The sequence below is a fragment of the Podarcis bocagei genome, assembly GCF_964188305.1.
Source record: "Podarcis bocagei genome assembly, chromosome: 3".
Lineage (NCBI taxonomy): Eukaryota > Metazoa > Chordata > Lepidosauria > Squamata > Lacertidae > Podarcis > Podarcis bocagei.
Genome location: NC_138127.1, coordinates 6,807,900 through 6,947,829, shown reverse-complemented (window position 1 = coordinate 6,947,829; position 139,930 = coordinate 6,807,900). Strand labels below are relative to the sequence as shown.

Below are 139,930 nucleotides of genomic sequence, written 5' to 3'. Positions count from 1 at the left end.
CATTTTCATAATATTTTCCTTTAACACTGTACATGCAGTGAACTTAACCCCTTTCCTCCATAACCTCTCCCACATCTCTTGCCCAGTCTATCATCACAGATTTAACTTGTTCATCCTTTGTATGCCATTCCATCAATAAATTACACATTTTAGACAAATTTTTAACTTTAGAGTCCAACAACTCCGTTTCCAACTTAGTTTTTTCTAAAACAAAACCATTTTTCTTATCTAATTTATACAATTCATTAATCTGATGGTAATGTAATGTAGCCAATTTATTTTATCTTTAATTTGATCAAATGGTTTTAATTTATATCCTTCTTTATCTTCCAGTAACAGATCAGAGTATCTCAACCACTTGGTTTCCATATTTAACGTTTTCTGGGCCTTTGCCTCCATTGGCGAAAGCCATCTGGGAGTTTTCCTCTCTAAGAGTTCTTTGTATTTTTATCCAAACATTATATAAGGATTTTCTAATTACATGATTTTTAAAACCATTATGGGCCTTTACCTTGTCATACCATAGATAGGCATGCCATCCAAACACATTATCAAATCGCTCCAAGTCTAAAACATCAGTGTCATGCATGTCGGGTCTCTTAAGGCTATTCACAAGTGTAGCAGTGCACATAGCTGGACATAGGATTCTGTATCATATAAAATAACACCATCTGGTTTTGTTCTATTCTTAAAATACTGGTGGCCTTCTAACACTTTGAGAGAAGACTTCTCTCCCTTTTCGCTTTTAAAATGAGGGTCTATGCTTTGCATTCCGGGACGCAGGTAGCACTTTTGGTTAAATCACAGATCCTAGGACTTGCCGATCAGAAGGTCGGCGGTTTGAATCCCCGCGACGGGGTGAGCTCCCATTGCTTGGTCCCTGCTCCTTCCAACCTAGCAGTTTGAAAGCACGTCAAAGTGCAAGTAGATAAATTGGTACCGCTTCAGCGGTAAGGTAAACGGCATTTCGGTGCACTGCTCAAGGTATGATCAAGGTAATCATAGACCACACCAAATAATTGTGGGGTGGGGGTGGGGGAATGAAAGCAGAATTTCTTCCATGAAGAAAACACTGTATATTTCCCAAACAATGGGTTAGATTCTACTAAATAGTTGCTATAGTGGGAGCTGGCACAGCGACTCATGCTAGCACAACAAGGATTCCCCCCCCCCCACGTCCTCCATGCCTTCCCAAACAGCTCTGGGGGTAGGTCAGGAGAACATCAGGATGACACACAGAGGGAGGAGAAGGGAAGTCATTCTGTCTGGCAAGAAGCAATGTTTGTGTTGGCAGAATGATCGTAATAGCGCAACACTGAACTCCTCCCAATCGATTGTATCGAACCCTGCCATTCCACTCACAAAGCAGGAACAACTCCTCTCCTCTGCAGCCACCATGCAACCTCAAAATCTGCTCCGGGGTGCTGGAGGAACCTCCCAGAGCAGATTTGGGAGGGGACATAGGGAGAGGACACACATCCAGGGCACACACCCCTCTCTCCTCTTTTGACCCATGCAGAAAAGCTGAGAAGAGACATTATCACCCGCCCAGGAGTGGGAGGCCTCTTGGGCTTGCTGACCGGAAGGTTGGCGGATCGAAGATCGAATCCACACAATGGGGTGAGCTCCCATTGCCCTGTCCCAGCTTCTGCTAACCTGGCAGTTCAAAAGCACACCAGTGCAAGTAGATAAATAGGTACCACTATGGCAGGGAAGTAAATGGCATTTCCGTGCGCTCTGGTTTCCGTCATGGTGTCCCGTTGTGCCAGAAGCGGTTAAGTTATGCTGGCCACATGACCCGGAAAGCTGTCTCTGGACAAACGCCAGCTCTCTCGGCCTGAAGCAAGATGAGCGCCACACCCCATAGCCACCTTTGACTGGACTTAACCATCCAGGGGTCCTTTACCTTTAACTTTTGCTCTTCAGTAGAATCTAAAGGTGTTTCCAATAAACAATAAGGCTTGACTTCACAGGCTCTTGGAATGAATGAAAGTAATAATCTATCCTGCCTGAGATATTTGGCTTCAGGCCTGGGACACATTTTTATTTTATTTTAATATAATTATCTTTGCTTTCCTAGAGACTTTGTCCTCTGCTGTTGATGAACCATTATAATAGATCAGGATTTCACTTTAAAGCATAGCTATATACTCCAGGGAAGCTATTTATTTCCATTATCCCAAGACTGTAGCATCCCCTCTGGACCTTCCTGGTCTCTGCTTGCTGGGCTCTAGGCATTTAAAGGTTAGCTGTGCAAGTAAGCTGTGTGTAGGATCAGAATAACATCAGCTCCAGAGAGCAATTTTCCTGCCTGGTTGAAGATAACCAACACTATGGTAAGCATCCTTTCCTATTCTCTTGCTTTGACAACCACAGCTAATGAAAGGAAGGGAGGCAGATGGCAGAAATGTACAAAACGTATTCATGGTGTAGAGAAAGTGGATAGAGAGAAGCCTTTTTTGTCCCCTTCTCCTAATACTGGAACTGACAGCCAGCCAATGGAACTGACTGATGGTAGACCCAAGACAACACACAGCTTATTTATGGAACTCACTGCCACAAGATGTGGAGACATGGCCACTAGTTTATAGGATTCGGAGACATCATCACTGGGGAATGTCTTATCAATGGCTACAAGTCATGACAGGTATGGGGAACCTCTAAATTCAGAGGAGCATGTTGTTGAATACCAGCCCCTGGAAAGAGAGGGCTGTTGCCTTCGCACTCATGATTGTGGGCTTCCCAGAGGCATCTGGCTTTGCCATTTTGGAAACAGGACACTGAGACGGAAAGGACTTTTGATCTTATCTGGCAAGGCTCATTTTGCAATGTTATGTAGTAGCAGGCTAAAAAAAGAAAGGTATAAGGGCACAAAATACTCTGTCATTCAATGTAAATGACTACAAAAGTCAGATGATTTGCCTGTCTGTCTCTTTCTCTCCAGTACGGATTCATCAACACTTGCCTGAAGTCTCTTCTAATAGAGAAATTTGGTGAAGAAACCTGGGAAAATCTCAAGTGAGTATGTGTACCTTTCCGACATTGTACAAGTGAGATTTGAAAACTTAAAAGTCAAGCAGGGGATAATTCTTTCAGTTATGGATACACTAGAGAGAAACACACACAAAAAAGAAGATCCTTGTTGCACCTTAAAGACTAACAGATTTATTGTGGCATAAGCTAGTGTGGACAATTGTCCACTTCATCAGATTCATTCAGAAAGATGCATCTGACATGAAGCGAGCTCTGGTGTGAAATTTGTTAGGTCCACAAATATTTAGAGTGCCACAGTTAACATTTGGGAAGGATAAAAAAAAATTCAGAATGGGTTCAGCAACATCTCTGGCAATTGCAGTGGTACATGCACCCTATTTTTGTTTTATACAATGCATGCATGTTCATGCATGTTTCACAGTAGGCTCCATCTTAAAAGAGGCATTCTCTCCTGTTTGAGACAGAAGGGGAAATTCCTGTTTTTAAGAAGGTGCCTGCCAACTGTGGGTTTGTAAGCACTTGAAGAACGATTTTACTGGGTTAAAAAAACCCAAAAAATCTCTCTCTAATTCATTTTGTGTACATTTAAAATGGTTTTAAGAAAATTATGCAAGTAACATTGCAGTCTTCCTTAAAAGTTTTGCATTGCTATATTTTTAAGTAGATTGTACACATCACACAATAAATCATGCTCTCCGTTTCGTTTTATATTCAGATGCTGATGTTAGTTTTGATACTTTTACAGGACAAAAACTGGGATTGAAGACACCTTTATGACATACACAGTTTATGATGATGCTGTCACAATGAAGCTGGTCCAGGAAACCTGCAAAACACTAAGTTGTGAAACATGTTCTGGTTTCATTTATTATCTTTGTATTCTTTTAATTTTGCCTTTTAAAAATTATCTTTCTGGCTTTTAATTTACTTTGATGTTATGTTTAACTGTATTATTTGGTTTATATTGTTTTATCTTATGGAATAAGCTTAGTTTAGGGACAAAGAATTGTGCAACCCCATTCTGAATGTGTTTTCTGCTGCCCTGGGTTCTTTGGGGAGGAAGGGAGGGATAGAAATACAATCAATGAATAAATAAAATACTGATGGACAAGCAAAACATGCAACACGATCCAAGGAATGTTTACTCAGAGGTAAGCTGCATTATGTTCCATTGGACTTAGTCCTAGGAAAGTATGTATGGGGTACAACTTAAATTCAATTGCAAATTGCACTTGTTTCTAGGCAAATGGGCATGCATATATATATATATATATGAGTGCCCTGGAAGTAAGTCCCATTGGACTTATTTAAAGTGGGCCTGTCAGCTTCATCAGTGGAGCATGGTGTCTCTGCCTTGACTCCAGATGAAGGCCATGGGGTATCCTTCCCATTCAGGGGTGTGGAATCTGTGGCCCTCCAGAAGTTGCCTTCATCCCTGATCGTTGGGCTAGCTGGCTGGAGCTGGCTGAAGTTGCCGTCCCATTACATCTGGGGGGGGGGGGGTTGCAGGTTTCCCACCCCTGCCTTAGCTAATCATTCAGTTTCCTCATCAGCTGCACTTTTTGCCCACCAAAACAGCTAAATGGAGCTCCTACTGAAATGCAAGAACTAGCCTTGCTATTGGCGTCTCTGCTGTCCCGCCCATTGCCCTGTGAGAACTGTACACATTTCTCTGAATGGAGAAATTGTGTGAAGAAAGTCATATGATACTGGGGGCATTAACAAATGCTAGGGTGTTGCGCTGAGGGGGGGGACAGGCAAGTCTTCTTCATGGCAAAAGGTATACTTTCTGCTGTGCGCAGGTATGTCTCCTTCCTGTCCTCTGCCAAACACAATATTAGTGCTATGCCATGCCACACACTCTCCTCACATCACCAAACAAGGGGTAGCTAGGTTGGCAGGAGCAGGGACCGAGCAACGGGAGCTCACTCCATCACGGGGATTCAAACCGCTGACCTTCTGATCGGCAAGCCCTAGGCTCTATGGTTTAACCCACAGCGCCACCCGGGTAGGGTCGACCATATGTTTCCTGGCAAGAGAAGAGATCTTTCTGAGCAGCTGAGAGGTCTCTGCATTCAGACTAGGACGTTGGCCAGGCTTGTGATCTTTTGAGAAGGTGTAATGGCTGGATTTTGCTCATGCTCAGTGCTTAAGAGCGATTATTCCAACCCTGTTATTATTTGTTCATCTCATTTATTTCCACTCAGAGCTGTCAGAAGAGGCAGTGCTCAAACTTTTTGGGGAATACTTTTTCAGTTTCTGTAAGATGTCTGGATACGACAGAATGCTACGGACCCTAGGAGGAAATTTGATGGAATTTATCGAGAACCTTGATGCCCTTCATAGCTATCTTGCCTTGTCCTACCAGGTACCTCCTTTGCTGTGTAGACACAATTCTGAAAAGCCCTTTTAAGAAAATAAAAAATAATCAATTTTAGAAAGGGGGGGGGTAAATGTGTGACCTGGACCTGGACCTGGCCTGCCAGTCCCTGGCAAAACTGAGGGCTTCTTTTCCCTATCACAATGCTGAGGTGAGGGGAAAAGTTTAATCTGCTCATTCTACCTGGGATGATGTGATACAGCACTGTTCTCTACTGGGGCAGTTTGATAAGTTTAAAGTCCACCTCGCAGCTTAGTACTACGACTGGGAAATCTACAATGACAATACAAGAATTACAATACAAGAATTGATCAGTCTGGACACTGAGGTCCAGCACCAAGGGCCTTCTGGTGGTTCCCTCACTGTGAGAAGTGAAGTTAGCAGGAACCAGGCAAATTACCTTCTCAGTAGTGGCGCCCAACCTGTGGAACTCCCTCCCATCAGATATCAAGGAGATAAACAACTAACTTTTAGAAGGCAGCCCTGTTTAGGGAAGTTTTTAATGTTTGATGTTTTATTGTGTTTTTCATATTCTGTTTGGAGCCGCCCACAGTGGCTGGTGAAGCCCAGCCAGATGGGCAGGGTATAAATAATAAAGTAGTAGTAGTAGTAGTAGTAGTAGTAGTAGTAGTAGTAAAAGCAAAACTGAATCCTTTTTCATTCCTCCTCTTGGCCGCACAAGAGAAAGAGAGTAGAGGTAGAAGTATGTGATGTAACATGAAACTGTGGTTAAGCATTACGACTGAACTCCACACAGGCATTTTGACTCTGAAAAGTTACCTGGGAAGGGAATGTGGTCCTTGTTTGGAGAAAGCCCGCTCCCCCCCCCTTAACAGAATTGTCTCAGAGGCGCTCATCCCAAGGATGTTAGGAATGCATCTTTTAAGAATGTTGAGCATAACTATTGTGTGTAGGATTCCCCCCCAAGAAAATAAAGCAATAGTTTTTCTACTTAGGAAATGAATGCGCCATCATTCCGAGTAGAAAGAACCGATGGGATGTTGTTGCTCCACTATTACTCCGACAGAAAAGGCCTGTATCATATTGTCCCAGGTATACTACAATATCTTGTTCCTTGTCAGGTTTTGCTCTGGAAACCTTTCCATAGAGGGTAGAAAATATGTTTGCACTAATGAACTACCTGTTTCCTATTTTGGGACAATTCCTCCTTCCTCTCCAGTGGTCCTTATGGCCCATCCCACCTTGTTCAACAGGGTTCCCCTCCCTGACTGCAGTCTCCATGAAGAGAATTCCACCTAAAAAGCCAGGATGCTTCAACCCTAATTGCTAGAGGAGAGGGAAGTCTGGGCATGTGTGAAGAAGGAAGTATGGAGCATTGTTTTCATCCAGGAGCGCCTCTTGATTAATGCCAATTGTCTGAATTATGGAGGAACCAACCACAAATCATGCCAGAGACGGAAGCACGTCCATGGCAGGGACACACTCCCAGGCCGCACCCGCTCTGCCTTTCAAGTTGGCAGACACGGGTTAGCGTGGCACAGTGGGATGCAGTGAGCTCCCCAGACCCCACTGGGGAACATTGCCAGGAATTTTGCCTCATAAATCCTGGCTTTCCCCTGCCTGAACCTGAAGAGCAACCACCATTGACTCATGACGTGACCGGAAACACAAACGATTATTCTTTCTTACATAGGAATCCTTGAAGCTGTGTCAAGAGATTTCTTTGACAGCGAAGTGACGCTGAAGATTCTTCATCAAGATGTAGAAGAGGAGCGCACTGGGAAGAAAGAACACGTGGTGTTTTTTCTTTCGCAGAATGAGAAAGAAGCAAAGAATGGGATCGAAGAAAAAATAGCCTCTGCAGGTGAAGACTGTCAAGAGGATGAAAAGGTGACAAAATTGGTCCTGTCAAAAGTGGGAGGGGGGGTTAGTTTTGAGTTAGCAGGAACATTTGTGGCTTAGAGAGGGGGAGCAGCCTTGCAAGTCTCTTAAGATATTGTAATAGATGAATCACTCTCCATGTGTACAGCAAAACTGATTATTGTGCTTTATACCTTCTATGGCAACCATGAGGTTGCTCTGTGTAAATGGCTTTAGAATATGAGCATGATTCAGTTAATCTTAATTACCACGATGTACCATTTTTCTACCAATGTTCTATTTAGAGACTGGATGCTGCTTTCCAGAAAGGGAGGGAAGAATCTGTGTTGCACCAACTAGAAAAGAAATCTCACTGGGACATTGTGAGGCACATTGTGAAATTTAGGAGAGGTATATTAAATCCTTCTTAACCTCAGCATGATTATTGAAATGAAAGATGGGCCTCATCAGCATAAATTAGAGGTTGTCTTTGGATGTAAGTATCCTTACAGAAAACTGCCAGATGATATAATAGATTGATATAATTGGAATGTGATGCCTTGCTGCTTCTCAATTACACTGATCTATGCTTAAGTTCAGGTAAGTGAAAGCCTGGAATTTTATTACATAGACAAAGATACCCACCCCTTCTGACTACACACACCAAATCTTGTGTCCTGCTCCAAATTTTGATGCCATGTTCTCTCTCCCCCCCCCCCAATAAAAATCAGATTGTAAATATGTTAGGAACTGTGTGGAACTGTTTCAGCCAAATTCTTTATTATCCAGCAAGCAGAGCTTCACAACCTCCAGAATAATGAATACCAAGGTGTAGGGGGGCTGCGGGTTCTGAACAGCTACTTGTGTCTTCCAAACCAGAAATAGATGCTGGACTGGCCCTATCATGCATTATCCCCCTAAAACGGTGAAGCATTATCCCGCTACAAAGGGGGATAACTAAGGCAGGAATTGATATCTGAATGGTATAACAAGACGTTTTCCAAGTGTTGGACACAGCAAAGGAAAGGATGTATCAATGGAGAATGATCAAATTACTATATACAGGCGAAATGTGGAAATTCAAGAAAATATTCTCTCTTTGTAAATTCACTCTGTGTGTTGTCTATCACTCTGTGTTTCATAGAGGACCTTATTCGTACCTTGGAGCCATTTTTTCCTGAGAGACTTTGGGTTGAGGAGAGAACTTTCTGTTGTGCGTTTCCTTTCCACATTGTGTTCGATGAAACAGTAAGTTATCCATTGGCCTGAATCCTTGTAGCTGGAATAGAGATGCTTGTTGAGTTGGTCTCAGAGTATCTGTGGCTGAAGTGTATGCAAAGTTTTAAAATTACAAATGTATGTTGGCAAAAGGTGCTGTTGTTTTTTGTTTAAAAAATGATGTACAGTGGTGCCCCGCAAGACGAAATTAATTCGTTCCGCAAGTTTTGTCGTCTAGCGAATTTTTCGTCTTGCGAATCACGAAATCCCATAGGAATGCATTGAAAATCAATTAATGCGTTCCTATGGTCAAAAAAAGTCCAAACAAAGCCAAATTTGGTACAACAACAGTTTATTAACTGCTCTTTAAAGTCACACATACTGTAAAGAGCAGTTCAAAAATCGAAGGGAAAATAAATTAACTTTATAAACAAAACATGTCTTTGTTTTTAGACAAAGGAAACAAAGCCGCGAGACGTTTTCGTCTTGCGAAGCAAGCCCATAGGGAAATTTCGTCTTGCGAGGCAAATCGAAAACGGAAAAACCTTTCGTCTAGCGAGTTTTTTGTCTTGCGAGGCATTCGTCTTGCGAGGTACCACTGTAAGTAGGATCACACATGAAGGTGTGTTTTTTTTGTTGGTGCTCAAGAGAGTTTGAAAACTTTCCTTTTAGTCATGAAATTATGCAACCTTTCTATCTGCTCCTCAGCTGACGATCAAGCAGGCTGGTGTGAACATTCAGAAATTTGTACCAGGCTTGCAGATCTATGGAACCAGATTAGATGAGTATTTCTCTATTGTTCACCCACAAGTTACATTCACAATCTTTAGCATACGGAAGTTTATCAACAGCCAGTTTGTTCTCAAGATACGAAGGGATGCGCTGCCTAACTTGTGGACGAGACGGCCCATGCTAAAGCTCAGAGGTATCAAACAAACTTGCTTTTTGCAGACATCTGAATGCTAAGGACCCTCATGCTAGCACTGTGGTGGCAAGGAAACTTGAGAGATGGTCACCTGCAGTTTTATATAAAAATGGTTGGAAGGCTTTGGAAGACTCCCACATTTCTAGATGTTAGTTAATCTATGTGATTCCATTGATGGATTGCTTCCCGTAAGTGTCTTGAAGTGTTTTCACAGAAAAATATATAGAGAGACAATTAAAAATAATTCCATATTTAAAAACAATTTAAAAGTCAATGCAGAAATAGACAGGTATAAAAATAACTCCACTTAAAAGGCTGGCTGAGATACAAAGGTCTTCAATAGGCACCAGAAAGAAGAAAAGAAAGATGGCACCAGAATAGATGCAACCACACTAAGGGCCAGATTCATATACAGTATTGTAGTACCGGTAATTTGGGCCTGTAAACAGTTAATCTGAACAATTAAGATCTAATATCCATTCATTCTGAGTGGTGGTTGCACAAGAAACCAGCATTTAATACTTGGGAGCAAAGACAATATAGCCTGGTGTCTCCTGATCCTATGAAACTTACTCACAAATCATACAGAGACTTTCCTTAGCAAATGGAATACCACCATAACTGCTTGTATGCAAGGCAAAATAAAACAAGGAAACAGATCTACATTTGGGGTGTACAATATACATCTCTGCTATAAATTTGTGTATTGCATTTACATATTTTATTAATATGGCAAATGCCAATTTAAAAAATGTTGCCCACCTCTCCCTTAGGAGCCATTCCTCCTTCCTTAACTCTTCCAGTGCCTCACAAAAGAATTCAAAATTCTGGACCCAAGTTCTAAACCTCTGTTATGATCTGGTGACGAAGCATTTGCAAGATTTGGGGGGTTCAAGGTGTGCAATAGGTTTGTGGTGGTGTTGCAAGTAAGATTCAGCTTAATCAGTAGCTTTAAACACAAGGGAATATCATTCTGTAACTTATTTCATTTTTTTTAATGAAAAGGACAAATGATCTGGATGGATTCCATGAAGTGCATGATCTACTTGTGCTCACCCAAGTTGCGCAGTTTGGAGGAACTGGAAGAGCAACGGATGCACCTCTCTGACATTGCACAGCACGACACAACAAGGGATCTCATCCTCTTCAACCAGCAACGGCTGGCAGAGATAGAGCTATCTAACCAGCTAGAGAGGAAGAAGGAAGAGCTAAGGATTCTCTCCAAAAACCTGGAAGCGGAAAAGAAGAAATCGGAGGCTCTGCTCTATGCCATGTTGCCAAAACATGTGGCCAATCAGCTTAAGGAGGGCAAAAAGGTGGAAGCAGGTAAATGCTTTTTGTTGTCCTTTCATGCTTTAGTGGCAGCGAGGATATCACTGCAATGTTTTGAAAGACTGGGCAGCTACCCAATTTCAACTGGGAAATTCTAATAAAGCAAGACAGAGGGGGTTCGGCAGATAGTCTGGGGGAAACTGGCTGATACTCTAACATTGCTGATTTGGCAGGTTTGGCCTTGGTTGGTTCCCCGAGTTCTGCTGGGAACTCAAAATTAGAGTGGGGTGTATGTCTCATAAATAAATATATTACAGTATGATGAGCTTGAGTGATTTCAGCTGGAATGTGGGGTTATAGTTTGCTGTTTAAAGTGTGTCAGAAGTACTGCCACCTAAGAGATTCACCTCAACACAAAAGGATTCAGAGGATATGTTATTCTTTCTTTGCATATTTTTACATTAAAAGCAGATTTTGAGAACTGGAAAGTTCTGTCTGAATGCATCCTGATTAAAAGTGTCCAGGACCATGTGCAAAGGTTTGCTGCCTTCACTGACAAACCCAGTGGTTCAATAAAATGTAACACTAGTCTAAGCCACTTGAGTCCATCTTGAAACAGAAAGACTTTTCACAGTCTGAGGTTGCCAAGCTTTTTTGGAATAGAGGGAGCATTTAGAATTTTGAGAGGGTGCTGGGGACACAACTCACAAAATGGCAGCCGTGGAGGGGGTGTGGCATAGCACAAAACAAAATGGCTGCAATTGGGCATGTAGCATAGCACAAAATTAAAGAGACAACCACCCCTGACTGCCTTATTCTTACCATGGGAAGTCAGCATGGTCCTAATGAAGGAGATTGCACATGTACCAATGGTGTTGCTGTCTAATGATAAGAAGGAATATTTCTCAGTACCAGAGGGAATAGTCAGGGTGACCATACCACTATCATTTCACTTAGAAAGTGTTTGCATGTTTTGTCCCTGAACATCCTTTCTAGGAGAGCTGGAGACTTCCTTGAAAGATAATGAACACTTAGAGTTTGGGGCACCAGCCAAGGGTACCACTGGAAGCCTTCATGGGCACCAGGTTGCCAGCCCCATGTCATGCAGGCAGCTGCTAGCTTCAGTGAGACAGCTGCTTCAGGCGGTAATCTGGGGACAGCCAAGAGGAACAGCCGATCTGGGCCCCTAAGGAGCACACTACTCATTGCCTCCTGAACTTGTCACCCATAGCCACCGCCTGGGAAGAGTGGGGCCATTACTGCCTTCTCCTCTCTGCTCTACTTTTCTCTCTCCTGCCACAGGAGTTTCCAGTCACCTCAGGCAGCAGCAGTGGTGTGTGCATGTGGCAGTGGAGGCAGCAGCGACAGGGCACCATTTTCTGCTTTGCCTTGAGCGGCAAAATATCTTGGGCTGGCCCTGAATGTGGGGATTGGTTTTTCATCTCTACCAACAGAAGGACCGAAGCAAATGGCACTGTCAACTGCGTTGGCCTTACAAACAGAATGGTGTCTTGTTTTTGTGGCTTAAAATAAACAAAACAGACTTTCCAAAATAGCCATTCTTCTTTTAATTATTCCCTAGGAGATTTTAGTTGCTGCACAATACTTTTCAGTGATGTCGTGACCTTCACAAACATCTGCTCTGCCTGTGAACCTATTCAGATAGTGAACATGCTTAATTCCATGTACTCAAGATTTGATCGGCTAACTAGTGTCCACGGTGTTTATAAAGTAAGCGTTCTTGCAATTTACACACATTTTCATCACTTATTCTGCCTTTCCTGCTCATCTTGATGTTTATAACTGGTTGTATCAAGCCCTATCACTATGAAAAATTGTTTTAGAATGATGGACACAAGGATGAGAATGAAAACTGAAGACTATTAACTTGTCAAAAACATTAAATTGTCAAGCCTTTCCAGACCAGTTTTTCCTTCATATCATTTCCCTCTGCAGCATGCCAGTATTCTTTCCTCCTTTTATTCCTGTAAATATTTCCCCTGCTACCTAGAGCAGGCATAGGCAAACTCAGCCCTCCAGATGTTTTGGGACTACAACTTCCATCATCCCTAGCCAACAGTGGTCAGGGATGATGGGAGTTGTAGTCCCAAAACATCTGGAGGGCCGAGTTTGCCTATGCCTGACCTAGAGGATAAACTGCACTAGTGCAACCTTTTAATTGTGGTGGTGGTGATAATGTATTATGTTAACTATCCGGGACAGATTAATGTCTCCATCCAACATTGCCCACATAGAAACATAGAGTTGGAAGAGACCCAAGAGTCATCTGGCTCAACCCCCTGCAATGTAGAAATCTCAGTTGAAGCTGAGGAAATGCTGTGTGCTTATTAATAAGCCTTGCTAAATGGGGCAACTGGCTGTGGGCCCTCATGAGAGCAGCCCCTGAGCTATAGGTGAAATATAGGAAGGACATCTCTCTGCGTGGGACAGGAAAGTGGGGAGTAGTCATGGCACGTGTTGGCCAAGGAATTTTCTGCCTTCCCATCCCTACAGTATGTCTCTCTATTGCCTTACAGGTGGAAACAATAGGAGACGCCTACATGGTTGTAGGAGGGATCCCAGTGCCTGTCAGCAGTCATGCTGAAAGGGTGGCTAATTTTGCCCTGGGCATGAGAATAGCTGCAAGAGAAGTGATGAACCCACTCACAGATAAGCCTATACAGGTACATTTGATCTCGACTTCAATTGCATGATTCTATGGATGCCTAACTCAGAAGTAATTCCCGCTGAATTCCTGCAGTTGGCAAAGCAGTTGGATGGGATGACCTCCCAGTTCTCTTCCAACTCTGGATCTCAGTTCCAGCACCTCTCAGGTGGCTGCCATTGACATTGTAAGAGAACACGGGAGGCATTCATAGTGAGTTCCGGCACCTCTTTTTTCTAGAAAAATAGCACTGTTGGAAGGTATCACTATTAGTTATGCCTTTAATTGCCCTCCTGTGTCTGGTGAGACACTAGGACATTGTTCATGGAAGACAATCTTACTCGGCTACAAGTGATCACCAAAGAAGAAGAATCCCATATATTATTTTCCCAAACGTTCCGGCCTAGTTCTTCCATTGTTGAACTATCTCTCACTATGCTGCAGTCAGTAGGAAGCCGACTAGTTTGCTGTGGTGCAGAAAGTGTTTTTGAATGACGGACTTGCTAAATGTCATGTTATACTGCAACAAATCCAGGAGGTTGGATGAAAAACAACCAACTATTTCTTTTAGAGCTGTAACAGAGAACGCATTTTCCTTTGTTGTGTTTATGCCAGCAGATTAGAATTGGGGTGCACACTGGACCAGTTTTGGCTGGAGTGGTTGGGGAGAAAATGCCCAGGTACTGCTTGTTTGGCGATACAGTCAACACAGCTTCTAGGATGGAAAGCCATGGACTTCCAGACAAAATCCATCTGAGCCCAACAACGTTCAGGTAAGAACCTGCAAGTCAATCGCAACACAAGGAAAATTCTCCTCTTGTCTTTTCTACATTGGCAGTACCAAGCCTATCAAATCCCAGACGTTTTGTGGGATCTGTGCTGTCCCTAGGACCACTAACATGCTCCACATCAATTATCGAATTATCTTCAGGGGTAGGCAGTGAGAACTTTTGTAGGGCAAAGCGGATGACCTACTGATGGGTACTACTGCCTTTCTCATATTCCAATTGTCCACTCTATATATCAGGTGTGGGGAACCTCCAGGTGTTGCTCAACTACAACTCCCACCATTGGCTATGCTTGCTGGGGCTGATGGGAGTTGTAGTTCAACAACATCTGGAGGGCCAAACGTTCCCAAAGCCTACTGCAGATCAATAGCAACATTTTCTGGCAGTGGATCCTTATCTAGCCAAAAGAGCACTAGGTAAAGGGACCCCTGACCATTAGGTCCAGTCGTGGCCGACTCTGGGGTTGCGATGCTCATCTCGCTTTATTGGCCGAGGAAGCCGATGTACAGCTTCCGAGTCATGTGGCCAGCATGACTAAGTCACTTCTGGTGAACCAGGGCAGCGCACGGAAACACCATTTACCTTCCCTCTGGAGCGCTACCTATTTATCTACTTGTACTTTGGCGTGCTTTCAAACTGCTAGGTTGGCAGGAACAGGGACCGAGCAACAGAAACTCACCCCGTTGCGGGGATTCGAACCACCGACCTTCTGATTGGCAAGCCCTAGGCTCTGTGGTTTAACCCACAGCGCCACCCGCATCCCTTTAAAAGAGCACTATCCACACAGAAAATGGAAATATCAGCAGGCTTGGGGGAATGGCAGAGTTTGCAGAAGCACAACCAATAGTTTGGGGGGACAACAGTAAAGTGGGGGGCAGGCATGCACCACATAAACAGCCAGAGAGGACTGAGAATGCTCAGGGGGAGAAAAAATGCTGATGGACGTGGAGATAAGATAGAATGGTGGACTTTGGGAAAGGACATGGCTCCACACGGCAACACTTGTTGCGAGTCCCACTTGTAATTTCTGTTAGGGCTGTGTACACCCTATATCTTTAAAGCACATTCTTTCCCTCGAAGAATTCTGAGCGCTGCAGTTTGTTCAGAGTTGCTGGGAACTGAAGCTCTACAAGGGGTAAAATACAAGGCCCAGAATTCCTTGAGTGGGGGAAAACACATTCTGAACATGCTTAAAAGGTATGGGGTGCACACATCCTTAGATGCATAAGCGTCAAGGAGGGTAGAATTTGGCAGCGTGGAATCGGGTGGAGGAGCTGGCAGTATCATGAGGGACAGAGGTGTTGGACACCTGAGGATTTTGGGAAATGGGTGAATTGTGAGCCCCACATTTGCTGTGCTTCTCGCACTCAACAGAGCATTATCGCACCAAGTGTTTGAGATGGTGGAAAGGGGAGAGATACAGGTCAAAGGAAAAGGGAAAATGACAACGCATTTTCTGAGGAAAAACCTCCATGCCACCGAGAATGAAATAATGGGACGACTGGAAGAGACATCTGGTAATGGCAACGGCAATGGTGTGAGTCTGTCGAGGGACAGAGAAATTCTTACTGTTGTTTAATATTTATAGCATCATGTAAGGTGTCGGTTCTGAAATGAAATCGCTCTGCCACCATCTACATTGTGTGATGTATCTACACTAAGAGGTTGATGTATTTATCTCTATATTCTTGGATTTAGGTTCCATGGCCAGGACTAGTTCTTATGAAATCAAGCGTTGTTTTTCCTGCACTTTATTTTTGAGCCTCGCTGTGCAAAACTGCTTCTATTTGTAAATGGATCTACCAAGCTTCAAACCCGCCATGGATTTGAAATAAGCCTCCAGTCAAAAGCTCATGTCAAATTACAATTTGCCTTTTGAACGCACAAGATTCTTACTTGTCTTTTTGGTAACGGATTAATTTTGCACATGTGCTTTGACTGGTGAGATACAAAAATGGAATCCTCAGCTCAAATTCAGAGAAACCCAAGTAAAAATGCAGTAATAATAATTCTGCCTCAATATGTTGGTGCTGGAATTTCCAAGCTGATACACTTTTGATGGTTCTTAAATGCTTTAATTAAGTTTTTATTTCATTTTTAGCTGTTTGTTTTGGTGCTTTGTTGTTTACTGCTCTGGGCTCCTTTGGGAAGAAAGGCAGGATAGACTTTTAAGAAATACTACTACAGTGGTACCTTGGTTCCCAAATGGCCTAGTTGTCAAACAAATTGGCTCCCGAACGCTGTAATTGTTCCGGTTTGCAAACATTTTTCACAAAGCCGAATGTCCAACGTGGCTTCCGATTGAGTGCAGGAAGCTCCCACAGCCAATCGGAAGCTGCGCCTTGGTTTTCAAACAGTTTCGGGAGTAGAACGGACTTCAGGAACAAATAAAAGTTCGAGAACCAAGGTACCACTGTACCAGAGAGTGTGTATTATGATGAGGTGTGTTAATTTGTATAGAATTTACACAATACTAGCCCTTTTCTCTTTTTTTGTTGAAGCAGACACTTTGGAAAGCCATCATCATGGCAAGAATGTTGTAATAATGAAGTATGCTGAAGATTCTCTTACAGCCAGGGACGCAGAGCATAGAAAAGATGCGGCAGGTTTGTTAAAATGTTCACGCAATGCACAGAAGCTGTGGGATTAGTATTGGTTACCATACTCATGTTTACCTCCCCAATTTTGGAGAGGGAGGGGGGAAGTGAATAAACTCACCATCCCTCAAAACTTCTAGCGGCCTCCAATAAATCTGCTGCTATAGTGAATCCAGAAGGCTTGATTCAGTTGGTGCAATTCTATAAGTGCAAGGGCTTTTGAACCTCAATGGAAGAGAATGGGTTTTTTAAAAAATCAAGTATTAAATAAAGGAAATACATGAGATAAAATTGGATGGTATAATAGAATATGCAGCAGAATAAGGGTTGCATAGAATGCCATGGAGAAATGAACTGGGAAGTGATATGTGATGGGCAATGTATGTATGATGAATGTAAAAAAACAGTGGAAAATGCACATTTAAGAGAGAGAGAGAGAATGGGATTTTTGCCGATTTCCCCTGCCTCTTGGAACTGTTGTTGCTTTGATTACCTAGATGCAGAAACATGCACATTCCCTTTCAAAAATGAGAGTTGAACTGAATTGGGGGAGGCGGGGATATTGTGTGAACTGTCATTACCCATGTGAATTATTGTACTCCTGTGTGGCAGCAGACAATAATGGCGCTACCTCTAGGATGGCTAACAAACTGGCTCCAAATTAGAATATTCCTGATTGTTTTTCTCGCACCTTTTGCTTCCTTCTCCCTGTTTACCTGTTAGGGGCTGAAAGTGATGCTCCCCATGGAGAGCATTCACAGCAGAAAAAAGAAGTCTCACTTCCTAATCTGTCAGAGTGTGCGGCTCCCTCAGCACTTTGCATCCTGTTTTAGAAAAATGGTCATATGAGGAATGAAAACTCAATGGGGGGGGGACTTCTGCATGTTACCTACACTACAGCTTGGAACGTAACCTTGTGTGATGAATTCAAGAAGCGGCAAAGGAAGAGCAGGCAATGTTTTGCTGAGAACAAATGGTCTACTTCATCCTTCTCTTAAAGAGTTTGCACATCCTTCTCTTAAAGAGTTTGCACTCCTTTGCACTCCTTACAGGCCAAGCATGAAAGGCTTCATTTCATTTGAAACTTCTTTCCTTCTTCTAATCTTTGGCCATATTGGATAGGATGAGAGAAGCCACAGGAAGTGCAGTTCTCCTTTCTATGCAAAGCTATCTGATGGGGGGGAGGGGGCCGTTTGTCTGTATGTGCATAAATACATAATTGATGAATGATACGGGTCTTATATATTATTTAATGGTATATTTATGATTGTTTTAAAAGGTGTTCTAAGTCGCTTGGAGACCTTTGGGTAACTAGTGACCAACAAAGAACAATAGACAATAAACTGTCCGTCAGAAACAGGGCTTAGCTTTAATCACCATTCTCACAATTCAAGATGAATTATCTCAAATTTATTTATATGAATAATCACATCTGACACAATGGAATTAAATTATAAAGCAAAAAAAACCCCACACTTCCTTAATCACAACAAAACCTCTGTCTGAGTCGTTCCTTAAATTGTTGTTGTTGTTTACTGCAATTATTATTACAATTATTACAATTTGTTATCCGCCCTTCACCCTAAGGTCTCATGGCAGGTTACAGCAATTAAAGCACAACATTAATGTTAAAATTATTATTATGCAATATTAAAAGCAGTTTAAAAATGAGTTAAAATTTTACAAAAATAAGGCAGGTCCTAAAAACATACATCTCAAGAGTCAAAACATTAGCAAGTCCCCGTTAATTGCAGTTGGCAAGTCATTTCCTGATCAGCGATTTGGGGACTACAAAGGGCTTAATGCCACATGGACAACTTTCTCTTCAGGCTTCCTTAGGGAAGCTGCCATTAATAATCAGCAAAGGGCAACAGGCAGTGCACTAGCTTGCCTTTCAGGTGGCACTAGAGACTAAAAATCTCTCTCCCACCTTTCTTGTGATTCAGTATGCCCAATACCTTTCCTTCCCAAAAGCCCTTGTTTAGAACCAGCATGGACCCAATTACCAGCTCCTGGCACTTTCTGAAATAAGATTTACCACTTCTGCTGGTGCTCGACGAACGATGAGACACATAGCTTATTGAGTTCTTAGAGCAAACTGCCAGCAATCGACACTGTTTATTTAATGCCATGACTGTGCCAGGTGTTCCTGGGGTGTTAGGCAAGTGGGTAAGCTGGTAAGAAGCTGTGGTGTTTCCCATTTCCTGAGGTAAATTTCAGGAGGAGCCGTACTCCTTCGATTTCTATCTCTTTTCCTTCTGGTGTGGTGTTCTGTACATAGTATGCTTAGTGGTAAGGTTTAGATTCATTATAAGTTATTGTAAGTTTAAGTTAGGTCTGCTGCAACTGGATTTCTTATGGACCGTGCCAATCCTGAATGTATTGGATTTGTGACCATTATGCTCATTTGCCTTCAGTAGCCGTAAAGCTCTGCTGGATGAAATATAATTGTCTCTGGTCTATTTTGGGGGGGGGGGATCCTGCAATGTGTTTAAATTTTTACTCTGCTAATTAAACATTGGAATCTGTTCTGGATCAATAATGAGTAGAATTGCCTGACACAAACACCACTCTGTAACTGGAAAGATGTGCTGTGCTCCATGGTCTGCCAAAGCACATCTCACTTACATTTTGACTTTAATTTGCACAAGACACTTTTTGGTGCCTGATATACCAAGAATACTAGGCCTGAAATCCATTCTAAGGAGTAAACCCTCTTAACACAAGACATAGTTCTGTATAAATGTGCCTAGGATGATAGAGGTGTCTTATCAAACAGAGCCAGGACATAGCTTCCAAAAAACTGAAGAAAAATTAACCAGACACACATTTAAACAAGATGACCTGGGGGAGGACAATGGGAAGTTTTACGGTTTGTACTTTCTTCTAAATAAGGTACACCGGAGTTTGCTCGGGTAGAGGAACAGCATACAGCTTCTAAAAAATCCATTTTCTTCAAATAAATAATAATGCGATTTGAAGGGAAAGTGCAGTATCGCCACAACAAAACACCTGCCTTAAGGGAAGATAGGAATCACGTGTGGGGGAAAGTGCATCTTTATTGTGAAGGGAATAATCCAGGGTAAAGGGTTCTTTGCATAGTCCCCGGTTCATTAAACGACTTTTTAAAATTGACATATCAACTTTCAACAGAAGTTTACATGGCAGAAACCCAATAAAAAAGTAAAAAAAAACACCACAAAAAACATTAACATTAAATTGCTAAAAATAAAGAAGAAGAAAAGCACACACCCAGCCATCAGAACAGTAGTACAAGTAGTGCAAGAAACAGTAATAATATATCAACCTTTCAATTCAGGAAGTTAGTGAAGCAGGCACAAGCCAAGTATCTCTGAGTTTCCCCCAACCAGGGAACCACCACAGAAAAGGCACTGTCTCTTGTTGTCATCTGCCTCCATTTTGAAGGCAGAAACACACAGGCAAGTTTATTTGGGAGCAAGTGGTCCTTCAGTTACCTTTCCTCCCATAGACACAAGGGTTAGATGTTGTGCTTTTTCAGAAAGGAAAATAAATTACCTATATAAGCCCATAATAAGATTAAACAGTATTATCTAGAGCTTGCCCACACCAGAGTTTGCGGTAGGTTTGCGTTCACATGTAATTTGTGTAGTACCAGAACGTTAACCTCAAATAATACAAATCTTGATTGGTAAATTGCTGGAAATTGGACTCCAAACCGTTCCATTCAGGGTCACAGATAATTTGTTTTGGTAGTTTGGGGTGGATGGATCAATTGTCACTTTTGGCTAACCCCCTTCCACCCCACTGCTTCCTTAGTCTTTTCATTTCTTTTCTTGTAACTATTTCTGGTACATTCATGAAGGGAGGATATTTTTTTTCCTTTTGATCCCTCAGATTTGCACAAAACCAGAAAAATGTACAAGGAAATGGCACTAGCATTAGCCTCTCCCCCTTTGTGTGTGTATAATTCTGAACCATCAGGTTTGCTGAAAACTGCACAAGCAAATTTACAATTGCCTGGCTATGCCTACTGCATACTTCTTATGCAGATTTTTCAAATAAATAAAAAACCCAAGGTGCACAGCTATCTGTGCACGTTCCCTGTTGTTACTTAATTGGCATAATAACAAATGAGAAGACAGGTTCAAACAGAAAAGGCAACTCCTAGCAGTATGAATGCGAAAGACTGTGGTTTCTCCTCAGAAACAAATTCAAGTATGCACAAGTGTGGAATACTCCAAGTTAATTTGGATGGGAAAAAGTGGATTAAGAGATAAATAATGCTCACACGTGGACAAGCCCCTCAATACATTTGCTGAAAGCAGACAGCAGTAAGCAGACAAGGTACACCAAGCCAGAAATGCTCAAAGGACAAGGAATAATCTAGAACTTCAAGCAAGAGATCCCAACCACATACCAGAAGGGAAATTGACCTCATCGAATTCCAGCTCTACCAGCGAATCTCACCTGGATAACAGTCTCTAACAATACAATTTGCATTTCTTTAAAATGGTTTTAGGAATGCTCCACATTAAAACAAGGCATCCACATTTCCTTTCATTCCCTTCATCTCTTCCTCTGGTGACGAGCAGACATCTAGTGAAAGAAAAAAGCACATCTATAAATATTATTACCCAGATGATTTGTCAACGAATGTATTTGTAACACTTTGATTTTGACAGTTCAGTCAGTTTAACAACATTCTTAAAAATATTTTTTACTGTTTTATTTTCTTTTATTGCTATTGGATTTTATTGCTTTTAGGCACCATTTTACATTTTTTTGTAACATTGTATTTCTAAGTCAGTTTCAAACAGCAAACTACTCTCTTTTCCCATAAGTATTTTGGTACATTTGGCGCAATTTTTAAAAATAACCTAAAACACACACACACACACACACACACACACATGCCACCTTTTAGTAAACGAGGGGCTCTGCTGAAAATGGATTCATGACGACTGTATCGGTGTTCCTCTGTTTGAATGAACAGAGTCAGTTTAACAACATTGTTACTGGCTTCTGTTTTAACACACACACACCGTACTTTTCCGTCTATAGGACGCCCCCATATATAAGACACCACCTATTTTGGGGGACTCAGATTTAAGAAAATCGGGCGAGATGGCGGCATGTATAAGGCGCCCCCTAATTTTTGACATTATTTTTAAGGGGGAAAACCTAGTCTTATACACAGAAAAATACAGTGTGTGAGTGTGTACACACCCACACCCATCTTTCCTGATAAATTTACTCCCACACAAAATGTGTGCCATTTTAGATTGGCAGGAAAAAAAACTGTTCTGGAGGGTCCTCTAACCCGCTGGGGCAGATTTTGAAGATGCACTGATGGAGGGAGGAGCTACAGGGGAGAGGAAAGTTCGGTTGCACAAGCTGTTTTAACAGAACAGCAACATTGGATGTGATCCACTGTCACTATATGGAAAATTATTTGGCCAACTTGTAGTCTTGCTGAGAGCTACTTTTCCATTGTAGCTAATTAGGAGATGTCTCCAACCTCAGCTTGTGTAACTGTATATGAGACTTTCTTCCAATAAGTGTCCAACTCTCTTTAATAAACTTTTATGTTTAAATCAGCAGACTCTCTAAAACGATGTCCCTTAAAATTATCCTTATTGCACAGAAAGAATCACTGATATTCTTGAAGCAAGGATCACTCACAACATGGAGAAAACATGTTTAATCATGTATCACATCACTTTTCTTGAGAAACTGAGATTAACCATACACTGAAGCATAACAGCTAACAAAAAATCCAGCTCACTAATGTAATAAGCAAAATGCTGCCATGTTAATGGCAAAGTGTATTAGAATTTGTCTAGTATTAGTATATCATTAATTCTTAAAACTGAAAAGTGATTTTAAAAAATGTGCTCTTATATCCTAATGACACTTATTTTCTTTAGTTTTTGTATGCGTTAGAAACTTATTTCCCCCGCACTTTGTATTTGTTAATATTTTGAAATTCAACAAAAACCATTTGGGGGGGACCCAGTTCAGGTTTTTTTGAAAAAGGAAGAAACATTTGGCATTTCCGTAATCCCCATCCATTAAAAAGACAAGAAACAAGAAATATCTGTTTCAGAAATGAATTTATTTTACCTCATTACATTGCAATGTACACCTTACAGCTTAACAGTGCTAAATAAACAAGCATATTGGCTGATATGATAAATTACCAAAATTAGCTTTCCCAGTGGGAACTACAACAGGCTATCCTGACTTTGTTTTACACAATATTAACTTTCACAGTACTGTTTCTATTTTTGAGCCCTAACTTTAAGTAAAGGGATATCTGAAAACTTGGGGGGGGGGGAAGGGAAGAAGTGAAAAAGAAGCTGGCCTATACAAAAATAATTACTGTATCAAAAGTCTCATTTTGTTGTTTTAGTTTTTGAACTAAAGAAAGAAGACATTGTTTTCATGCCACTCTTGTCAACTTTTGCCAGGGCCTTTTGAGCAGCTGACATCTTACTGTTTGCCTGGAAATAAGAACAGAGGAAAAAGTTAGACTAAAGTAAAGTTTCCACGCAACGTCACATGCCTATCAAGCAGAAACCACACATATCCTTTAGCTATTGTATATCCCTTCACACTATGTGCCTAAATATTTTATCTGGGGGATAATTTGATAAATGTAATCACATGGTTTGCAGATCTGGCTAATATAAAAAGTTGACATTTGGCCTGATCCGGACAACATTTCTTCACATTTAGATAGGTGGGATGTTTCATCAGTTAGACGGCACAAACATTAATGAAAACATCAGACACCAGAATCCTGATCATGCTGGGAATACATTGAAGTTAAATGCATGGTTTTTTATCCCGGAAATGCTACAGTAAAAACAAGTATTAATATACACATCTTTAATACATATCCACACATGCAGTGAACCGCCCTGACATCTTGTGATAAAGGATTGTATATTTTTTTTAAAAGGTTAAATGAAGAAGTAAAATTAGACTACTGTTGCTGCTTGAAATTCCTCACTTTGAAACTCTGTGTTTCTCAGGTTATCCAACAACTTTTATGAGTAAACTGAACTGAATTATGCAGACTACTCAACTCTTTCCACATCTTAAATACTGTACAATGCCTGCTCCAAAATTTTGTACTGTGTGTGATTCTCGAGTTCCTTTTTACTAAGCTAAGAGTGTCACCTGTAAGCTACACTCCAACCCCAAGCCTTGATGTCACAAACATCCTAACTGCTCAGGGTGAATATGTTAGAAAATTGTTCCTTAACTAGGGAGGCTTGCTGTCACCATCAATGGAATCAGCAGTGCTATGGCCTCCCCTAATGGGAACTCCATTGGGGCAACTGACCCCTGCTGAAAGCAGGACTTTGTTTTTCCTTTATAGCAAGGCTTGGCCTCAAGCTGTGCTATGAAGGAAAAATGGGTCACCTGATGTCATAGTGATGTCAGGTGACTGGCAGGTGGGCGGAGCCTCTCTCTCACACCCCTTGCTTAAAGTGGCCCACTGTGGGTGGAGGAACTCAGGGAATGGATTCAACATTCCAGGATACAGTTGTAGCAGATTTATTAAAAGCTTTACTAGTTCTTTAGTCCTAGATAGCCATGAAAGCCTTTTAAATTCCCGCCACCAATATTTTCACCACTTCTTGAACTAGTTAGAATATACTATTCTAAAACTTAATGGTTTTTTTTCCTCACATATAGAATTAGGAGGTTTTTTCAGCCAGAACTTCCTGGAACTCAATTCTGGCACCTCTCAGGTGGTTGCCATTGCCATTCTAAGAGAATGAGGGAGGTGTTCATGGTGAGTTCTGGCACCCCTTTTTCTGGAAAAATAGCACTGGATAGAATGTACTGTACATGCTTAGAATATGTATTCTACTTTCTCCTGAGTAAAGTAGCATCCTACAAGAAAATGAGGCTGCTAGTCAAAAAGCTAGTCGGAAAAACAATATACAACTCACCTTTTTGCTTTTCAGATCACTAGTATTAAACTTGGTGTAATCTTCTTCTGCTTCCACGGGGGCATCTGATAATTTCCTTTTCTGCAATGTTAGAGTGAGGATTTGCTCCATAAAAATCACAGTGTATTGCATACACCGATCTTCAGCGTAAACAAAAAACGTTCAGGCTTAATGTGAGCAATGGTGATAAAATTATCCAAAGCAGTATCGCCTGTCCTCTAGATTAAGTGGGAAAGCCGATTGCAGAACATGCAAGCAGAGGTGGGAAAAACGCTGAGTGAGAATGGTTGGATAAAGGAAGAAGACTATGAGCAGAGGAAGCAGAGATCTGAAAAGTGGAAGTAGTATGGACCTGGGGAAGTGAGAGGCCAAGGACATTAATACAAAAGACACAAGTGTATTTTCTTATCATGCATGCATCCGTATAACTCCTGCTTTGAAAACCATAGGCATAATTGTAGCACTTCATTGCCAACATATACTCTATGTACTAGACAGTTTGAAAGGTCTTCCTCATTTGATTGGTGATTAAAAATAATTGCACATTCTTCTTACATCTTGCCGAACACTGTGACACTGTTTCATGCTTTTAGCTCGATGCTTTAAAAAAGCCCAGTTATCAATGGGGGTGGGGAGTTTCTTATCAATGGGAAAAGAAGTATTTCAGGACTTGACTTCCTCTCCTCTAAGGATTTCTCTGGTACAGCATTTCTTTTTCACCATCTCCAGGGTTCGAGACCATGGTCTGAAGGCTCACAATGCAACCACCTCACTGAGGCTAAGCTCACCTGAGTCTGGCCAATGCCTGAACAGGGATCTGCCTGAAAACCCCATGCAAACTGCCCTCAAATTCCATGATGGAAGGAACGCAGGGCATAACTGCATGAAAACGATACGTATCCAGCAGTACCTAAATTTTCATTACCTTGGATGCTGGCTCCGCCGGAGGACTTGCAATCTGTGGGAGCCTGGAAAGCAAAACAAAAAAGAAAAGAGGTTAAGGTAATCAAATTTTAGAACTATCAAGCTAGAATATTTTATCAGTAAGTGCCTTATCTATTTATTTTGAAGTATTTGTGTGGGAGACAAGCAAGAGTGAGTTTTTATCAGGGTGGGAGCCTGGGGAAAGGGGGAAACTTTCCAGGTGGGAGCTGGGGATACTTTTTGTATGTGGATTGAAGATTAGGGTAAAACTGGAATATATATATAGCCCTGCATTCGAGTTTTACCCTAATCTTCAATTCTCTCCTTTCTTTCTTCTTTTGCCTTCCTCTCTTGGCTTTTGCTCTCTCTCTCTCTCTCTCTCTCTCTCTCTCTTTGACTTCATTTGTTCTAGATATAATTTGATTGCATTGTGAAAACTTTAATAAAAACTTCTGGGCTAGAACAGCCATGCACCACAAAAATAAAGAATTCTACTTTTATTTCAAAGTTGTATTCCCTGTGTGTCAGTTCTGAAACAAAAATGCCAAAGCCAAATGACAACAAATATTAATTCAGATGCAACCTAATAATCAAATGATGTAAGCAGTGGGCAGGAAGACTAAAAAACATAAAAGTAGCATTAGGAGAAAATGTAATATGTACAAAAAACGTTCAAGTTGCGCTCCGCAGCAACCCGGAAGTAACAGAGCACGTTACTTCTGGGTTTCACCACTTGCGCATGCGCAGACGCTCAAAATGGCATCACGCGCATGCGCAGAAGCGGCAAAAAGCAACGCGCATGTGCGCAGACGTGCCATCACTAGTTACGTTTCCTTCTAGATGCGAATGGGGTTCCGGAATGGATCCCGTTTGTATCCAGAGGTACCACTGTATGCAAAGCAAATGTGAAACTTAGTCATGGGCGTCATATTTTCTAAGTGCTGAATCAACTGCACGTGTACGTACTTTGCAAATTGGAAAGAGAAAAACACACCCAACAAAGGCAGAAACAGCAGTAAGTAAAGCAGCAATTTAAGTATTTCATTATAATATTTTATGACAGTCTCAGTGCCTTCTGTACTTAACTAAATCAGCGATTCTCAAAGTTTGCGCCCCCAGGTTCCAAATTAACTGGCTGAAAATTACAGACACAGATGGATCCTTTCTACCTAATACAGTGGTACCTCGGGTTAAGTACTTAATTCGTTCTGGAGGTCCGTTCTTAACCTGAAACTGTTCTTAACCTGAAGCACCACTTTAGCTAATGGGGCCTCTCGCTGCCGCCGCACCGCCGGAGCACGGTTTCTGTTCTCATCCTGAAGCAAAGTTCTTAACCTGAAGCACTATTTCTGGGTTAGCGGAGTCTGTAACCTGAAGCGTATGTAACCTAAAGCGTATGTAGCCTGAAGTACCACTGTATATAAAGAGCTAAAGCATGGGGGGGAATCAGTCATTGTCATCAAAGTTATCCCTTACAACATAAAGCATGAACACTCACCTCAAATACTGAGCTAGTGCAGTACTCAGCTCTTCAGAAATATATTCAGTTATTAAACCATGAGCATAGCGAATATAGTCCTCTGAAAGAAAAACAAAATAAATGCTATATATTATTAAAATATCTCTCCTTTAGAATGTTCAGTCTCCAAATTAACACTGCCCCAAGTTTACCACTTCTATCTGTGATGAGTGATCAGCACAGCAACCCAGGTCATGTGGGCGGGGAGGGGGGGTTGCAGTGATTTTTAGGAAGTCATTAGTCTGCACCAGGCGTCCTACTGGGAAGACCCAGTTTTCTGAGTGCATGTTCTGGAAGTTGGGCAATAGGGGCAGTACAGGATTCCTTTTGGTGTACCGACCTCCCCGCTACACCAAGGATTCCCTGTCCGAGCTGCTTCAGGTCGTGGCGGATGTTCTCCTGGAGACACCTAGTTTGGTTGTCCTAGGGGATTTTAACATCCACGCCGACACGACCTTACAAGGGGCCGCTCGGGACTTCGTGGAAAGCATGGCCTCCATGGGGCTGTCCCTGAATAAGTTGGGCCCAACTCATAGTCATGGACATGCCTTAGACCTGGTATTCACCTCTAGCGACGTGGGTGATCTGACACTAAGTAAAAATGAAACCAAAGAAGTGCCATGGTCAGATCACTTCCTGGTGCAACTGGACTTCTCCGCGACCCTTCCCCTCTGCAGGGAGGTGGGACCAATTCGGATGGTCCGCCCCCGCCACTTAATGGATCCAAATGGTTTCCAGAGAGTGGTAGGGGATGCTTTATCCCGTGTTGATGGCCTTTCAGCTGATTCCCTGGTGGCCCGCTGGAATGCGGAGTTAACCAGGGCTATCGACTGTCTGGCTCCGAAGCGCCCTCTCCGATTGCATGGAGCCCGGACAGCCCCGTGGTTTTCTTCGGAGCTGAGGGCGATGAAACAATCGCTGAGACGGCTAGAGCGTCGGTGGCAGAAAACTCACTCCGAATCTGACCGGACACAGGTTAGAGCTCAACATCGAGCCTACCAAGTGGCGATAGCGACGGCAAAGAAGACTTTCTTCGCCGCCTCTATTGCATCTGCAGAAAATAGTAGCAGGAGACTCTTTCAGGTGGTCCGCAATTTAACGGAACCACCTTTACCATCGGGGCCTTGTAAAGACCCCAAGATCTCCTGCAACGATTTTGCAAAGTTTTTTGCAGATAAAATCACTCATATTCGGAAGGAGCTAGACACCACCGTGGGAGCAGGGCTGGGGCGGGAGAGTGCTAGAGCCCTGTCTGGTCAGGTTGCATGGAATCAATTTCAATCCGTTACCCCCGAGGATGTGGACAGGCTGCTTGGACGAGTGAAACCAACCACCTGTCTCCTTGATCCTTGCCCATCCTGGCTTATAAAAGCTAGCCGGGAAGGGCTGGGCGATGGGCTCTGCGGGGTGGTGAATGCTTCCCTCTGTGAGGGAACATTCCCAGATCCGCTGAAAGAGGCGGTCATTAAACCGCTTCTTAAAAAACCATCTTTAGACCCGGCCAGTATGGCCAACTATCGCCCAGTCTCAAATCTTCCATTCTTGGGCAAGGTGATTGAGCGTGTGGTTGCTGAACAACTCCAGGCACGCCTGGAGGATGCGGACCATTTGGATCCCTTCCAATCAGGGTTCAGGCCTCATCATGGGACTGAAACTGCCTTGGTCGCACTGGTTGATGATCTCCGGCGAGCTAGGGACAAAGGTGAGAGTTGTTTCCTAGTTCTGCTGGATCTCTCAGCGGCCTTTGATACAATCGACCATAACATCCTTCTGGACCGTCTAGAGGGGTTGGGAGCTGGGGGCACTGTTATACAGTGGTTTCGCTCCTTTCTCCTGGGCCGTGTTCAGAAAGTGGTGGTGGCGGATGAGTGTTCAGACCCTTGGGCCCTCACTTGTGGGGTGCCTCAGGGTTCCGTCCTCTCCCCCATGCTTTTTAACATCTATATGAAGCCGCTGGGAGAGATCATCAGGGGGTTTGGACTGGGTGTCCATCAATATGCAGATGACACCCAGCTCTACCTCTCTTTTAAATCAGAACCAGTGAAGGCGGTGAAGGTCCTGTGTGAGTGCCTGGAGGCGGTTGGAGGATGGATGGCGGCTAATGGATTGAAGTTGAATCCTGACAAGACAGAAGTACTGTTTTTGGGGGACAGGGGGCGGGCTGGTGTGGAGGACTCCCTGGTCCTGAATGGGGTAACTGTGCCCCTGAAGGACCAGGTGCGTAGCCTGGGAGTCATTTTGGACTCACAGCTGTCCATGGAGGCGCAGGTCAATTCTGTATCCAGGGCAGCTGTCTACCAACTCCACCTGGTACGCAGGCTGAGACCCTACCTGCCCGCTGACTGTCTGGCCAGAGTGGTGCATGCTCTAGTTATCTCCCGCTTGGACTACTGCAATGCGCTCTACGTGGGGCCACCTTTGAAGGTGACTCGGAAACTACAACTAATCCAGAATGCGGCAGCTAGACTGGTGACTGGGGGCGGCCGCCGAGACCACATAACACCGGTCTTGAAAGACCTACATTGGCTCCCAGTACGTTTCCGAGCACAATTCAAAGTGTTGGTGTTGACCTTTAAAGCCCTAAACGGCTTCGGCCCAGTATACCTGAAGGAGCGTCTCCACCCCCATCGTTCTGCCCGGACACTGAGGTCCAGCGCCGAGGGCCTTCTGGCGGTTCCCTCATTGCGAGAAGCGAAGCTACAGGGAACCAGGCAGAGGGCCTTTTCGGTGGTGGCGCCCGCCCTGTGGAATGCCCTCCCATCGGATGTCAAGGTGATGGACAACTACCTGACATTCAGAAAACATCTTAAGGCGGCCCTGTTCAGGGAAGCTTTTAATGTATGATATTTTAGTGTTTTTTGGTTTCTGTGGAAGCCGCCCAGAGTGGCTGGGGAAACCCAGCCAGATGGGCGGGGTACAAATAATAAATTATTATTATTATTATTATTATTTAGTTTCGTGGTGTTCCCATCCGTGCATCTCACACACCCTTTGGCCTAAACCAGATGTGGGGAACCGCTGACCCTCAGCAAGCATGGCCAATGGTTAGGGCTGGCGGGAGTTGCAGTCCAGCAACAGTTGGGAGGGCCAAAGGCTTCTCACACCTACCCTAAATAGAATCAATACTTGCAAAGAGCAGACACTGAATGCTATAGACAGCTTGCAGCATGCCAGCAGTACTTATGTCCCGAATGTCACTCATAATTAAAATGCAGCAGTGGTTGTCAGCTTCGTATTGGTTGTGTCTTGGGAAAAAATAAAATTGGAAAGGGATGGAAAACCACACAGATGGCCATGCAAATGTTCCCTATTGGTTTCATAAGCCCAGGCAACCAGATGGGTTATTTCTCCCTGTCTGACCTTCTCTTCTCTTCCCAACTGAATACTCCTGAAGGCATAAAACTGGCTATAAAGTTATGTAGCAACTATTATCTGTTTTGCCTCAAAAGGATAGCAGTGCTGGGAACATCAATTAGTTTTGGGGAGGGAGATGGGTGCATTGTGGCCTGATAGTGTTTAGCAGCAGTGGCCTGGTAACTATAAAAACACCACACACACACAAAAATTAAGAGAAACTGAAAATAATGCCTGGAAAAGCAACTAAGTGAAGGAGGGGAAAGTGCAACACACAAGCTGAAGTCATATGGGAGTTATTACAGTAAGGAAAATGTAAATACAGTGGTACCTCGGGTTAAGTACTTAATTGATTCCGAAGGTCCGTTCTTAACCTGAAACTGTTCTTAACCTGAAGCACCACTTTAGCTAATGGGGCCTCCTGCTCCTGCCGCACCGCTGGAGCACGGTTTCTGTTCTCATACTGAAGCAAAGTTCTTTTTTTTTTTTAATAATATTTTTATCTGCTTTTTTCCAAGGTCAGAATACATCGTCAATGATACAGCAAAAGCGATTTTACAGAAAGAAAAAGAAAAGAAAGAAGTTAAATACAAGAAAATTCACTTTTCCAAATCTTTTTTCATAGTCAACTGGACTTCCCCACATCTTCCATCCCCTGTTTTCTTTGTAATAAAAAAATGAACAGCAAATTGCTACCTTGTTTCATGTGTTTTTGTAATTTCATCTAATTATATACTCTATAAGTTAAACTTTTCACAGTCATAACTTAATTTCCATCATTTTCAGATCTCAATACTGAAGCATGTTTTTCCAAAACTTAGCAAATTTCTCAACATTCATATAACTTATAATGTTTTTGTAGATAGTCCTTAAATTTTTTCCAATCCTCTTCCACTGCTTCTTCTCCCAGGTCTCGGATTCTGCCAGTCATTTCGGCTAGTTCCATGTAGTCCATCAGTTGCGTATGCCACTCTTCCAGCGTGGGTAGCTCCTGTGCCTTCCAATGTTTGGCTATAAGGATTCTTGCTGCTGTAGTTGCATATAGAAAGAAAATTCTATCCTTCTTTGACACTCTCTGGCCTACAATGCCCAGGAGGAAGGCCTCTGGTTTCTTATGGAAGGTATACTTAAATACCTTTTTCAACTCGTTATAAATCATTTCCCAAAAGGCCTTCACCCTCGGACATGTCCACCAGAGGTGAAAGAATGTTCCTTCAGCCTCCTTACATTTCCAACATTTATTATCAGACAGATGATATATCTTTGCAAGTTTGACTGGGGTCATGTACCACCTGTACATCATTTTCATAATGTTTTCTTTTAAGGCAATACATGCCGTAAATTTCATACCGGTGGTCCATAACCTTTCCCAGTCTTCAAACATAATGTTGTGCCCAATGTCTTGTGCCCATTTTATCATGGCTGATTTAACTGTCTCATCTTGAGTGTTCCATTTAAGCAGCAAGTTATACATCCTTGAAAGCACTTTCGTCTTAGGTTCAAGTAGTTCTGACTCTAATTTCGATTTTTCCACCTGGAAACCAATTTTTTTATCCTTTTTAAAAGTCTCTAGGATTTGGGCATAGTGGAACCAGTCTCGCACCTTTCCTTTCAATTTTTCAAAACTCTGCAACCCATACTGAAGCAAAGTTCTTAACCCGAGGTACTATTTCTGGGTTAGCGGAGTCTGTAACCTGAAGCGTTTGTAACCTGAAGCGTATGTAACCCGAGGTACCACTGTACTGCAAGAGAAAATCATATGTACGAACAAATTAAGTACTGTACAAATCTTACCAGCATAAATTTATATTTCACTTGGGACCTAAATCCCCTCACCTTCAGTGGCATCCGTGTTCCGTTTGCCGCTGATAAATGTCGCAGACTGCACCTTTCCACCCACAGGTATGTCATTGTCTTTTAACACTTTGACAGTCTGGTCGACCTGACAAAAGCCACAAAACAGAAGGGCTTATCATTGGTGCCGTTGTGCGTACATGCAATGTACCACCAAAGCCAAAGCCTGAACCTACGAACTGAAATCTAGCACACGTTTGTAGCTGCTACCACACTGACATGGGTCACAATTTTCTACGGTTGCCCAAATAAACCTCCTTTTGGTGGGATGAATGAGAATTGTGCAAGAAAAAAGAGGCACTCCTGAGACATTTCCGTTTGTGTAAAATGTAACTGCTCAGGAGAAAATCACAGAGGACTGCATTTGCGACATACAATTTACTGTTAAAATAGCTACAAACTTAGCAAATTATTGATACACTTTTTAAAAGTTTTCCTAACCAAACTTTTTCCCTACTGCAGCCAGCAAAGGCTACTGAGGTATTCCATTTGTAGAGCGATCACAACTAAGCTAGCATAACTACAGCAGAAAAAGTGGGGATTTTAAGCAGAGATTGGATGGCTGTCTGTCAGGGATGTTTTAGCTAAGATTCCTGTATTGCAGGGGGTTGGACTAGATGACCCTTGGATCCCTTCCAACTATGAGTCTATGAGTAAGTGGAATGCAGCTTATGCTGCTCACAGAAAATGTGAAGAGAGAGGGGAGAGGAGAGGGAAAGTCCTGCATTACATCTGAATGCCCCCCCCCCTTTTATTTTCAGACAAGTAACTATGCAAAGCAAATGTGAAACTTAGTTCAGGGGCGTCATATTTTCTAAGTGCTGAATCGAGTGCAGCATGAGAACACATGTACGTACTTTACAAATTGGAAGGAGGAATACACACCCACCAGAGGCAGAAACAGCAGTCAAGCAGCAATTTCAGTACAGTGGTACCTCTGGTTACGAACTTAATTTGTTCCGGAGGTCCGTTGTTAACCTGAAACCATTCTTAACCTGAGGTACCACTTTAGCTAATGGGGTCTCCCGCCGCCGCTGGAGCACGATTTCTGTTCTCATCCTGAGGTAAAGTTCTTAACCTGAGGTACTATTTCCGGGTTAGCGGAGTCTGTAACCCGAAGTGTTTGTAACCCGAGGTGTTTGTAACCCGGGGTACCACTGTATTTCATTGTTATATTTTACGACAATCTCTATGCCTTCGGTACTTAACTAAATCGCCTTCTGGCGGTTCCCTCATTGCGAGAAGCGAAGCTACAGGGAACCAGGCAGAGGGCCTTTTCGGTGGTGGCGCCCGCCCTGTGGAATGCCCTCCCATCGGATGTCAAGGTGATGGACAACTACCTGACATTCAGAAAACATCTTAAGGCGGCCCTGTTCAGGGAAGCTTTTAATGTATGATATTTTAGTGTTTTTTGGTTTCTGTGGAAGCCGCCCAGAGTGGCTGGGGAAACCCAGCCAGATGGGCGGGGTACAAATAATAAATTATTATTATTATTATTATTATCTCAAAAGTTTGCACCCCCATGGTTCCACATGAATTGGCTGAAAATTACGGAAGTCCGCCAGTCACAAAATGGCTGCATCCTTATAGCACTGTTACCCTTTTTCAGTTTTAACTATAGTCCCTTGCTTTTGTACAAGGCAACATGTAATATTCAGAATTCATCACAATAGAAAAGAAACTCTTTTAACATAAAGATACCTTCTTCTTCAGCCACTTCAGTGCTTTCTCCTCGCTGTATTTATAAAATTTTCTGCCACCTATTTCTGAGACAAAAAGAGTCGCCTCGTATTTAGGTTTGTACTTTCATGACATTTATATATTTATTTGTTGAATTTATACACCGCTCTGACATGAAATAAGACATTGCAGTAGATATGCTATTTCAGCATCTGTACAAGGTTACTAGTGAACACATTTATAAACACACACACACACACACACACACTGCTTTTTTTTCGTTAAAAAATGTTTAGGGGTACTCTCATTTTGACTCAAGAAAATCACCATTTTATAATCCAAATCGGGGTAAATAAATACAGTAAATACAACAAAACCAATCAATCACCGTGCTAGATTCCAACTCCTACTTCACACATTAAACGCTCACTTCCATCTGAGATTCAGGAAACACCATGCCAGGAAATGAGGCCGTCATCAGAGGTAGCAATGGAACTGATGATTCACCGTGCTAGAGAAGAAGCTTTTTTTAAAAAAAAAATTTGTTTCTTCTCCCGTTAGATTCACAAAATGTTTAAAGGTATGCGTACCCCTGTGTACCCCCAGAAAAAGCACTGTACATATACATACACACACACACACACACACACACACACACACACACACACGGTTACCAGTGAAACACACACACACAACCTTATAAGCATTGGTCTATTTTGCTCATTAACTGGCAGGGCTCTCCTGTGTTTCAGAGAGGGCTCTCTTCCAGTCTTACCTACAGATGTCAGGGACTGAACCAGGGACCATGTGCATGCAAAAAATGTACTCTACTACTAATTAAGCTACAGTCCCTCCCTCTACAACTTGGGCATGTTGAACACACTCAGAGTTTCAGCTTACATTCCTGGCACTCACAATTGCAGAAACTGTTGTGAAAGTATGAATACTCTGCATTCAGTGGCCTCTCTCATACAGACCCTCTATAGTTTGACATGGTTCACTGGGAGTTATTTCTGCATGTATGGCTTGTGAAGCCCTGGGAAGGCTGACTGTGACAAACCTTCACCGGCCTAACAGCATGAACTGACAAAGGACTGTAAGACCTGTATCAAATGCTGCTTGTTCATTTTATTTGTCAGATCTTGTACCTTTTTCATCTACTAGGTGCTGAACAGATTGCGAAACGTTCTTGCAGTTTAGCAACATTGCACAGGAAGAGAACTCTTCGTCTACCAGGAACTGATCCAAAGGCTGAAACTTTCCCTGCTGGAAAAAGGGAAGATAAATCAAAATGGTGAATGGATTAAAGTGATTCTAAAATATTTTGCCAGAAATGTATTTTTTTTATGGCCAGGTAATTTCAGCTAGAGATGGATGGATGACAGGTACTACCAAAAGCTGCTAAAAAATTAAAGAACAGCAAAGCATTAACAGTTATTTCAAACTGATGAAAAAGCCAACAGAATTCTTTAATGAAGGGTGTTTAAATAAAGCTTTTTTTAAAAAAGTCAGTATTTTAAACTCCTAGTGACTCTTTGTTGTGAAGGATAAATGCAAGTTCTGCACGTGAAAATGCACCAACAGGCAGACCAAAAGGCAACAAGATTTTGAACTCTCTCTTTCACTAGCAAGATTTACGGACAGAACTCTGGAATAGCCAATCTTTCTTCCTTGCAATACATGTTCCAGTTTGGCTTGAAGCCCTACAGGAGTTGTTTTCTACATGATTTAATAATTTCAAGTTACAGCCATGCCAACCTAACCAGCACATTATAATATGTAGTGGAGTCTACTGACTACACTTGAACACCTACCTACTTTAGAGCATTAATTTACAGTTGTTTTTGGAGAAAAGCAATATAATGTCATCCTTAAAAATTTCTAGTTACCTACCTCTTTCTCTGCCTTGGTAAGGTAAAACAACAAAAGAAATAAGGGATCCACTGGTGTAGCAAATAATAGCCGTCCATCTAAAAGTATATAAAAAAGCATCATTGTGACAATAGATAAATCATTCTAATAGTAATTTCCCTTGATAAAGACAATCTTCCCCTGAATAAAGAAATAGGTTCTATACCCCAAATAAAATATTGCTATATTTGATTTTGGGTGCACAAACCTATTTCTTTATCCAGGAGCAAATCCATATACACAATTTTGAGCCACGAGGCCTGACTTTGTGTAAGACAGCTTCCTATGTTCCTGTGTATATTCTTATACAGATCTGAATTGAGGGCAATGGAAGCATAAAGCTTCGCCCAGGTCGTTACATGTAAATGAGGATAAACTAAGCCGCAGTAGCTCAGGAATCTGTGTATGCCTAAAATCACAAGGAATCGCTGCTTGAAGATCAGGTTGCAAATGGAGAAAGAGGACACTGCTCACCATGTTGAACAGCTTCGCCTATAAACCACGACCGGTATTCTTCATGAAAAGCTTTCACTTCAAACACCTGATGGCCATCACTTCCGAACAAGTAAAGGGCTGCTTGTCCTGTTAAAACGACGATGACACAGATATTGGTTTCGGATTTCTGAAGCTGCCAATAGCCACCCCCAATCAAAAGAAGAAAGTAAACTCTCAGGAGAATGCCGGACTATATGCAAACCTTAAGTGCAAAAGAAACTCAGACAAATAGAAAAGTTTAAGCATCACACTGAAACTAGGGATTGCGAACTCATGCACCCACAGAGACCTTCCCAGGTACCCGCTGAGTCCCCTTAGTCTGCAAAGAAGCATTATGTTGTAGCTAACAATTGGCTGCTGTGCACGAACGGGTGAAGTGGGGGGGGGGTCACCATTGTTTCCCTGCTTTGCAAATGTGCCCATGGGTCCAGAATGGTTGACAACTCTCCTGTGCCAACCCATGGTTTAGGAAGGTTAACTATCGTTTGGCAGGGATCACATCTGGATGTAATGCTAAATGTAGAGAGAAGCAATAAGCTTTGGCGGGGAGTTGGAACACAAACACTTGTTTGGACAGAATGTCAAGCCAGCCAACTCTGTGGTTTGTTTCCTTGCTCCAGGAAAGGAAGGGGGAAGGAAGACTCAAGCTGTGTGCACAAGCAGGAAGCTCATAAAAGTAAATGTACCCCTGACCGTTAAGTCCAGTCGCGGATGACTCTGGGGTTGCGGTGCTCATCTCGCTCTATAGGCTGAGGGAGCTGGCGTTTGTCCGCAGACAGCTTCCGGGTCATGTGGCCAGCATGACTAAGCCGCTTCTGGGCGAACCAGAACAGTGCATGGAAACGCCGTTTACCTTCCCGCCAGACCAGTACCTATTTATCTGCTTGCACTTTGACGTGCTTTCGAACTGCTAGGTTGGCAGGACACAAGCTAAATTTGCTTAACGTGTTCCATCTGAATGTAAGCATCGTGTATAAACTGGCAAGCCATGGTTTGCAGTCAACCAGCACAGCAAAACTGAAAATCATGACCTGAAGTAGATTTACAAAACCATAGTATTAACTATAAAAGGTAAAGGGACCACTGAACATTAGGTCCATCGCGGATGACTCTGGGGTTGCGGCGCTCATCTCGCTTTATTGGCTGAGGGAGCCGGCATACAGCTTCCAGGTCATGTGGCCAGCATGACTAAGCCACTTCTGGCAAACCAGAGCAGCGCACGGAAACGCTGTTTACACTGGAGCGGTACCTATTTGTCTACTTGCACTTCACACTTTCAAACTGCTAGGTTGGCAGGAGCAGGGACCGAGCAACAGGAGCTCACCCCATCGCAGGGATTCGAACTGCCGACCTTCTGATCGGCAAGCCCTAGGCTTTGTGGTTTAACCCACAGCACCACCCGTGTCCTGGTATTAACTATAGTTTGGCATGATGTCTGAACCAAGTCTATTACAGACATCATGTGAGATCAACATACCCCAGTTCTGTTGACCCTTGGGAATTAATTTCAAAGAAATCTGACATGGATCTGGGCAGCCCAGGACTTCTATACACATTGCCCAGGCTTGTGATGCTGCTAACACACTGGTTTGAATTCACCCCCAGAGGCATACTCCATTGTCTCTCGAGACAGACGGATGTCAACAACAATATGCCTTGGATGTAGCCATTGTTTTATTAGCTCTGGGACAGAGGAACAGCTGGCAGCTTAACTCAGCCCCCCCAAACCCATGTATTTTACAGCAAAACACAATTCACAACATACAGAAACATACAGACATAATCTTACAGAAAACATTTACTGAACAGACAAAAAGCCCTACTCTTTTTAAACACATCATTTTAAAGCTTCAGTCTACAAAGGAAATACAGTGGTACCTTTGGTCTCGAAGAGAATCCGTTCCAGAAGTCTGTTTGAAACATTCAAAAATCAAGGTGCAGCTTCCGATTGGCTACAGGAGCTTCCTGCACTCAATCGGAAGCTGCAGAAGCCGCGTTGGACGTTCAGCTTCCAAAAAGCGTTCGCAAACTGGAATACTCACTTCCAGGTTTGCGGTGTTCGGGACCCAAAACATTCAGGTCACAGGTGTTTCAGAACCAAGGTACGACTGTAATTCAAATTTGAAGGTAAGGGAAGAATTACAATTTCAGACTTGCCTGTACTTGGATTACGCAGTTTTGTAAATAAAGGCTCAGAGCCCGGCTTCTTTGGCAGATTAGTAGCAGATTCTGAAAAAAAGTTAAATTCGAAAGTGAGATATACCCTTCATATATTTAAAAATATTCACATCTAACTATTGTTACTGTAAATATGGTTGAGGCTTCCCTTGTTACCTGTGGAGAGTAAGAATTGCCCCCAGAAGATCAGGTGAGCCCCTATCTTCTGAATACAGTGGTACCTCAGGTTAAGTACTTAATTCGTTCCGGAGGTCCGTACTTAACCTGAAACTGTTCTTAACCTGAAGCACCACTTTAGCTAATGGGGCCTCCTGCTGCTGCCGTGCCGCTGGAGCACGATTTCTGTTCTCAACCTGAAGCAAAGTTCTTAATCTGAGGTAATATTTCTAGGTTAGCAGAGTCTGTAACCTGAAGCGTATGTAACCCTATTAAACAGGGTTGCAATCTAGAAGCTGTGCACTCAGATTCACCAAGTCGACATCATCATCACTCATAGGAAGGGAGAGAGTATGTCTGAGCTGCCACAACATTTCATGCTACTCATCCTAATTTTACCTGAAAACACAGCTAGGCAGAGCCATTGCTCTCTCCATGCTTTCTGAAGCTGGAAGGCAAAGCAGAATAAAGGAGAAGAAAAGAGAGAGCAGTGCAAAGCACAGCAACAGCCAAGATGAAGAGAGAAGAGGCAAAAAGCAGGACAGGGGAGCAGCCCTCATTCCCCACAGTTGTAGGTCTAGTTCACACGTGCAACGAAACATAGCAATAAGAGTTGTGATGTGGTAAAATATTGCGTGGGCTTGAATGCCAGCTGACATAAAAGAAACTTCACACCAATGGGAAACATGTTGGACCACAACATCTTTCCCTGATGTGCTCGATCTTTCCTTGTGGGGATTTGAGTGTTTGTTTTGCCACACGGGATAACAGTCTTAACTGACAGGCTCCCACTCCTGCAGTTTGATATGTTAAAGACTCATGGGCGTAGCCAGGAGGGCAGGGGGGCAGCTTCCCCCCATCAAGTAAATTAATAATAATAATAATAAATAATAATAAATTTTATTTATATCCCGCCCTCCCCAGCCAAAGCCGGGCTCAGGGTGGCTAACAACAATAACTAACTGACCAATTGCATTGCAGATAACTTGGTTCTGCCCCCCTCCCCAACATAAAGCCTGCCCCCCACCGAAAATAAATCCTGGCTACACCAGGCCATGTGTACATGGTCAGAATCCCATCTCAGAGGCAGATGAAATGGAGGAGAAAGAGGTCAGATTGAGAAGATCAGGAGGACACGGAAACTTGCGTGACAGGGGAAAGGCAGAAAGAGGAAACCCTTGCTTCCTGTGTCTCATCCTCCCACACTTTTTGTGAGATGGGTGTGTGTGTGTGTGTGTGCACACTCACACACAAGTTGACATGCATGCACGTGCATGTGTGTGCCAGAGAGAAGGGCACAACTGTGAGAAGGTCCTCTCTGATCTATCTTCTCCACCCATTGCAAATATTGGCAAACCCCGTTGTTTTTTAAATCTGCAATGTCTGCATGTCACAGAAGTCAGTTCAAATGCTGCAGCATTTTAAGAGTGGTCTCCACCGTTGCATTCAAAGAACTGGCTTTATCATGAATTCCCACTCATGACCGCGACCCCCACAGAAAGACAAACCGGTATGATTATGGCTGTGATCCAATGAGATGCTAGAGCAAGACCTTAGGGATGCCCTTGTTGTTTAGTCGTGTCCGACTCTTCGTGGCCCCATGGACCAAAGCACGCCAGACACTTCTGTCCTCCACTGCCTCCCACAGTTTGGTCAAACTCATGCTGGTAGCTTCGAGAACACTGTCCAACCATCTCGTCCTCTGTCGTCCCCTTCTCCTTGTGCCCTCCATCTTTCCCAACATCAGGGTCTTTTCCAGGGAGTCGTATTTTCTCATGAGGTGGCCAAAGTATTGGAGCCTCAGCTTCAGGATCTGTCCTTCCAGTGAGCACTCAGGGCTGATTTCCTTAAGAATGGAGAGGTTTGATCTTCTTGCAGTCTATGGGACTCTCAAGAGTCTCCTCCAGCACCATAATTCAAAAGCATCAATTCTTCGGCGATCAGCCTTCTTTATGGTCCAGCTCTCACTTCCATCCATCACTACTGGGAATACCATAGCTTTAACTATATGGACCTTTGTTGGCAAGGTGATGTCTCTACTTTTTAAGATGCTGTCTAGGTTTGTCATTGCTTTTCTCCCAAGGGATGCCCTTAGTATATATATTTATGCTCTTTCCACACACACACACACACACACACACACACAAACACAAACACACACCAGCTCTAAACAGCAAATCCTCTGGGGCCATATCATAGCTGTCCCAACGTAGCACATCAGAGTAAACTGAGGAAAACAAGTCCAGACCCCCTTGGACACGTGTAAAAGCAGCTCTTTGGATCGAGGCCTTTATCGGCCACTACTCATTTAAAAAAGCGATCATATTTTCATTATCTTGCTAGCAGGCTCCACCACCTCCCTTTAAAAAAAAAAAAAAAAAGCAGCAAGTGCTCCAGGAAGTGACTTCCAGTTTCGTTTCTGCAAATTCTCGCCGAGATGTTTTCTGTTCCTTTGGCACTGATCAAATCCTCCAGAAATGCCTTTTAGGGGGATACATACATACATACACGCGCGCACACAGACACGCGTTGCCCCAAGAGGGCAACTTAGCTTCAGGACAAGGGAGGGAAGATCCATCCATTCAAATGAAAAGAGATGCCACCCCCCACCCCAGAAAAGAGCCCATCCTTTCACAGCTGCAGCAGAGCTCTCCCCGCGCCTCTTTGCAAGGAGTTCTTTACCTGGCGCAACGATCACCCATTGGCCGCCGCTGCCTCCGTTCCCCGCGGAGGCTTCCAAGAGCCGCTGCCTCCCAGCCGGCATGTTGCCTTCTGCTCGCTGCGGACCCTCCCCTCGCTATAACCCTAGACATACAAAAACAAAAAGAGGTGCACAAGCGGGCCAGCTGGCGGGTCGCCGCATGGGAATGTCCTCGCTAGACTTCTTCGCTTGGCGTCCACGCGCAAAGACAAGTTTTATACATATTAGTTTTTTGGTCGGTGCTTTTTTTCTTCTAGGGAATGAAGTTGTTACACTAAAGGTGCCGGTTGAGTTCCCCCAGGGGTGGGGGAAGCCCTGTTTTTGTTATATTTTCTAAATTTCTGATAATACTTTACTTTTATATTTTGAAGTCACTTCTTTTGGATAATTGAAGCAAGTCATTTGGCAGAGCAGCAGTGTTGTAAATTTTTATATACAGTATTCTGTATGTCACTTGGAGAACTTGGAGATCTTTCAGTGACAAGGCTGGGTATTGATTGATTGACTGATTGATTAAATTTGTATACCACCCTATACCCGGAGGTCTCAGGGCGGTTCACAGAACAAAATCAAAATATAAAACCACTAGATATATAATCAAAATAAAACAACAACCCAATAACACCTCCCCCCCCCAAAAGGAACCAGATTTTAAAGGGGCATAGAATGTCAATCAAATCAAACAAAGACCTAGTTTAAAAAGAACGCTTTTGCCTGGCGCCTAAAGGTGTATAATGAAGGCGCCAGGCGAACTTTATACTGTTTCACTTTGTAAAATTTGGAACTTTACACATTGTTCCCTATGGGCAGGCAGCAGCTAACTTTGTCAGGGTGTGTGAGACATAGAAGGGACCACGAGGGTCATCTAGGCGAACCTGCTTTTCACCCGACGTGGGGCTCAAACCCACGAACCCGAGAGTCTTATGCTCTACCGACTGAGCTATGCAAGCTAAGATCCTGGCATCTAAGGAACCAGACCATCTCATCTTCAACCAATGGAGTTATCAGTCTATCATTATTGCTATTGTAAGTCTGCGTTGCTGACTTTAGGCGGAAATCCAAAATTTCCCGCGCAGGCTTGGGCCAGCGCCACCTGGCGGAATATTACTTCCAAAGCATTTAATCGACAATACACTGTGCGGCTACCCTCTTGTGGCTAAATCATATCATTTCAGGCTTTCTGAAATATGTCTCTCGGAAACACATGTTTGCACAGTGCTCTTTACTTAACAAGCTTTGGGAGAAAGTGCTGGACTGTGTAACTATATGACTGTGCAGAAAAAGTTAAATCTTTCAGCGGAGAATATTTTATTGAACTATATACCTGCAGTATGGAAATTATCAGCGGGACAACGGAAGTGGATTTTCCATGCCTTAATGGTTAAAAAAGAACGTTTTTGCCTGGCGCCTAAAGGTGTATAATGAAGGCGCCAGGTAAACTTTATATTGTTTATACTATATACTAACCCATTGTCTGTGTTTTCTTCATGGAAGAAATTCTGCTTTCATTCCCCCACCCCACAATTATTTGGTGTGGTCTATGATTACCTTGATCATATTTCATTTTAAATGGACCTTCCTGCTGAATGTAAAGCATAGACCCTCATTTTAAAAGCGAAAAGGGAGAGAAGGCTTCTCTCAAAGTGTTAGAATGCCACCAGTATTTTACGAATAGAACAAAACAAGATGGTGTTATTTTATATGATAAAGAATCCTACGTCCAACTGCTACACTTGTGAATAGCCTTAAGAGACCTGACATGCAAGTCTCCTCAGGGTTACATAAACACATCCCGTTCCAACATTTGGGAAGAGTGGACATCAGGTTGTTTAGTGGGGCAACAATTTTAGTTAAATAATTGCCCCAAATGGGGGGTTGTTATAAGAATTTTAAGGACTCAATCATAGAATAAATAAGCATAAATGCACACTTAGCTAAATATATAAACCAATGTTTATATATTAAGAAATATGGTAAAGGGCCTAAGACCTATATACAACCTTTGTAGATCTTGCAGCAGTGTTTGGTAGGATAAATCATAAAAAGTTGTGGTTACAACTTTGGAACTAAAACATAGAGTGTCAGTTATTTACACTTATTAGGATATTATACTTTGAAATGTGTGTGAGAGTGAGAGTAGGTGTAAACTGTCAGTTGTCAGCTCCATTTCCAACAACAACAAAAAGTATGACAAGGCTGCTTATGAGCTCCCCTGCTGTTTAAGATTAATGTAAATGACGTCGTACCAGAACTAAAACAACCAGAATACAAAAGTTGTAGAATGCTTTATTTCATTTTGGTGTAGTGCAGCACAGTATTATCACTACTTCCTATTGTTCTGTTAATTATTTTGGTTCCTACTGTAGCTTTGTGGATTTACACTGTGCCATTGTGGTCCCATTTCAGTTTTTGCCCATTGCCTGTGAATACAATAGTGCATCATCTGTGATCCTCAGGCGAAAATTTTCATTGCCTTTTCAATAGCCTTTTCATCTATTGGTGGTTTTCTTGGACTACCAGGCTGCAGAAATTTCTTCACTGTCGGGATGTTGCTTATTCTCTCTTTAAAGGCCTGAGAGAGAGAGAGAGAGAGAGAGAGAGAGAGAGCAGAATATTTTAATAGAGAAAAGGAGAAATGGTGGTATCCCCAAATAATCATTTGCCGCTTACAGTTACTATGACTTCATAGTCAATAATGAAACTACAAGTGATAAACTTTATATGTACTCAAACTTTATACGTACACTAAACCCAGTTATTTCAGGCATGCACCTTTGGAGAGGGAGGTCAATATTCAAGCTCCATTGCAGGTCTATAATCGTAGGTAGGTTACCTGTTTGTGTCTAAATTTAATTCACAGAAGGCTTATCCATGAATGTGGGCCTCCTGTGTGATTTAGACTTTGTGCAATAGAAATCCAGAGACAATGGTGTTTTAGATATGCAAAGAATAAAAGTGCCATACTAGAACTTTGCTTATGCTTCAGTAAGCATGCTTACCTTTAAAAGAGGGAATTTGGAGAGAATATCAGCCTTCAGCTCTTCTGCCATTAAAATGGTTTCAAGCAATTGAATATCTGCTCTGCTGAGCTGATTTCCTACCAGGTAATTTTGTCCATGATCTTTGAGGACCTATAGAGCAGGAAATGTTCGAAGAGTACTTCAGGTACATACACAAAATGGAGAATCTATATCTGAACCACTTTTGAATATCACGCGCCCAGATTATATTGTATCAGGAGATCGAGAGTATTTGTATCAGTTCTGATTCATGTCTTCTAACAAACTGCTGGCTAAGAAAGAGAAGCTTGATTATTACATTCCCTCTTCCCAAACCACTGCTTATCATGTTTCAATAAGGCAGGGCAGATTCTGAGATCAGAGTTCACATGGTAAATGAACACTGTGTGTGATTCATGTTTTACTTTTTTTACTTTTAGCTCAGAAGCTTGGAAAATACAAGGAATAAGGAAATGATTTCTGATGAGCCAAGCAGTCCTATCAACATTACCAGCTGCCAACTCCAGCTGAGCATAGGTGGCTTTGTTGTGTTAAAAGGTTTGTAAGTTTCCTTCGCCCCATACCTTTTCAAAGACTGGAAAGTATCTGGTGGTGGCTTTTTCAATAATGTTTGCAAACTCCTTCTCCTTGCTTTCAGCTGGCTTGAAGGGAAGCATCATTATCAATTCATTCAGATCCATAGCACCTTCGCAATACATATCAATCCTATTTGAAAGAGAAAGTGTTTCCTTCTCTCATACTCAGGTAATAATAAGAAAAACAGTAGTGGTAGCAGCAGCAATAGAGACTCTCCTCCCTGGAAGAGAGGGGAGTGGTTGTGGGCGGGAGCCCGAGCACCGCCCCTAGCAGGGGGCATTAGCCCCCTGCCTCCTCCTCTCACCTGGCTGGCGCCCACGCCCCCTCGGCAGGCATCCAACCAGGTGCCTTCGAGGGGGCGTGTTCAGCAGCCTTTTGCGGCGGCGCCAGCCTCTCCTCGGCCTCATTCTTCTCCGTCCTCTCGTCGCGAGTCATTGGAATGTGTTGTGGTGTGTCGAAGGTCTGGGTGTGGCCATCGCCTATGCCTTCAATTTTTGGGTATTCCGTTAAAGGGATCTGGCGGTCGTGTGTTCTGTCCGATGCCTGCTTGGCGGGAGGCCATGGCACGACCCCCGGTGACATCAGGGGGGAGCCTATAGTTGGATTAGCATCAACAGGCTCCACCTACTGGTGAATAAACCCCCTTGTTTTAGACATCCAATGCCTAAGCCAATACCTTTTCACTGCTGTAATCAATAAAGTTGTGGCCTTTTCTTGCCCATTAACCTTATATGACATGTCCTTGTGTATTTATTTCACATTGCGGGGGTCGGGTCCTCGAACCACAATACTAATTATGATAATGCAGAGCCAAAACCTTGTGGGGGAATTGGGCGGTAGTGTCACAGGCAAAAATGTGTGATGACCCAGCAGAAAAACAAGTACAATGATCCTGTATGTTGGAGAAAGGGCATTTTCCCTGGAAAAAGCCTCTCTCTATGCAACAAAAGCCCCTATAATGTGCTTGCCAGTATAGTGATCTTCACCAGTTAGACCTTTTATAAAGAAAGCCTTATATCAAAAATCAATTTTATACATTTGCAAGAACCCCCCCCAAAAAAAAAAAAACATTGGGAAGGGACAATTTCCTCCCAATCTCCTATTGGGGTTACATGAAAATTCATTGATTTCAAATGAACCAGTCCACATGAACTTTGCTGGGACTGAGAGGTCAAATTACCTCATATTGGACCCTTTCTTGCCCAAGATGAAACATGCTGACTCATAACTCGTCAGTAGATCATATGACAGAACAGAGATGATCTTATATCATGTACAGCCAACCAAAGTATGCATTTAGTAACCAAATTTAAAGGAATGTTACAGTACCATGCTCTCTGCTTCACGTCCTTCCCAGAGAGATTATATTTGGCGGCAATGTAGTTGAGAATAGCTCGGGTCTGCACCATCTTCATCCCATCCATTTCCACCATGGGCACTTGCTGAAAGAGCAGGTCTCCACCTTGTGAAAGGAAGATGAAAAATCAGTCCATCCTCCCAGGTAATTACTATGGAAAGTAAATTTTCAGGAGCATCTCCCAAGCCATGCTTTGATTTTGAGACTTTACTTTTACATTGAGCCTTTGCGATAATCATGTTTGCCTCTGCTTTTCCCTCAAAATCCTTTTGCAGAACATGTGCTAAATTAGTACAGCAATCACACATTGGAAACTAGTTTTGTATGTTATTTAAGCTACTTCTGTTCTCCAGCTAAAAAACAAGCAAACCATTCTGCACAATGCAGAGTTGAGTGGTATGTGTTGTGGGTATCTGGAAAACTCTTTTCTTTCAAAGAAGAGAGAAAAATGCAATATAACTAGATCACAGCTGTGTATTGACACATATTCCTGCCTGAAAGTGTGCACAATGCAGAACTGGAGAAACAAGTCCACTTTGAAAACCCCTGCTATTAAGACTATACGGCTTTACTGTACTAGAAGACAGTCCCACTGATACTCAGATAACATACTCACCATGCTTTAATTTTTCTAGATATTCTTTTGTCTCAATTAATTGTTCTTCAAACTAAAAAGTAAAAGAGGCAGAATATTTCAAGGGTCTCATGAAATAATTTCAGGCTCCAAAAATGACACAGGGCCTTTCAAGTTTTCAAAATTTGATGAAAACTCCCCTTTCACAGCCGAATTCCGGGCCAGCCCACCCAATAATCTTCTCTGTCTGGGACAGAACAACAAATGTTTCCCATGCACAAATCAAGTACTACAGGCTAGTCATATCATTTTAGCACTTGAAGCAGTAAATCCCACAATGACCGCTCCCCACATTAAATGGGGGTGCTCTTTGCGTGGTCATGTGAAGCCCCCTGGACCCTATGTGGCACCATTAGCACAGGCTTGGCTTGGCTTTCCCCAAGTGGGATACCTGGAGGTCTCTGCCTACCTCAGCCAGTTGCCCAATCCTGCCTGGGGAGGCGTTGCCAAGGTGATCAGGCCAGTTAGGGGGAGGGACCACCCTGCCCACACAGTAGGGGGAGGATCTTACACTGAGGTCCAGCACCGAGGGCCTTCTGGCAGTTCCCTCACTGCGAGAAGCCAAGTTACAGGGAACCAGGCAGAGGGCCTTCTCGGTAGTGGCGCCCTCCCTGTGGAACGCCCTCCCACCAGATGTCAAAGAGAACAACAACTACCAGACTTTTAGAAGACATCTGAAGGCAGCCCTGTTTAGGGAAGCTTTTAATGTTTGATGTATCATAGAATTTTAATATTCTTTTGGAAGCCGCCCAGAGTGGCTGGGGAAACCCAGCCAGATGGGCGGGGTATAAATAATAAATTATTATTATTATTATTATTATTATTATTATTATTATTATTATTAGAATTGTCAGTTGTCTCCAGAGCTTCCACCTGTCCACACAATCATGTCTCCTCCCCCCCTACTTAGCAGCAAAAGTACAATAATAATGAATGACGATAACTCATCAATTAGCTGCCCCTTCCAGGATAGATAAAATCCCCCGCCTGAAGCAGGCACCTCACTCACAAATGATAATGCTGGGTCCAAATTTGGAAACTGCCTGAAATATAAGAATGCTGGAAAAACAACAGTTCCCTTGATTCTTTCTTGGGGGTGGGGGAAAGGTGCTTTCTCAGAGAAACGAACCTCGACTCCTGCTGCAGCCAACAGCCACCTTATGCTTTCCATTCGGCCTCTTCCATTGAAGTAGTAAAGCTTAGGTTTCCCAGCCATGTTCCTAAGTGTTTGCTTTCCTGTTATGATGAGAGACAGAGAGACAGAGAGAGAGATTGCGAGGTCATGTTTGATAAGGAAACCACTGCAGAGCAGGACAACTGTTCAAAATTGTGCTCTCGTGATTGCTTACAGCAAGAAAAGATTTCATACCAAATAAAGCCTTCTGGTTTATTTTTTTTAACAAACTCTTTTTCATAATCATGGAGCACAAGCAGATGTAGCATATTATTGCACAGATAAAATAGGAAGCAAGAGTTTAAAAAACCACAACAATTTATGACAGGGGTCAGCAAACTTTTTCGGCAGGGGGCCGGTCCACTATCCCTCAGACCTTGTGGGGGGCCGGACTATATTTTGAAAAAAAAATATGAATGAATTCCTATGCCCCACAAATAACCCAGAGATGCATTTTAAATAAAAGGACACATTCTACTCGTGTAAAAACATGTTGATTCCCGGACCATCCATGTGCCGGATTTAGAAGGCAATTGGGCCGGATCCTGGCCCCGGGCCTTAGTTTGCCTACCCATAATCTATGACTATCACCCCCTCTTGGACAGCCATGGTCCATGTTCCCAGAGCCACAAAATTGTAACTTCCCCCTCGTACTTGCACCATTGCCATTGCCATCAGCTGCCTCTCATCTCCTTAGGCAAGTCTGGGCACATAGCTTTCCAGCATGGCCAACCGCCAGGGATGATGGGAGTTTGTAGTGATGAATCACATCTGAAGCACCACCTCTTTGACTGGCTGGCTAAACCAGGTAAGGATAGCTGGTGGGTCTCAAACCCATGTGAGTTAGGCACCTCCCCTCTACGCAAGGACAGGCTCTGGCAGGTTGAGGGATGAGACCAACGGTGGGTCCAAGGGTCAAGAAGGCGGTTTCTGCACATGCTGTAGAGGGAAGGGAGGGGCAGATAGGGCTCATCAATCTGGGAAGGTAACCCATCTAGGAGGAGGTAGCCTCTGACCCTAAACCTCCATTGTCTTGTGGGATATCCTAGGAAGAAGAAAAGGCTAAGGATTAAACCCTAAGCACCCTCCTCAACCCTGGATAACCACACCCATTTTCTACATTCCTTTCAATAATATATGCACATTTTACCTCACCATATGTGTTTTTACACATTGTTTGGCTGGAGAACTGCAGTCAAATTTCAAGGGATAGCTATGTTTTTGGGAAATGAAATTTGGTGAGTTACTATTTTTTAAATGAATCTACTTTCTCTCCCATTCTTACCCAACATTTCTTTTTCCTCTGAGGTGCAACAAAGACCAACCCCATATTATTTTTAGAACTCTGCCCACTGCCCAGCTCCTGCCTTTGGTCTGTCCAAAGGGAAACATCTCTGTTCTGAGGATTACAGGTCTGAGGATTACAGTATCCCCCCTCCCCAACCCACAAACCTTTAGTACTCTGCGGGTAAGAAGAAGAAAACCTTTGGGCAGAGGTGAGGTCTTTGGAAATTGTCCCTGCACTACTCCTCTGTCAAGGGTGTTGCTCTTGAGCAATGACTCTCCAAAGCAATCATCTACCTTAGAATACTAACCTGCTGCAAGTCCTGAACAAGTGGAAGTTCTTCTCAAGCAGAGTGAGCCCCGAACTTATGTGGCTCAGGGTTATAAAAGCTCAGAAGCTCCACCTTCTGAGAGAACAGCTTATCTGTAGCAGGAACTCCCTATTGCAAATAGAAAAACACTTACTCTGCCTTTCGTGAGACTTTTCACCTACAACAAATCAGTCACTCAAAGTTAATTCACAATGCGAAAGGTTGTCTCACGCTTGCGTAACATGATGCAACTCGGTTTATTGTATATCTGTACAGCTGCACTGAGGGCAAACATTCCTGGTCTTAGTACTGTATATTCAACTGAAACCTTTGTATAACTGGGCAGAAGGCCACTGCAGTCTCTGGTTGCAGCTGCTAGCCACAAAATACAGGAAAAGGTCAAATACACACGGCTTCCCTGTTGGTCCTACCCACCTTTTGGCGGGGGTTGGGGCGACTAGATCGCTACAATTAATGGTATGCAAAACTGGATTTCTACAGGCAATCCAGAAATTATTATTGATTTGTTATGTAAGATACCTGATCCGGATGATCAAGTGAAAACCACATATTTGTTGTCTGGCTTTGACAAATTTGTGACAAATCGTAAAACTGAGAAGAACATTCCTTGAGGATAGCATGGTGGACTGGTAAAGAATTGCTGCTATGGCTGGTCAGACTAATTGCTGTAGAAGGCTATGAAAACAGGTCATTTTCTGGCAGGGAGTACGTTAATGGGATTTATTTTCCTTGCCTCTAATCCAGCAGGACCACACAGATCCCGTCACATCTACGCAAAGCACAACAGGAACTAGTCATGACAGAACAGACATGTTATTGACTACTCAAGTAAAACATGGCACTGAAGTACAAACCCTGTAGAATGCTTTATTTCACTTTATTGTACCATCACACAGTATTATCATCATCTCCTTTTGTGGATTTACACGGTGCCATTATGGTGATCCTCTACTCAGTAGCATTTGAACTCTAGAATGCACCAGAGAGGTGGTGGAACTCAGTTCCAGTGAGTTCTGGCTGAAAAAAATCCTTGCACAATATCAAATGTTTGCTGGCTTTAGCAATTTCATTCTTTGACTGCTGGTTGTGCTGGCTGTGGCTGATGGGAGCTGTAGTCCAAAACCCCTGGAAGGTTTCATACGAGGTTTGGGAAGGTTGCATTAGACTAATATCTAAAGGAGGCCTCAGAATCTTCACAAAGAGTTCTCATCTACTACATTTTTCAAGAGTTTGCAATCAAAAGCATTTGAGATTATGGAACCAAGAGGAAATACTATTTTACAGATTTAGGCTCCAATCCTATACCTACAATTACCCAGAAGTAAGCTACACTGAATTCAAATGGAACTAATGCTGAATAGACATGAATAGGACTACACTGTTAATCCTCCAACTGGTAAGAGAGAAGTCACACAGATTTGTTAAAATCATGCCAGTATTTGTAGTGATCTTCATAGCAGATGTTCTCAGATGTTAAAAATCTTCCTGATCTCTTGAAGAGCCTTGTCGTCTAATTCAAATTTCCTCTGGCTGCCTGGCTCAAAGAATTTCTTAATTGTGGAGATGTTGCTTACCCTTGCCTTGAAGTCCTAGATTGAAAAGCAAGAAGCACTTCTAAGAAAAAGGTACCAACATAGATGGACTTACACAAAAATGCAGCTCACATATTGGAGAAGAAGACCAGCCTGGCCAGGGGTGTAGGAAGGGGGGTGGAGGGGGCGGTCCGCCCCGGGTGCCACTCTGGGAGGGGTGACAAGATGGCCCCTGCCTCCCCCCAGCTGTAGAACGGCAGCCCATATGGACTCTGCATGTGCGGCATTCCATAAGGAGTGCACACGCGTGAGATGCCGCACATGCGCAGTCTGCACGGGCTGCACCGCCCCGGGTGCTGGAGAGGATTCCTCCACCACTGGGCCTGGCCCCATCCATTGGCTTCAAATGTTTGCTTTCCTCTTCCCTCCCCATTCCTTTTCCCTTTTGTATCATGTGTATCATTGCAAGCTTGGGAGCAAGGGCCATTTTTACTATCAATATATGTGCAGTGCTTTGAAAATTTTAGATTTTTCTAAATGTTTAGTAATAATTATTATTATTATTTCTAGACATGTGTTGAAGATTTATGTCATTCCAAGCAGTTCTTTTATCACAGGATAAAAGTTTAAAATCACAAAGTTTTTAAATGCTCATTTATGGAGGAATTTTGAAAAGCAATCTATCTGTTCATTAATAAGCAGTACCTTGTTTTTCAAGCATGCAAAAACCGTACAGAAAAAATTAAGCCCATGAGTCTAAATTAATGAAGTAATGCAGTATGTGTTAATAAAAAGTTTTTTTAAAAACCCATAAATACTACACGGGGTTATTAGTAATGTGTGGAGAGGGGTCTCAATTTGCTCCCTTCCCTATTTATTTCAGATTCATAAAATGAAATTGGATAAAAGGCTGATTTGATTGTAATAGTAATCCCATTGCTGCAAACAAATAAAGATTCTGACTAATGAACACAGTAACAATAATTTTCACATTCAATCACCTATGGGAAGGAGATCTGTGGACATATTGTCCCATGGTCCTCAAGCTACATGTGAAGAAATATAAGTCAGTGTTGAGGGTATGTAGACCCCTGGCTCATACTGGGCAACAGAGGCTCATTGTAGGTTATTTCTGCTGCTTTTGTGTTTCAGACATGTAAGGCTGAGAGGCAGGCAGGGTAAAACATCTGTGGCATCTTCTGCTTCCTGTGCATCTAAGGAACCAGACTATCTCAACTTCAAGCAATGGAGTTATCAGTCTATCATTATTGCTATTGTAAGTCTTGCTGCTGACTTTAGACGGAAATCCAAAATTTCCCACGCAGGCTTGGACCAGCGCCACCTGGCGGAATAATACTCCCAAATAATACTCATTAGTCTGCACCAGGCGTCCTACTGGGAAGACCCAGTTTTCTGAGTGCATGTTCTGGAAGTTGGGCAATAGGGGCAGTACAGGATTCCTTTTGGTGTACCGACCTCCCCGCTGCACCAAGGATTCCCTGTCCGAGCTGCTTCAGGTCGTGGCGGATGTTCTCCTGGAGACACCTAGTTTGGTTGTCCTAGGGGATTTTAACATCCACGCCGACACGACCTTACAAGGGGCCGCTCGGGACTTCGTGGAAAGCATGGCCTCCATGGGGCTGTCCCTGAATAAGTTGGGCCCAACTCATAGTCATGGACATGCCTTAGACCTGGTATTCACCTCTAGCGACGTGGGTGATCTGACACTAAGTAAAAATGAAACCAAAGAAGTGCCATGGTCAGATCACTTCCTGGTGCAACTGGACTTCTCCGCGACCCTTCCCCTCTGCAGGGAGGTGGGACCAATTCGGATGGTCCGCCCCCGCCACTTAATGGATCCAAATGGTTTCCAGAGAGTGGTAGGGGGTGCTTTATCCCGTGTTGATGGCCTTTCAGCTGATTCCCTGGTGGCCCGCTGGAATGCGGAGTTAACCAGGGCTATCGACTGTCTGGCTCCGAAGCGCCCTCTCCGATTGCATGGAGCCCGGACAGCCCCGTGGTTTTCTTCGGAGCTGAGGGCGATGAAACAATCGCTGAGACGGCTAGAGCGTCGGTGGCAGAAAACTCACTCCGAATCTGACCGGACACAGGTTAGAGCTCAACGTCGAGCCTACCAAGTGGCGATAGCGACGGCAAAGAAGACTTTCTTCGCCGCCTCTATTGCATCTGCAGAAAATAGTAGCAGGAGACTCTTTCAGGTGGTCCGCAATTTAACGGAACCACCTTTACCATCGGGGCCTTGTAAAGACCCCAAGATCTCCTGCAACGATTTTGCAAAGTTTTTTGCAGATAAAATCACTCATATTCGGAAGGAGCTAGACACCACCGTGGGAGCAGGGCTGGGGCGGGAGAGTGCTAGAGCCCTGTCTGGTCAAGTTGCATGGAATCAATTTCAATCCGTTACCCCCGAGGATGTGGACAGGCTGCTTGGACGAGTGAAACCAACCACCTGTCTCCTTGATCCTTGCCCATCCTGGCTTATAAAAGCTAGCCGGGAAGGGCTGGGCGATGGGCTCTGCGGGGTGGTGAATGCTTCCCTCTGTGAGGGAACATTCCCAGATCCGCTGAAAGAGGCGGTCATTAAACCGCTTCTTAAAAAACCATCTTTAGACCCGGCCAGTATGGCCAACTATCGCCCAGTTTCAAATCTTCCATTCTTGGGCAAGGTGATTGAGCGTGTGGTTGCTGAACAACTCCAGGCACGCCTGGAGGATGCGGACCATTTGGATCCCTTCCAATCAGGGTTCAGGCCTCATCATGGGACTGAAACTGCCTTGGTCGCACTGGTTGATGATCTCCGGCGAGCTAGGGACAAAGGTGAGAGTTGTTTCCTAGTTCTGCTGGATCTCTCAGCGGCCTTTGATACAATCGACCATAACATCCTTCTGGACCGTCTAGAGGGGTTGGGAGCTGGGGGCACTGTTATACAGTGGTTTCGCTCCTTTCTCCTGGGCCGTGTTCAGAAAGTGGTGGTGGGGGATGAGTGTTCAGACCCTTGGGCCCTCACTTGTGGGGTGCCTCAGGGTTCCGTCCTCTCCCCCATGCTTTTTAACATCTACATGCGGCCGCTGGGAGAGATCATCAGGGGGTTTGGACTGGGTGTCCATCAATATGCAGATGATACCCAGCTCTACCTTTCTTTCAAATCAGAACCAGTGAAGGCGGTGAAGGTCCTGTGTGAGTGCCTGGAGGCGGTTGGAGGATGGATGGCGGCTAATGGATTGAAGTTGAATCCTGACAAGACAGAAGTACTGTTTTTGGGGGACAGGGGGCGGGCTGGTGTGGAGAACTCCCTGGTCCTGAATGGGGTAACTGTGCCCCTGAAGGACCAGGTGCGTAGCCTGGGAGTCATTTTGGACTCACAGCTGTCCATGGAGGCGCAGGTCAATTCTGTATCCAAGGCAGCTGTCTACCAACTCCACCTGGTACGCAGGCTGAGACCCTACCTGCCCGCTGACTGTCTGGCCAGAGTGGTGCATGCTCTAGTTATCTCCCGCTTGGACTACTGCAATGCGCTCTACGTGGGGCTACCTTTGAAGGTGACTCGGAAACTACAACTAATCCAGAATGCGGCAGCTAGACTGGTGACTGGGGGCGGCCGCCGAGACCACATAACACCAGTCTTGAAAGACCTACATTGGCTCCCAGTACGTTTCCGAGCACAATTCAAAGTGTTGGTGTTGACCTTTAAAGCCCTAAACGGCTTCGGCCCAGTATACCTGAAGGAGCGTCTCCACCCCCATCGTTCTGCCCGGACACTGAGGTCCAGCGCCGAGGGCCTTCTGGCGGTTCCCTCATTGCGAGAAGCGAAGCTACAGGGAACCAGGCAGAGGGCCTTTTCGGTGGTGGCGCCCGCCCTGTGGAATGCCCTCCCATCGGATGTCAAGGTGATGGACAACTACCTGACATTCAGAAAACATCTTAAGGCGGCCCTATTCAGGGAAGCTTTTAATGTATGATATTTTAGTGTTTTTTGGTTTCTGTGGAAGCCGCTCAGAGTGGCTGGGGAAACCCAGCCAGATGGGCGGGGTACAAATAATAAATTATTATTATTATTATTATTATAAAGCATTTAATGAACAATACACTGTGTGGCTACCCTCTTGTGGCTAAATCATATCATTCCAGGCTTTCTGAAATATGTTTCTCTGAAAGACATGTTTGCACAGTGCGCTTTACTTAACAAGCTTTGGGAGAAAGTGCTGGAGTGTATAACTATATGACTGTGCAGAAAAAGTTAAATCTTTTAGCGGAGAATATTTTATTGAACTATATACCTACAGTATGGAAATTATCAACAGGACAATGGATATGCCTTAACGGTGACCAAAAGATTGATACTGAGGAATTGGAAAAATAAAGATATGCTATACCCTTCAATCAATGGACTGACGATATGACATCAATGGCAATTTATGAACAGACTGCTTACAGGCGCAGACTCTGTATGGATAAATACAATAGTATTTGGAATGAGTTTATGCAAAATTTAGTAGGCTATTAGCATTTACATAAGCACTAGGGCAGGCATAGGCAAACTCGGCCCTCCAGATGTTTTGGGACTACAACTCCCATCACCCCTAGCTAACAGGACCAGTGGTCAGGTATGATGGGAATTGTAGTCTCAAAACATCTGGCGGGCCAAGTTTGCCTATGCCTGCACTAGGACAATAACACTATACCAATTTATATAAGAATGTATGGGAATATAGAATCATAGAATCATAGAGTTGGAAGAGACCACAAGGGCCATCGAGTCCAACCCCCTGCCAAGCAGGAAACATCATATACAGTGGTACCTAGGCTTCAGGTTACAGACTCCGCTAACCCAGAAATAGTACCTCGGGTTAAGAACTTTGCTTCAGGATGAGAACAGAAACCGTGCTCTGGCAGTGCGGCAGCAGCGGGAGGCCCCATTAGCTAAAGTGGTGTTTCAGGCTAAGAACAGTTTCAGGTTAAGTACGGACCTCCGGAACGAATTAACTACTTAACCTGAGGTACCACTGTATTGCTACCTTTTGTGTATATTTTCGCTTTTATATGCATCTGTGTTGTTGTTTTTCTCCCTCTCCCTTCTCCTTCTTCTTTTTGTGTATCACTTTTTTTTTTTTTACACTGAAACACAAAAGAATGGCCAGGCTGCCCAGGTAATATAATCAGAGACAATTATCAGATATCGACGAAACCTCAATTTTTACATCAAAAACGAAACAAAACAAGAATTACGTAAGTTCCCATGGACTTCCTCCCTCCCCTTTATAGGTTAACTTTTTCTCCTGCAGTAAATTGCCTCCTTCGGCTGCTGAGCTTTGGACTTAAGCAGCTTTTTCAAAAGAAGAAGAAGAAGGGGAGGGGGGGGAGAATCAGCAGCAACTGGATCCGCTCCAGATTATCCACCCCATCCCCAGCCACTCTTATGGCGGAGCGTCGGAAGTCAGACGTCATATCCGGGAGAGAGGCGAAGCGAAGCGGATGTTCCCCGCGCGCCTTCTTTCGGCGCAGGCGCAGGACGGGGTTGTGGCTGTACTGAGGCTTCGCGGCCCTCTCGCTTGGTCAGTCGCGGCCCCGACGACGCTCCTGTTTCCCTCAGCAGCGGCAGCAGCTTCCCACACAAGGCCGCCGCCATGGCGATGCAAGCGGCGAAACGCGCCAATGTAAGCTGGGACCCGCCTTTCCCTTTCTCCTGTGCGTGGCGGGGCCGTTTTGCACGTCGGCTGCCCTTTCCTCGCTTCCGACTCCGCTTCTCCTTTCTGCCTCTCTCTCTCTCGCCGCCTTCCGAGTCTGGTTCTGCGCCTCTTCCTCCTCCACCTTCGGGACATTCAGGAGGGCGCGTCACGTGGGAAAGGGCGTGAAGTGGGTCCGCTGGGGTAGCCTCCTTCGGGCTGGGGGGTGCACTCCCATATGTTGTGCGGCTGCCATTATTATTATTATTATTATTATTATTATTATTATTATTATTATTATTATTGACCTTCTTCGGGCTTTGCGGGGAACCCCATATGTTGTGGGGCTGCCATTATTATTAATTAGTCTTCGGGTTCAGGGGGCACCCCTATATGTTGTGGTGGGCTGCCATTATTATTATTATTAATTAGTCTTCGGGCTCAGGGGACACCCCTATATGTTGTGGTGAGCATTATTATTATTAGCCTACTTTGGACTCTGGGGAGGCACCCCCATATGTTGTGGGGCTACCATTAGTATTAGCCGTCGGGCTCTGAAGGGCACCCCCATATATTGTGGGGCTGCCATTATTGTTATTCCTCACCCACCTGACAAGTTTGCCCCAGCCACTCTGGGTGGCTTCCAACATATATAAAAACACAATAAAAGATTAAACCCTCCACTAGGCCTTTATGGTTTTTCTCCCGAAGCATCTCTTGTGAACAGATGCCAATTTTCATTTGTCGACTCCTATGGTCCTGTGCTCTATGCCAGTAAATGTTAATTGATTGATTGAAATAAAACATCTAAAAACTTCCCCATACAGGGCTGCCTTGGAATGTCTTCTAAAGGTTGTATAGTTGCTCTTTTCCTTGGCTCAGGAGTCGCATAACCACACACCCTCCAACCTTTCTCTAATGTAGAGACCAGGAGTCATGCTTTTTCTGTTAGCAAAGCTGGCTGGGGATGACCTGAATAGCACTCACAACAAGGCAGAGTCATAGAATTGCATAGAGTTGGAAGGACCCCTGAGGGTCATCTAGTCCAACGCTCTGCAGTGCCAAAGTTAAAATTATTCTCTGATTACACATCTACATACCATACAAAGAAATCATGTTGCTAATTTGTTTCTGGTTTGTAATTTTTACCGACTCTAGATCCGTCTGCCCCCTGAAGTGAATCGAATTTTATATATCAGAAACTTACCGTATAAGATCACAGCAGAAGAAATGTATGACATTTTTGGAAAATATGGACCGATTCGACAAATCAGAGTGTAAGTCTGTTGTACGTTGCCAAACAAAGCATAGAAATTAGAATTTTCTTACTTATGTCAAGTAGCTTTCTAGTTGACTGACAGATCATTATTGCAGCTTTCAATGTAAAATAAAGCAGTTGGAGGTCTAAATATATCAGCCCACTTGATTTGAATTCTGTTTGGGGAACAAACCAATATAGGCAATGTACATAGAGACATAGATAATATGGGGGATATTCCATGAGTGAAAATATTAGAATTATGTAGAGAGTTTTGGTTGTGTGTGTGTTTGGGTTGGGTTTTTTTGTTTTGTTTTTTTACAGGTAGGATAATTAATAGACCCAAAAGGGAGCAATTTGTTGTGAGAAAATTGTTACTTTACGCAGCCCAATCTAATGCACAGTTTCATTGGGTTCACCTCCAAGTGAGACAGCGTAGGATTGATGTCACTGCCTTTCCTAGGGTCAGAATGTAACAGTGACTACAACAAAGAGGTGTAAATATTAACATGATTTTTTTCTTAACTTTTGCTAACATTAATTTTTTGTTTTGTTTTTTGTTACAGAGGAAATACTCCTGAGACTAGAGGTACAGCCTACGTTGTCTATGAAGATATCTTTGATGCCAAGAATGCTTGTGACCATCTGTCAGGATTCAACGTGTGCAACAGATACCTTGTTGTCTTGTACTATAATGCAAACAGGGCAAGTACAAGAGCTTTTCTTAAAACATTTGAACATGAGATTAACTTTTTTATAAGATCATTGTGAAAACAGTGCTGGAATAATTCAGTATAAGTGAATTGGGGTGTTTCCTCTTTATTTACCCTCAATAGCAGGGGCTTGTATGAAGGAAACAGGACTCTTCCAGTCCTGTTTATTTCTAATCAGATTGTGTGTCCCTTAAGGTTCTCTAAAGCAAATATCCTCTAAACTACTTCAGCTGAAAATTGAAGTGAATCTGTATTTTGTGTAAATCAAAAAACCTGAATCATTCTTGAAAAGTGTTTATCAAACTCGGAACAGAACAAGTTCAATACAGGCTGCGTATTCAGAGCAAGGTATTGACTGAATGCCCCAGCCAGAGTATTCAGAGTGGACGGGGAAATGCACAATCTCACAGGATTTCCATACGTGTTAGGTTTGTCCAGCCCACTGTATGGACGAGGAACCAGCAGGCAGGATGGAGGCTTGTTGTTTCAATGCTTTAACTCACTGTTGCAGACTCTGAAATAACTTTGTGGGAAAGGCCTGGATTTCTGTGTACCACAGAAAGAAAATGAGCAAATGATTTGAATGGTTTGACTCCTCAGTCTAGCATCTTGGTTTTGAGCTGCTTTGGCTACTAACATAACTGGCATTTATGTTCAAGTCTCTCTTGAGGCTCAGAACAGGTACAAAGATGTCAGGATTTTAATCTGTGCATTGATTGATTGACTGAATCTGTGCAGATCTTGATATGTCTCTTAGAAGCCCTGCATCTGTCTTGTCTATGGGACAAATGTGGGTTTTTTCCGCAGAAGTTAAAATGCCAGCAAAAGGGGGGGGGGGCGGAATGGGGGTTAGTTTAGTTGCTTGTTCCACATTGATGTCTTAAAACAAAGAAAGGGATCACATTTCTTTCATCCAGTTCACAAAGCTTCTTTGCTTGGTTACTTGGAGGTGAATCTTTCCACAGATGATGAGAGGAGATGCCTTATAAAAGCCTGTTAACAGGTGTGCCTGGGGGCACCCAGCAATTTCTCCTCTGTTCCACCTCCTGATTTGTGAAAATCTTAGAGCAGCATGGGCACAACATGAGGCTGCTTATGCAGTATTATTTAGGGTCAAGCTGTTCTTTCCCAAATACCTTTCCTGAGGAATTAAATAAATGTGTTTTGGAACATAGTTATTATAAAGTGTCTGCTTTTCTTGGTAGCAAGGCAAGTTGCCAGTTTATCATTTAAATTGATAAGATAACCATTTAAATAAAAAAGTGAGATTGCTTTGAATTAAATAGATGGGATGAAGCTGTTTTGACTAAAGAGTGTTCTTTTGTTAATAATATTTTTGTTTTTTTACAGGCATTCCAAAAAATGGATACAAAGAAGAAGGAAGAACAGCTCAAACTTCTGAAGGAGAAATACGGAATAAATACAGACCCACCAAAATAAAAATTATAACCTCTATGAGGAACTGGCTCTTTTGGACTTTTTTTTTTCTTTTAAAAAATCTTATCGGTGTTTCTAAACTAAGTGCCCCACAAAATGTGCATGATTAGTTTGGAGCAAGGACATTTTGGGATGCTAGATTTAGTGCAAATATAGCTTTATAATCCCAGTTTTGGAAAGACTTGTGACTGCCCTGCCTTTGAAATTAAGGTTAGCCATAGAATTTGGTACACTTTTGTAGAAATCTCCTACAGCTCAGAGCCTTATAAAAAGGCTTTTGGAATATTTAATCAATATAATCATTACAGTTGTGAGAACATGTAAAACATTCCAGGATAAAATTCTGTATTTAATCTGTTAGAAAAGTACACTTATTTTGTGTTTTGGTTTCATAAATGTATTTTCACAATTTGTTTTTTTCAGTGGCATGAGGATATGCTTTAGAAAAGAGCTGCAAGTAGGGAATGAGGTTTGCAAGTGAGATACTATGCCTAGTGTTCATCTAACCTTAGGGAAAAATTCAGCTTAATAATGTCTGATGCAATTAGGGTAGTGAACTGGCTCCAAGATGTATTTTAAAGAGCTTTGTTACAGAGAATAGCAGAGTTCATTTGGCATTTGCTGCAGTGGTCTATTTGCCTGGCCGCCTGTCCTACTATCTTGGGTTTTGAATCCATAGTTCATCTGCAAGGACAACTAAAACGACAAACTCATCTCTACAGTGAAACTCTTCAAAAGATGAAAGAAGTTCTAGGCTTATTGTTGTCCATCCAGAGACAGTGTCAATTTTTTTTTGACAATGTTTTTCTGGTCTGGCTTTTCGTTTTGCTGTTAATATTGCTTGCTCTTCTAAGTGACAGAAATAACTTTAAAATTAAGTTTTAACTTTGTTCATTTGACAAATAAAAATAGTATGCCATTTTCCTTTTAATTTTTGTTACTATGTGTTTATTCAGATTTTAATGTTTCTTTGGCTCTGAGAATATAAAACCAACTGTTCTTAGTGCTGATTACTCAGCAAAGCAGTGTCTTTGGGGTTTCATTGACAGAGGAGATTCACAGATTGCTCTTCTAGAGCTTATTTTAGGGGCCCTGTTTCTCTGTGTGCACACAAAGTAAACAGTTTTTGCTTTCCGCACAAGGATATGGAAAGCAAGTGCCTAGAGGGTTATTTGGATGAAATCTCTTCAATATTTTCCTTGTGATGCAACAGAATACAAGGAATGAGACCAATTTAAAAGGAATGGGGGAAAGGGTGGCTTGCCAAGGTATTAATGTCCTTGTACACTTCTGTTGATGCAGTTGAATTTAAGGTTTTGGTGTTTTTTTAGGCTACACCAGAAACTGCCCAGAAAGTATCTTATGCTTCTAAAATGCTTTTATGTTAGCAATGGAAGGAAACAGAATTCCCCTATTTGAAAATTACACTGGCATAATTCTACAACAAAGCTGAGCGGAAAAGAGCACAAATTAATGCTTTGGTTGTCTTGATGAATATCCCAATCCTTATATATATCTGCAACTTGTGACAGTACGTGGAATGGGGTGCACTGATATAACTAATCTAGTTGCCTAAGCTTAGCATTTAGGTAAGTCTCAGATCAAGAACTTAAAGATTAGCTCCTGACCTTCATGATTGTAGGGGCAGAATGCTCAAACCAGAAAGTTCCTGAACAAAGCTAATTTTTATTGAGAAAGCAAGCCAAAGCTTATATGCTAGTCTTAAGCCCTCTTCCTCCACGCCTGGCTCCTGTCATTTTATTGCCTCCTGCTTATTTGAGGCATCTATATACTTCTTAATTATTCACATTTCTAAGTGGTGTGCATCAAAGCAATCCACAGAAAATGGGACAAATACAAAAATGATCACACAACACTACATTAAAATGCTGTTAAAACCTAAAGTTTAGCAAGGTGGGGGTACCTGTCTCATCTCAGGAGAGCATTTCACAGCTATGACCCCACTATGCTGGCTGCATAGGTAATAGTTACAGACTGTTAATCTGAGCCAGGGGGTGATCAACAACACAGACTTCCCCTCCCCCCCAGAAGATCTTTGTGATCAGGCCAGGATATAAAAGATCAGGTGGTTTTTAAGATTTACCGCCCCCATGTTAAGGTGCTTGTAATTTAATTTTCCAAGAGGAAAAACCCGCCCCAAATCCTGCACAGTGATTCCACTCTAGCTTCTATGTTTCTACTAACCTCAAGTGTGAAAGCTACGCGGGTATCATTTTGGTCAGCCTGAATGGGTTCCATCACTTACAGATTGCCTAGCTGGGCTTGTATGGCATATGAGTTCCCCAAAAAAGAGCAGAGATAAAATCATATGGGAGGAATTGTAGCTCAATGGTGTAAGAAGGCCCAGGTTGCAACCACGCAAATCATCAATCAAAAGGCCCAGATAGCAAGTAATGGGAAAGGACTCTGGCTGAAACCTCAAAAAAACACAGCTTGTCAGAACAGATGATGATGCGCTAGGCAAGTTGAGCTATCCTGTCCTTTCCCTTTCAGTACCCGCTACATGCACACCTCCCCCAAATCTGGGGACATACAAGGGCCCACAGCTAGGAGAAAATAAAGTCTCGCTGTGCAGAAAGAAATCTGACGACACTGGACGTGGCCCATTATTTACAGAGTATATTTTGAGTGTAGAACATGGTATCCTTTCTTAAATCCATTTTGTACAGAGTTTTAATTATTCAAATACAGGCAATCCTTGTTTTGCTCGCATTGGCAGGGCCCGCGTAAAGGGTTTGACCCTTTTAGTGACGTTTTTGTGTCATTTCCAGGTTTGGCACTAGGTGCGCATGCGTCATTGGATGAACATCAGTCGGTCTTTGCCTGTAATACATGAAAAGCACTTGTTTCTGGACTTCAACTACAGCACCGAAGCTCAGTGGCAGGACACCTGCCTTGCATGCAGAAGGTCACAGACTCAATCCCTGGCATCTCCGGGTAGGGCTAGGAAAGAGTCCTGTCTGAGAACCTGGCAAGGCACTGCCAGTCAGTGTAGACCAGTGTTTCCCAACCGGTGTTCCGCGGCACACGAGTGTGCCGTGAGACATCGGCTGGTGTGCCGCGAGATGCCTAGAGGGAGGCGGGCGAGTCGGGCGGCGAGAGGCGGGGCGGGGGCGGCGAGGAGAGGCCGCGCCTCCTGCTGCTGCCTGGCGCTCCTCCTCGCAGCCGGCAGCGCTGCCTGGGCGCCTCCGCGCGACTCTGCCTCGCTGGGTTTGGTCTCCCAGCAGAGACGGGTCACACGCGCACCTCCCTCCCTCCCTCAGCCTGCGCGGAGGGAGAGCCAGAGAGAGGCATCGCTCCTGCGCGGCGGGAGAGGGAGCAGCCGGAGCGATGCCCCAAACGAGCTGAATTCCGAGCGAGGGACTGAGGGGGGAGGGAAAAAACTTTCACTTTTGTGCGTCCCTCCCGGCGTGACGCTGCGCGCTGACGTCACGGGGCGGGGCTTTAATGGTGGTGTGCCGCGAGATTTTTTTTCAGTAAACAGGTGTGCCGTTGCCCAAAAAAGTTTGGGAAACACTGGTGTAGACAATATTCAGATAGACCAATGGTCTGAATCAGTAGAAGGAAGCTGCCTATGTGCCTATAGTAAAATTTTGATCCGATTATATTAGATCCGATTATTCAAAAACTGGAGTAATATTACCAGTGGAGTGAGAAAGAATTCTTGCGCTTAAGTTTTTTTAACTGCTTAAAAAAACGAGAAAGCACAGAAATCCATAAAGTATCAAGATTTTATTTTTCTTCTTGGAAAGTTATCACGTGAGATGTTTTCTTTAAAACAGCAGCAAGCAGAACATACAAACTGAGGGAAAAGTGGCAGCGCAGGTAACTTGGTTTGGCTAATGCCCACTCGTGTACGAAATGCACACTGGATTTCTGAGCACCCTTGTGTGTGTTTTTCTTTAAGTGTATAAGGCAGTGGTTTTTCAGTAAGTAAACTTTATATATTTATAAGTTTATATATATATATATATTTATATATTATATATTAGTTTCAATCACAATTTTTAGCTTCACATGCAAATTAAAATAAAATGTACAACTCAGATGTAACAGCCATCTTTTTTTCCTGTCTCTACAGCAAAGAAGCATCTAATCGGGGACAAATTCCAACACTAATAACAGTAAAAAAGGGAGGAAGAAGTGGGGAAAACAACCCTCAGACGAGGCATGGGAGGCATGAGAGCGTGAGTGAAAACGCTGGAAATTCTAGTGAAGGGTGGTTGTCAACAGGTGCTTTCAGTCAGTTGCCCCTCTTTACTCTATCCTAAGTAGCTCCACGTCAAAAATCAGAGTAGCGTTGGGAGGGATGACTCCGGGATGCCCCATGGGTCCATACGCCATGTCAGGTGTACAGGTCAACTTTGCTCTTTGTCCTAGGCTCATCTGGCATTTTTTTTAAACGAGAGCAAATGGGAGAGAGAAAACGAGAAGCAAAAGAAAAGATCAGAACATGTCAGCAACGCAAGCATTTCAAGATGTGCTGTATGTTGAAAAAGAGTGGTTCCAGTGAGGAAGTCACAGGTCATAATCGCCATCTTTTAAGTAATAGGGGTCAAGATACCATGCAGGAGGGGTGACTAACCTGTGGCTCTCTAGGTGTTGTTGGACTACAAGTCCCATCATCCCTGACTACTGGGCTGCTAGGAAATGGAGTCCAACAAACTCTGGAGAGCCAAAGGTTCCCCATGCTTGCCATCTAGCAACCAAACACCACCAGAAGAACGCAGGAATTAGCAGTAGTGCTATGCAGAATGGTACTTTGGCCAATCTGCCAACAGGTGGAAATAATATACTAATGGCATCACAGTAATTCCCAATGCAACAATCCACTAGGTGGAGCCAACAGACACTTGACCAAGGCAAGCAATTAATTGAAGGATATCAATGAGAGGTTGGATGTCTTAGGATGGCAGAAACTGCACTCCTAGAAACAATTTCATTGGCGTAAGCATGACTGAACATAATGGAATGAACCTCTGAGTAAAACACACATGAGGGTGGAAAAGTGCCATCTTAAAAGTAAGGTATTCCTCACAAACACTGAATAATTTTCTCTGCCACACTCTACCTGGAGGTTGTATATTTGGTAATATAGCAGCTTCAGGAATCTAAAAAGTAAAGCTCTGCTCCAGGAAGAGCAGAAGCAGCTGCAGAGGCACTCAGTTGATTTTACACCTGAGGAAGATACAATCATGAACAAATTCACTGCACTAAATTCAGACTTTGCCCAGGATGTTTAAGGCCTATTCACATTGGCTATATGGACTCCCAGCTGACTGAGCCTGCAAGTAGGCAGTTGCCAAGCATGTTGCTTAGACTGAATTTATGATGCACCACTGCAAACCTAAATCACTGGTCGGTTAATTTTAAAAGGTGCTATTTGATTCATTCCTTAAATTACTGCAAATGTAGGTCCTGGAGCATTTTCAGATGTGCAGCAAAAGTTGATCTCTGCTGAATTTATGGTGATAGCGGGAACATAGCCAATTGATGCTCCGACAGGCTGAAGCAGGAAGTGTCTGGAGTAATGCCCCTGGGTTCCAAAACTTTAAAGGGCAATCCTAGGTATGTCTACTCAGAATCAAATCCCACTGAGTTAAACTGGACTTCCTATCAGGTAAGTGTGTACATAGGATTGCAGCCATATCCTGCTGAATGCTGTTTATATTCAAAGCAGCATAGTCCATGCACATTACGCTCCGCTCTGAGACTATAAATATGACACTCTTCCCACCCTCCCTATGATGTTAACCCCTCATTATTGTACTTGTTCTATCGGTTCTGAAAAGAGCATCAGCATAATCCTGCATACCTGTGCAGTACCTTCCTCAAATCCTTTAATGACCTCTTGCCTGCCGATCTTGAACCTGAAAGGCTTGTTTCGATCTCGGGAGGAATCAAACTTCTTTCCGTTCTGTAGCATTCCTGCCAGAACACAAAAACAGCTCCTGTTCCAGTCAAGCCTGCTGAGTTTCTGAGATGGTGGCACATTTGAAAAATGGCTGCCGAAGTCTGAACAAAACAGGTATGCTCTGCTGGTCTTTAAAGGCTAGGCTAGGAAACCCACATGCGGAGACCTCTAAGAATTATCTGCAATATCCCCATGACAGTGGTTTGTTACTGTAGTTATCTGTGTGGTGGTAATTCAGGCCTAGAGGTCACTACCAAGCCTTGGGTCACCTAACGCTGGACACTAAAAAGCAATATTTTGCTCCCGGTGCTGGTCTGTTGCAAGACACTTCCAGCTGCACTATAACAGGACTGCATTTATCCTTCAAATTCCAGACTATGAATGAGTGACCAATTTCTTACAATTGCGTAACCCTCCCAGCAATGCTGTTGCCTGAAAGACCCCCCAGAGTCATCCAGACAAATTGGCAACTAGGGCAGCCGACACAAGACTATCCAGTTACAGACAAACAAGCTGCACTTTATATATTCAAGAGAAAAGATGACACAAGCAAATAAGTAAACAAAAAACAAAAGTTCTCAATATTACTACTACCAATAAAACAACAGAGGCTTTTAATTTTTTAAAACACTGGAATATGAATTTTGTATATTTATGCCAAAACGCTTGGGAGCCATGATGGACTTTCTAATGTGAAAAGAGTTAAAATTCTAGGCGTCAGCCAAGAGAGAAAACAATGATAAATAATAATTTTATAGACTGCTGTCATGTCCCTCCCTTGCTTGCCTTTGTTCTAAACTAACGTGTGCGTACATTTTAATCAAATTGATTACATAGCAATACCGGCATGTTTCCCTTTCAAATAGCGCATGTTCCTGAAATCAAGAACAAATAGAAATTGGCAAGCCAGAATACATTCTGTAAAGTCTGACCTTGCATTATGCAGGTTGAAACAAAGCCTAGAAACTTCAGTGGGCAGCTGCATAATGTATAAACTTTTTCTACTAAAGGCCAATGCGACCACACTCAGCATCACTAGAAACAAAAGAAATGTGCAAGAGAAACCAGTGGAAACACGATAAAACGTTAGTTAAAATGGCACATACATATATACACAGCATAACAAACACACACAAAATATAACGACAGAAAAAAATAGGAAAAGGATTAAGGCTTTCATTTGTTGTTGTTGTTGTTTAGTCGTTTAGTCGTGTCCGACTCTTCGTGACCCCATGGACCAGAGCACGCCAGGCACTTCTGTCCTCCACTGCCTCCCGCAGTTTGATCAAACTCATGCTGGTAGCTTCAAGAACACCATCCAACCATCTCATTCTCTGTCGTCCCCTTCTCCTTGTGCCCTCCATCTTTCCCAACATCAGGGTCTTTTCCAGGGAGTCTTCTCTTCTCATGAGGTGGCCAAAGTATTGGAGCCTCAGCTTCACGATCTGTCCTTCCAGTGAGCGCTCAGGGCTTATTTCCTTCAGAATGGATAGGTTTGATCTTCTTGCAGTCCATGGGACTCTCAAGAGTCTCCTCCAGCACCATAATTCAAAAGGATCAATTCTTCGGCGAATAAAGGCTTTCATTAGCATTCCCAAAATATATGGGGTGTTCCTGCCAGCCAAAATGAGTGCCAGGTGAGCCTCTGTGCCTGGTGGAGCCAATAAAAGTCTTTGTATCTAAGCATAAAATGAATCATACCTAATCCAAGATAATCTGCCATCACTTAAGGGAGATCATCATTTAAGTGGGGAAGCATGTTCAGTCCAAAGGGGCCGCATTCCCTTGTGGGCAACTTTCTAGGGGCCACATATCAGTGGTGGGTGGGGCCAGAGGCAAAATTGGGTTGAGCAATGAATGTAAACTTTACCTTTCTATATTAGGGTAGTTTCTACGCATATTCTATCCTCCATCCAGGAAAGCAAGAGGCATGATCAGAGCAAGGGTAATTGTGTGGCCTAAGGGGAGTCCTGAGGGCCAGGCAGAGAGGCCTGAAGGGCCACATTCAGATTCCAGGTTCCCCATGCCCAACATAAAGGCATGGAAATAGAGGTTTCCCCAGCTGCATAGTGGAAAACTTTGCTGTGGGAGATTTCGGGTGATGCCCTATAGTGGCCCTGTTCTGGATGGGTCCTGGGGAAATCCTTAAATTTCTCAGCTGCTCATACTTTACTCAATTATATTCCAATGCTGTGGGCCTTAATGAAGGGGCAACCTAATGTTCTCTGCACTCTCCCACCTGAAAAAGCTATCCTTAGCAGGTGGCATAAACAGAACAAACATTTGGACATTTGAGATCCATACTTGGAATTGTCTGAATGAAGTAGAAGCCCAGAGGCTCTGCTGGAGCCTATTCCCCGCCCTTTCCGCCTCCCTTCAAACAAATGTCATGGCAAGAGACTAGAAGAAGCAAGAGACTAGAAGAAGCATAGGTAAATATACCTCACCAAGAGCTTCCAAAATTAAGTGGAACTTAAGAGTCAAAATAAATGTGACATGGTAGCCCCACTGGTGCCTAAAGAGAGGGGTAATGCCTCTCGGTTCATTCATAGCCCACCTTTCCACCAAGGAGCTCAAAGGGCATACACAGTTCTCCTTCTCCCCATTTTAGCCTCAGAACTACACTGAGAGTTAGTTTAGGGAGAGACTGTGATTACCAGACTACCAACTGCATCACCCAGTGAGCTTTATGGCCCAGCAGGAATTTGAATCCTGGTCTCCCAGGCCCTAGTCCAACACTTTAACTGTGATACCTCACTGGTCCATTCTACTCTGAAAGATATCTATGGCCGAGGGAGCCAAACACTACCTCATCTTACCTTCCTGGCTAATGTCATTCAATAAAAATTTTCTCAAACATGGTTCCAGTGCTAGACTTGAGCTGGCCTTGGGAAAAAGCATCTGGGGTGACAGAATGTGATGTATTAAGGCAGGAAAATTTCCACTCCACTCATCCACACATCCCTTCCTTCTAAGTGAATGGAGCATGCTTAATATCAAACACAGCAGCGCGCGCGCCCCCCCCCCAATCACATCTTGCTCAGCATATGACTAATTCCTTAGCTAATACTGTCTTCTGATAATATGGCTGAAGGGCAGTCACACCTCAATTAAGGCTGAGATGCTTAACTGTACCAGATACAGCTGCACTGGTGACATGCTGACTCATCCCAGAAACTCAGAAGCTCAAGGATACTTGAAAAAAAATTATGTGCAAAGAGACAGTATGAACATCTGCCAAAAATCCAAATATAGCTGCAGCTGTTTTGAACCACAGTCTAAAGGAATGTAGGAACACAGACCTTTTTCCTTCTATTCTGAATACCATGAGTACGTGCTTTACCTGATCAGGGGAAGTTATTCACTCATGCTGTTTCCAGGTAAGAATCTCATTTTTGCAAATCTCAATTGCAATAAGAATACATTGTCGGTTGTGATTTTGGGAATGACTATTCTGCCACTTGCTATTAATAGTCCTTGCTGAGAGCCAATCAGCATTTTAACAACCCAATATGGCTTCGGCTTCTGAGTTGCTTGTCATCTCCAGCACAGACAGTCACCGAGTGCAAGTTTTTGCAAGGCTTGCAAGTTAAATGCTCCTGCTCATGTCCTCTTTTGATCCATGCAGCACGTAGGGACTTTACATTGAGCCTGTGCCTTTGGCTGCTTTGACAACTTTGCTTCAGAGACATCAACTAGCAATCCTGCAGCACTGGATAATGTGTCTGTAATTAACATTATGAGAGGCCTTGGGATATTTAGGCGCTGAAAAGGGAAAATGATGAAATTGGGTGGCAGCAGAGCTCGCTTTACAGAACAGGGTTTCAAATAATTCACCAGGATGGTCAAAATATGCTTAACATTGCTGCGTTTCCAGTCCATTTGATATCACCTGCCCTTTATTTGCTGAAAAAAAAGATTTTACTCTCCTCAGTTGATTATATTGTGTTCATATACGCATAAACAATCCAACCCAATCTTTATAATGATCACTTATCAGCCACTAAGTTACAGTCAAACAAATATGATTATAAATTGCAATTTACCGGTCAATATAAGAATATTAGAAATTAACAACATAGCAAAAGAGAAGGATATGTGTGTGCATTGTCACACATTCACAGTCATACTTAGAATGGATTATTGTGTGCTAGTATCGTTGGTAAGAACATTTAATATAAGCAGTAAATGTAAATATAAACTGTGGACGTCCCACTACCCCAAGAAAATAAGTGAGGCAGGGGGAGAAGAAATAAGAGAGAGGTTGCAGGTCTCGTTCAGATGACAACATGTTGCCAAGCATCTCAGGAAGACTCAGGTATGCTTTCTTTGAAATATTCTTGCATTTAGCCCAAGACAGGACACATTTGACAGATCACATAAACCTTGACTTAAATTGTTTTTATACATTATTTTACCCCATTTTGAGGGGGGGGGGAGATCAAGCTGGATTATGAAAAATCAGGAGACAAGTAAAACCAGAAACTGATCATATAGAGAAGGAGGAGTTCAAAGAAACCCCTAGCATGTCAACAACACATGTGAGAAGTCTGCAGAATCATGCCCCTCACTGCCCATTCTGCTTCATTTGCATTCAGCTAGGCTGCAGAGGAGCCCTATAGACAGGCCTACATTTATGCATGGAGTTCTCAAGCTAAGGGAATTCTGGGTTCTCTCACGTGGAAGAGAACACATTGCACACACAGTGGTAGCTGCTTACTTTGGGTCTCTTCTCACGTTGGCTGAATGCCTAGTGGGGAACACGGCCAGAGAACGCATCAACAATGGGCAAAGTTAACACACAGCTCCAGAGCCCTTCTTTCTCATGTGCTTTTAAAATGTGAATGGGTGAATCAGAACTTCTGCCTGCTATATAAAGATGGTCGTGTTGACACCTCCATATCCCTGGCCAGAGCTGATCGTGCAAGGACTAAGAAGTCCTACCCACCCTGCACACGGCTGCCATTTAAATTTTAGTGATGGTGCTGATCCCTTGTTAGGGCAGGGGGAGTTTAACTCAATCACACTCCCCTCCCACTACCGAATCAGGGCCAGGTCTATTTAACTATATGTAGCACTGCTTTGTTCATGCATAGCTGCCATGAAATGACAAGTTGTGGCAGAGAAGTAAAGTTCCTTTGACCACTGTGTTGAATCAAGCACCATGAATAAGCTACATAGCAATGAGCTGAAAACTGGCAATACCAGATTTTAAAGGGAAAGTATTTGTTATTTCACCTCCCAACTTGCCCTTTGCTCACTCATCTGTGAGGCCATTGGGTTGGGGCAGGGAAGAGGATGCGAGTATGGTGACAATGGAGGGAGCTGCCATCTCTTCTCTTGGCACTGATAATGCCTACAGTCTGATCAACAGAGCTGAGATGCTCTTTTACAGCAGTTTTGTCTGGGCAAATCAGGCCTGAGTACCATGTTTGCAATCAAACCCACAATAATAGTAACAGTATTTTATTGATCCTCCCAGACTATGACAGTCTCCAGTTCTCTCTAGACCACATGCAGTAAACAATACCAATAACCAGCTGGACTGATAGTCCTCTAGTCTGATTTCTATTTAACGTATCAACAAAAGTTGTTGACTGACAGTCCTGATTTGTTGTACACAGCGAACAAGCAACTGGGCACTTTAAAATGCATATGTGGTATGCACAGCTGATGAGACCAGTTAAATGGATGACACCTTCTATTGCAGTGTGAGCACAGAGTGGTAGTTCAGTGGTTAAGCAAATTATGAGGTTATTCCACCTTGAGCACTGATGCAACGTAACTGCCTAAAAAGCACAATCTGGGAAAGAGTTTAGTCACAATCAACTCATCCAGGGGTCTCAGGTAAACCATGATATCTAAGCCATAGCCCCTACTGTCTTCTGCAAGAAGGGGATAATATGATCCTACCTGAAAATGTTGTTGTGAGAAATAATGAGATAATGTATGGAGAATGTTTTGAAAACTCAGGACTATATTAATGTGAGGTATGAGTTATTGTTACTGAATACTGCTTGTGGCATGATTCAGAAATGTGATTTAACCCTTGCGACATTTTGCCTTGCTGCAATCTGTATTTTCATTTTTGTGGTTATGAGCAGCTGCTGCTCGGTTATTTATTTATTAGCCTAATGGATTCCTAACCGTGCAGGAGACAGTTACAAAGCCATGCAAGACACACACTTTAGTGTTTCAGGAAATCCTAATCTGCACTGCCAGAAAACATGATGTTATAGACCATGTTTTGCAAATATGCAAAGAAGGAGCTACACTTTTATTTGAACCTGCCAAAATTAGAAAGTTCAGTCTTTTCCATTTCTCTAGATAATAATGTCAGTCAAAGCCACATATCAGAGTCCTAGGTGGTCTGTTGTTTCCCAGCTTTGATGCAATCTCTGGGTGGGTATATAGCAATTTCACCACACATACGCATGCACTTGATGAGGGCTTCCAATCTCTCTAACTATTCGGCAAGATAACACAGGCAAGCATGCTATCCTGAGGTTAACAAGCTCACAGGGGGAGGGGGGGGAGTATGCCTAAAAGGTAAGTAAAAAGAGGAGAGTTTGTATTTTGGAAGGATTTTTTATGTCATTGACAGACAGACATAATCCTCTCCAGGGATGAACTTTGGGAAACAGCTTCTGCTACTCTAGATGGCCCTTTCACCAGAGAAATTTTTTAGCATTTTAAAAATGTGCTTTCATTATTTTCTTTCTTTCTTTTTACAAATAAGATGACAAATGATTTTTGTTGTTGCTTATGATGAACAGGTGTGTCATTTTAATAATAACAAAAAAGAGGACAACAGCCCACCTGAAAAATGAAGGAAAGGGCAAGGCAGACTACATAACCAGAATTGCTGGAATGTATCTCAGCCAGAGATATTAGGAAGACAGGAGGGAGGCAAAGCGGAGCCAAACTATCACTTTTGTATCTTACTTCTCACCCCAAGGAAGAATAGACCTCCATACAAACTTGTGAAGTACTAAAGTTACCCAAAGATATATAGCCATTTCCAGAGCTATCCTTTCACAAGCAAGCATTGGGAAAGAAAATAACCCCCCTGATTTGTTAATGAAACAATTGCTTTGATTCAATTCACACAGGAAGAAAAAAGCATGTTGTGTGGGAGATCTGTGACTGGATCTCTCAGCACTGTGAACTGCATCCTTCTCACAGACAACGGTTTACCAAAGAATGAGACAAGGGTTTTTGTGTAAGGAGTTACCATTGTCTTTTGAGCTTGCTAATAGGGAATACTGCCTGCAATGGTTTGAATGGGGAGCTAAAGGTGTCACTCAAAGGTTGACTGGGCAATTTCATCCAGGCACTGAACAGACCCAAACCTGCTTAGCTTCAGTAAAATATCTTCGGGTTATGCTGCTGGCCTGGTTAAGAGAAGGAATGAACCATAGGATTACTGTTAGGAGGTCATGGGTCAATACTGGCCCTTACTGGGCGAGTCTATTCAGAGGCTGCTTGAATGTCATCAACTGGTAGATCACCAATACAACTTCTGCTTCATAGTAACACCAATGCTACATCAGAAGATTGGCAGCTTCCTGAAGACAACAGGAATACAAAGACATTTTCAAATGACTGCATACATCCCAAAATGGCTGCATACACATTTGTGGGAGAAGACAACAACAGTACACACTGTGGGTAGTGAAATACTAATTTTCTTATAATAACTGACTCACATGTGGGGGTGACACAGCGGCGTAGCATGGGTTGTCAGCACCCGGGGCAAGGCAAGTAATTTGCGCCCCCTAACCCCTAACCTGCCGCCGCTGCCAGCTTCTTCTTGCTGCTGCCTGGTCTGGTCTGGTGTGGTTCTCTCCCGCGCTCAGCGCTGCACTGGGCGGCCGCTGCACTGTCCCTCCCCCAGATAGTCCCTCGCTCTCTCTCCGCACCGCACGCCTGGCACCCACCCCCTCCACAGTGGGTGGTGACCCAGCGGCTTGGATCAGATTCGCACAGCCAGCACTGCAGTGAGAGTGAGTGAGTGAGCCAGGTAGGGGCAGAGAGCTGCGAGTGCGAGCGCGTCCCCCCCAGATGTTGCGCCCAGTGCGGCCGGCCCCCCTGCACCCCCCACGCTACGCCACTGGGGTGACATTCAATCCAGAAATTCACAAGCAGAAGGTGTTGTGTTGCATTTGTCTCATTCACAAAAATACTCTAGACTTGACACGAAGATGTTAAATCTATGGATCAAAGCTACTCTTATAATTCTCAATTAGCAATCTCTATCGCAGCTGCCACCCTTCCTGGTGCGTCTAAATTATACACAATTTCAGCTCATGTGCAAATCATCATTTCAAGCTTTGCTTGATTCGGAGGGGGGGGGGAGGTGTAACCACAGAACTCTGAAATGCCACCTGCCAACTAAATGGCAGATAAATATTTTAACAGCAGCCACTTCATGCTGGGAAACTTGGCATGGCTGTTGAAGACAATCAACAGCACCACGACAGAAATGTGCATCCTGTATGGATTAGCTGAAGAGGCATGCTGGAGCAGAGCGGGGGGACTCTGACAAGCAAGACAGGATGGCGTGTCCTAAAATGGCAGAAAACAAAGTACCCTCTGGTTTACAGCAGTGGCAAAAGCCTGCCTTGTGGAAATTCCTGCCTAGCTTAAAGAAAAACATCAGTTATTACTGGGGACAGGGTAGGGGAGAATCTGCCCCAGGCAGTGAAAGAGGCCAAGATGCTTAGGTCTAGCTTTCACTGGCACAGAGCCATATATGCAATGAAAGGCTTAAGAGAACTTTCAGCTGGTGTCTCTGTGCCAACAATAGATATGAGCAGCAAAAATATTTACAGAACTAAAGTGGGATGAGACCAGAAGGTGGGAAGTCGTGCTGGCGCTTAATATAAACACAAGAGCACCATTAGAGAGCCTAGTTGTAACCCATGTTGGCTTACCTCAGCCTGCGGGGAGCGTCTGCACAGGGAGCCCCGACAGATGGGGAAGAATGACTCAATCCAAAGTTCATGTCACCTCCTAGCACAAGATCTCTTTTCACACATGCTGTTCTGCCCAGGCCACCCCTTGCCACAAGGGATATATTAATAGCAACATGTTCATACTGTACATACTGTAGAAACGCAAGCACTTCCATAGGAAGGGTGAAGTCAGAGCTGTAAAAACTAAAGCAAACCATTTTTTTTAATGGCACGAACATCCTCTGTTAGAATCTCCCACCCCAACCTTTTGATGTGCAATCCAGTGCTTTTTCAAAGATGGCTTTGCATGGAAAGGAAATCCAAAAAGCTCAATAATGTTTTGCTTTTGGAACAAGCAGGCCAGGATGCAGCTGTACAGTAAGCAACACTAGAAATGTCTATATCATAGAATCATAGAATCAGAGTTGGAAGAGACCACAAGGGCCATCGAGTCCAACCCCCTGCCAAGCAGGAAACACCATCAGAGCACTCCTGACATATGGTTGTCTATGTTGTGTTAGAAACTGGGACAGAAAAGCTAGGGGCCAAATGGCTTCTGGGACCTGAGTTGTGGGTGCCAAAGCATAATGTCTAGTCACCACTGGTGTGTGTGTGTCAGCAACACTTTTTATTTATTATTTTGATAAGCATGAATTAATACCCAATTCACATAAGTGACACATTGTTAATATCACCTTTTAGCAGAAATTGTTAATACATGTTGAATTTGGTGTTTACAATAAAAATATTGGTACCGTACTTTAGTTTTCAAATCATTCTACTCTTTATTGTTAAACTCCTTAACGTATTGTTTATCCTTAACATACACTTTGAGGCTTCAAAGCACATATATTTCGGTAATATTTGAGTATCGGCCAGGTGCAAAAAAGGGCACCCAGACTTTTTGAGGTTCTTGCAAATGAAGACTCTTTAGGCACAAAATGCGCCTGGCACCCTGCTAATTTCGAACCCTGTCTATATGGCATGTTATTCTCTCTTAATCTTTGTTGATTTTTAATTTTTTTGGGGGGTCAAACACGTATCACAATATGCCAGTCAATACCTACAATGGGAGGCCTATGCAGGAAAAGGGCCTTGATTCAGTGACAGAGCACATGCCTTGCATGTAAAAGGTCCCCAGTTGAAACTGAAGCTCCTGTTATTTTTGCTATTGGATGCTGAATGTTGTAATCTTGTTACATTTATAGCATTGAAATGTGGGGGTTTGTGTGTTATGATTGCTATAGGGATTCCACTCCAGATTTGTGTAGGGCTCTCTTCTCCTGAAGATCTCCCGCAAGGCAGCCGAGGTTTAGGGTCAGAGTTTTCCTTCTCCTAGATGGACTACCTTCCTAGGCTGAAGAGCCCCATCTGCCCTGGCTGGCTGGTGCCCTGTATGTCTCCTTCGGGCAGCTCCTGCAGCCAAGCTGGTGCTGAACGTATTGCTCTGCTTTCCTTTGAACCACATCAGCAAGGCCGAGATAGGAGTCTTGTCATCTGGGCAGCCCAGGACCTCCATGCGCACTGCCTAGACTTGTACCCCAGGGACGTCACTTTGATGCTACTATCACAGCAGTTTGGTTTCACCTCCAGAGACACACTCCATTCCCTCTTGAGACAGATGGATGCCAACAACAAAACAATTGTTTTGCTACATAATTATGAAATTGTTACTGTGTTGTTTTGCAGTATATTGCAGTATTTTGCACTATATTTCATATATTATTATGAAATTGATTTGTAGTGCTTGCTTGAACTATTCCCCTCTTTGCTTTGCTGTAAGCTGCTGTGAGCATGATTTATTTTTGGGGTGGGGGTGGGGGTGGAAAAGCTGCAGACACATAAAATCAAAGGATGAATAATCTCTGGTAGACCTTGTGGGTTAGTAACTGGAAAACCATTGTCAGTCAGTGTCACTGTATATATGGCAGTTTCCAATGCTTCACATAAGCAGATTCCTCCATGACTAAGGACATGTGCAAGGACTAGTCATGCTCCACTGAAGAGTAGCCTTCTTGTACCTCTATGGGAAAGAGCAGGCTACATGGATCTACAGTCTCTTTTTAAGGCCATACCAGCCATGCATTATGGGACGCGGATGGCACTGTGGGTTAAACCACAGAGCCTAGGACTTGCCGATCAGAAGGTCGGCGGTTCGAATCCCCACAACAGGGTGAGCTCCCGTTGCTCAGTCCCTGCTCCTGCCAACCTAGCAGTTCGAAAGCACGTCAAAGTACAAGTAGATAAATAGTTACCGCTCCGGCGGGAAGGTAAACGGCATTTCCGTGCGCTGCTCTGGTTCGCCAGAAGCGGCTTAGTCATGCTGGCCACATGACCCGGAAGCTGTACGCCGCTCCCTTGGCCAATAAAGCGAGATGAGCGCCGCAACCCCAGAGTCGGTCACGACTGGACCTAATGGTCAGGGGTCCCTTTACCTTTACCTAGCCATGCACTGCAGTGTGAATGTACCTGGATGAGGGCTATGAGAAAAGGGAAGAGGAAAGACTGAAGAAGAGATCCCCTCTTCTACACGTAGAGGAGAATGCGTCATGCCCAGAGTTATGCAGTGCTGACTATAAGGGTTAAAGCCACACAGTCAAATTCTTGCCTCAAATTTCCCTGCAAGTGAACCGATGTACAAACAGCAATAGAAGATAAAGCGTACATGTTGGTCATGTGGCCAACATGACTAAGCTGCTTCTGGCGAACCAGAGCAGCGCATGGAAATGCCCTTTACCTTGCCGCCAGAGTGGTACCTATTTATCTACTTGCACTCTGACATGCTTTTGAACTGCTAGGTTGGCAGGAGCAGGGACTGAGCAACGGGAGTTCACCCCGTCGCAGGGATTCGAACCGCCGACCTTCTGATCGGCAAGCCACAGAGCCACCTGCATCCCACACAAACAGCAATAAATGCGACTTATTAAAACTTATTAAAACAACACATGCACAAAATTAGGACTGCAAGTTTTAAAACAGAAAAATCTGTCAAGTCAGCAGGTGCCAGTTTTAAAAGACGACAACACGTTTAAATTGGTGGAGATGGGAGCTAAGATCACACTTTTAACAAGTTAGTCATGTAATGCTGCTGTAAAAACGGGATTAAAAACAAAATATTAAAGATGGGGATTCAACAAGAGGCGGTGTGTTGCAGAAAAAAAAAAGGTGCGGGTAGTGAATACCCTTGAGTAGCCCCAGAAAAAGCACTGGATTAAAGCAACTCAAGGATAACTATACCGCAAGAATGCAGAATGCTGGTTATTATGATGCTAAAAGCAATATAGAGCAAGTAGAACCATAAGAATTTATAAAATCTGCCAGTGATTCTGGAGCAATATTTCATTTTAATTAACCAAATTATAGAAATATGTGTTTCACAGGACCCTAATATATATATACATACATTCCTAATATACATATACAAGTATTGCAAGATAAGCTTAGCCGACACAGAATTTTGCTCAGTTTCTGCACCATGAGAAATGCATGGTGACCACAAATTACACAAAAGCACTAGCTACCTTTAAAACTGCAAAAACCCTGAAGACATATTATGTAATACATTGTCTTCAGCAAAGCACAGCATCAAATACAAGGAACCGCTTTGGAGGTCCATGCAAAATATGATTCCCACTAAAAGTACAATATTGTTTTTCAAAAGTGGTCATTTAGGAACACAATCCCCACCCACCCATTTTATCCTCAAAACAAAACCCAGTCCGGTAGGTTAGGTTGAAAGTTACTACAAAAATCTCTGTGGAGAGGATACTTGAATTGACAATGCATAAATAAACGTATTGCTTGTGTACTGTGTACTGCATATCAAACTTAATAAGAATGTACCACTGGACAAGTTACTGCAGCTATATGTTGTTCTTGTATTTACCTGAAAATCAATAAAAAATATTTGGATTTTATTTTTTAAAAAGTTACTGGCCCAGGATCATCCAGTGAGCTTAGTGGATCAGAAGGGGGAGGGGGGATTACCCCAGGACTCCCAGCTCCCACAATCCATCATTCTAACCACTACACCACACCATAGACAGAAGGATAATAAAGCCTATTCCTTTTTATTGTTTGTTTAATCCAGGGTTTCCCAAACCTGGGTCTCCAGCTGCTTTTGGACTACAATTCCCATCATCCCCAACCACTGGTCCTGCTAGCCAGGGATGATGGGAGTTGTAGTCCAACAACAGCTCGAAACCTATCTTTGGGAAACTCTGGTTAATCTAAACTTCACAGAAAAAACGGCAATGAGTAATTTCCACTATCTGCCATGTTGATTGTCCATGCTCAGAAACAAAAAAAAAATGTCCCATTCATTAAAAAAAAAATCCTCACCCCCAAACACAGCTAAGAAAGTGAAAATGACGGCAAGATCAGAACGATTCCGCCTCATGCCTGTTGGCCAGTATTAACTTCCCTTGTTCTACTGACTCAGTAGTTCTGCGTGCCATATTAGCAGCTGTCCATGCTAGCTCTTCAGGATGAGAGACAGATTGATGCACCAGGAGATACTTAATCGCACCAGTAATTATTCACATGTTATCACCTCTGTGACTTATTTCCAATCACACATAGATACATTTCACGCTGTGATATATTTTTCACACATAGGCTGCCCCGATGGAAAGAGCATAAGGGACAGCTGCCAGCTCCACAGCTAGAGAGGCCGTCTGTCTTCTGGCAGGGTTCCTGTACACTGAAACAGCTGCACAGACAGGCAGAAATCCAGCAGGTACAGTTTTACCCGGCAAGGAGACGTAGCGAAAGGGGAATCGGCAGCCACTGAACTGTGCCTCGCATGCTGCTGTTGAAGCCACCCTGACAACGTTGCAACCTTATCCACAGCTCACCCCCAGTATCTCAAACGTTACAGCAGCATCAGGACTGATTGCTTAACACTGTCTTTCGCACTTACAATGTCTGATACAGTATCCAGGTCTAAAATAGAACTTGGATGTGATGTGGTTAATCAAACCAAACACAGTTGGGTGCAGGGCTGGCCCCAGACATTTTGCTGCCCGGGATGTAATGGCATGTCCTACTTTTCTCCCCCCCCCCCCCGCCAGCTCGAGGGGCACAGCACCAAAGGCTTGCCAAGTCATTTGGCACCAGTGGTAGAAAATCCCACGTTTCAGGAGTAAAAACACAACTCTTTTATTCATTCATTCAATCAATCAATCAATCAATCAATTTCTATCCTACCCTTCCTCCTGAAAGAGCCCAGAGTAACAAATATATTGATGATGATGATGATGATGATAACAGTTATCCCAGAGTGCCCAGGAAGGGTGTACTGTAGCCATCAAATGCCTGGGTAAACAAGAATCTTTTTAAATTTCTCCTGAAAGTCAATAATGAGACACATGTCACCAGAGAAGACATTCCACAAATGGAGAACTGCCACTGAATAGGCTGTGTTACAGGTCAATGCCTGCCAGGCAGCTGCCGGTAGTGCAACGTCCAAGATGGTTGGTGCTGGGGAGGGCACTCTTTTTATGTAGGTTCCAAGATATTTAGGGCTTTGTATACTAGTACTAACGCTCTGAATTGGTCCTCACTGGCAGCCAATGCAGCTTTCAGGACTGGTGACACAGGTTCCACTGGGCTGCCCCGCTTATCATCTGCAAGAGCCGCAGCCTCTGGGCTCTCTTCAAGGGCAGCCCTACATATAGCCAGTAGCCAAGATGGGAGCTCACCAGAGCATGAGGAACTGAGCTATCACAGTAGCTGGAGAATCAGCTTAAGTTAGGCATAAGCACTCCTAGTTACAGAAGTCGCTTGAGACCCTAATGACAAGTTGGAATCCAGAAGTACTTGTTTCTTCAGTGGGGAGCTGCAAACCTTCCAGAACAGGTTGTACACCGTAATTTCTGGACATGGGAATCACCTACCCGCAGTGCTTCTGTCTTATTGGGATTCAGCAGTAATTAATTGGCCCCGATCCAGCCCTTCACTGCTTCCAGACACCTGTGGAACACCTTCACAGTCCCTCCTGATTGTGATGGAATGGAGCTAAAGCTGTGTGTCATCAGCACATGGGTGGCACTGTGTTCCAAATCCCCAGGTGACAGCTCCCAACTGTTTCATGTAGATTTGAAATAGCTCAGGAGACAGAAGAGACACTTGTGAGACATCAGAGTCCCAAAGCCACTGAGCCGAGCAACAATCTCTGATTACTACTTTCTGGTAGCAATCCTATGGGTAGCAGCAGAATTACAGTAATACGTTACCTCCAGTTTCCACCTCCTTGGGTTGCTCCAGAAGAACACTATGTTCAATGGTGTCAAAAACCACTGAGATGTCAAGGAAAACTAACAGGTTCACACTACCCTGTTTTACTCCATTTGAAGGTCATTTATAAGGGTGACTACGGCTGGTTCAGCATCCAAACCAGAAAGGATCTTGATAATACACTTCTTCCAGGCATACATGCAGAACTAAAGTCGGGAGATTCTCCAACTCCTCACCAAATTACTTCAGACAGCTTAGTCAGGGAGGTAGTTGGGCAGTAGGGAAGACAGTATACCAACATGACTTGCCTCCCAGCACCAAGTATAAACCCTCCCATCCAGTTCCCAGATGGACTGACCTCCTGGTGAGAATGATAAAACTTTTATGGGTCACTGCCCAGTCGCCTCCACATCTCTCTAACCTTGACTGAATCTGTACCTTCAGGACACCTAAAATGAGCTGCCTGAGTGGCCACTCCACTCTACCTCATGGTAGGGTTTGGCCCTATGAGAAAAACTTCAGCCTTCACCTTCCGTAGAAGACAACTAGATCTAATCTTCACCAAAAAAAAATTAGTTTCTTGGTAGCTGATTCAGGCACAAGCATGCTTATAGTTGCAGAAGCTCAATAACATGGCTCACTCACACATATATACATCCAGGGTCGGCTCAAGACCACAAAATGCTTCCTTCCACCAGGGAAGAAGGAGTGAGTGATGATCTACATCAGGAACAAGGCGGTAATAAAGATCTACACTGAGAAAGATGCGGGAATAAGGATCTACTTTAGGTACGAGAAGTGGGGGAAGGCCTACTTTGGGGGGAAAGGGTGGGAGAAGACCAAGAGTGCCTCCTGTCCACCAAGAGGCCACTCTAGAGGCAGCATTGATGGGGGGATGCCAAGGAAGAGGCAGATCTGGCCTCCAGGAAGTGTATCACAGCTGTCACTGACACTGTAGCAGTGGCGAGGCATTCCTTGGAGGCTGGATCTGCTGCCACTGTGAATCCTGCCACCCAAGGTGATCACCTCACCTTCCCTCATGGGTGGGGTCAGTTCTGCATGCGTCTCAAGGCAATTTACAAGCATACCATATAATCAGTTTAGAAACAGTACAAAAGACAACTGAAGAGAGGTTGGAAAAACAGTTCAAAATGAACACCCAAGGCAGAGCCCTTTTCATCCAGCTGGAAAAGCTTGTCAAAACAAAAATGCCTTCAACTACAGTGGTGCCCCGCAAGACGAACGCCTCGCGAGACGAAAAACTCACAAAACGAAAGGTTTTTTCGTTTTCAAGTTGCCTCGCAAGACGAATTTCCCTATGGGCTTGCTTCGCAAAACGAAGCTTGCCCCGCAAGCTCCGGGGACAGCGGGAAGCGCAGCGCGTCTTCCCCGCTGTCCCCGGACCTCTTTTGAAGCAAGGGGCGGCGGGGAGAAGCGATCTTCTCCCCGCAGCCCCAGGTCCGGGGACAGCGGGAAGCGCGTCTTCCCCGCTGTCCCCGGACCTCTTTTGAAGCAAGGGGCAGCGGGGAGAAGCGATCTTCAAAAGAGGGGACAGAGCGGCGCTTCCCCTCTGTCCCCGGACGATCTCCATAGGAACGCATTGATTGATTTTCAATGCATTCCTATGGGAAACCATGCTTCGCAAGACGAAAAACTCGCAAGAAGAAAAAACTTGCGGAACGAATTAATTTCGTCTTGCGAGGCACCACTGTATTTCCGGGAAATACAGTGAGTGGATGCCTGTCATATCTCATCAGGGATGCTGCTCCACATGGTTTATCATGCTGTATATTTCCCCACCTTCATACCCTATTATTGGTGGGAGGGAAAATGCCCAACATGACGACGCTGAGACAGGGGAAGTTTTGCTACACTATGATGAGGGAGAGGAAGCCTGAGACACAGTTGCTGCTTGGAATATTCAGAAAATACTTGGTTAGAATCAGAAAACATTTATGGAGTGAAAGACATGCTACTCTGTACTTAATGCAGTGCAGAAATAACTTACGGTACATTGTTTCAGGAATACAGAACAGGAACTGGAGGAAAAGAAACAACAAGGAAAAGAAACCCACAACAACAGGAGCCAGTGAACAATCAATGAGCACTCTCACTTACAAAATATTGCCAGAGTTGTCTATTTTGAACAAAATCAATTTAGCCCAAGGTGCCTTTCCATAATGAACCGTTCACAGACAGTGGTCTGCAATTACTTTCTTTTCTGGTGGCACAATCAATAAACAGTAACGTTTTCTAATAAAGTTGCCTTCCTTACAATTCCTAATTGGTTGCAATTGATGGGCAAATTTTTCCCATTAAAGTCAATGTCTATGTTTGGTGGCTCCTTTTTTCTAATCTTAAGTGCACCGTCCCATTTCCACATCAGCTTGCAGTAATCCTTTTTAAACTCTGGACAAAAATATATACAGACTGGGGTGTAACAGGGTAGGGCATACTTATGTGTGCTCCACCAACACGCACAGGGTCTGGGAATGGAACCCCAGCACAAAATGGTAGCTGCCTGTATGTATTTTTATGTATGGTACATTTCTCCCACACATTTTTGTATGCAATTTTGCCTCGTAAATACATTTTTGCACAGAATTTCTAACAACACTTATTTTTGCACAGTATCGAGTAATATACACTTTTGTGTGTGTGTGCACCCTTTCCCCTCAAATAAAGATTTGGCATTTTTAATGTTTGGCTGGTTAACTGCATTGCAAAATTCAGAAAAAATGTGAATTCCTGTCACATTCCCATGGGTGCCAGGAGGTATAAGTCTCTCACCAAAGCATTCACTAAGCATACCATTGGGGGGTGCAGTGTAGTGCAGTGCAAAGAAACTGGGGACAAACACAAAGTTCAAAACATGATCCAGAGACAACCCTCCCAAGATCAGTTAACACAGGGTGTCCCAGCACCACGTAGCTTAGCAATCATAGAAGACTAGGTTTAGGAACGAAAAGCCTTTCCTCCAACAATTGGATGGCTCAAGAGGGAGACCTTTAATACTGCAGTCTCCTAAACTACATCCTAACCTCAGCAGCTGACAATGAAGCAGCTTTGGGGATTATTTACTCACAGGGAGACACCCTCACTCGCAACCCAAGGTCCATAGATGTATACTATGTCAGTGTTTCCCAACCTTTTTTGGGCAAAGGCACACTTGTTTCATGAAAAAAATCTCGAGGCACACCACCATTACAGCCCCGTGACGTCAGCGCGCAGCGTCACACCGGGAGGGACGCACGAAAGTGTAAGTTTCAATTTTTTCCCCTCCCCCTTGCCTTCCTTCTGTGCCAACCGCCAAAAAGCCAAGAAAAAAGCCAAGACTTTAGGGCAGCAGGTCGACACGGAAGAAGCTCCTACCTAAGGACAGGTGCGACAGCCGTGTCCTCTTCTGCCACACTTGGCAGCCCTGCCTCATGGTCGTGACTCCCACCCTGATTTCTCCCCGCAGGTCGAGCGGCACAGGCAGCCCAATGTGTCCAGCCCAGACACAAGCCCCGCTTCCCCACTCTAGATCCTGAATGCGACCAAGTGCTCTGGACTCCCGAGCAGGGTGGGAAAGAGGACTCGCATCTGGTAGCCTCCGGGCTCCTCGCCTGCTCGAGGGATGGCATTGCAGGCAAGCTGCCGGCCATCGCCATCGCCGCCCCCTCATGCGAGTGGACCTGCCCGGAGTGGTGGGCCGGGGGAGGCTCGCTCTCTGTGGGGATGTGGCCCGCACGCGCGGCCCCGCTTCCTCCTGCCCAGGGCTGAGCTCCTTACCCGCGATCTCGGTCTCGCGCATGCGGATCCCACTTATTCTGAAGCTCGCGCCACTAGCCGGGGCTCTCACACCGTGCCAGGGCGAGGCGGCGCGGCCCACTGACATCATCGCGGCTCGCCGCCACCCTCGACTTCCCTGTTCCCTCCCCTCCCTCGGGTCGCTGTGGTTACCGAGGACTGCAAGCTGTGGTTACCGAGGACTGCAAGGACTGCAAACTTCGCGCATGCGCAGGCCCAGTAGCAAGCGGCGATGGGATGTAGTGAGCGGCGATGTGGCTAGCCGGAGAAGAGAGGGCGAGCCCCCTCCGCTCCGGCCCTAAATAGGGCAAGCCACGCCCCCTCCAGCCAGCCGATTGGCTGGCCAGGAGGCGTGGCCGGATGGGATTCCCCTGCTCTCGCGGGGGCTGAGACCAGCCCCCGCTCACGTGGGGAAGGGCGTGGTGCCCGCAACCCCACCTCCTGGGGCAGGCCCGGAAGTGGCTATGCGCGAAAACTTCACGCATGCGCAGGCCCAGTAGCGAGCGGCGATGGGATGTGGGAGGGAGCTCGCTCGCCGCCCCGCGTGTGCTCGCCGCCGCCGCCCCGCCTCTCGCCGCCCGACTCGCCCGCCTCCCTCCCACGGAACACAAGGCAACGTTCCACGGCACACTAGTGTGCCGCGGAACACCGGTTGGGAAACACTGTACTATGTTGCTGCTCTTTGTCTCAAATCTTTTGGTTTGGGCATTCTCGAGAACTGTGGAGGGTGACTCCACCTCTTCCTCTGCTCTTCGGCAGGTCTTCCCACCACCAGGAGGCCCCTCAAGGAGACCCTTAGCACTGTTTCCAAGGGACCCTGCCTGCTCCTCAACACCCTTGACCTGTGTGGAGTTCGAGCCATCCTTTCAGGACTCAGTGTCTGCTACCAGGTCAGTGCCAGGCTTGGCAATTTCACAGCAGCAACTCCATTCTTACGTGGATTCAGGGACTACAATTTAGGTGGGCTCAAATGGAATGAATTTCTACTTCATCCATACTCAGAAGTTCTGCTGCGCCTATGTGTCTTACTATGGAGTTATGTGTGTTTACAGCCAAAGGGTTTTTGAAAAGCACACACGCCATCACCACCAACACAGTTTCCGGTATTGGACTTTACGATTAAAATGGTGGCAAATAACACAAGATACCTAAACATGAAATAAGAAAAACTTTATTTATCCAGAAGATTTCTGTGAACTCAAGTATGCTGAATTAACACAGCAAGCTGCTGAATACAAAGGTCACTGGATTAACATGGCAGCAGATTTACAAAAAATCAAGTTGAGTTTTACTTATCCAAGTAATTGTTCACCTGTCAAAGTGTGAGTCACAAAAGAAGGGGTAAAGAGCACCGTGGAACTGAACAAATTCACCCATGCCGCCACATTTCTGTAAAGACATTCAGAGTAATCTGGTTTAAATATGTGGTTAATAATAAATTGGTATCTCTGCATTTTGGGTTGGTTTCCCTGCCCCACTTTAAGGAAATTCTAATATGGTAGCCATGTAGCCTGAAGTCTTCTAGTCTGCTCCTTCTTTCCATTACCAGAATGGTGATAAATATATCATCATAGTCATCTCAAGGTAGAGTTATTTTTTTGCCACTTCTTGCAAGTTTCTGCCAGTTATTGCAATTATATTAATGGCCACAGCAGCCAAGTTTAGCTCACTTTACAGTGGTTCCCAGAATCAAGAAAAAAAGCCGGCTAAAAAGGGATTATAGGATCATAGTACAAGAGTTGGGTCTTTGTATAACTCCATCAGTAATGACATCTCAGCATCACACACATACTATTCTCCAGCTATGTCAGAAGCGAGGCACCTTCTCCCAGATCATCAGAACTTCTGCTGCATGGAGACAGCACCGATACCTTTTTGGAGAGCAGTTCTTACTCTTTACTGACTCTGAATGAACCCAGTAAATACAACAATAATCTATGGATCATTTCTAAATCCCGATTTCATTCTGTGCTGAGTCAGTGATTTTGGTAATAAGAACAAGCAGTTAAAGGCACACAATATAAAAATGGGGGGGGGGGCTCACCTACTTAAAAAAGCCCAATTTCATTAAGAACCTAACAACTTGAGGTTGTTAAAAAGAAGAAGCAATGCTTAAAAATACTTCTCTTTATGTCAACATTTGTCAAACGTGAGATATGGTTTGCAGTGGCTTTACATGACAGAATTCCTGTTCTTCTCTTAGTGACATGGTAATTTTCAGTTGTCTCACAAGGACACACTTGCAGAATTGGGCTTCAGAACTGAGCAAACTTCACCACCGTCGTATTGTCTTCTGCCAAGTAATGTTCCACAAGATCTTTCTGCGAAGCAACTGTCTGGGGGGTGGGGTGCTTTTCTCTGTGTGCCACATTATAATGGCAGAACCGCTCCCCCCCAATCATCTGGATCTACCTGCAGTTTTGAATTTTGCACCTTTTTCCAGAAAAACCACCGGCGTACATTCAGCACAATGCAGCTTCCTGTTTTCTGCCATTGCAGCAATCACAGTTCACAACAACACATGCAGAGCCTGCGTGCAAACAGTTGTATGTGCATGATGGCCAGCTCTTACTCAGTGCTGCAACACTATCAGCTCTTACTCAGTGCTGCAACACTATCAGCAGCAGTAACAGAGGTGGGGACAGACAAAGTTGGCTCTGCAATCTCTGTGGGCTACTACCTGCACACACACCTTCCCCAGGCACACACATTAAAATTGCCCTACCCACTAACATGACACTCCACTTCTTCATGCTGATTTTCTTTTAACACTCTGCTTCTTCAGACTGCCTCAACCCACCCCAGATTCTTGGGTTCCACCCTTTTTAATGCTGGGCTCTGCCCTGTAGCCTATGGCCATTTGAAAGCGAGTCCCATATTTCAGGTTGGGATTACAGGTGAGTCCCAGCTCTTAGTAAGCTGAAGACCACTGCACCTGAACACTGACAGGCTTTCTAGCTGCTCTCCACAAAGAACATCATAAGTGTTCAGTATGTACTGAGCAGTAGAGGAAAGGGTAAAAAACAGCAAGGCAGGAGTGGAGTCATTTGTGCTGTACTGAAGAAAGAAAGCTTCTGCTTTGATTCTGTAGTGATGACAACATGAATAGCTAGACTACAACCTCTGGTCCTTTTTATGAAATGGGTGGGGAGAGGGAGAGAAAAGCTAGAAGGGTCGGGGTATTTCTTTTAGTATAATAACCTGAGCAACAATTATCCGAATTCATGTAAATCAATAGCATTTTGGATAACCTGAATGCCATTATACAAAGATGTAGGACATCACGAATCAGTATGGAGAAATGAATATGGTTGGACTGCAAACGGAAAATAACAATCTGAAAACACAAAATGGTCTATTCATAATGGAACTCACCTGTATAATGGACCACACATGTCTGGCCTTTCTTTGGAAATGTCCTTCCTGTTTAAAAACATGAACAAACGCATACGTTAAAAATGCTGTTGAACATCCTTTTAGAAAAGTGGATGTTTAAAAAGAGTCAAAGCAGAATAAACTCATTCATATCGAAACCTACATTAAATACAAGATAAAATGGAAATTGAATAATTTGGGTTTTCTGTGTTAAAAACACTGACCAGTGTAAGAAAACAAAGGTGTAGAGGCAGAGATGGTGTCATGTAGTGTGAATGACATTGTAATCACATACCTGTAGCTTGTGCTAGTCTCACCCTCCCAGAGAGTGGCTTATATGTGCCATTTGGAAAGAAGGGGGAACAGATTTCAATTTTCAGTGGCCATCAATTTAAACGATACAATTGGGATCATTCTTTTACTACTGTGTTTTTTTAATTAAATGACAACCATGCCTAAAGAGGGCCCACAAATATGATTTCAAAGAGCAGTGACCAAAAGCTTAATTTCGGCCAGATTCTAGTTTGCTTCATCACAGGACCATTTTCAACAAAGTTATCAGTGACATGGAGAGGCAAACAGCAGAAGAATGTGCCTCATACTGGGATCATGATGCCTTCCACTTTGTCCCTGTAAAATCCTTTTGTTGAGCATCTGGTCCACAGGGGATACACTTACTTTGCATCGGCTACCTTGTGAACAAAAGAGCAGCCCTGCTCATTCAGACCAAAGACCTAGAATAATAGAATTTTAGACTTGGAAGGGGACCCGAGGGTCATTTAGTCCTCTGCAATGTAGGAATATTTTGCCCAATGTAGGACTGGAAGATATTTCAAAAAGTTCCAAAGTTGCTGAGCAAAAATAAATAAACTGGAGCTATTTTTTCAGGTATGGGACGCGGGTGACACTGTGGGTAAATCCTCAGCGCCTAGGGCTTGCCGATCGCAAGGTCGGCAGTTCGAATCCCCGCGGCGGGGTGAGCTCCCGTCTGCGGTCCCAGCTCCTGCCCACCTAGCAGTTCGAAAGCACCCCTAAGTGCAAGTAGATAAATAGGTACTGCTTTCTAGCGGGAAGGTAAACGGCGTTTCTGTGTGCGGCACTGGTGCTGGCTCACCAGTGCAGCTTCGTCACGCTGGCCACGTGACCCAGAAGTGTCTCCGGACAGCGCTGGCCCCCGGCCTCTTAAGTGAGATGGGCGCACAACCCTAGAGTCGGACACGACTGGCCCGTACGGGCAGGGGTACCTTTACCTTATTTTTTCAGGTAAATCATCAGAAATGACACCGCCAACATGACTTGCCATGCGTCCGGATTTCCCCGGACATTTTTAGCGATTTCTGCAACAGACACTGTTTCCAAATGCAGTATTCCGGGTATGTCCAGGAAATTCCAGAGGTATGGCAACCCTACTTGAACCCACAATCCTGAGATTAAGAGTCTCATGCTCTACTTTCTGAACTATCTAGTCAAGCATCCTTTTCCCATGGTGGCCAATCAGATGTCTCAGGCACTTACTCACCTGCCAAAATCTGTAGACTATTGTCCACAGTAATTATATTCACCAGTCAGGGGCTGTAAATCTGGTGAAACTGAAGAGTTATGCCTGGCTGAACACGCTGTAACCATTTTAGAATGAGCAGAGCATTTGAGGTTTTACAGGATTCTTCCTCTGTGCTGTGAGCTGGGCTAAACTGCCATCGTTTTATTGTATGTTCTCAAACCAAGCTGCACCCACAATGAAGACTTCTTCAAAGTCAATGTCTGGCTAATGACTAAGTGGCACACATTTCCTTCATGGCAAAAAGCTATCTCCACTTCATGGCAAAAAGCTATCTCCACATGTTACTGTCAGCCACAAAACCCTGCTAAATCCCTTTCACTGGTCACCCCCACCCCGTAAAAACAGGAGTTCTTTGCTTTGCTAGCTCTGCAGTTGCAGCAGCGGTCTCTTCAATAAGAGCCTTCTCCAGGTTTTCACAGAGGAGCAAGCCTGAAGCCTTGTCTCTCTCCTGAATGAAGAGGCTCACATTTTAAACAGGGAAGTACAGCGTACTATAATATGCTCTTGTTACTAAATTACTTCACTGCGCTTGGATTTATGCAGCTGTCAGCAAATGCCATTTAAATATCCCTAATCGCTTGTGGCTGCCGATGCTGCTGCCAAAGAAACAGAAGACTGCAGCCCACCGATCCACAGAGCCCTCTGGGCATTTTCCCTCATTATGTTGCTCAGGACAGCCACCCTCCACCATATTCTAAGCCAGGGGGTCTCAAGTTTCCCCCCACCTGACAGCAGGAAAACACCGCTCCCATCCCCCACCATATATATATGTAGGTATATTTGCATTTAGCATTTTTTCCACGCATTTTGCATTTTAAAATTCCTGTTCCAAACATCCTGTAGGTTCCACTTTCTCCGATCCTCCCTGATTCAATCTCCTGAGAGAGCCAGAGAAAGAGACAGTCACCTACCCATTCAGCTCTCTGACCTCAAATATCCCTCTGAAATGATAGGAAATCCGATCCCTTCGTCAGCCGCAGTTGGGCTGAAATATACTTTACAAGCTTGGCAAGGTGGACAAGAGTGACGGCCAAGGCAGGAGAGAGCCAAAGAACCACAGGGTACTGACCAGGGTGTGGAGAACAGGAGGACGCGCTGCACCTCAAATAAGGTACCCAGAAACCCTGAACACACACCTGCATTGCACCGAGCTGGCCATCAACAGCTCCGTCGATGGAGCCAGAGGCTCTTAAATCTCAGAGTCGTGGGTTCGAGTCCCACGGTGGGCAAAAGATTGGGCTGGACTAGATGATCGTTGGGGTCCCTTCCAACTGGACAATTCCAGAACTGATGTTGCTCCACCGTTACCAGGAGCACCCCTACTTGGTACCACTCCCTGGCCAAAAAAACTCCCCTTCCAGTTCATTCATCGCCTTCTCCCAACCAAATCTCCTCCTCTCCTCTTCTGAGGAGCCAGAGGCTTCACCACCACCACCCTCCTTTCCCCCATAGGCACCCAGCTCCTCCTGCAGCTGCTTTGCCCTGCCGCCCCTCTCTTCCCCGCGCCCCTCAGCCCGAACCCGCGGCGAGGGGGGCACCGCACCGTCTCCCGGCGTGATGGTCTCCACTTCCACCCCCATGGCCGCCGTGCTCCCGACGCGGCGCGCTCCCGCTTGTCAACCTGCTCCGCGCACCACGCGCCGCCGTCCTCCTCGGCCGGTCCCGGCTTAGCGAGACCCTCCAGCCGGCGCATAGCTCCCCGCCCCTCTCCGCAGCTGACGGACAAGCGCCTCCGGAGCTGCCCATCAGCCCACCCGGCCAATGGAAAAGTGGGGAGGGGGGCTGCAGGCGCCGCCGTCGCCCAATCCCCCCGCGAGGTGGCGGAGGGGAAGGCAGGGCCAAAAGCCTCCCGTGGGGAGGAGCTGGGCGGCGGAGTAAGAGGGCGGGGGACCGCGCTGCAAAAAGATAAGACAGGCAGGCAGGGTTCGCAGCTTGCGGAATGAATGCAGTCCTGTTTCCTTGGGGGAAGCAGGCGCTGCTCCTTTGGCAGCGCAGAGCCCGGCTTGCCAAACGCGGGCGTGGAAACAATTCTGCATTTTAAGTGGAGGCTGGGTGGCCATATGTCATGTGAGATCTCTGCATTGCAGGGGGTTGGGCTAGATGATCCTGGGGATCCCTTCCAACTCTGTGAGCCTATGATTCCAATCTAGGGCTTTTATGCACTTTTTTTTTTTTTTTACTTTACTTTGCTCCGTTCCATGCTGAGTATCAAGCCCCGTTTCAGAAGCGGAGCGCTAAGGTGCGAAGTTGCTCCTGTAAGAGGCTGGTTCTACTCAAGGGCCCCATCTCCCCATATGAACCAACCCAGATCCTGAGATCTTCCTCGTGTGCTTCCTCCACAAGAGTTCTGGAATGGTAAAACAAGAATGGCCATTTTCTGCAGTGTCCCCCCTCCCCTGTGAAATTCTCTCTCCAATGAGGCTCACCTGGCGCCTACATTAAATATATTTAGGCGCCAGGTGAAAACATTTCTCTTCAACCAGGCATTTGGCTGATTAACATTCTGTGGGCTTTAAAATGTGTGAATGGGGGAGGGAGGGTTATTGGTTTGGTTTGTGTTATGTACTGAGTTGAATAGGATCCAAAATGCAGCAGTCTGATTGGTCTCAGAACAATAGGATTCCGAATGCAGCAGTCAGATTGGTCTTAAACAATAGGATCCAGAATGCAGCAGTCTGATTGGTCCACAGGAGCCACCCAATCCAGCTCCAGGTGGAAGTGAATCCACAACCTGATTGGCCTACAGAAGAATCCCGGAATTAACCAATCACATGGGGCCCATTGTGTAAATAATGTATATAAAGCAGACATTCTGGGGGAACTTCCATTCCTCCTCACCACTATGAGCTGAATAAAGAGCATGAAATCCACTCTCGACTCCGAGTATATTTCAGTTTGCTTTTGTTTTATTATGTATTTTGTGTTTCCATTCTCTATTTTTATGTTGTGGACTGCCCTGTTATCTTTGGATGAAGGGCGCTATACAAATTTTAAGAATAAATAAAAATACCACAGAGTAAGGATCCAGGCCTACCAAACAGAACTGAAAAAGCTGCAACCACGAGACTCGTTTCCAGAGAAACCCTCTCTGCCTGCAGCCTCAGGAAATAAAGCAACAAGGACCCTGCAGCTATCATTATACTGGACAAGAATAGAAATGAACCTGTAGAAAACAGGGGTGTTGTTTTTTTAATAGGGAGGCACCATTGCTCAGCGGTAAAGGCAGCAGCTTTGACTGCAGAAGGTCCCTGGGAAAGATCCTTCCAGTTGCAGAACTTGGGGTCTCAAATTTCAGCAGCGCCCTGTGCAATGCCAAAATTGGGCGCACACCCCTCGCACTCAATTCTAAAGCATAGTTTGCGCCTCTGGCAGAGTCCCCAAGGCTTCATGCCCAGTGCAATTGAATCAGTTGCATTCCCCTACATCTGCCTCTAATCCTCTGCCTAAGGCCCAAAGAGCAGATGCTTGGTGAGGAAAAGCCTTAGCTCAGCGGTGGAGCATTGCAGATGCATGCAGAAGGTCCCAGGTTCACTCTCCAAGAGCATCTCCAGGTAAGGCTGGGAGAGACTTCCTTTCTGAAGCCCTCATGAGCCACTGCCAGTCAGTATAGCGCCAAATTGGAGCAAATGGCAAGAGATTGCTGTTTGTTCCGATTTAGCGCTAAAGAGCAGGTTTTCTGGGGGAAAGCAGTGGAGGAAAGGCAAAACAACTCAGACCCATACCTAGAAAGCACAGGACAAGTGGAAAGCTGCTCAGATCCATGCTTTCTAGTCACAGGGCAAGCGGAAGTGCGGATGAGCCCTAAGTGTAAAGCAGTTTCCTAAGAAACTGAGAAAGGAGCTCTGTTTGAGCAAATCAAGGTTTCGTCTAGTCCTGCATCCCACAGCAGCTAACCACAAGTGTCATGGAATTTGGGTAAGGGATGTAGCTTGGATGCATTTCACAATCCCTGTTTGAAGTATTGGTGCACAGTATAATTTCTTTTTTTTAAGGAGGGGGATAAGGCTATCAATGGCTGATAATCCTAAAGGCTATATACTGCCTCCATGATCAGATGTACTGCACCTCTAGATTCCATTTGCTGGGGGACAACAGCTAGACAGAGCATCTGACTGGCTATTAAGGAAAACAGGATACTGAATTACACAGATCTTTGGTCTGATCTTTGGTCTTTTTGTTTGCGCTTATGTTCTCTAACCAAAGGTTTTTCAAGGTTAGAATTGCTTTATATATAAGAAAGCAAAATGCACAGAATCCTATGGCAATATCAGGCTTCATACAATTCCTAAGCACAATAGGACTATAACAACTGTATAATGCAAGTGACATATATATGTAATAAGTGACCGAGATTTCTGCCTTCACTATTTACAAAGAATTAATGCTGGAAATTTCCCCAACCCTTCTCTTGCTAGTTTAATTTAATTTTCACTAAATCAATTAAAGAAACAGTCCATAAAATCACTTTGTTTTATTCTTATTTCTTTTAAATCACTGTCCAGGAAGATTTACTTTAATATATACTGTTTACTTACAAAAATGGTTTGGAAACAAATACTTTTATTCCTCCATCCAATTCCTCCCCCCCCCCACCCCAGTTCAGTAATTCAATACTGTAAGGTTTTGAGGTCCTCTCCAGGTCTGCCCCTGGCACTCTAAGTGGTAGAAAGCTTTAAGACAGATCCAGTCCAATACATTTTGCTGCCTGGGGTGAAGGACAAGACGACAGCTCCCTCCCTTCCTCTTCCATGTACTGAAGCCCTCTAGATTTGCATTTGAATATTCCTTCAGCCCTGGTGATGGGACAGTATCAATCACGACATTAGGGCAGCAGGCTAGCTTAGGGGCTGGAGAGCAGGTCACATAGCACAAATAGCTATGTTCTTCACCTCACTGTTGCCGCCTGCCCATCACCACCTGTCACTTGAGGCAGATGCTTCACTCTACCCAATGGTAGGGCTGGCTCTGCTTTAAGAGGCAGTGAAAGGAGGGAGATTAGATAGGATGGAAGCCCTCCATTCCTCCAGGAGCTGTTGGCTCTACACATGCAGAATGTGCTGGCCCCATGGGTTAACCGTAAGGCAAGGTCCGAGTCCCGTCTGAGGTCAAGGGTGCAGTATGGAGGCAGTCCGTCAAAGCTGAAGCTGGGTGCAAGGAAGGGAGTCAGGTGAGGTCAGGTGCTCCGGCAGGAAAGCAGGACAGGATGCAGGCAGAAACTGGCTACCAACAATGTTGCTCCCACAACCTGGGGCTGGGGCTGGCTGGCTTTTATCTGCCCCGAGGCATAGGGCGGCCCTGGTCCACAGGTGACTTGCCTCTCCTGGCCTGGAGGCGAGCACTCCTCCTGCGGGAACTTAGTTCCCTCCGCCTCTCTGCCCTGAGCCTCTGCAGCTCAGGAGAAGCTGGAGGGTTACCGGACCCAGAGGCAACCTCAGCTTCCCCTGACGGGGCTAAGAGTGGAGCACCTGCAGGCAATGGGTCCTCCATCCCCTCAGGAGCCTGAGCAGACTCAGCTGGTGCCTGCACCTGAGGATCCAGCACAGGTGAGGACCCTTCAGGCTCAAGCCCCAGCCCCGGCCCAGATGGTTCTGGAGGCGGGGACTCCTGTGCAGGCTGGGATTCCTCAGGTTCAGCCTCTGAGTCCGAATCCCAGGCCATCACACAGAATGAACTGGCATGGGAGCACTTTTTGACAAGCAACCCCCCTCTCCCTTATTTAGATGATGTAGTTCTTTATGGGGAACTGGCTTCAGGCATCATGCCCACTGGCAGACCAATTCTGTATTACTAAGATGTCTACAAATGTGGCATGAAGGCTGGCAACATCAACTCCATGATGCCTGTAAACAGTCAGGTCATGTATCCATAGCAGTTATCAGAAGAGGAATGACCACTGGGAGGAGCTTCATCCACCCCAGCTGCAACAAAACATGTCTCCCCTGTATCGGTCTCTACAGCCACAGAAGGCCCTGTAACCTTTCAAGTTTGACTTCACCCCCAAGGCGCACTATGCCAACAAGTTACATGGAGGACTACAGCACCATCTGCCTTCCTTAATGTCTTAATCAGCTTACAAGCACTGAGTCATTTATTGGTGCGTTTGGATTTCTTTCAGCATGTCCAGTCTGTGACAGACACACACACACACACACACACACACACACACACACACACACACACCCTCCAAGGGTAAAAATGCTGAGAAAAGAATTTGGATGTGAGAATGTTCTCTCAAGTATTGCATTGCAATATGTAACCTTCTACAGAGTGACATACTTTTGATGGCTCACATTCTGCACAATGCACAGACATACACACACAAAGTATTGTGCAGGAGGTGGGGTGCCTGAACAAAATGTGTTTGCTTTCAAGTTCATTTTGTAACTTCACAAAGAGATCAAGGCCAAACTGTGGAAATCATTGTAATAGCCCTTAATAATAAGGAAAACATCTAGCTTAATTTACAAGTCACGGCTACAGTCTGATACATGATTTACTGACAAGCAGCCCAATGTGTTGAGGTTTTGTGTATTGGGCTTATATTATTATTATTATTATTATTATTATTATTATTATTATTATGCATTGTTGCTATATTTCACCTATGCATTATTTTACGCATGTGATACTATATCTTTGAACTGAAATTATGTTCACAATATTTTTGTGAATACATTAAAAAAAACCAAGAAATAAAGATTTCAGGTAAAAGGAGGAGGAGGGTTGAAGTACTTCTCTACATTTCTGTGAAATATTGGTAGTATTCAGCTGCTGTATTGGTAGTATTAAATTTGAAGTCACAACAAGGTTTATGAGATCTGAGCCTAGGGAACCATTGTGAATTGGAGGAAACCTGGTTCCCCACCCCACCCCCTTTCAGGTCATCAGTGTATGCCACAAATAACTAAAACCATTCAAGTATTTTGTGAACAGCGAACTTTTGCAGACGTGTCTGTTAAAGGGCTGCTTTAATTGTGCCTGTGAAACTGTCAGATGCGCCATCTGGTGGCTGTTTTTACTTTTGTGAATTGATGTATTACTCCAGCCAAATATACAGAATTGATGTACAAGCCATAATGGGATCTTGGATGAAGTGCATTTCATTTGGAATTCCTTCTGCTCTGTTGTGGGAAAGAACAGCCTAACTGCTGCACTGGGTGCCTTTTGTGTCAGTTAGTGGGTGGTTACTTTCAGCTCTATGAATCTATTATTCTAAATAAAGTCAGCAAGATGGGAGGCGGTTGAGACAAGGGAGTAATGTAAAACATGGACAAGAGATGAACTGCACTGCTTTGAGTTGGCTTCTGCAATATCTTATTCATAGCAAGAAAGAAATTCATTGCAAAGCCTTGCATCTTTTAATCATACAGTATTGTGAACATTTATTTCTCGTATTCCTTCTAAATGCTGGGATTCAGCACTCAAATGCGTGAAATAAAACTAATAAAGATAACAGTGCTTCTAAGCATGTGCAGAGCACATTTCCTTCACCAGAAAGTAATCACAGGTAGCCCATAAGCATCTTTAATTACCATCAGTGCTTCAAGATAGTATGACTCAGGCTTAAGGCCCAGATTTTCTCTTTTTATGACCCTTCAGTTTGGATTACAGAATAAAGTGAGAAAAGAGTAAATGCAGAAGAAGAAAAGTCTGGAATCAATTGGTCTGCCACTCACAGAAACCAGCACCTTGTTTCTGTTGCTCTTGCTTTTGTTTCCTGTCACTCCAGTTACTTGTTTGGAACTACAGTGGTACCTCAGGTTACATACGCTTTAGGTTACAGACTCCGCTAACCCAGAAATAGTGCTTCAGGTTAAGAACTTTGCTTCAGGATGAGAACAGAAATCGTGCTCTGGCGGCACGGCGGCAGCAGGAGGCCCCATTAGCTAAAGTGGTGCTTTAGGTTAAGAACAGTTTCAGGTTAAGAACGGACCTCTGGAACGAATTAAGTATTTAACCCGAGGTACCACTGCACTGGCAAAACTGAATACTACCCTTCTTTCCTTATACTTCAAGGATGTGATTAAATATTCTTAGTGTTCCCTTCAGGGACTGTGAAAGAAAAAGTGTCAGGTGATTATTTCTTGCTGCAGCTGCATTGCTTGCTAGTGCGTAAGAGCTTTCCTCCATTCAGTGAAGAGACCGTTATTCACTGAAGGTATTAAACTGCTATTTTAAAACACAGGCCCAGCCCTTAAAGAGTTAAAAATAGGCTTCCAAGAACATGTCATCTCAGAGAACAGTAATTAGCTAAACCTTATTAGATGTCACATGTGTCTGTGAGAGACACACAGAGAGAGAGCGCCTCCCCAGAAAAGAGTATGGTTAGAGCAGCTTTGATGTAGATCTATACATCAGCAGAGCTACATCGCAGAAGACACTTGAAAGAAAGGGCATTGCCATAGGGAAATCGGTCTTCGCTCAAGGAGCATTTGCTTTGTCAAGCTGTTCTGATGAATCCTGTGGAAAATCAACTTTGGATCCAACCACATTAGCGAGGAGGGCTGAATAATGGAACTGGGGAAAGCGAAGCTGCTGAGAACAGGCCTTAATGCTTTGCACCAGGCCATCCACCCTGTGCATGGGATTGCGTGGACAGATGGCAAGCAGGTGGCACTGACCGGCCTGCACTTTCACAACAAAGAACTGCGGTTTGGCGACTCAACTGTTATTGGTCAGTTTGAACACGTCCATGGACTTTACTGGAGCCCATGTTACTCGGCTGACATGCCAGCTCTGCTAGCTGTTCAGCATAAGAAGCATGTCAGCGTTTGGCAACTGAGCCACGTTGCCTCGGAAAAGAACAAGCTCCTGGTTTCTCAGACCTGTGAAATTGGCGAGCCTTTCCAGTTGCTTCCTCAGGGATGTGTGTGGCACCCAAAGAGGGACGTTTTGTCTGTACTTACCAAAAGGGATGCTTCTGTTTTATACGCCGTTCGTTCAGACAACTCCAGGATTAAAGCAGATATCAAAAGCAGTGGTCTCATCCACTGTGCTTGCTGGACTAAGGATGGCCATCGCTTAGTCGTTGCTATAGGCAGCGCTCTTCACTCCTATATATGGGACGATGCCCAGAAAACATTAAACGCTTGCTCCTTTTGCCCAATATTTGACGTTGGAAGCTACATTTGTGCTATTGAAGCCACTTTGGATTTTCAAATTGCTGTGGCTACCGAACTCCCCCTTGATAAGATTTGTGGCTTAAATGCAGGCATCACATTTGAATTGCCTGTAGGAACGGAAACGGGTTCTTTAACTTCACAGTCTACACTGGTGCTTGGGGATGAGGAATACTCTATGGATCTGCGAAGAAAGTCTATAGATTCAGACAAATCAGTAGCCGTTGATTCAGTAGCTTCATCTTCCTCGGGCCCAGTTGATTTAACCCACATCCTTTCAAATCACCGGAGATCTGATCCCAGTCCTCTCATTCCTTTGAGAAGGAAGGATTACCCTTCAGGAACTGGCCAAGATTCGTCACACTTGATCTTAGTGACTTTTGAAGGAAAGGTAACCACAACCAGGAAAGTCAGCATTCCAGGAATTTTGGTCCCTGATATAATTGCTTTTGACCTTAGAGCTCAGATTGTGGCAATAGCTTCTAACACTTGTAACATTGTCTTGGTCTACTCAGTCACCTCATCCTGCATGCCCAACATTCAGCAAATCCAACTAGAGAAAAGCGAACGACCCAAGGGTCTGTCCTTTTTGACAGAGAAACTCTTACTAGTTCTGATAGGGAAGCAGAAGTTCACTGACCCCTCACTTATCCCATCATCTAATTCTGATAGATATATCATCCGACTGATGATCAAAGAATTAATATTTGAGGAAGAGCCATCAGCAAAATCTGATACCGCCCACAGTCTGCCATTCAGTTTTGAGTCCTCTGTGAACATTCCTGGGAAAAGAAAGTATTTTGAGAATCTTGCTGCAGAGGATCACATTGTAGGGCGGGAGCTCTTAATCCCAGGCAGAACGATTATTCAGTCACCTAGTGGCAGGAGACGAATGCTGGAAGAAGTGAAGAGTCCTAGTTATGAGCAAAGTTCATCATCTAGTGTGAGCGATTTTGATGAGAAAAGAATCTTAGGTGACCCATCCATTGCACTGGAAACTTTGGATGCAGAACCAATTAATCGGTCAGTAGCCCTGTTTGGTCTTGGAACGCCTACCAGGTTTTCCAATAGATCAGTTTCTTCTAAAGTGATGCAGGAAACTTTGAATTCTCCTAAAAACAGCAGCTTGGCTAATGAAAAAGGAGCCAGTCAAATATCCAGGAATTTGGAAAAATTGTGTGGCAGCTTCAATGACTTACAGTTGAGACTTCTGGAACTAGTAGATTTCACAAAAAATGGAAAGAGACTATCTGTAGCTTACCCATCTTCTCAAGAACCACCTTTTGTTCACATCACCTACCAGGTAATTGATATACCATTCTCCAAAGTAGTTTGTTCTTAGAAACTTCATTACAGTTCTTAGAAACTTCATTACAGGATTTTGCTTAATTAGTAAGTTTCACATGAGCTTCATGCTGTGCTTGATTTAAATGGTGAAATGATAGTTATTAGGAGCAATGCTTATGTCTGATATTCTGCACAGGAAAATCCAGACCTGTGCTTCCTTTACTGTTCAGCTTAATTGTCATTGATGTATTATATATGTCCATTTGTTCTAAGTCATCTGTTTCCAAATCTTAAGGCATATTTTTTTTACTACAAGAGATAACTGGCAGCTCTATATGTGGCTTTTGAAATGCTTTGAATCTTTTTAGAGAAAGAAGATATCAGACCAACTTCTGTAGATAAGAATATATAAGCTTCAAAGGATCATGGGTCTCACAGCATAAAAGCATTCAGGAAATATGGGATATTAATATTTGATTACATAATGAAGCAATTTAAGAAAATCAAAATCCATGGATTAAGGTTCCTGTTTCCTCAACAGCAATTCTTTTCTCCTCCCTTGCTTTTTCATGAAATAATTGTCACTATTTTATTAATTTAATTGCTTGTCAATGTTGTAGTGTTTTGTGGTACAACACTAATGGCAACAAAAATTAGTCAATAATTTAGATGTGCTGCATTAAGCAAGCTGGAGCATAAAAACCATTATTTGTATTTCTTTAATAATTCAGAGTACCTTCCATTAATATATAAAATATAGTGTAGTAGCAAGGCACATATCTATCTTCCTCCTTCCACTCTTTCCTAAGAAACTTCTGTAGAATTGCTATTGATTTTTTCCTAACAAATTTTATTATTATTATGAAGCAATAGTTTTTTTAAAAAAATCTCTATGATATGAAGCTTGACTCTGCACTCTCTTATTCCGATGACCCAGGCAGAAAATTGTGGTGTGTTGAGGATTTGGGGGCTGCTTTTAGATTAGAGGTATAGCAGTGGAATGATTTTACGCTTTTTGTTTTGCTGTGAGTTAATTTTATCTAAACCAGTCCATCCAGAGTGTATATGAGATATTTGCTCTGGGAGCTGCTGCTGCTGCTTTCGCTGCCATTAATCCTTCCAACTCATGGTTGACTTTTCAACTACTGTTGTTGCCTTCCTCTTCCATTCCACCCCGTTCCACCCACACAACCACTCCAGGGGTGCATTTTTCAGGCCTGGATAAAGTCACTTTGCCAGCCTTTAAGCACAGCTGCTTTTAAAGCAGAAGCTACTCAAAGAGTAGGGCTATGTACCTGTCATGGGGGTGCCTTATTGCACCCCCTCAAAAATATGCAGCTGGGGCCATGCCCCCCGGCTCCCCCCCACACCTATGCTTCCGTTTCCCAGTGACCAAGCTCAGCCTTGCACATAGGAGCCAAAAACCCACAAAACTTTTTTGAGGGGGCCAAACCCCCACAAAGTTGATGGGCATTCCCACTCAAATGGTGTGTGTGTGTGTGCACTGCGTCATGTGATTGATTATGTAGAGTGGGGCTTCCCTGGGCCCCCACAATATTTTATTTAAGTTGGCACCCCTGACCTTGCCATAGCTGTCAACTTTTCCCTTTTCTTGCTTGTGAGGAATCCTATTCGGAATAAGGGAATTTCCCTTAAAAAAAGGAAAAAGTTGACAGCTATGGACCTTGCACCTGGGATAGGTATAAGTAGGAACCTAGATACATCGGGCTGGTCTGCATCGATGGCTCTTTGATGCAGATTGTCATGTCAGTAATCTCTAACGTGCTTTCCCCACACTGAGTTGTGGGTTGTCTTTTGGCTCAAGTAACTTAAAAATAAATAAATGAATACATAGATGTAGTCTAATACAAATTAATGCTTTGCTGATGGTAAAAAAGGAGAGGCCTTGAGGATCTCTAGGAGTCATGGTTGTACAAGACACAGCTGTACAAGTTAGTGGGGATTCCTGAATGGGTTGGATGTGAACAAAATAAATTGTGGAGTGTGCCTGATAGTCAAGGAGGAGGGCTGAAGCAATGGCTGAAATGAAATGAAGGGAACTGCAATAAGTTTTTTCCTCCAATCTAAAATACAGAAGCCTGCAATACAGATAATAATACTTAATGCTTTTTGATGAAGACTTGCAAAGTATGAGAATGCTCATTCATGGTGGGCCATGAATGCAACAGACATGTACTTTTTTGTATGTAAATAGCAGCCAAGAATCTTGATTCTGCCTCACACAGTTCAGCAATATTGTGGGAGAGAAAGAGCTAAATTCCTGCTCTCTTCCACTAATGGTCCCAAGCCTGCTTTGCAGTGGTTGCATATGTTAATTGCCTTCATGCAGTTAACATCCCTTCAAGTTTGGCCCTTAAAAGCACTATATATATAATGGAAGCATGCTGTTAGTCCAAATGGACTAGCATGTTCCCACGTGACATTAGACTTCAGTGAGCCCACTACCACGTAGTGTAAGCTTCTAAGATGGGTTGCTGTGGAAGGGCTGTGTAGGTGCCCATTGATGCAGCAAAACCCTGTTACCCACTGCTGACTACCTTGACCCTGTTAACCCATTCATCTCACTCCTTGATGGACCCTTGGGCATGCTTTGCAGGTGGGTGGGGTGGTAGTGCTTGGCTCCAATCCTGCCCCATCTTAACCACACTGCAATGGCCAACCCAAAGGCCCAGGTGAGTGACTAGTGTCAGAAGCATGAGTTGCCAGGGTCACACCATTAAGGAATCGGTTCTTCTGACCAGATTCCCCCCCCCCCCCAAAGCCGGAACGCACCAGAACTCAGTTCTGGCACCTCTCTGGTGGGTGACATTGCCATTATAAGAGAACAAGGCACCTCTTTTTCTAGAAAAATAGCACTGCTTCTGACCATGCTGACCTGCATACACAAGCAGTGGTGCGAATGTGAAACATATATGGCATATCTTCTGTACCAATACATCGCCTCCCAATGTAACAATCAAGAGTCATTTTACATATTGTGCAGAATGATGACAATTGTGCTTGTTTACTGCAGGGGAGCATTAAAAAACATAACTTGCCCACTTGCTGTCCAATTTTCTTTCACTTAATTTAAGGTGTAATAGCAGTCACAATGGCCCCTGAATCAGATTGGGACTCTTTAAGGTGCGCACACAAACACACACACACATTTTCTGTTTTCCCAGTTAAAATACAGAAGGGGGGGGGATGTCATTTGCCCTGCAGGACAGGATCTTACCCTTACCAGAAATTGTGCTTCAGCATTCTGCATTAACTCAGGTTTCTGGACCAACAAGGGAAGTCCCACATAGATTGTATTGCAGTAACCCAGTCTTGAAGTTCCCAGTGTCTGGTCTACAGTGGTCAAGCTATCCTGGTCCAGGAATGGCTGCAGCTGATAAAAGGTGCTTCTAGCCACCAAGACTACCTGATACGAAGCTGCACTGGCCAAAAGCCAGGGCACATCATTCTGTACTAGCTGCAGTTTTTGAACCAGGCTCAAGGGCATAAAGCGAGATGAGTGCCGCAACCCCAGAGTCGGTCACGACTGGACCTAATGGTCAGGGGTCCCTTTACCTTTACAAGGGCATGCATTGCTATACTGCATTCTAAAGGTTACCAATGGCTGCACCACTTTAGCCAAACTATCCCTGTCTAGGAACATACGTAGCTGGCATACCAGCTGAAGCTTGAAGAAAGCACACTTTAACAAATCCAGCATTTCTCCCATCCTCCAAATAGTATCCATCCCCATTATGCATGGTTCATTACAACTCCTCACCATATTTCCACTGCTTGACATTCACCTCTAAGGTGACCTGCTGCTACCCTGAAGTTTCATCTTGAAACAGATATTTTCAGAACAAAGTGCTGAAAAGAGCTGCCATCTAGGTAGCTTATGCTCTTCTAGGCTGCAGGAAACAAGGACAGAGACTGCAAAGAAACTAGGCAATTGTGATGGTGGCTGGATCTCCTCTCCTGTATACCCTAAGAGGGCAATTCCCACTCACAACATTTTGCAGTCTACTTTAGAAATAAAGCAGTATTTCTACAAACATATTCTTTTAACCAAAGCATCTGAATGAAAATAGCTAATTATTTTGTGAAAATTTGTTTCCTACTATCCTCTACGGACCTTAGCAGCCTCCTCCCCAATCTGCAATCCTAGGATAAATAGGCTGGCCTGCCTTGTTCCTGCAATGTTAAGGGTTGTCTTGAAGCTATGTGTGTAATCACTATATAAATCTTTATTCTCATTGTGCAGTTCAGTTAACATGGAAGTATAGTCCTCTCCCACACCTTGTATCTAAGCCTGAAACACAGGAAGCAACCTTAGATAGAATCAGCATTGGGCTATGTAGCTCAGTATTTTTCAGCTAGAATATATTAATATATACAGTGGTACCTCGGGTTACATACACTTCAGGTTACATATGCTTCAGGTTACAGACTCCGCTAACCCAGAAATAGTACCTCGGGTTAAGAACTTTGCTTCAGGATGAGAACAGAAATCGTGCAGCGGCAGCAGGAGGCCCCATTAGCTAAAGTGGTGCTTCAGGTTAAGAACAGCTTCAGGTTAAGAACGGGCCTCTGGAACGAATTAAGTACTTAACCAGAGGTACCACTGTAAAAGTAAAAGTAAGAAATTTTGCATATGGAAGGTGAGAAGTTCATACACAGCTTATTATGCCATCCTTGAATCATCAGAGGTGCATAGTGGTTTGGCACTATTTTGAAAATTCAAATAAAATCCTTTACTTACTCAAGGATAAGTAAATTACAGACATGTATAATATAAGATGATACTAAAGAACCAGGGGAGGGAATCAGAAGCGAATCAACCTGCTCCAGTACTGGATCTGAGACCTTCCGCATGCAAAGCATGTGCTCTGTTGCTAAGCTGTGGCCATTCCCAAAAGATGTGGGGAATCAGAACTGGACACAAAATGTAGTGCAAACCAGTGCTACTCAAAGTAGTGGTCCGTGGACCGGCACCAGTCCGCAGGCTATTGGCCGCTAGTGAATACACCACAGCCTGGGTGGGATGTTTCAGGGACCAAATAAGGTACTGATCCCTGTTACATTGGGGTGGGGTGGGGGGAGTTGCTGGTCCACAACATCAAATAGCTTGAGAAGCACTGGTGCAAACAACACATACTAAACACAACAATAAGCACAGAGGTCCAAGCAAAAAGTGCAAGCACACAATTCAGACTGCACATTATGTTAGCCCGATTACTGCTTCTTCCTTATAATGGAACCAGCCACAGGATGGGGTGATCTATAGCAGAGGGGTGCTTAGCCACCCTTGCTGGTGCACCCTCATTTCATGCTTTGCTGTGTCTTGTAGAGTGCAAGGCTTTTGTTAGGGAAATAATAAAAAAATCAGTGTGTGTGATGAATTAATTTAGAAGAAGAAGAAACAGTTGTGGTTTGGACAAAGTTGACAGAGTTGGGAATAAGTGTGTGTGCCACAGTGGCGTAGCGTGGGGGTGCAGGGGGGGCGGCCGCACCGGGTGCAACATCTGGGGGTTAGGGTTAGGGGGCGCAAATCCACGGGTTAGGGGGCGCAAATTACTTGCCTTGCCCCGGGTGCTGACAACCCACGCTACGCCACTGGTGTGCCATGAGCAACTGAGGGAAGTTATTGTAATAATGCATGTCTCTAAGTTGGTAAGGTAAAAGATATTTGGTATAAACAGCTATTACAATGTCCTATTTAAGAGACACCGAGGAGCTGAAGACATTTAATGTACAGCATCGAACCCTCTTTTTGTGGCAAAGTGATAATTTGCTCCACCAACAGTAAATGAAACAGAACAGGAAGGTAAATTTAGGGAAGCGTGTTAAATGTACACAATAAAGTTGAGAAAGATAAGAGGCAAACTTGTGATAAACAGTGAGAAAGTAGAGGACAGAGAGGAAGGAGAGACTGGAGAAGTCAATAAACTGAGCCAAGGAGCAGGTGAATCATCACAGAGGTCATCTTTAATAAATCCACAAACCGTTCTTATAATCGGGAAGGCAATTTTGAACTAGATTGAAAACATAAAAGGAGTCGTGAAAACTGATGAAAGATGAGGGCGATATGGCTCAGCTTTATAGTGTGATAGACTAGTTAGACAGTTTTGAAAGCAAGATTTAAAAAGCCTGTTAAGAAGTGGAAATGCAGTAGTCAAAACAGGGGATTAATTCTTGGAGGCATTAAAGCCCAAGAGGACGGGGTGAAGAAAGGGCACATTCTAATAACGTTCTGATGAGACTGAGCACCCACAAATAGAAATTCTGAATGAAAAACAGTACTGTGTATTTCGAAATTAGAAGCACAGACTTCTCACTTCTGTGAAGGTCCTGGTTACTAATTCTATGATGTTCTATAAAAGTTCCTTCCTCTCTAGCTGGTAACCTAATTAATCATTCAACTAGACTATCTTCAGGGGATAATAGTGTTCTGTTTGGTAAAGATCCCCATTACTGTGATTTATGGTGTTAATAGCTTGCTAACTTTTGCAAATGAGGGAAGAGTCTTGTCTTTGAAGCTAAACAAGTAGAGTGAAGCAGGAGAGATCTTTAAAGAATATTACAGTGGGTAGATTTGAGGGGGGAGCAGGAGGGAGCCGATGGGGCCGCCCAGCACAGCTGAGACCTGACACACATGGTGGTGGCACCAGTCATAGTGCAAGAAACGTGTGACGAGCCATGCCAAGGCACCGAAAGGGGTGGGAAGCAAGAGGGTGCTCCACCCCATCAGAGGAAGGCCTGACCAGCTGCCTGCTCTACACGCGCAACCCATAGCCACCCAGGGGCCGTGCATGCTGCACACACTGCGCAATACCAGACCAGAAAAGGGAACCACCTCCCTCCCAGCCTCATGGCACCTTCGGGACTTCTGCAGCCCAGTTCTGCCTGGGCCAACAGCCCCTGCTGCCCGCCCCCCATGCTAAGACTCCAATTATATTTATTTGCCAAGCATTTTCTGATCAGTTATAGTCTTGTCTGCTGTATCTGTACATTGCAATTTGTTTAATGTGGTTTGGTTGAATTGTTTCATATTGATATCGTACACCACCGTGATATTTTCTTTTGAAAGAAAAGTGGTATAAAAACATTTTAATAAAAATAATGATAAAATTGCATAGGATATGATAGAAATGACATACTTTTTTGGCAAATGGTTACTTTTACTCTTGTTATTCAAGAGGTTATGTTGATATAAAAATGAAATGAGGAGGAGAAATTTAAGGTGCCACACATAATGCCCATTCCACATTTGTAAGATCAGCCTTTTAGTGTTGCAGCACTGACACTTTGGAATTTCCATCCATGTTGACATCAGGAGATGCCATCACTGTACACTTTTTGGTCACTGCTAAGAACATTTTTGTTTAAACGAGCCTACTCAGATATGTTGATTTGTATTTTTATCTGTTTTCAGTTGTCGCTTATGTGAATTTCTTTGAATGTTTTAAATAGTTGCTTCTAACTGTGTTTACTGATAATTTTATTGTTTTATTCTTTTTGTAAACTGCTTTGAGGTTTTTTACACTCAAGCAGTGTATAAATTTTATGAAATAAATAAATAAGAAAAAAGTGTACTATCATAAGTAAGAAAACACAGTATTACTGAAATCTAATAGTGACTCTGGGTGATTGTATGATGGTATAGCAAGATATCCTTTGATGGCTCATTCTTGATGGCTTGTGCTTCTGATGCTATTGGGGCAGTCATACATGATCCCGCTGGCAATAGCATTTGCACCAGCAAAGATTATTTATTTCTTTAGAGCATTTGTGCTCTTTGTCCAAAGTCTCCCAGAGCAGCTTACATACAACAAAAACAAGACAGTCCCTACCTGCAGGCTTGGGGGAGGGGGGAAAGCTAACACACAAGTGGAAAGTAGAGTTGCCATACGTCCGGATTTCCCCAGACATTAGTGGGATTTCAAAGGCGGCATTGACGTCCAGGGGAATTTCCGAAAGGTGGAGCTTTGTCTTGGATCTTAGGCCAATCAACTGAAAAATCATGTAGGTTTTCCTAAAAAAAAAATTAAAAAAAATTGGGGTCTTCCTAAAAATAAAACAACCACTCAACAACTTTCAGGGTGTCCTGGTTTTTGAAACATGGCAACTCTAGGGGAAAGGGACAGGGAACAGAAGAGGAAAATCAAAATTCAGGCACCCTATTTGCAAATACAACCAACCTCTTTTAATCAGTTGCTTTTGATAATTTATACAACATTTTGCATGTTAAGAAAGCCCAAGCTTAATGGGTTTTTCCTCCTCTATAAATGCACAGTCCGTTACGTAAGAAAAAATAAGAATCTGTGCCACGGTAGTGGTTATTACCTGTCCCACCCTCTCACAGAAAGTAAACTCTTCAACCATTCATGGTGCCTACCTCCCCTTTCCTTTACAATATTTCTATTCAGAATGTATAATATGTGGTTAAGGTTTCAGTCTGAACTACTAGAAAAGATTTGGTTTCTGTTTGCAGAAGCATAAAGCCAGCTTCTACTGAGATGGTGAAGCTGTTGGTAAGGGTAACAACATAATGGCGTATTCCCACATGAAAAACTAGCATGCAGTGAAGGATAGGCTTTTGATCTCAGGTTCCTTCCCTATGTACACAAGATTTATTGTACAAAGGAGCATTCAACCATGTGAGACCCTACCTGCTTATGAAGTAGTATAAACCAGACACAGATTTACCACATTTTCCTGCTGTTTGTGAGAAAACACAAATATAAAAATGGCCTTTGAGTGAAAGAAAATGCACATAAGAGGAGGGTGCTTATAGGATTTTGCATGGTGCGTAGGTGCCCATTGATGCAGCAAAACTATCTAAGACGCTGACAGAGCAAGTGAACCTGAGTAGAAACCAGCATCTGTGCACTAAAGAAGATTAGGAGACATTTATTTGTACTGAAGGTTAATTAAGATTACTAAAAACAGAAACAGAAGATGCAGCTGTGAGTCTGCTGAAAGGGAATGTTGGTATAAGTTTTCAGTATCAGGATGGAAACACTGCAGAACCACAGCAGAATGAGATCTATATTACTTTGATGGTCCTGATTATTTTCCCGTTAAAATGCCTGTGACACTGCATTTTATTTCTTGTTTAATATCTGGAGGACTAAATAGGATGTTGATGTGATTTACGGTTGGTGCTAAATTGAGAAGTGTTGCAAACAAATACCAATTACTTAGAGGTGAGGGAATAGGATGAGCCCTGGATTGGTTAGGAAGTAATGGGGTGAACTTCAAACAGTGTGATCCTCAGCACGTTTATTGAGAATCATAGCATGTTGACTGGGGACTACCTTGTGTATTTAATGCTGAAGCCAAATGAGTAAAGAAAGGGGGGGGGGAGATTTAATAACAAAACCAGTCTCTTTATTTCCAAGCAGGAATGTGTGGGGTGTTAGGGAAGGGGAAGTACTTCTGGTGGGGAATAGGTCATGCTACTTCTGGAGTAGTTTACCCACCCTGCACTCAGCTCTCACCTGTGGCTCCTGGAAGCTGTCAGTATGCAACAGTGGCAACACTGCAGAAATGACTTTGTCTGGCTAAACCAGGTGGGGGTAGTCAATGGGTCTCAAACCCTCCACGTTACTGGTCCAGAACATCACTACATTTACACACATGCTCTTGAAGTCACCATCTCTAGCCTGAGATGACTGAGCCAACAGCATTCAGAGACTCACAACAACATCTGAGTGATCCTAGCAGGGTTGTAGCCCCATACTTTGGGAAACCGTGAACCTTTCTTTAAAAAGAAGAAGAAGTATCTTATAAACAAGTTGTTTTTATGCTGTCCCCACCCCTTACTTTTGGGCATGTGAAAATATGGAAAGCAGAATTCATGAAAATTGCTGATTCATAGGGCTAATTAACAATAATTAATGTAAATGTGACCAGTATTCTAACATGATGTTTATCCCAATATGTTTATGTGCCTGAAGAAGCATTTTTCAAACGGAGCTATAGCTGAAGAAACAAGAACTGTTCTCCTGTGTGATGGCAAGGTTCATCTGAATTTAGTCCAACAACTTTTTGATCTGCCTATTGTTGAAATGAAACATGGTAAGTTCTCTATTACTATAATAATAATAATTTTATTATTTATACCCCACCCATCTGACTGGGTTGCCCCAGCCACTCACTCTCTCTCTTTTAAAAAATGCAAGTGTTTATTATAATAGGTAGTACTTTTGGGGAACATAAGTTGTGCTATTAAGGGATTGTTTACATGTACATCCTCCAATGTGATGGAAGTTTAACTGAGTTCTATTCCCTCTCCTGGCAAGCTTATTCTCCTCCTGAGTACATCTCAACACTTGCCTGACACTGATCAAGCCCTACTCAGTTGGTTCACAGGTATCATGATCTATACCTACAATAGATGGTCAGTTTAATCCTCATGTTTTTTCAGCAGAATGTTGTTTCTACCATTGATAGAGACCTTCTTGTTTTGTCTCAATGTCTGTCCTTAGTCATATATTAGTTGACTATGTCCAGAAATATGCTACATATTAGTAGGCTTCCCTTCTTGCAGCAGAGCACCCAATCAAGCTACTAATTCTCACCTGGGTCTAATGTCATGTATCATAAATGGGGAAGTTTAATATTTAGCATGATTGTTCAGCAATCCCACAACCAAAGCAGGCTGGTTGCTGCCTTTGCTTACTGGATTAAGTCAAAAAACAAAACTCCTAGGAAAGATTTCCTAACAGGTTTGCTGACAATTGAATGCCTTTCTCTATCAGATACAGACACCATATACTCAGCGATACTTAAAACAGGTGTATCAAATGCTCTGGATTAGTTTAATCTACGCTGAGAACAGAAGGAGCTCACCAACATAATCTTCCAAACTCCCACCTTTGATTTACTTGTGAAGGTAGGGAGCAGTCAGAAAGATCTTTATACACGGCTTCTTTGTTCGTGCCTCTATGTATTCAATGATTTAACAACTTCAGCAGCAGCTCAACCATTTTCAGCCTATAATGTTTTCTGCAAGTAGCTTTATCATATACTGTAAATATATACACAATACATTGAGGACACAGGGATTGTCCACGCTTTTGCTTGTTCCATACCTAGAATGGGTCTGAGCTGTTTTCTACTTGCCCAATGCTTTCTAGCATGGGTCCAAGTGGTTTTGCTTTTGCACCACCACTTTCCCCCAGAAAACCCACTGTTTAGTGTTAAATTGGAACAAATGGCAATCCACAGATAAATTTATAGCTGTTTGTTCCAAATCAGCACTAAAGATCAGGAAAGAGGTGGGGCAGATGGAGGTGTGGAAAACCCATGAGCACAGCGGGGAAGGGGCAGCTGCTCCCCAATCAAGTAAATAAATAAGAATACTTAACTGACCAACTGTGTCACAAATAACTCAGTCCTGCCCCCCCCCTAAAATAAATCCTGGCTATGCCAATGAATAACCCCCAAGAGAGAAAAGACAGAAAGAGGAGAAAGTGTAACTAAACGGTAGGGCATATAGGAAGGGGTTAACATCACTAGTTTTTGCTACTGTACATCATTTATTTATTTAGTATACTCAAGAGATACAGTAAAATTACCCACTCTCAGAGGAGCCTGCCCTTTCTGTCTTGGAATGAGTAGTTGCTCTCGGCTTACCTCCAATGAAGTCACGAAGCATCATGCTTACAATAGTAATAAGCATTGGGCAAAAATATTCTCTCAGGCGTTTGGCTAATTATACAATCTATGTGGCCTTTTAAACTGTGTGTGGTTTTTTTGTTTTGTTTGTTACTATGTTATGTATTTTCATGTTTTTATATCACAAACCACCCTGCGATCCTCATTGGGCAGTATAGAAATCTAATTAATAATAATAATAATAGTAACTTGAAGGGAAACATAGGGGCAGACACTTTTAAGATTAGGTAACTTTTGAGTGTTTTCATAGCTTTGCTTTTTGAATGCAAGTGAGAGTCCAACTTTAATTAAGAAAAAATGTATATCTTTAGGAAACACTGCCCCAGCCCCATACAAAACACAATATGAAGTTGAACATATCATTTTGAATTTAGTTTTTTGACTAAAAAAAATGTAATTCATTAAGGAAAACTGTTCTTTCCTCCTTTTTAAAGAGTTATGTGAGCATTTAATCACCCATACTTTCATATACTATGGCTTAGATCAGGCATAGGCAAACTCAGCCCTCTAGATGTTTTAGGACTACAACTCCCACCATCCCTAGCTAACAGGACCAGTGGTCAGGGATGATGGGAGTTGTAGTCCCAAATCATCTGGAGGGCCAAGTTTGGCCATGCCTGGCTTAGATAGTAAGATTAACTTTCATTCAACTTTCTTTACCCCATAACAAGCCTCTCTGAAGGAGAAGGGCTGTTCTTAACAATGTTGAGAGCGGCAGGGTTGCTGGAGGAGTGGAATTGCCCCAAACTGGGCAAAAACTGGTAAAAGCCACAGTTGTCCAACTCAGACAACTAATAAATCTAGCTCTTTAGTTATACTCTGAAATAAAAAATAATTATTGATATTATATTCTTATTAGGCTAACCATGTTTAGAAATTACTAAAGCTTTTAACCTTTCAGTCATATCCTCGTCTATCCAGATATACTTCAATTTACAATCTAGATTTGTTAAATGCTTTCTCCCTGCTAAACGAATTCTGTACATGCCAACTCAGAAGCCAGCTGTACTCAGTTCAATAGGACTTACTCCCAGGAAAAGGTATATAGGTTTGCAGCCTTTGTTATTCTCTAGTAAGTTTAGAAAAACACGGTTTACTCTCAAGTGAGTTGATTGCATTGCAGGCATAATAACATTTATCTGTACCCAATGCAGAGTGTTAAATAAACTATTTTGGAAGAAACCCCCCCCCCCATGTTTTACATATAAGGTTAGCGATGTAATTGCGTAGGTTTACATGACACACACAAACACCCAAGCACAGGGTAGTTTATAGAATCAAAAGTCTGTCCAGAATTAGAAAGAAAGCATTAACTGCAAAAGATTAAAAGTTCATGCTTGGTAACAGTAATCTTCTTATGACGCGACAGACAACACGAAACAGCAAAGCAACATGTGTAGGTGTTTAATTAATAGATTTAATGAAAAGAACTTTCTGTACTTTCAGATACAGTATTATAAGGAAACAACACATTTGTTTTGCTTTAATTGGTCAAATTGGAGTGCACAGTTTATTATTTCCCACCAAACCTTATTGGGTACAAGATACCATCATTTATAAAACGTAGCTGTTCTGATTCTAGGCATGCACATTAAAAACACACACACTTGCTCTTGGTAGAAATTAAAGCTACTGAAGTTCTAAAACACAAATGTCTTAGCTCCTTTTTTTTTAAATTCAGAAATTAACTTGAACTGTGAAATGGATAGATTTGACCCATGAATAAAGCAGATCAATTGGCTTGGTTTGCACGTTATGGTAAGCCATGGTCTGAAACAAACAATGTCTTAGGGCTCGCCCACACTTCTGCTTGTCCTGCCACTTTCCTCTGGGAAACCCACTCTCTAAAGCTGAATCAGAGCAAACGTCAATAGGGTTTTCCATTGATTGACACTTGCTCCGATTCAGTGGTAAAGAGCAGGTTTTCTCAGGGAAAGCAGTGAAGCAAATGGAAAGCCGTGCACAGAAAGCACAGGACAAGCAGAAAACTTCTCTGACCCTTGCTTTTTAGGAGCGGGACAAGCAAACGAGCCCTTATTACCGTGACAATGTGCTGGTGCAAACACTTCAATTTTTGTCCACTCAGGTGCTCCCTTTGCAAAGCCAAGAGTACAAAAATAACAGCAATGCCCTAGCATTACATGCAAAGCAGCACTCGTTGTTTGTTTATCTCCAAACAAACCACAGGTGGCAGCCAAAGTTTGTTCTTGAATTACCTGCACATAATTATGATTTCACATGCAGAAGTTTCTCTAAACACAACTTGACTTCACTTGCATGTCCCTGCATGAGAAAAAATTCCACATGCCAAAGAAGTTTCTGAGAGTTTAACTTGAGAAAGTGTACAAGGAGCCTTTGAACAGACGTATGAGTTCAATCTACCCCGCACACACACACCAATTCTCCATGCAAAGCTAGTGCAACAAAGAGGGTAAAACTATACATGTTCAATATTTTTACTAGGAAATCATCCTTGAATGTTAAAATTTTTAGTTAATCCTAGAAAAGTCTTGATATGTGAGTTGAAATCATGGTAAACAAAAAACATAATAAACTGGTGCTTCATTGTCAGTTTTTCCCAGGCCCTTGGTGTACACATTTTCCGATTATGAGGTTTAGTTGTTCCTTCTCCTGCCCCCTTCCCCATTACCATGCCAGAACAAGTGGAGCCAAATGAAAATACCAAAAAAGGGGGGGGGGGAATACTGATAAATGGTTTGTCCATCTTGGTTCAAAACCTACATCAGCATGGTAACCCATTGAGCTTTGCAACACTGTAGGAAGAAGAACCTATGAAAAAGACATGAACAAAGCATGAATTTAGGGTGAATGCTAACATTTACGTAGGCAATTGCATTCCCAACATAATAATGATTATACATATATACACACTGATGCTTTCCTTTCCCTTTAGGTTCTTCTTGGATTGTTCTTACTGCAGATGGTGAAGGTTTTATACCATTAACATTTAAGGCAAAGCAAGAGATCATCATAAGGGAGGGGAGTGATAGTTTGGAAGCCTGTGGAAGTCACTCCTTCAAAAGAAACATTTCTTCACAACCACCGAGCAGCGTGACATAATGAGGCAAACCAAAAAAAGATGTTCTTCAACATAAATAACTGCATGAGTAGAAAATGATCAGCAGGGTTTTTGACTGCATTTTAAACTATAACTCATGTGGCTTGTGTTCCATGGTAGCTAGTCCTCCTCACAGTAATCTACTGGATCAGATCTAGTATGTCATGTCTGTATCCACTGAGGCTACAGACTAAGATTCCTGGCACTGAAAAGGAGAATACTGAACTAAAAGTAATGTCACGACAATGGGTAAATATTGCCATATTCAGATTTGGTATATATTCTGTGCATGAAAAGTTAGCATTAATGAAGTTCATGTTTGCTAAAGAAAGGCTAAGTTTGGTTGGCTGACTAACTGGCCCTAAGGATTCTGGGGGTGTGAAAAACATGCATTAGTTTGGAGTCTATACAATGCCAAGATACTGGTGCAGAATGGTTTGGTCTGTTTTAATTTTTCATGTGGCAAAGCTTCTCCCTAGATTATACTCAAGAACACCAAGAAACAACAAAGCGAAGAAGAAGAAAATACAATGGTGTGTTTACTAACTTCCAGTGAGTACAACTCATTCACAGGAAATGCCCATTGGCAGAAAGAAATGGAAGCAGATTTCACCAATATCCCCTTCCCACAGCAGCCTCCTGTGCCCTCTGTGGTGTAGTGGCTAGAGCGCTGGACTAGGACCTAGGAAAACCAGGGATCAAATATCCACTTAGCCATGAACCTACCTGGTTGCCCTTGAACCAGTCACTGTTTCTGACCTAGAAGAAACATGAGCACCTTTGAGGAAAGGTGGGATATAATGGTAACATTAAAAAATTGTGGGACCTTCTGACATACAGATTTGGGCTGCAGAGGAAAAGGAGAACAGGCAAAAAACCTCCCCCTTTGGCCTGTTAGTTCTGCTCTAGGCAACTCTAGATCCAGTCCATATGTGTTTATTTTGCCACAAATGCAGTGAGATTGACACATGTGCATTTATTATACATGACATAACAAAATGTATGTGTTCTACCTTTTTCCTACATGAAACCGAATTATGAAGCAATTAGACTGTACAGTGTTAATTAATTATTTTTTTACACAATGCATAATTGTTTCTGTAAACCTTTTCTTTATTCCTGACAACCGCATTCATACAGTCTACACATACGATGAAACACATATGGCAGAATATAAATTGTTGCTGAGAATCTTCTTCCGATTCTTATTCTAGCATTTCTAGTTTCTCCCATATGTAAGACTAACTGGCCTATATTTCCACTCTATGAGTCAAACTGAATGTGACATGGAAGATCTCCTTTGATACTTGTATGCTTTTCCATATCAAATCACCAAATCAACGCTTTGAGTGATTTAAATTAGGAAAATGATGTGTGGAGAAGGATTAAAAAGGAAAATGATGTGTGGAGAAGGATTAAAAAGTAAAACCCTTCTCCTAGCACCACAACCACAGTCCAAACTGGGGCGAGGGTGGGATTTACTGCTTTTAATTAGGAAAAAAGATGGAATATCCTATTATCATCTCTCTTACATTGCATCTAGTTTGGCTCTTAGTCTAAACTAATATTCCCCCCCCAACAGATGGGGGGCGGGAAATATTTTCTCCAGAGTTCAGTACAAAGGTATGCTTACATTACAAGCTTAAATTGGTTTCAGTGACAAGCTTCCCTCCCCAGAACATTGGAAATTGTAGTTCTGTGTTGCTGTGAAGGCTGCCACAGAATGTCTGAACCCTTGGAAGAACATTTCTAGAGTTCTGTGGCCAAAGTAAGGCCAGCTAAAAGCAATCAACCAATTTCTTTCTACCTGTAGCATTATACTGTAAAACAAGGATCTTGAAATTAAAAAGAAGTAACTTTAGATTATTATTTTTTCCAAAGCTTCTATTTTTGGACTTTTGATATGAAGGCAGCTTGCTTTCGATTACTGAAGATGAGGCGCAAAGGTGGCACTACCAGCCTGATTATGAACAAACTGCCATAATTTATGAGAGACTTTACATATGTTGTACAATGTGACATTCGCTAGCATATATATATTTTCTCTACTTGTATTATATTTACATAGTTAAAACAGAATTTTCAAGAAGTAATGCTGCATCTGTGCCAGCAAATATATATATTTTTATAAACACGAGAGATGTATCGACAGACAAATATGCAGATTATTAAATGTGTTTAATTCATGCCATGGAGTTATTATGCTCGTTATTTGGAAGGAGGGACTTACTCATTTCCTTAAGTAGTGGATTGCTGCTTTTAAAAATATGATCCAGTATATTACCTGTGATGGTTCATCCATATAATTTGGGATACATATGGGGGAAGAAACTAGCCCTTACTCTTCTAACTGTAATTCTAAGTCTTACCTCTTCTCCCTCATCGTGGCTTATTCAATATTTGCTCGGAATATTGTTCTTCCTTCCGCTACCGTCCCTTTGCTCCACCACAAGCCTCCAAGAGTTCTTGGAATAAGGCTGCACCTTTTCACAAAACAAAAATGACAGGGGGTTTCATTCTGACATTGATCTGATATTATTTCTAATCATTTTTAAACAGGGAGAGGTGCGTTTAGTCTCTTGCCACAAGAGCAAGAGTCCTGCAGCCCCTTAAAGACTAGCAAATATCTTATGACATAAAATGTTCACCATCAGATTGTTATCCCCTTGTTACAGGTAACACAACATACATGGTAATGTATGAAAATGTATACACGTGTGAAAAGAGCTCAGAAGTACTGAAAAAGCACAGACAGCAATAAACCACGGGGATTCATAATTCAGAGTTTGTAGGGCAGCAGTTGAAGAAGGAGCAAAAAGGGTTTTCTTGTGTGTGTGTGTGTTTCTTGTGGCTGATTAGCTCTTTTCCCTGTGTAAAGGTCAGAGGGGGCAGGGTTTCTGTTGAGGCAGGGGATTAGCTGTGGGAGGAGCTTATCAGAGTTTGTAGGGCAGCGGCGCGCGCCTAGCGGCGCGCGCAGTTATATCCATCTTTTAGATTTAGGGGAGCTAGTCTCAAACGTTTGTTGGGGGAGACCTAGGGGTTTTTTTTGTGGGCGAAGTTATTTGTCCTGTCTTCAAGCTTTTTATGATGGAGGACCTCTGTAGCCACCCCCAACAACACGATCTCAAGATGGAAGGGGAGGGAACAGCTGCAGTCGCCTGCGATTCCTGCGCAATGTTTGCCATCTTGCCAAAGGTTGCAGGCAGCTTCACCTGCAGCAATTGCATGTTGATTGCCCTTTTAAAAGACAAAGTCCAGCAACTGGAGGAACGTGTAGCTACGCTCCAAAGAATTAGAGAGCTGGAGCTCTTCTTGGAAGCAACAGAGCACACCGTCCCCACCAAGGAGACAGGGGACTCCCCTGAGAAGGAGGCTAGTTCATCAACACAGGAGCCAGATATATGGAGAAACGTGACTCAAAGAAGTAGGAGGCCCAGGGTTCACTCTGATTGTTTAGAAATACACAATCGCTTTGAGGTCCTCTCCCCTAGCATGGAAGACGAAGAGCAGACTCCATTTGAGGATCTCTCCCTCATTACAGTCGATCAGGTATATGAAGACGAGCAGCAAAGTCAGTCCTCAGGGAATGTGCAGGCGACCTTGGAACGGACAGCTCACGGAAGAACCCCGACCAAACCCAAGAGGAGGCGTGTAGTGGTGATAGGGGATTCCCTACTGAGGGGAACAGAAGCAGTGATCTGTGGGCCTGACAAGATGTCTCGGGAAGTGTGCTGTCTCCCCGGGGCTAAGATCCAAGATGTAACTGAACGACTGCAAGGAATCATAAAACCCACTGACAAATACCCCTTCCTCTTGGTTCATGTGGGAACCAATGACACTGCAAGCAATAGCCTCCAGAAGATCAAAAGAGACTACGAGGCTCTCGGCAGGAAATTGAAGCAACTAAATGCACAAATTGTCATCTCGTCTGTCCTCCCAGTTGAACGACGTGGCCCAGGGAGAGAGGGGAAAATAGTGGAAGTGAACAGCTGGCTTCGCAAATGGTGTAAACAGGAACGGTTTGGATTCTTAGATCACGGACTGCAGTTTCTTGAAGATGGACTTCTGGCAAGTGATGAGCTGCACCTCACAACGGTTGGGAGGAATGTTTTTGCCAAAAATCTCAGAAACCTCATCAGGAGGGCTTTAAACTGACTAATGTGGGGGAGGGAGACAGTGCTCCTGAAGGTAGGAGTCTATCAATTAATGAAGATGATCATCCAAATGTCATAGACCAAATGGAGCAAACAGCACGCGGACCTAGTGGTGGGAGGAAAAAATCCTTAAATAAGAGACACGGGGGAATGATTAATGGACTTCAATGTCTGTACACTAATGCACAAAGCATGGGAAATAAACAAGATGAGCTTGAGCTCTTGGTACAGCAAACTAAATATGACATAATAGGCATCACTGAAACCTGGTGGGATAAGTCCCACGATTGGAATGTAATAATGGGGGGATACAATCTATTTCAGAGAAACAGACCAGACAAGAAAGGAGGAGGAGTGGCGTTATATGTCAGGGATGTGTATACCTGTGAAGAGATCCAAGATTTAGAACCTCAAAGCCAATGTGAGAGCATTTGGGTCAAAATTAAGGGAGAGAAGAATAACAGAGACCTCATTGTGGGAGTTTACTATAGATCCCCAAGCCAAATGGAGGACATAGATGATGCCTTCCTGGAACAGATGGCCAAGCATGCAAAAGGAAGGGAGATAGTAGTAATGGGGGACTTCAATTACGCGGATATTTGTTGGACGTCAAACTCAGCCAAGAGCATAAGGTCAAACAGATTCCTCACTGGCCTTGCAGACAACTTCATTGTCCAGAAAGTGGGAGAAGCAACAAGAGGAACAGCCATTTTAGATCTGGTCCTAACCAATGTTGATGACCTGGTTAGTGGGGTAGAAGTGGAAGGATCATTAGGCGCGAGTGATCATGCTCTTCTGAAGTTTACTATACAGCGGAAAGGAGCAGCCAAGCATACTAGGACTCAATTTCTTGACTTTAAGAAAGCCGACTTCATAAAACTTAGGGAAGTGCTGGGTGAGATCCCATGGACAGTAATACTAAAAGGAAAGGGAGTTCATGATGGCTGGGAGTTTGTTAAGAGGGAGATAGTAAAAGCACAACGTCAGGCAATACCAATGAGACGGAAACATGGAAGGTGCCTAAAGAAGCCAGGGTGGCTATCTAAAGAACTTTTAACTGAATTAAGATTAAAAAAGGATGTGTACAAAAAATGGAAAAGGGGGGAAACCACCAAAGAGGAATTCAAACAAATAGCCAGCACGTGTAGACACAAAGTCAGAAAAGCTAAAGCACAGAATGAACTCAGGCTCGCTAGAGAGGTTAAAAGCAACAAAAAAGGCTTTTATGGGTATGTTCGTAGCAAAAGGAAGAACAAAGAAACAGTGGGGTCACTCAGAGGAGAAGATGGTGAAATGCAAACAGGGGACACAGAAAGGGCTGAACTCCTCAATGCCTTCTTTGCCTCAGTCTTCTCCGATAAAGAAAACAATGCCCGACCTGAAGAATTTGGAGCAAATGATTCAGCAAAGGAAACACAGCCCAGAATAACTAAGGAGACAGTACAAGAATATTTGGCTAGTTTAGATGTATTCAAGTCTCCAGGGCCAGATGAACTGCATCCAAGAGTATTAAAAGAACTGGCAGATGTGATCTCAGAACCACTGGCAGTCATCTTCGAGAAATCCTGGAGAACAGGCGAAGTCCCGGCAGACTGGAGGAGGGCAAATGTTGTCCCTATTTTCAAAAAGGGGAAAAGAGAGGACCCAAATAATTACCGCCCAGTCAGTCTGACATCAATAGCAGGGAAGATTCTGGAGCAGATCATTAAGCAAACAGTCTGTGAGCACCTAGAAAGGAATGCTGTGATCACCAATAGTCAGCATGGATTTCTGAAAAATAAGTCATGTCAGACTAACCTGATCTCATTTTTTGACAGAATTACAAGCCTGGTAGATGAAGGGAACTCAGTGGATATAGCCTACCTTGATTTCAGTAAGGCATTTGACAAGGTGCCCCATGATATTCTTGTAAAGAAGCTGGTAAAATGCGGTCTTGACTCTGCTACCACTCAGTGGATTTGTAACTGGCTGACTGACCGAACCCAAAGGGTGCTCATCAATGGTTCCTCTTCATCCTGGAGAAGAGTGACTAGTGGGGTGCCACAGGGTTCTGTCTTGGGCCTGGTCTTATTTAACATCTTTATCAACGACTTGGATGATGGACTCAAGGGCATCCTGACCAAATTTGCAGATGACACCAAACTGGGAGGGGTGGCTAACACCCCAGAGGACAGGATCACACTTCAAAACGACCTTGACAGATTAGAGAACTGGGCAAAAACAAACAAAATGAATTTTAACAGGGAGAAATGTAAAGTATTGCACTTGGGCAAAAAAAATGAGAGGCACAAATACAAGATGGGTGACACCTGGCTTGAGAGCAGTACATGTGAAAAGGATCTAGGAGTCTTGGTTGACCACAAACTTGACATGAGCCAACAGTGTGACGCGGCAGCTAAAAAAGCCAATGCAATTCTGGGCTGCATCAATAGGAGTATAGCATCTAGATCAAGGGAAGTAATAGTGCCACTGTATTCTGCTCTGGTCAGACCACACCTGGAGTACTGTGTCCAGTTCTGGGCACCACAATTCAAGAAGGACACTGACAAACTGGAACGTGTCCAGAGGAGGGCAACCAAAATGGTCAAAGGCCTGGAAACGATGCCTTATGAGGAACGGCTAAGGGAGCTGGGCATGTTTAGCCTGGAGAAGAGGAGGTTAAGGGGTGATATGATAGCCATGTTCAAATATATAAAAGGATGTCACATAGAGGAGGGAGAAAGGTTGTTTTCTGCTGCTCCAGAGAAGCGGACACGGAGCAATGGATCCAAACTACAAGAAAGAAGATTCCACCTAAACATGAGGAAGAACTTCCTGACAGTAAGAGCTGTTCGACAGTGGAATTTGCTGCCAAGGAGTGTGGTGGAGTCTCCTACTTTGGAGGTCTTTAAGCAGAGGCTTGACAACCATATGTCAGGAGTGCTCTGATGGTGTTTCCTGCTTGGCAGGGGGTTGGACTCGATGGCCCTTGTGGTCTCTTCCAACTCTATGATTCTATGATTCTATGATTCTATAAACGCACAGGGAAAGTCAGTTCATCTGAACCCGATCTTATTAATAGCAAAAAGGTGAGAGACCTTCATAGCTTACCAAAAAAGGGGCCAAGACAAACAGGAAAAACACCCAGAGCTCCTTCATTTAAAGACCTCCCAGAAACCCAAAGACTGCACATATGTGTCTTCTTATTTGCTATACACGTTTATTAAATTCAGCGGTTGTTTTTTACCAGGACGAGAGTTTCAGAGGCAGAGCTAGCTACCTACACATGTAACCTGCTATTTCTACGAAGAGGTCGGGTTATACTCACAGCAACCTTACGCGCTAGGACGGAGACTAGCGGCCTGCGCCCATGTGCATATAAAGTCCAGGACTTGCCCCCCGACCCAGAAACGTGGGAACTGTGGTGTGTTAAAATGTTGGGAACTGTAGCTCTGGAAGGGGGTGAATTATAGCTTGTGACATTCTTGGTGGTGGTGTTTGGTGCGTGTGGGCAACCTCAGCCTGACGCGCTTCGTGGCCGAATGGGCGTTTGAGGCAGGCTTTCAAGCCGTGGTCGCCTGTGAGGGAAAACGCCACTATATATATATATATATATATATTTGCTTTCGTAGATTTTCACGGGTACAGGAATGTAGGTTTTGGTGTCTTCGGGTGTCTTCCCGTGTAAGAGTTGGGGTGTCTAGGCGACGTTTCGACGAGGTCTCACTCGTCATCTTCAGGCTGGTGCTTTCGGCTTCTTGTTCCTAGAACAGAGCAGGATCTCAGTGTTTGAGTTCCTATAAATACTGTTGAGGGGGGTGTGGTGGAACTCAAACACTGAGATCCTGCTCTGTTCTAGTAACAAGAAGCCGAAAGCACCAGCCTGAAGATGACGAGTGAGACCTCGTCGAAACGTCGCCTAGACACCCCAACTCTTACACGGGAAGACACCCGAAGACACCAAAACCTACATATATATATATATATATATATATGTGTGTGTGTGTGTGTATATATATATATATATACACATATAAAGGTAAAGGAACCCCTGACCATTAGGTCTATATACATATATATATATATATATATATATATGTATATAGACCTAATGGTCAGGGGTTCCTTTACCTTTATATGTATGTGAGTATACACACAGAGCACTTGTTTTTATTGTCAGGCACATAAAGTGTATTGAGAAGCTTACGAGCTCCTAATGAACAAACCGGGGAAGGTTGCCTCATAACGGCCAACTGAAGCCCCGGGGACGAGGCGGGGCCTGCGCGTCTCCTGGCCCCGCCTCCCTGTCAGAAATTCTCCTCACGAACCGCACGCGCCGCCTGCCACCCAACCGCATAGGAGAAGCTTAAGCCACGTGAGAGAGGCTTCAAAGAAAAAAAGGGGGAGGGGAAAGCAGATCCCTTGTCGCGAGAGGGCGTTTGTTAGATCATAGAGAGACCCATTGGTGGTAAGTAGAGCGCCGTCGACTGAGGAGCGTAGACAAGGGGAGCTGACGCGAGGCGCCCGGCTTAAGGCCCCGCCCCTTTTCCCGCCTACTGCCACCACCGAAGGCCTCCCGCAGGCCAGCCAGCGCCCCTGGTGGCGGCTCGGGAGCCGAGCAGCTCCTCCTCCTCCGCTCGCGAACTAACAGGAATGAACAGAGCGCCGAGCGGGTGCGAGAAGAGGCCGATGTCGTTATCCCGATTGGCGACCGAACCGCGTTCCCTTATAAGGTAAGAGCCTCCCGCGGCGGGGGCGGGGGCGGGCAGGTAGGCGGGGGCGATGAAGAAGTAGGAGGAGGGGGCGGGGCCAACGGCCCAAGGGGAAAACACCGAGGCGCTGCGGTTTTATAGTGGGTGGGTGTGTAGCACGATTTAGGCCGCAGTCCAATATGCCTGCTTGGCGTGAGTCCCGTTGAACTTCAGTTTAAAGAAAAGCAAACCCACGCGGACAGTTCTCCTTTCATGGGATCGGAAGGGATCCTGAGGATCATCTAGTCCAACCCCCTGCAAGGCAGGAATAAGGCAGCGCCGGTCCCATACGGGGCTCGAACCTGCGACCTTGGGGTTATCGGCATAGCTGTCAACTTTCAGATTTGAAAATAAGGGATCAGGAGCCTCACCTGTCCCGGGGAGCCTCGAAAATAAGGGATCAGCAGCCTCACCCATCCCGAGGACAGTCTACGGGATATCTAACAATCCGGGATAGCAGCGGGAAACGGCGCTGGAATAAGGGAATTTCCCATAAAAAAAGGGAAGGTTGACAGCTATGGTTATCGTCAGCCCGCTCCTAACCAACTGGAGCTGTGAGTCACAGAACAGTCCTCAGTCTAGGCCTTTGGGGCCCTTCACAATATGGTTTGTATAAAATAGTAGAATTTTGGAATCGGAAGGGACCTCCGAGGGTCATCTAGTCCAACCCCCTTCAGTGCAGGAATCTTTCGACTCGGGGCTCGAACCCACAACCCTGAGATGAAGGGTCTCGTGCTCTACCTGACTAGGCTGCTATCGCGCTGGAAGAGAGATTTCTGCTCTCATGCAGCAGAGTTAAGTGTGACTGCGGTTGCTCCAAGCGCATTAAAAACTGTCAAATTGGAAGGGACCCCATCTGGTCCACATTTTGCCCAGTGTGTGGGGCTTGAGTCTGCAACCCTGAGATTTAAGTGTCTTACGCTCTGCCAACTGAACTAGTGAAGAAGCAGGCATGCGGGTTCCAACAATTATATATGCTTGTAAAATGTTTTGTTTGGCTATTGTATGCACTTTACAAGTTCCCTGCCGCCAAGCAACTGGGTTTTTGAAAGACTTAACAATGATACCAAGGCCAGTGCAGCGTAGCATAACAAATCAAGCTGGAATTGTGTCACAAGCATAAAGCAAGAACTATGTGCAGACATCCCTGCTGTGGTCTATACATCAAGTCTCACACATGCAGCACTAGTTTAGTTTGCTGCCTGATAGGTGACAAAACGGGTTCTGGGCCACAAGTGTTTATGCCGCAATTTATTACTTCGGTACCCCAAGACTCTTTGTTATATGTGGAGTGTATTGTCAAGTAATCACTCCTCAGTTGTCTCCCAGGACAGATGGATGCATTTAGAAGACATACTAGAAAACATACCCATTTCACAGATGGGATCACTAAGGCAGACTTGGGACGTATCACTGGCTTGGATCATTTTGAGTGTTCTGCATGTGTTCTGAATTCTCTACCGTAGATACTCGCTTATTCACCTTTAGCGAATATCTATAGTACAGGGAATACAGAACACATGCAGAGCATTGAAACTAATCCAAGCCTATGGCAGGAAAGGCACAATCTGCATTATATAGTCAAGGTTTTAAGCTTTTACCAAATATTTTTCTGTTGCACACTTCTCCCAGCCACTACAAACACTTTTTTAAAAAAAAGAAATGGGAAAGCAGCTGTACCCCGAGCAGTAGGGCTGATTATTTTTCACTCAGATGGTAAACTTAGTACAAAGTGCCCCCTCCTCTCCCCAGCTTCTTATATTTGCCTTATGCAAGGCAGATTTGGGTTTGACATGAAGTATACACTTAGCAGGGAGCTGCTACCAATCCTGACTATGGTGAGAGTACCTGTCTGACATAGATGTCAGAAAGCACATCCCACCCCCTCCCAAAGAATTATGGGTACCGTAGTTTTGTCAAGAGTTGCTGGGATTTGTACATCTGAGGGATAAACTGCAGTACCCAGAATTCTTTTGAGTGAAGGAATGTGTTTCAAATGGGCTTTAAAGCTATAGTGTGTATGCAACCTTAGAGATAAAAATGGGTAATGTGAGAAGAACATCAATATTCTAGCATTTGTTAAAGTTGTTATTGTCTATTACAGTATTGTAACAAAATAATATAAATACTTTTTTAAAAATGCAAATAATACCTACTGATACATGGGCCCCTATATTTTTGGACTTTGTTATTTTAACCCATGTGCAACTATACTCATTCCATGTGCCTATTTTATAGTTTTGTTTTTCATATTTTTATTTTTATTCATTCTTTTATTATATACATTGTAAAATGAAATTTTAAAAACTCTATGGAAAAAAGATACATGAACCTCAGTTGTATACTTTACTCCCCTTTTTGCTTATTGTCTCAAATCACTAGATAATTTAAAAAAAAAAATGAATGGTAGAAGAAAACAAGAAACCTTGATGGATCAAGGCAGAGATTCATCCAGCATGCTCTTTTCAACAGTGAGCCCCAAAATCTTCCTAGGAATTTACTTTTTGTATTTGCGTCATTATATGGCATAAAGACAAATTAGCAACAGCGAAAATGCTTCAAATAATGTTTTTTGTTTGCTTGCTTTATAGATGCATTCCTTCAGAACATAAACATGGAGTTGGGGAAAGGAAAATTGCTGAGAACTGGCCTCAATGCCTTATACCAGGCCATACATCCAGTGCATGGGATTGCTTGGACTGATGGAAAGCAAGTGATCCTGACTTCGTTATATCAGCATAATGGAGAACCTAAATTTGGCAACTCGAATGTTGTTGGCCAGTTTGAACACGTTCACGGACTTTACTGGGCTCCATCTTGTGCCCCAGATCTCCCTGCCCTCCTTGCTATCCAGCATAAAAAACACGTCACCATGTGGCAGCTATGTTACAGTGTTTCTGAAATAAACAAACTGATGGTTTATCAAATCAGCGAAATTGGCGAGCTGTTTCCCATACTTCCTCAGGGCTGTGTGTGGCATCCGAAAAAGGAAATCTTGGCTGTGCTTACTACGCGGGACACCTCTGTGCTACACTCGGTTCGGATCAACAACTCCAGAATAAAAGCAGATATTAAAAGCAGTGCGCTCATCCACTGTGCTTGCTGGACAGAGGAAGGCAACCGCTTGGTGGTTGGGATAGGCAGTGCCCTCCATTCCTATATTTGGGATGATGAACAGAAAACTTTGAATGCGTGCTCTTTTTGCCCAATATTTGACGTGGGAGGCTACATCTGTGCAATCGAAGCAACATTAGGTTCTCAAGTGGCGGTTGCTACCGAACTTCCACTAGATAAGATATGTAGCTTAAATGCGGGCATTTCGTTTGAAATGCCATCTGAGGCTGTCGGAAACTCTGTTCCCTCACAAACTTCCTCGTCAGCCTGCAAAGAAGAGCTCTCAGTAGACAGTGGGAAAAAGTTAGCAGACCAAGAAAAACCTGGGTCCATTGTAACTTCTACATCTTCATCGGTGGATCTAACCCACCTCACTGCAAGCAAGCAGCAGTCTGATAACAATTCTCTCCTTCATCTAAGAACTAAGGATTACTTAACAGGAAGTGGTCAAGATGCCTCACACCTGATCTTGGTGACTTTTGAAAGAAAAGTGACAGCTACCAAAAAAGTCAGCATCTCAGGGATTCTGGTCCCAGACATAATGACTTTTGATTCTAAAACTCAAACTGTGGCAGTGGCGTCCAACACTTGTAATATAATTTTGGCTTACTCTTTATCTTCATCTCACTTGCCTAACATTCAACAAATTCAACTGGAGAAAAGCGAAAGGCCAAAGGGATTGTGTTTCCTGACAGAAAAGCTATTGCTGATACTGGTTGGAAAACAGAAATTAACAGACCCGGCTTTTCTTCCATCGTCACGCTCAGACAAGTACATTCTCCGTTTGATGGTCAAAGAAATTGTGTGCAAAGAAGACTCTTTTGCCTTTTCAGGGACTACCCAGGTTTGCTTTGCAAACGTACCGGTAAAAAAAGAGGGCATAGAAATTCATTCTTCAGAGCCTCATGTACTGTGTGATGGATTGCTGATGCCAAGTTGCACAGCGCTCCAGTCTCCTAGAAACAGAAGAAAACTCATAGAAGAAATTAAGAGCCCTGCTAATGAGGAAAGCGTGCTGACCAATGCAGTTGACTTCCAGGAGAAAAAGATTTCCAGGGACTTCCCTCAAGTCCTGGGAAGTTTGGATGCTGAACCAACAAATTGTTCACTTGTTCTTCAAGGAATCGAAACCTCTTCAGGATTGTCAAACGTATCCATTTCACCAAACAAGCATGTGCATAGTTCTACGGACATGTCAAATTCCTCAAAAGCAAACTTGCTGCAAATTGAAAAAGAACCCTCTTACACCTCTAAGCATCTGGAAAGGCTGTGCTGCAGGTTTGCAGAATTGCAGCATCAGCTTTTTGAACTAACTGAGCTTTTGAAATCGGGGAAAAAACCTCTGCTGGGATATCCATCTTCACGTGCTCCCTCTTTTGTTAACATCACTTATCAGGTACCTTTCGAACAAAAAGTATATGTATTCATGTGCTTTATTGTTACCAGCTAGGCTTAAAAATACTAGCAACCTTGCTTCCTATCTCTGGAGAGAAGCAACATTTGTATGGGCTAACACAAACTCACTGAAGGGAGGCAAACTATTTTACTGTCCAAAATTAGCTGTGTGACACTAAGAGCATCTAGGGATGGGAGCCTGTGGCCTTCCAGACATTGCTGGACTACAACTCTCATCATCCCTGGCTATTGGCTATGCTGCCTGGGGCTGATGAGGTTTGGGAGTGCAACAAATCTGGAGGGCCACATCCATAGAGCAACAGCTGGGAAGGAGACCTCTGGAAATTCACTGGGCATTCAGACATGCTTGGAATTCTCGTGTGTACAAACAATGCATAGATCTGTTGCACTGGCCTGCAGATCCTTGAATGCAGTCCCAGACTCTGGGCATCTGTTTGATTTTGGCAAGTGCTGTCCAATTTGAGCGCTTCTGCTAATTACCTGTAAAGGGCAAATCAGCAAAGAGGTGGCCTGGATATAGTTCCCCCGCTCCTGGGCCAAGCAGGTGATCAGCACAGGCCGAGTTGGAACATTCAGCAAATTTAGATGCATGCAGATCAGATTTGTTGCAAGGTGCCTGGGAACGGGGTGAAATAAGTCTTGATCATGCTAGTAGTTTGTTCATTTACAGAAGGATTGTTCCGGAACTGTTACACCTGAGAAGCGAGCTGTTATCCTCTGCGATGGCAAACTTCGTCTAAGTGTAATTCAGCAGATTTTCAACCTGACTCTTGTCGAAATGCAGCATGGTAAGTTCTGTTTGTCAGAAATATGGTATTTAGTGAAAATATTTGATTGATCTGGAAGGAAGGCAGTGTGCCAGTGGGGAAACAGTTGTGCCATTTATTGTGGGTGTTACATTTGGTTTAATTTAGAATTCAGAAACGGAAGTTGCTTTACATTTTTGTTTATAAGAGGTGAGGGTGCCCGAGCCCTTTGTTTTCAGCTAGGGTTTGTGCTTATTAGAAGAACATTTGGGCACTCAGATACCATTTGGGAAATCAGAGAAGGAATACTGATTTCTTCTGCATAACTTGTATCTTTTGTGTCATTTCTCACAATATCACCTATGCTTTAGAGGAATGTTTATTTCAGCAGCAAGTGTAAAGAAATATTTCTGAGCATTAGCTCTGCTTTTCCTCATAGGGAATTTCATTTTGATTACCCTTTTCCAGCTCTACAGTATCCTTTTTGAGGTGCTATGACCAGAATTATACTCAGCATCCCAAGTAAGCTAAAGGGACCCCTGACCGTTAGGTCCAGTCGTGGCCGACTCTGGGGTTGCAGCGCTCATCTCACTTTATTGGCCGAGGGAGCCGGCGTATAGCTTCCAGGTCATGTGGCCAGCATGACTAAGCCGCTTCTGGCGAATCAGAGCAGCACACGGAAACGCCGTTTACCTTCCCACCAGAGTGGTACCTATTTATCTACTTGTACTTTGACGTGCTTTCGAACTGCTAGGTTGACAGGAGCAGGGACCGAGCAACGGGAGCTCACCCCGCTGCGGGGATTCGAACCGTCGACCTTCTGATTGGCAAGTCCTAGGCTCTGTGGTTTAACCCACAGCGCCACCCGCGTCTCTTCAGCATCCCAAGTACAGTTGCCGAATTGCAGACATTTTACAAGTTAACAGCACTATCAAGGCCCAGTAAAAAACAGAGTGTGCCCAATTTAGCAACACCCCGCTCTGTACCCAGTGGCTTCAGCATGCTTCATTTGTTGCAAGCTGCTGCAAGAACTCCCAAATGGCATTTGGAATAATTTAAGAAAATTGCCACCGTTCCGTTCAAATAGGCAGTTACATTCTTGCTATCAATAGTGATTTTCAGATTGATTCCCCTTACTCAATTATGAAATGAATCTTATAAATTGCGACTTGCCCTAATTTTGCTTGCACAATTTCAGGGTGGGTTATTAACACGTCTGCAGTGTGTTATATATACTGGCTTGTTTACCTGTGCCCGCAGAGATATTTTGAAAGTCTTGTGCGGTATTGGCCTTAAGTTGAGTTCAAATAAAGCATTAAGCAGAAAGATTAAAAGTTCACATGACTGTAAAGCCTCAATCTTCTCATGATGTCACTTGCCGCATAGTGTTACATAACCGACAAATGGAGCTGCCAGTAAGAATTGCATTTCTAGCAGTTCCTAAAATTACGGGTAGTGAATGACGTTGCCGTGTCGATATAAAATTTGAGAAGTACTGCATGACTGCTAAAAGCTGACTACACCAGCTATCCAGGAACAGTTTTATAGTTTGGAACCAAGTTCCTTTGGAAAGGCTGCTTCACAAGGTGCTGGCAGAACTAGACATTTGGACCTGCCAGTTTTCGCCCTGATTGTGCTGCAGTCCTTTCAGGAGGAGGTGGTTTGGGAATGCTGTTTGTTGCCCTTCCTGACACATTTTACAATAATGCCCCCCTTGCATGTCTGTGGGTCTGCCTCCCTGTTTCTCCTGAACTGCTTTGCTAATGCTGGTATTATTCTATCCATGCCCTACCCCAATTCAAGCTGGCATGTACTGTCTGGTTTTACTCCCCTATTTTACCTCCTGATTTTTAAGCCTGTGACCTGAAAAAAGGAAGCCTCCAAATTCCTCTTTAATGATGATGATGATGATATTATTTATACCCTAAGGGACGCGAGTGGCGCTGTGGGTTAAACCACAGAGCCTAGGACTTGCCGATCAGAAGGTTGGTGGTTCGAATCCCCGCAATGGGGTGAGCTCCCGTTGCTCGGTCCCTGCACCTGCCAACCTAGCAGTTCGAAAGCATGTCAAAGTGCAAGTAGATAAATAGGTACCAGTCTGGCGGGAAGGTAAACGGCGTTTCCATGTGCTGCTCTGGTTCGCCAGAAGCGGCTTAGTCATGCTGGCACATGACCCGGAAGCTGTACGCTGGCTCCCTCGGCCAATAAAGCGAGATGAGTGCCGCAACCCCAGAGTTGGCCACGACTGGACCTAATGGTCAGGGGTCCCTTTACCTTTATTTATACCCTGCCATCTGGGGTATAAATACTTTGGAATGGCGTTGGGGGAAATGGCTGCTTTTACCTGCTTTAGGAAAGCAGAGGCATGCCAAATGTTCTTAGTTCTATCAAGGCTAAGATCATCTCCCCAGTGTTTCCATGCACATTCCAGGAAGAACACCCTCCACAATCTTTAGGCAGCTCACTAACATTGCTGTATCAATGGGCTGAAACTGAGATGAAAGGGAGGAGGGCCCTGAATGGTACAGCTAGGTAGATATAGACCTTGGGCTTAACAGTCATTTCACACCCACCCACCCTCCACCATTTCATTCTTTACTTCCAACATTCCTGCTGTGTTGGAAGAAGGCGGGGGGACGGGACCCCAAACCAAAAGCAGTTTGGTTATCCTGATTTTTTTTTAGAGAAAAATACTCTTGAGCATCTGCAGCATTGCATTTTCAGACTCAGCTAAATTGTAGTGCCATCAGGACTACAAGAAAAAAAGGGGAGTTTGCTTCTGCTGCTCAGCAAGAAACATCTGAAGTCATTGGCAGCCAAGCTACAGAACCAGTGGGGTGTGTGGCCTTGCTTGGCAACAGGAGGGACCCTGGCTACAGCATAGAATCCAACCTTTGTTGCTGTTTAATTCTCCAGTACTGAAGTGCTGCATGCTTCTCTGCTCACTGGGCTGCAAGCTGAACCAAGACATGGATGGCTGTCAGAGTGGAGTGGTCACCCCCAATTTCTGTTTGGTTTGCTAGTACTATCCCTTCCCTTGGGAGTGTTCATGTCTTACTAAGCTTGTACCAGCCATTCAGAGAGTATAATCACTGTATCGAAACACCACCATTTTCAATGTACAAGGTAGAAGCTGCAATGCAAGAATTGTTTGAATTAAATGCTTCCAGCCAAGAATTGCCCAAGTGTCATTTTGATACAATCGCATTTTAAAAGTTGTCTGTGACTTGGAAGTCATGTCAAGATGACTTGCTGCTTTCTGTGTATGCAAAAATTAATCTAACATTGCTAGCTAGAAGCAGGAGTTCCAGCTTGGTCCCACGACCATGGGTGCCCGGGGCTGTGGGCACCCTTCATGGGGAATTTTGTGGGTGCTTGGGCACCCAGGGCCCTGGGGAGTTGGCACCTATGGCTAGAAGTGTATTGCATAATTACATAACTGTTGCGTCTGATACCGTTAAGCTAAATTCTGAATTTAGGCCAGCCAGCCAGCTCCTGTCGTTTTATATCGCAAACAGTGTAACAAAGATCACTGTTTTTCTGTTATGCTCGTGAAAAATTGTATGTATCTAATGTCTTCAACAGGTTTGTCCTGGATTGTGCTCACTTCAGACAACGAAGGTTTTATTCCATTAACATTTGATGCCCTGCAGGAGATAGTCATAAGGGATGCCCACTCTAGTGATATTGCCAGCTGTAACGATAGCAGCACTGATTCTTCCAAAACACTGAAAACTATCAGTTCCACAGGTGGTGGATACAGGAAGATTTCCTCCCAAAGCTTGGATCGTGATAACAGTTCTATGGAAGTAATGGGAGAACATTCTTCTCAGTGTCTGGTACAGAGCAATTCTTCAGGCCAAACCAGTACGGCTTCATAACCAAATTAAAGTCGTTCCGTCAGGACAGTTTGTTAGTTGTCACTTAAGACTGAAAGTTTTTACTGCCCATAATTAAAAGTTGCATTTTCATGGGGGTCGGGGGGAGGGTTCCCTGCTTTTACACTCCTATGGTGTTTCACCATTTTGTACATCTTACCTTGTCGGTCTTTTTTAAAATATAGTTTACAGCTCTGCAAACTTCAGGTTATTTTAGTAATGGATCCTGGTATAGTTCTGGAGACCACATCCACAATTTTACTCAGTCTCTTATTTTATTTATTTGTTTATAAAAAGTATATATTGCCAGGGCAATGTACAGCAACAACCCTGTTTATTAACAAATTTATATTTTCAGATTTCCTCACCAATTATGTTTCTCTACTAAACACAAAAGTCAAATTTTATCCAGAGCATTGGTCTTCAGGGGGTTTTGTCATTAGAATTTACTCAGGAGACATCTCAGTGGCATGAACACACTGAAAACTATGTTACTGGTGGTATTTATGATTCTAGAAGCGGAAATCCAAACTGGCTCATATTTATTGCTGTGCCATATAACACACTCCTCCTGCTACAGTTTCTGTATTGTTATACTAATGTATTTGTATTTTACCAGTGCCTGGAAATTCCTATGCACTTGAACAAGTGATTATTTAAATCCACTTACAGAACTAGTCACTAATTAGAATCATGATAAGAGTAACTGTATCTAACCTTAATGTATCTCAACGGAAGTCTTCCTTCAAAATGTTTAAGAGTATGCATGTATCGAAGATAAACAATTCTAAGCTATAATAAAAAGTAGATATGTTTAATTCATAACAGCTATGAAGACTGATTGCTGGGTATTCTAAAGTGATATCACATAGCCTAGGAGGTGAGGGGCAGAGTTAATATTTGGGAACTGGAGATCTCAAACATGATGTTTTGCTGCCTTGCAATGCTGTTTAGACCTTACAGGTGAGTGGGTTGGTGGATGTTTCAAGAAAGAAGAATGGGAAAGGGGCATATAAAACATATTAAAAACCCTAATCCATTTTTATAAAATCCTGGTTAAAATAAGATGTTAAAATAATAATGGAGAAACTGTTAAAATCACCTGACAGCTAATATTGCCATTATACATTTTCATTGCACTGCTAGCTATTATCTTACATATACCAAAATATTTTTTAATAAACTGATTCAACTTCTCCAAAAAGCAGCAGCTGCTGTCTCTCCTATGCTAGTCAGCTGAACAGCATGTTTTCGTTCTGGAATACGGCATGTTCTATTATAATAGTAATTGTCAAAACCATCTTCTGTGGCATTTGCAGGTCTATCAGCAGTTTGAGATGATTCGATTCATTATTTAATTTCTATACTGCTTAATAGATTAGAATTTTCTCTAAGCGGTGTACAAAAATCTGAAGCAACAACTTAAAATATTACAAAAATACACAATTACATATAAAAATGTTACATAAATACAAAGTTGTGAATATATCTATAAATCAGTATCAATTCATTTTCCTTCTGACGCACCCTTCAGCCTTTGGGTTCTCACCCAGGGTCCAAACAAACTCTCAGCTCAACAACAAAAGTCTCACAATTAGAAGACTTCCTGGAAACAGCAGGCATGTGAAGTTTTAAAGGTTTAAAAAAAAGTGCCTGAAAGGCAGTTCAGTAATTTACCGTATTTTTCTCTCTATTAGACGCACCGGATGATTGGACGCACCTAGTTTTTAGGGGAGGAAAACAAGAAATAAGAAAGGAACGCAAAGCACCCTGAGCTAAGAGGCTTTGCGGTGCTACCCCTGAAGCCAGGAGAGCAAGCAGGAACGGGCCCATGGATCCCTCTTGCCCTCCTGGCTTCAGCGAAAGCAAGCCTATTGGCTTTCCTCCCGCAAGAGCCGTGCACTCTTTCAAGGGAGTGCGGCTCTTGGGGACTTTTCTGGGAGGTGGGGGAAGGGACAGAGCCGCAAAAGCCAGGGATAGCCGCACGAAGCCTCCGCAGGGCAGTGGGATGAAGGCTCCCTGTGCCCTGCGGAGGCTTCGCCCGGCTAAGCTAGAAGCTAGAACAGCCAGCGGGATCCCGCTCGCTGTCCTGGCTTCCTCTTTAGCCACGCGCAGCCTCATCCCCTGCCTGGGAGAGCCTGCACGCGACTAAGGCTCCCCCAGGAGCTGCACTCCCTTTAAAGAGCGTGCAGAGCGTGTGTGCGGCTCCTGGGGGCTTTTCCCCGAGGAGGGAGAAGGGCAGCCCTTCTCCCTCCTTGGGAAAAGCCCCCAAGAGGCTCACTCCACGAGGCTCTTTAAAGGGAGCGCTGACAGAGCCTCCTGCCTGCATTCGCTCCATAAGACGCACACACATTCCCCCTTACTTTTTAGGAGGGGAGAAGTGCGTCTTATAGAGTGAAAAATACTATCTTCCCTTGTAGTGTTCACCTACAGGGGAGTGTTGAATGCATACTGGGGCGTGCTTTCAGTTCCAGAAGGGTTTTCACAGGTTTAAAACTGGTATGTGGCTGCTAGGGATGTATTAAGGCATCGTTTTCTGTTGTGTCTTGTATTTGTGGCATCCACTGCAGCTTGCCTTGCACCAAAAGCTTTACTCATTTTGCTGTCCGCTGCAGCAAAAATACAGAGCCTATGTGATTTCTGGAATAAATTACTTTGTCATTGTTATTCCATCCCATTCATTTTAATGCAAAGCAAGCATAATGCAAACAGGGGGAAATATAATCAAATACACGTCGGTTGAAGACTAAAAGCATCAACAGTGACATACCATTCGGGACATGGGACAAATAAGCAAACATGATACTGATTTCCCCTTCAGCTTCTGCCAGAATTCTCTGACATCCCTTGTGGCTGCACAGAGACCGTAAAGGAGGACAAGCTTTCTTAGCAGCAAAAAGATTGAAATTCCTTGGGTTACTGTGTCATCTTTGAGACCCTTAAACAATACAGTGGCCTAGTCTCGTATTTTGTAGGCTTAATTTCCACTATGTAATGGAAGAAGTGTTTAGTTTCCACCACCCCATTCAGCTCATATATAGCTTGACAACTCCCAGGTACATTAGGCTTCAGGATTAGATACGAAAGCAACTTTTTTGCTTTGTTGTGAGGTATCACGGCAAGCAGTGCCAAATAGCATACTTTTTAACATTTAAATCCTCAAATCTACTCATTCATTGGGCCCAGCTGATGATCTGCTTTCAATGGGTTGTGCTCCAAAATAACTTAAATGTGCCTGTTCTAAGTGTTCAGAATTTCCCCCAACCCTGTGAAAGCTTTTAAACTTAAATTTGCAAACACTACAGTTCATTAACAAAAATACATTCTCCATTTCCAAATATATTCAGCTATACACTCTAGCCATTAAAAGTCTAACATGTACCAGGTCAGACTGAGGGAACCTGCTCTTCACTGTAAAAATAGTGCAATTTCTCTGCCGACAGCTAAGTGTGATAATGGGAGTTTTGTACTTCATCATATCCAGCCAACACTGGTCACAAAGCCTGCCATGTACCATATAATCTGCCCCCCGCTTAGATTTCCTAGCAATGCTACATGCTGCATTGGATATTTTTAGCTCACTAAGAACGTACCTGGAGAGTCAATTTACTTGCAAGCAGAGGAAGGCAACACATGTAGCCGTGTGCTCTGCTTTTGTACCTCTGTTTCTATGTGTGGACTGGCTTCAAGTTGAAAGTTTCATTAATCTGTACTCTCAACACAGGATCAAAACATGACCTGGGAGAAACGAGTGAAATAGCACTGGATGACAGTTACAGAGTGACATTAGGAGACAATAACTTAGCACATTGTGAAAGAGAATTCCAATATTCTGTGTGCACAGGCAGACACAACACTGACTAATCACTCCTGTCCCAAGCATTTGGCACCTGAACGGATAATTATTTACATTATCTGGAAACTTCTGTGGAATCTGCCGCGGAGCTCATGAGCAGGTGGTGTTCATTTGGAGATGCTATTAATAGGAACTGGTGCCTCCATCTGAAGGCTGTATGCACTTCTGCTGCGATTAGAGTCCTAGGAGCTCAGAAAAGCGCCATAGAAATTACCCAAATTGTGACTCCAATATGAAGGTGCCAATTCAAAACAACAACAACAGAACCTCCACATGAACATCTGACTACAAAATCAGTGGTGGACCATGTGGTACTCCCAAAGAGTGTCAACTGTTTTGTGCAATAACCTCTGAAAGTCTTGACTTTCAGAATGTAGCAATCAAAAGGGTTCTCCCAATAATATAGTACCTGGAAAAAATATGGTTTTCACCTGATTAGTTATTATTTAAATAAACTACCTCCAACCCTCTAGCACACACTATCATACCAAGAAATGCCAAAAGTAATAAGGCAACGGAGTGGCAATTGTCTGAACCCTTGATTTTGAAGAGCCACACTCAATATTATCTCCAGGTAAATAATCACGGAGCTAGCTGTTCACTTAGAATAGCAAATCTCCAACATTTTACAGAAGCAAAGACACAATTAAAGGTTTTTCTCTTTTCTTTTCTTTTGGAGCATCGTGCTGGATTACAGATGCTCTTGCTTTGTCACAGCCTTAATTTGATAGTTTAAATATGGGCTTGAATTTAAAAAGCACATGAAAAGCAAGCCTTTCTATTTGGCAATATGTTTTTGCATAGAGCCACTTTTAATGGGACATAACCAAGTGTCTATAAAAGTCTTGATTTAGATAAGTAGAAGGTGAAAAACATTACATTTTAAAATCATGAAAACATGCCAACACTTTGAAGGGTTGATGAAGAAAAGAAGATCCCCCCCATTTTTATTTTTGCTCTAATCGGTTATTTATAACAAATTGTGAAAGGGGATTGTTTGATGAACAGAGAGTCTGCGTAGGCATGGATAACGTGACCTCTTAGTTGAAATTTTGAGGACTACCCATCCTTGGAGACAGACCGTTGGGCAATGCTTAGAAGGCAGCTTGTTTTCCAATCCTCAGTATAGCTGTAGATCAGTGGAAAGAGCAGCAAGCAGTTTCCCAGTGTTCTATACATACAGGTTCTAAGCATTCCTCTCCAAACTATGCTCCAAGTTACAATGTGTTTTGAATTCATTTAGCCTTGATAAATAGATGTGTGTATCATCCGTGAAATAAAGCTTCGGTGGAATAAGGAACAGCCTTTTATCCCACAAAGCACTGCTGCCTGGTTAGGTTTTCGTTACCACAAGCTATTCGGCTTTCAAAGAGGAGTGATTTCTTCATTCTCACAGAGAATGCTTGCACGATGCCTGTTTTAAAAAATGCAAAAGAACCACACATGAAGAAATGTGCTTTCTGTGGCTGACATAGTAACATAGGTGCTAAGACAATGACATCTAATAAAGGTAAAAGGTAAAGGATTCCTGGATGGTTAAGTCCAATCAAAGGTGACTGTGGGATGCGATGCTCATCTCGTTTTTCAGGCTAAGGGGAGCTGGCATTTGCCCACAGACAGCTTTCCGGGTCATGTGGCCAGCATGACTAAACCGCTTCTGATACAATGGAACACTGTGACAAGTGCCAGAGCGCACGGAAACGCTGTTTACCTTCCCGCCACAGCGGTACCTATTTACCTACTTGTACTGGTGTGCTTTCAAACTGTTAGGTTGGCAGAAGCTGGGACAGAGCAACAGGAGCTCACTCCATCACATGGATTCGAATTGCCGACCTACCAAACGGCAAGTTCAAGAGGCTCAGTGGTTTAGATCACAGCGCCACCTGCATCCTCGGAACCCAGCCTTTTTGAAGTGTTTCGTTTCAGTTATGCATCATCTGAAATTGTTCCTGAGGCATTGGGAACCTGGCAACTATTCTTCCATGCTTTTGTAACTTTCAGGGCGGTTACATGGTCCTGCCCCTTTGTAGTATTTGAAGTGGCAGCTTGTAGCTCAGAGGTGGGGAATGCTTTTGGACCGGTGGGGCCTCTCCCCTACTGCTGCTTTAGAGTGTTGATGGACCCTCCAGAACACTGTAGGAGGTGGCCCTGAGAAGTGCAGGGCGAAGGGGCAGTCAACAAAAACCACTTTCCTTTGCACTTCCCTTTGCAGCTTTGCACTGACATTATTAACAATGCAAAAATGCAATAGCAGGGCATTACATCATACCATATGGAAAGCCTATAGAGCCTCTGCTGAAATGAAGCTAGAAAATGCTAGTAGTCAAGCAATTCAGTAAGATTTTCAAAGTAAAAGGCTTTGTTTTCTAGGTCAGTAAAGGGGTTCTCTGTATGCAGCGTAATACAAGGTGTTTGCTTTTGAAATAGCCTCTCTCTTCCATAGTGAGCACTAAGAGAATCTGTTGTAGGTACATACTTACCTTCGTCTTTCAAGGGCATGTTTTGTTTCCTGTCGAGTTTCTTCATTGATTGGATAGAAAATGAGTATAAACAAGCCTAATGGCACGAGAATAGATGGGACTGCTCCAACCAAGACTTTCAGCATGATAACAACACTGTGAGACTGT

The 139,930-nt window shown here is 43.6% G+C and overlaps 8 protein-coding genes across 19 annotated transcripts in view; 4 read left to right on the top strand and 4 right to left on the bottom strand.

Moving 5' to 3' along the window:
• Positions 1-2,738: 2,738 nt before the first annotated feature.
• On the top strand, positions 2,739-17,663 carry LOC308584369 (guanylate cyclase soluble subunit beta-2-like). 2 transcript variants are annotated; one of them, XM_081189100.1, is made up of 15 exons: positions 2,739-3,018; positions 3,740-3,834; positions 5,202-5,362; positions 6,331-6,427; positions 7,029-7,225; positions 7,501-7,606; positions 8,340-8,443; positions 9,122-9,338; positions 10,344-10,664; positions 12,193-12,341; positions 13,148-13,294; positions 13,894-14,048; positions 15,438-15,580; positions 16,565-16,669; positions 17,384-17,663. In XM_081189100.1, the coding sequence occupies exons 2-15, from the start codon at positions 3,768-3,770 to the stop codon at positions 17,491-17,493; spliced, it is 2,079 nt and encodes a 692-aa protein (XP_081045226.1). In that variant the 5' UTR covers positions 2,739-3,018; positions 3,740-3,767; the 3' UTR covers positions 17,494-17,663. The 2 variants fall into 2 exon arrangements, with proteins under 2 accessions (XP_081045226.1, XP_081045227.1); XM_081189101.1 differs by having other exon boundaries at positions 2,741-3,018; positions 16,568-16,669.
• A 2,038-nt stretch (positions 17,664-19,701) lies between these two features.
• On the bottom strand, positions 19,702-41,497 carry RNASEH2B (ribonuclease H2 subunit B). Of its 4 annotated transcripts, none has more exons than XR_014006800.1 (11): positions 41,363-41,497; positions 38,504-38,575; positions 36,326-36,433; positions 35,834-35,910; positions 35,089-35,206; positions 33,962-34,026; positions 32,243-32,348; positions 27,032-27,113; positions 25,535-25,577; positions 20,739-21,238; positions 19,702-20,587 (listed from the first exon to the last, which is right to left on the bottom strand). XR_014006800.1 is itself a non-coding variant. In XM_081189208.1 (11 exons), the coding sequence occupies exons 1-11, from the start codon at positions 41,442-41,444 to the stop codon at positions 23,038-23,040; spliced, it is 942 nt and encodes a 313-aa protein (XP_081045334.1). In that variant the 5' UTR covers positions 41,445-41,497; the 3' UTR covers positions 22,739-23,037. The 4 variants fall into 4 exon arrangements, 3 of the variants coding, with proteins under 3 accessions (XP_081045336.1, XP_081045334.1, XP_081045335.1); XM_081189208.1 differs by lacking the exons at positions 19,702-20,587; positions 20,739-21,238 and adding exons at positions 22,739-23,145; positions 24,610-24,690; XM_081189209.1 differs by lacking the exons at positions 19,702-20,587; positions 20,739-21,238 and adding exons at positions 22,739-23,145; positions 24,610-24,690 and having other exon boundaries at positions 35,089-35,203.
• A 2,154-nt stretch (positions 41,498-43,651) lies between these two features.
• On the bottom strand, positions 43,652-49,990 carry LOC308584448 (glutathione S-transferase-like). The gene is made up of 7 exons (XM_081189250.1): positions 49,738-49,990; positions 48,098-48,204; positions 46,951-47,002; positions 46,307-46,439; positions 44,965-45,106; positions 44,381-44,512; positions 43,652-43,953 (listed from the first exon to the last, which is right to left on the bottom strand). Exons 2-7 carry the CDS (start codon positions 48,182-48,184, stop codon positions 43,834-43,836), a joined length of 666 nt encoding a protein of 221 aa, XP_081045376.1. The 5' UTR covers positions 48,185-48,204; positions 49,738-49,990; the 3' UTR covers positions 43,652-43,833.
• A 6,799-nt stretch (positions 49,991-56,789) lies between these two features.
• SF3B6 (splicing factor 3b subunit 6) lies at positions 56,790-60,407 on the top strand. Its single transcript, XM_081189283.1, has 4 exons — positions 56,790-56,965; positions 58,133-58,251; positions 58,799-58,937; positions 60,296-60,407. Exons 1-4 carry the CDS (start codon positions 56,936-56,938, stop codon positions 60,383-60,385), a joined length of 378 nt encoding a protein of 125 aa, XP_081045409.1. The 5' UTR covers positions 56,790-56,935; the 3' UTR covers positions 60,386-60,407.
• Positions 60,408-64,120: 3,713 nt separating this feature from the next.
• On the bottom strand, positions 64,121-117,892 carry FKBP1B (FKBP prolyl isomerase 1B). Of its 4 annotated transcripts, XM_081189285.1 has the most exons (5): positions 117,779-117,892; positions 88,679-88,726; positions 67,250-67,352; positions 66,219-66,331; positions 64,121-64,789 (listed from the first exon to the last, which is right to left on the bottom strand). In XM_081189285.1, exons 3-5 carry the CDS (start codon positions 67,254-67,256, stop codon positions 64,661-64,663), a joined length of 249 nt encoding a protein of 82 aa, XP_081045411.1. In that variant the 5' UTR covers positions 67,257-67,352; positions 88,679-88,726; positions 117,779-117,892; the 3' UTR covers positions 64,121-64,660. The 4 variants fall into 4 exon arrangements, with proteins under 4 accessions (XP_081045411.1, XP_081045412.1, XP_081045410.1 ...); XM_081189286.1 differs by lacking the exon at positions 67,250-67,352; XM_081189284.1 differs by lacking the exons at positions 67,250-67,352; positions 117,779-117,892 and adding an exon at positions 91,783-91,960.
• On the top strand, positions 98,621-116,801 carry LOC308584365 (WD repeat and coiled-coil-containing protein-like). 2 transcript variants are annotated; one of them, XM_081189093.1, is made up of 3 exons: positions 98,621-100,661; positions 110,611-110,728; positions 115,245-116,801. In XM_081189093.1, exons 1-3 carry the CDS (start codon positions 98,751-98,753, stop codon positions 115,409-115,411), a joined length of 2,196 nt encoding a protein of 731 aa, XP_081045219.1. In that variant the 5' UTR covers positions 98,621-98,750; the 3' UTR covers positions 115,412-116,801. The 2 variants fall into 2 exon arrangements, with proteins under 2 accessions (XP_081045219.1, XP_081045218.1); XM_081189092.1 differs by having other exon boundaries at positions 110,608-110,728.
• A 6,029-nt stretch (positions 117,893-123,921) lies between the features above and the next one.
• Positions 123,922-133,475, top strand: LOC308584363 (WD repeat and coiled-coil-containing protein-like). Of its 2 annotated transcripts, none has more exons than XM_081189089.1 (4): positions 123,922-124,275; positions 126,885-128,803; positions 129,494-129,611; positions 133,155-133,475. In XM_081189089.1, the coding sequence occupies exons 2-4, from the start codon at positions 126,908-126,910 to the stop codon at positions 133,448-133,450; spliced, it is 2,310 nt and encodes a 769-aa protein (XP_081045215.1). In that variant the 5' UTR covers positions 123,922-124,275; positions 126,885-126,907; the 3' UTR covers positions 133,451-133,475. The 2 variants fall into 2 exon arrangements, with proteins under 2 accessions (XP_081045215.1, XP_081045216.1); XM_081189090.1 differs by lacking the exon at positions 123,922-124,275 and adding an exon at positions 124,780-124,899.
• Positions 133,476-138,211: 4,736 nt separating this feature from the next.
• The window catches only part of MFSD2B (MFSD2 lysolipid transporter B, sphingolipid), a 35,279-nt gene continuing 33,560 nt past the window's right edge, over positions 138,212-139,930 (bottom strand). For all 3 annotated transcript variants that reach the window (XM_081189132.1, XM_081189134.1, XM_081189133.1), the window contains exons 13-14: positions 139,784-139,930; positions 138,212-138,717 (exon numbers count right to left, since the gene is read on the bottom strand). The exon at positions 139,784-139,930 is cut by the window's right edge and continues 30 nt beyond it. In XM_081189132.1, coding sequence (XP_081045258.1) covers positions 138,669-138,717; positions 139,784-139,930 — 196 coding nt within the window. In that variant the 3' untranslated portion in view covers positions 138,212-138,668. The remainder of the gene's footprint in view (positions 138,718-139,783) is intronic.

Bases quoted from the DNA above. Each gene is read 5' to 3' on its own strand.
- LOC308584369 (XM_081189100.1), top strand. From the start codon at position 3,768: ATGACATACACAGTTTATGATGATGCTGTCACAATGAAGCTGGTCCAG. The intron at 12,342-13,147 runs GTAAGCGTTCTT...ATTGCCTTACAG, and splicing joins GTGTCCACGGTGTTTATAAA to GTGGAAACAATAGGAGACGC. The intron at 16,670-17,383 runs GTTTGTTAAAAT...TTTACCTGTTAG, and splicing joins GCATAGAAAAGATGCGGCAG to GGGCTGAAAGTGATGCTCCC.
- RNASEH2B (XM_081189208.1), bottom strand. From the start codon at position 41,444: ATGCCGGCTGGGAGGCAGCGGCTCTTGGAAGCCTCCGCGGGGAACGGA. The intron at 24,691-25,534 runs GTAATGAAAATT...CTAACATTGCAG, and splicing joins CGGCGGAGCCAGCATCCAAG to AAAAGGAAATTATCAGATGC. The intron at 23,146-24,609 runs GTGAGTTGTATA...TCTTATTTCCAG, and splicing joins GTGATCTGAAAAGCAAAAAG to GCAAACAGTAAGATGTCAGC.
- LOC308584448 (XM_081189250.1), bottom strand. From the start codon at position 48,184: ATGGCTGGGAAACCTAAGCTTTACTACTTCAATGGAAGAGGCCGAATG. The intron at 47,003-48,097 runs GTTCGTTTCTCT...TTTACTTTTTAG, and splicing joins TGGCTGCAGCAGGAGTCGAG to TTTGAAGAACAATTAATTGA. The intron at 43,954-44,380 runs GTAAGCATGCTT...TCTCTCTCTCAG, and splicing joins CCAAATTCCCTCTTTTAAAG to GCCTTTAAAGAGAGAATAAG.
- SF3B6 (XM_081189283.1), top strand. From the start codon at position 56,936: ATGGCGATGCAAGCGGCGAAACGCGCCAAT. The intron at 56,966-58,132 runs GTAAGCTGGGAC...TACCGACTCTAG, and splicing joins AAGCGGCGAAACGCGCCAAT to ATCCGTCTGCCCCCTGAAGT. The intron at 58,252-58,798 runs GTAAGTCTGTTG...TTTTTGTTACAG, and splicing joins CCGATTCGACAAATCAGAGT to AGGAAATACTCCTGAGACTA.
- FKBP1B (XM_081189284.1), bottom strand. From the start codon at position 91,819: ATGGGGGTGGAAGTGGAGACCATCACGCCGGGAGACG. The intron at 66,332-88,678 runs GTGAGTTCCATT...GTGTTCTGGCAG, and splicing joins ATGTGTGGTCCATTATACAG to GAATGCTACAGAACGGAAAG. The intron at 64,790-66,218 runs GTATGCAGGATT...AAAAAATGCCAG, and splicing joins TTGAGGAAGGTACTGCACAG to ATGAGCCTAGGACAAAGAGC.
- LOC308584365 (XM_081189092.1), top strand. From the start codon at position 98,751: ATGGAACTGGGGAAAGCGAAGCTGCTGAGAACAGGCCTTAATGCTTTG. The intron at 100,662-110,607 runs GTAATTGATATA...ATGTGCCTGAAG, and splicing joins TTGTTCACATCACCTACCAG to AAGCATTTTTCAAACGGAGC. The intron at 110,729-115,244 runs GTAAGTTCTCTA...CTTTCCCTTTAG, and splicing joins TATTGTTGAAATGAAACATG to GTTCTTCTTGGATTGTTCTT.
- LOC308584363 (XM_081189089.1), top strand. From the start codon at position 126,908: ATGGAGTTGGGGAAAGGAAAATTGCTGAGAACTGGCCTCAATGCCTTA. The intron at 128,804-129,493 runs GTACCTTTCGAA...GTTCATTTACAG, and splicing joins TTGTTAACATCACTTATCAG to AAGGATTGTTCCGGAACTGT. The intron at 129,612-133,154 runs GTAAGTTCTGTT...TGTCTTCAACAG, and splicing joins TCTTGTCGAAATGCAGCATG to GTTTGTCCTGGATTGTGCTC.